At 36.9% G+C, this 144179-nt stretch overlaps 6 protein-coding genes and 6 long non-coding RNA genes across 13 annotated transcripts; 7 read left to right on the top strand and 5 right to left on the bottom strand.

Annotated features, from left to right (window-relative positions):
* Nucleotides 1–2495: 2495 nt before the first annotated feature.
* Nucleotides 2496–3341, top strand: LOC145736328 (uncharacterized). Its single transcript, XM_081990664.1, has 2 exons — nt 2496–2848; nt 2963–3341. Exon 2 carries the CDS (start codon nt 2963–2965, stop codon nt 3299–3301), a length of 339 nt encoding a protein of 112 aa, XP_081846790.1. The 5' UTR covers nt 2496–2848; the 3' UTR covers nt 3302–3341.
* Nucleotides 3342–18376: 15035 nt separating this feature from the next.
* On the bottom strand, nt 18377–27400 carry LOC145736635 (uncharacterized). 2 transcript variants are annotated; one of them, XR_014180061.1, is made up of 3 exons: nt 27261–27400; nt 26938–27175; nt 18377–18537 (listed from the first exon to the last, which is right to left on the bottom strand). It is a non-coding gene; the product is annotated as an uncharacterized LOC145736635 (long non-coding RNA). The 2 variants fall into 2 exon arrangements; XR_014180062.1 differs by having other exon boundaries at nt 26938–27140; nt 27261–27390.
* An 8460-nt stretch (nt 27401–35860) lies between these two features.
* On the bottom strand, nt 35861–56937 carry LOC145736661 (uncharacterized). The gene is made up of 3 exons (XR_014180074.1): nt 56778–56937; nt 56438–56640; nt 35861–36403 (listed from the first exon to the last, which is right to left on the bottom strand). It is a non-coding gene; the product is annotated as an uncharacterized LOC145736661 (long non-coding RNA).
* A 14472-nt stretch (nt 56938–71409) lies between these two features.
* On the bottom strand, nt 71410–73664 carry LOC145736571 (uncharacterized). Its single transcript, XM_081991029.1, has 2 exons — nt 73054–73664; nt 71410–72962 (listed from the first exon to the last, which is right to left on the bottom strand). Exons 1-2 carry the CDS (start codon nt 73493–73495, stop codon nt 72730–72732), a joined length of 675 nt encoding a protein of 224 aa, XP_081847155.1. The 5' UTR covers nt 73496–73664; the 3' UTR covers nt 71410–72729.
* Nucleotides 73665–74549: 885 nt separating this feature from the next.
* LOC145736698 (uncharacterized) lies at nt 74550–80632 on the bottom strand. The gene is given in 4 exon segments (XM_081991117.1): nt 74550–74742; nt 74809–75196; nt 75583–75780; nt 80342–80632. Coding segments are annotated over 4 exon segments (1059 nt in total). The 3' UTR covers nt 74550–74560.
* Nucleotides 80633–85733: 5101 nt separating this feature from the next.
* LOC145736214 (uncharacterized) lies at nt 85734–86579 on the top strand. The gene has a single exon (XM_081990517.1). It carries the CDS (start codon nt 85734–85736, stop codon nt 86577–86579), a length of 846 nt encoding a protein of 281 aa, XP_081846643.1.
* A 2638-nt stretch (nt 86580–89217) lies between these two features.
* Nucleotides 89218–91429, top strand: LOC145736610 (uncharacterized). Its single transcript, XR_014180045.1, has 4 exons — nt 89218–90344; nt 90403–90834; nt 91000–91084; nt 91142–91429. It is a non-coding gene; the product is annotated as an uncharacterized LOC145736610 (long non-coding RNA).
* Nucleotides 91430–96370: 4941 nt separating this feature from the next.
* On the top strand, nt 96371–97142 carry LOC145736676 (uncharacterized). Its single transcript, XR_014180081.1, has 3 exons — nt 96371–96739; nt 96905–96994; nt 97052–97142. It is a non-coding gene; the product is annotated as an uncharacterized LOC145736676 (long non-coding RNA).
* Nucleotides 97143–100217: 3075 nt separating this feature from the next.
* On the top strand, nt 100218–101296 carry LOC145736674 (uncharacterized). The gene is made up of 3 exons (XR_014180077.1): nt 100218–100664; nt 100756–100838; nt 100893–101296. It is a non-coding gene; the product is annotated as an uncharacterized LOC145736674 (long non-coding RNA).
* A 3729-nt stretch (nt 101297–105025) lies between these two features.
* On the top strand, nt 105026–114554 carry LOC145736277 (uncharacterized). Its single transcript, XM_081990607.1, has 3 exons — nt 105026–105382; nt 113683–113880; nt 113956–114554. Exons 1-3 carry the CDS (start codon nt 105092–105094, stop codon nt 114127–114129), a joined length of 663 nt encoding a protein of 220 aa, XP_081846733.1. The 5' UTR covers nt 105026–105091; the 3' UTR covers nt 114130–114554.
* Nucleotides 114555–114634: 80 nt separating this feature from the next.
* On the top strand, nt 114635–116741 carry LOC145736278 (uncharacterized). The gene is made up of 2 exons (XR_014179868.1): nt 114635–114877; nt 115773–116741. It is a non-coding gene; the product is annotated as an uncharacterized LOC145736278 (long non-coding RNA).
* A 13701-nt stretch (nt 116742–130442) lies between these two features.
* LOC145736213 (uncharacterized) lies at nt 130443–137138 on the bottom strand. The gene is made up of 3 exons (XM_081990516.1): nt 134687–137138; nt 134445–134632; nt 130443–130466 (listed from the first exon to the last, which is right to left on the bottom strand). Exons 1-3 carry the CDS (start codon nt 137136–137138, stop codon nt 130443–130445), a joined length of 2664 nt encoding a protein of 887 aa, XP_081846642.1.
* Between the last annotated feature and the right edge of the window lie 7041 nt (nt 137139–144179).

Genomic DNA, 144179 nt, shown 5'->3' with positions numbered 1-144179 from the left:
AGTTGCTCCATGTTTATGCAAAAAATCGAGACCCAATATTAAATCTGTTTGAAAACTCTCAGATTCAAGTACTTTGAACTCATGTTCCACAATTCTTCTTGGCCCAATGCCTACACGCAAATACGTGATTCCTAAAATGGGAATACTATTTCCCTGAATATCCACTAAGTTAATTCCACTATTTTGTAACGGTATAAACCCCTGAGCAACTGAGGGTTTCACTAGGGATAAAACAGCTCCAGAATCTATCAGCGCCCAATATAACTTTTCAGCTATTGTTACCTTAGCAACATTGCAGGGCCTGGAGATTCTTTTCCACTCGAAAATGTTTATCCCTACACTAACACTTTCACTTATTCCCACGTTGCCTCCATGGCAGCCGGGCTTCGGGGCCGGGAAGCGGCTGCGTCGGAGTTTAAATTTAAAAACTCAATTTCGGCGGTGCATTCCCTAGCAAAATGTCCTGGTTGGTTACATCTAAAGCAGGTTCGTTGTTGCTGATTGCTAGTGGTTGTATTTCTGGCCCTTACAGAAGAATTTCTGAACACCATTGTGATCACTGTTTCATAAATGTTTGTGGTGTGGGTCGATTATTGAATCGATGATTCGGCTAGCTTGGACCTCCGTATTAACGTACAGGCCCATCGGGAGTTCCAACAATAATGGCTCATCATAGTTCGCCTCTTCCTTACATAGCCCTCAGTGTTACATGAAATATAAGACAAAAGGTTAGTATGTGCTACTTAAGGCTTAATATACAATATAACAAAATTAATTTTAGCATCATTTGTAATCCTTATTTGTTTGTTAGTATGTACGATCCATTTTCCATTAAAAAATAAAAAATGGAACGTGTGAAATTCATTTTCCAAATGCTGTAAAGCAAGGAATCCCGTGTATGCACCGCGCGATAAAAATTAGTCATGTAAACAACTTGAATTTTTATGTTAGTAGTTCGTCAACAACCAACAAAATTGTCGGAGCGTCGTGTCAGGAATATTCGCTTCTTCAGCGAAACATTTTTTATCGCACCTTACTAGTTCATGGCGCTAAAAAATAATGGGATTAATTTCATGACTAGATTATACTCGCTATTTGGGAATAATATGACATCATTCATTCCAATTTTTTTTATTATTTTTTCCTTATATCATCCACGTGTGTATATTATGCCTGTATCAACATATGTATATATATATAGCCATTAAAATACAAAACAATAATAAGGTAACATAAATTAAAGTGTAGGCCTCATAGCTGCTGATAAGTAGCATATGGCCCCATGTTGTCAAACGGTTCTAATTGCGCGATAAACGGCTGTGTTACCGCGTGTCCAAGAACTCCTTCAGTTTGTTGCTGATTAATGGGCCCCCCTTCTTGCACCTGCGCCAGGTTTTCCGGATTCGGGCATAGTGCCGGATTGCGGTCGACCTGACTTGCGTGTGATTCAGGAGGTCCAAATGCACCTCCAGAAGATGTGCCAGCAGAATTGATTTCTGATGTTTCATCCCTTTCTTGCCTTTGGGGCACTACTGGTACCCGAAACTGATATGTCATATCCGTTACATAAGCATGCGGATATGGCGGATGACCTGGTTGACTCAAAAATTGAGTTCTCCCGTACACACATGTAGCACAAGGACATCCTTGCACAAATACATTTTCCCATGCTCGCCAAAAATCCTCAGGTCGATATTGAGGTTGTTGGGGTGATATGCAAATTGCACAATCACATGTCGAAAACGGAGTACCCCCTTGACGTACTTTCTCGCCAAGTAGAAGTATGGTATACTCCGTATGAATGATTTGAGTCCACAGGCCAAGTAGAGATTTTGTAATCCCTAATAATTGTATTGGTACCACTCGATCAAACTCTCCTTGCAGTTCCCACAAGTGGTACAGTGCCAATTTGTATAAATACAGTTTGGTGTTTATTTCGGTAACACACCTAATATAAAACAAGAAATTCACAATCCATTCCATTTTTGGCACTTTCGCGAAACTTATAGGTTAACTTTACCCAAGTGTTACTTCACGACCGATTTCTAAAATGACACTGTAAATTGTTGTCCCATTCGGGTTTATTTAAACCAATCTAGTAATTAGTCATTATTCATAACTGCGCGTAGCGATGAATCAAATTTGTCTTATCGCTCGCGAATTAGTTGCTTTCTTCACCAAATGCATAAACAACTATATGGTCAAGGTGATTATTACACCGACAATATCATTATTTATCTTTATTCGTTTGTTGGTACCTACATTACAATAACAATATTCAATGTTTTTATTTCCATTACATGTAACCATTTTTTATCTTATAGGGAAAATTAAACTGATATCTGTTCTTGAATTTTAAGAATTTGCGCAATAAAAATTCAGACGCAGATAACAGAATAAAATCCTTGGGCCCTGTAAAAATAGGTACACAGCTCAATATGTGGAGCCGTACATCATAATTGTTACTTTGTTTAAACATTATGCTTAATTGCATTTTTGCATTTTATGCATTAATCGGTCTGCACTGAACAATGTCTGGTCTCATTAAGATATTATTCCGAACTGGCCAAATCAGCGAATCCCATGGGTTTAAGCATGGTGCACCATTTAACTGTTGGGAAAACATTTCTCTGATAACCTTAACATTTGACAAGTTCATCGTCTGGAAGTAATTTGCTAATTTCAGCATCCTGGCTTTCCGGTGGAGAGGGATCTGAATTGTATTTATACGGTTTTCTTATCACATTCTCCACAGTTCGTCCTCTGACCCATACGAGACTTTTGTAGTGCATTTTTGTCGTGTCATACGAGTCTTTTGTAGTGCATTTTTGTCGTGTCATATTTGAAAGTAAGTATATATATATTTTTTTTTCTTTTTATTCATTATTTCCATATAGTTTTCCTTCCAAAGAAAAATTCACTTTGTTTCGCTATCCAATGTTAACAATATTTTCCCTTTCAGATGGAACCTGGAAATGGAGGAGGAGATATCGAAAAGGGCCGGGGCCGCGGTGCTCGTCTGATGGCCCTATTGGCTGCCCAGCGGGCCCGACGAACCGTGGGTGCGGCCAGCCTCAAACTGGGGCCTGAAGTTGATGCTGGTCCTTCTGCGGCCAGCGAGGTGGAGGCTCCCCCTCAAGTGGCAGGTGAGGTGGAGGCTCCTCCTGGAGGTCAAAACTCCCCAGAAGAAAAAATAGAGGAGGAAGGCGGCGTCAACGACGCCTCAACAGTGGTGGCGCCGGGTTTGGCTGTTGAAGCCATTGGCAGTAATGCCAAGACGGTTAATTTTTATTTTTTTTAGAATAACAAAAAAAACAAAAATAAATAAATATTAACCCAAATGCTTGTATTATTTTAGTTGCGGGGTTCCTTCTGGTGTCCATGGGTCATGGTAATGTAAAATTCTGCTTACATGGACTACTTCAGTTTTAGATTTTTGCGAAATGCCCTTTCGTATTTCATAGTCCACATCAGACATTTTTCGATTTATGTAATAAGGACCAAACCATCTAAGCAGTAATTTTTCACTTTTTGGTCACCCTCTTCAAATTCGACATGGCGGTGTTTACAATCGTAACGTAATTTACCCATGTTTTGTCGACGTTTTATATTTTCAACCGCCAAATTTCTGACTGCTAAACCAATGTCCCTAATTTGGTCGCTATTACTACTTTCCAAGGGTGGCAATAAGTTTGCTTCCGTTGGTAAAATAGGTTCACGACCGTACACCAGCATGAATGGTGAAAATTTAGTGCTATCCTGTTTCGCAGAATTATACGCAAAAGTCACATGTGGAAGATATTCATCCCAATTTGATTGATCAGTATTAGTATACATAGATAACATATTGGCCAAAGTTTTATTAAATCTTTCTGTTAAGCCATTAGTTGCGGGATGATATGCAGTAGTAAACTGACTCGTTGTCCCCATCTTTTTTAGCAATTCCGTAACCAATTCTGATTGAAAAACTTTTCCTCTATCGCTTAACAATTCCTTGGGTGCACCGTGTTTTGTAATAATTCTCTCCAGTATAAATTTTGCTACAGGTCCGGCTTTGCCGCTCGGTAATGAGTCAGTCTCCGCCCACCTTGTGGCGTAATCTGTTGCTACCACTATCATGGTTTTGCCGCTGCTACTTCTGCGAAACGGACCTAACAAATCTATTCCAACTTTTTCAAATGGGGTGCCAACTGGGATAGGATGTAACAGAGCGATAGGCTTTTGATTTTGTTGGCCTTTCCTGGCCTGACAATCCGGGCATCCTTTTACAAAACGTTCCACGTCCTTTTGCAACCCTTGCCAATAGTATCTTTGTTTTATTTTCGCTAGGGTCTTTGACAATCCCAAATGGCCACTCAGCGGTTCTGAGTGGTGGGAGTACAAAATTTCCCCTACTAATTGTTGCGGTATCACTAAAAGTTTAGTCCGGCCCACTCCCTGCGGGTTTATACGGTACAAAACTTCTGATTCAAGCCTAAAATTTTTCGCTTGCTTGCGTATACCAATTGTAGCTTCTTCAGGATGTTTTATAGCCTGAATTATTTCCATTATTAATGTTTTTATCTTTTGCTTGCAATTCTGCAATGTTACGCATATCCAATAAAAAGGTTGGTATTTCGTCAATTTCTTGTACTTTCGTATTTGCTGGCAAAACAGGATATCTGCTTACGCAGTCTGCATCTCTGTGAGCAATTCCTGATTTATGATGTACTGTGTAGTCAAATTCTGATAACTTTAACGCCCAACGCGCTAAACGTCCAGTAGTCTCTTTCAAGGTTTTTAACCAACATAGCGCATGATGATCAGTCACTATTTTTATAGGTTTTCCATAAATAAAATGTCTAAAATAGGATAGCGCCCATATAGCTGCTAACCCTTCAAGTTCTGTTATCGAATAATTCTTCTCAGCTTTACTAAGGCTTCTACTTGCATATGCTATTGGGTGTAACGCATTTTCATGATCTTCCTGCAATAATATTGCTCCGATTCCATCTTTACATGCATCTACCCTCAATTCACATCCTTTATTTGGTTGAAAATGTGCCAAAACTGGTTCACTAATCAATTGTTGTTTTAGTGTTTCAAACGCTTTGTCATGTATGTCCTGCCAATCAAATTTATTTTGTTTCTTTGTTAGATCATGTAAAGGACGTGCAATTTTTGTAAAATTTTCTATAAACTTCCGGTAGTAGTTACAAAGTCCCAAAAAACTTTGTACACCCTTTACATTTTTTGGCCTTGGAAAATTTTCAATTGAAACTAATTTCGATTTATCAGGAAAAATTCCGTCTTTCGAAATTGTATAACCAAGAATATTATTTTTTTCTTTTAAATATTCACATTTTTTAGGTTTTAGTGTTAGGCCTGCACTTCGAAGTCTATTGAAAACTTTACGTAATTTTTCCAAATGTTCATCTATTGTTTTAGAAAAAATTATAATGTCCATGTAAATTAAAACTTCTTTCCATTTTCAATCTCTAAACACTACATCTCCTAACTGTTGAAATGTTGCCGGGGCATTGCACAATCCAAAAGGCATTACATTAAATTCCCATAATCCGTGACCTGGCGCTGTAAAGGCAGTAAGTGGCTTACTTTCTTCGTTTACTTTGACTTGCCAATAACCTGAATACATGTCTAACGATGAGAAATATTTGGCGTTTCCTAAATAAGTCAAAATATCCTCAATATTAGATCCTGACCACGAATTTTTTACTGTCACATTGTTTAACTTGCGATAATCCACGCAAAATCGTGTCTCTCCAGACTTTTTCTTTACTAATACGACGGGACTTGCCCAGGGCGAGTTACTTTGCCTTATTATGTCGTATTGTTCCATTTCTCTTATCTGCTCATCTATTATCTCTCTTTCTTTTTGTGCCACTCTGTAAGGTTTCTGTTTTATAGGTTTAGCATTCCCTACATCGATTTCATGTTCAATGACATCGGTTTTTCCCATATATTTTGGTGTTTTTGAAAAAAACGTCACTATATTCTGACAGTAATGTCTGCAATTTGTTATACAATTCTGGGTTCGTTATATTGCTTAGGTTATGGTCATTCATGGTAATCATTTCTTCATCATCTTCAGTTTCATTAATACAATGAACTAGAATTTTTGCTATATCCATTTCTATATTTTTCTCTAAATAACCAATTGTGGAATTTTTCAATATGGACACTTTTTTAAACCTCATATTATTAATTTTGATGTACCATTTGCCATTTCTTACAAAAATATTTGAACAAATCAATCCTCTTGGTCGTAGGTATTTATCGTTCTCGATAAAGCAGTACTTCGTAAACTCGTGCGGAGATAAGGCACAGTTCAGTCGTACCGTTATCTCGCGACCAACCTCGACCATGTAGTCGGTTTCAAGTGCAACCTTCAAACTTCGCGCGGTTGACTCAATCTCGACGTTCGCAAATACCTTATTAGTATCTTCCATTTGTTCTATTTTCCCTATGTTGTTGTTGACATTGTTGCCAAAATGTGAAATCAATGGGTCAAGTTCATGGTATAATGTCACAGTATTGGTATTATAGTCAATCAATGATTTTTTACTAGCCAAAAAGTTATGTCCCAAAATTAAGGCTTTTGATAAATTTTGCACCACTAGTGCCTCAACGGAAATAATTGTGCCATTAATTTTTATAATTACCTCAGAATTGCCGAGAGGTTGAACTGGATAACCTCCTGCGGTTATCAGTTGTATATTGTCTTGTAACCGTCTCATGTTACTGATATAATCTATGTCGACTACATTTTTACAAGCTCCTGTATCAAGTAAAACAGGGACGTTATCTTTATCGTTAACTGTGATAGGTACTATTAATGTTTGTTTACTGGTGCCCGTAGATGATAATTGGACAATTTCGTTCGGGCTTCTTAGTTTTGAAACTGTCCTCTGTCGTTTGGGTTTCTTCGGCCTTGAGGTGCATTCCTTTGGAAAGGCCTGTTATTGAAGTTACAAGACACGTGACCGGGCCTACGGCAAACAATGCAAATAACCCGGCCGTCGTGCGTTCTCGTACGAGGCAAATAATTATTGTTATTATTATTTCTCCAGTTTTGATTAGAAAACTGATTTCTGTTCCTATTAAAAGTATCATGGTTCTGGGGTTGTTGCGAATTGTTTCTTACAAATTGTCGCCCCCTATTGAATGAGTTATCCCTCGGACTATTTTGATTTGGTCTAAAATTATTCACCCTTGGAACATAGGTATTTCGTGTCTGATTTTGAACCGTATTCGAAAAATTCCTATTAAAAAATTTCCGTGGCCTGGTGTCATTCCAGGTCCTTTGCCTGGTTTGTTGGGTTATTACCACTGTTACTGTTCACTGCCGCAGATACTGACAATAAAGCTGTACTTTGTGTCATTTGGTTTACCAATGTCCTTTCTTTTATATCGCTTATTTTAATGACCAATTGCTTTAAATCGTCAAAATTTCTATTGCTAGAACTAAGCAAATAATACATCTCATAGTAAGATGGATGTAAACCATTTTCAAAATGATCCCTAAACGCGTCAAAAGTCATTTCTGGGTCAATCTCGTTTGCGATTGCCAATAGATCATAATAGTACTTTTTAATATCCTCGACGTCCTGCTGTTTGCGGGTGTTTAATCTAAATTTTAACTTTCGAAGTGGCTGTTCTCCTGAAAACTCTTTCAAAAAATCTGATTTAATATTTAGCCATGTTTTCATCTGATTCTCTGGCTCACCAATATAATTACTAAACCACGTATGGGCTGGACCTTCCAAAAAATTAGCCAAATAAGATATTTTGTGATTTTCTGACCAGCTATTCACAATCTCTGCTTTATCGTATTTATTTATAAAAATACTGGGAGAGTCAATAGAAGGGTTAAATGTAGATGGGCATGTAAACTTAGGGGTAGCCGGAGTTTTTGGCTCAGCCAAAGCTGCCTGTAATGTCATGTTAGCCATTACTAAAGTGTTGTTAGGGCGTATGGCACGGTTTCTTTCCCGAATCACAGGGGGTGGGCAAGGATTATTAGAACTTTGTAATAATTCTGAGGGGCGGGTTTTTGGTGGCACTACCACTTCTAAGGGACTTTCTTGCCAAGGATCCTCTGTTTCACGTGGTTTTTTGGGCGGAGTTCTACTTAACGAAGCTCTTGGTTTGAAATAAACTTCCGTGGATTGGGGCTTAGAAGTCGAAGCCGAGGCTTGGGAAGTTTGAGCTTGAACGCCCACGACAGTATTGTCAAGAGTATTTTCTTCGTCCTCACTGTTTGTCAAACAAACTGAACTGGGTTTGTCAAGCTTTTGTTTGTGTGAAGAAGTTGCCGTTTGTGTCGGAGCAGGAGAACTGTGATGCTCGGGTTTGAAATCTTTTAACTCTTTTATCACCTTCTCTGGGTTTCGACCCCTAGCGATAGCTTCACACACGAATTTTTCTTTTTCCGACAAACTTTGAGCCCTACTGCGAGTTTTTACTCGATCTTTGTCACTCGACTCACTCATGGACAATTTTTAACTGACCGTTTAAATTCATTTATGTGCTATATTTATTTTTTTCAAATAATTTTTTTTTTCGTTTCGTTTAAAAATTTAAATTTAAATCTTTTAAGCAAGTTGATTATTCCTAGCAATTTCTTTACGAATTTGCTTGTTCATCAAACTAATAATTTTTTTGACGCTAAAATACACAAGCATTAATACCCCCATGCACAGAAAAATAATAATTAAAATTTCCTTAGCTGACCATGAATTATCTTTTTCCGAACTATTTGATACACCTCCACTGTTTCCCGCTTGGGAAATAATAATTTCCTCCTCTTTTGAAGATGTACCACAAATAATAAACTAAAATTTTATCAAATAAGTGCTTTAATAGCAAAGGTAATCCCCAAAAAATCACTGAATAAATCAACGTTACTATCCCTAGCCAAAAGATAATAATACCTAAAATTTCGGTATCATACCCCAAAAAATAAAATAAAAATAAAAAACTCAATTATTGTTTTTTATCCATCCCAAAACAGACCGGCGCCTCCACCAAATGTCACGTTTAATTTATGAGCCCTTCTGGGTTCACCAATATAAACTGACTCACGACGTTAAACGTCGCGCCGGGATCTCAGTTTTAGGGATGGAATCAAACACTGAGTTTTTCTCATATAACACTTAAATCTATTAAATATGGTATACACAAACGTGTCTGCACAATACGGTATAAACACTAAAAGTTGACAATTCTACAATTGTACTTACATAGTCACAAGCTAAGAACTTAGCATTTCCTGGTGGCTGGCTTGGTCACTTCGCGTTTGAACAACTTTGGAGAACGGACTAATTAACTTGATCTTTTCCCGAGGAGAGTCGACATTTCGACTTCTCGGGTCAGCTGGTCGCACTACCGTTGATCGGTTCACACTTATCCTATACTGCTAAAATCGGCGTATTTTATACCCGATTGATCGGCTGACGCAGTTTGTTATTGTCGCTTGTTTTTCACATTTCTGTAAAGCAGGTGGTGGTGACTCATCACCGATACGGTGCACTCGGTGCATCGTGATGCGACCTTGCCTCGTGCGCTTAATATGTCGCAATCCTCGAATACTTTTATGTTTTTTAAGTTAATCAGTCCATCTTTCCAATTAACGGATTTTCCATTCGTGACATTATAATATTAATAATAAGGTTTGATACTCATATTTTCTGTACTTACCCTTTTGGCTTATGCGTAAATTATTAAACTGTGACCAGCAGTTCAAATAGTTCCTTGTTCACATAATGATGAATATTTAAGTGAGTGTAACCTCACTCCACTTCTATCTTGAAAAGTGCAGAAAAAAAGCTAATTTTTAAGCCCTGCTACAAATATACTAATAAGCAATTACCAAGTAGTTACTAAATACGATCGTCCGTATATTGCCAGTAGAACTTTAGAAGATACTTAGAAAGATGTTTCTAAGTAAATACTGACTTTGTTCGTCAAATATACCCACGCACTTACTTAGAACATTCGTAGAAGGCCATTCGGGCGCTTGGTAACATATTCTTAGAATCTTCTTTTCTGGTGCGTAATGAAAATAACGCATTTTCTAAGAATGTACTTATTCTTAAAAGTGAAGTTCTAAGAATATAGCAAGTATATCTAAATGTTGTGTGGGATAATTCTAGAAAATTGAAAATATAACTTTGACTTGTCACGCATTCCTGAAACGTCCTGTATAAATAACAATATATTCTACAAATAGCTGGCATCATCTCGTACAACTTTTCTATTCATCATTTTTTTCTAATGTGAAAAATAAAAAAGTTGAGAGGGGGGGGGGACATTATAAATGATCACCGTGTACACGGCGTTAATTATTTTAACAGATTATTAGGCTAGTTGCTATATTACAAAACCAAAGCTTTAATTTTGCAAAAGAAAAACGAAGCAGTGTGTTCCGTGATATCGTACTTCGGTAGGTTAATAACCCAGCACCCTTAATTTACCATCCCCTCCCTCAACAGCGTGTTGGCCGGTGTTCGCACTTTTTCTGGGGTTTACCACCTTATTTGAGCCCTTAGCTACCCTCATCTTGCTCATTGCGTTGTCCACTTGCCACCTGTTTGCTAGTTTGGTGCATTGTTTGTCTAATTTTAACTTTATATCTTGTTGTATGAATGGTTGCGGCTTTAACCTTTTTATTGTTAATCTTTGATTGATTTGTGGGTTGCAGAACTATCTACCTGTCGTCACTTAGGTCATTGATTTTATTGTAATCCCTTCTGAAACGCTCCCCCTGCCTTCGAATTAACGGCTTATCATTGCGGTTTTTTCAAAAAAATTTAGCATCTCCATTTTGTTTCCTGTTTGATCGCCTCTGCCGTGGATGGTGAATTAAATCTAAAGTTATCTTTTCTCTCCCCATAGGGTCTAACCCAGCCCTTAAAAATGGGTCTAATTTAAGGTTTTAGTTTTGTGGTTAAATATGTAGTGTCAGGTTTTTTTCTCCATAATCAGGTAATTATTCAATTTTAAACCTTTTTTATTCATACTACATGTGTTAAATTTTATAGCTTTATTCCCCCCTTTAAACAACTTTTTAAATTCACAAAATCTTTATAACTTGGGTCTCACTGTCTCTCCCTTTCTAAAAAGACAGCCGGCGAACAGATGACTTGAATATCACCCTTATAAACTTCTGTTGTCCCACAATATTACCCTTCTTAACACACAGTATAAATTCTTGTTTAAAGAAATCGTACTTTCCAAAAAATTGGAAACACGCTAAGGTTATTCCTCTGCCAAAGAAAAATAATCCAACAGAAATGAGTGACTTGAGGTCGATATCAATACTACCAGTATTTTCAAAAATTCTTGAAAAAGCGATGTATTACCAAATAGCTGAGTTTGTGACAACTTGTGGTGTAATACCCCCTAAGCAATCTGATTTTCGTAAAAGTTACTCGTGTACTACCGCGTTATCTGATATAGTGGACGACATTGTTGATGCTCAGGATAAAAATTTAGCTACTGTTCTCATACTGCTCGATTATACTAGAGCATTCGACATGATAGATCATAAAACTATGATTGTAATTTTAAAGTTTATAGGGTTTGGAGAAAGAGCATTGTCTCTTCTCGCATCTTTCCTTGTTGATAGACATCAAACAGTTCAAATAAGTGATAAGGTCTCTGAAAACTTACACAGTTTTGAGTAGAGTGCCGCAGGGGAGCATCTTGGGACCTCTTTTGTACAGCATTTATACTATAATTTTACAAATATCCTTTCTTTCTGTAAATATCATTTGTATGCTGATGATGATCAAATATAAAGGGTAATTCAAATTCGACCCTCACCATTAGGATCCCAGAAACCATAAGAGATACGAGAAAGTTTAAATTGGGGCAAAGTTGCGCAATTTAAATCTCAACCAATCACACATTTTGGCGATAATTGATATGACTATTCTAAGTTTACGTGGCTGTATCCGACTAAAAGCACTACTGCAAGAGAAACCATTGAATGTTTTGTAAGACAGCAAAAGACGTTTGGTAATCCCTGTAGAATTGTGTCTGACAAGGGAACAGCATTTACTGCAAATTAATTTCAAGACTATTGCCAAGGGGAAGGCATTACGCATGTAACAATCACCACAGGAGTTCCGCGAGGAAATGGACAAATTGAACGCGTTCATCGAACTGTTATACCCGTACTTACCAAGCTTAGTGTTGAAGATCCAACAAAATGGTATAAATACCTTGATCGAGTCCAGAGAGCTTTAAATTCTACTTACCAACGCAGTATTGAATTGACGCCTTTTAAAGTGCTAATAGGAGTGAAGATGAAACGAAAAAAGTACATTTTGATTAATCAACTTATAGAAGAAGAAATCAAAAAAGAATTTTGTGAAGATAGAGAGAAGTTTGGAAAACATAGTAAAGAACATCTATTGAAGGTTCAAGAAGAACTCGAAATCGAAAAGGATATAATTTACGACGGATTAACCAAGAGGTTATAAAGAAGGAGACCTAGTCGCTATTAAGAGGACTCAGTTTCGTAGTGGGCTCAAAGTCCATACAAAGTTTTTAGGTCCTTATGAAGTAGTGAAACTTAAAGATAACGAGTGATCCTTTTCCACATCACAAAAAAGTAAACCCTACATATATTACCTCAAAGAAGTAATTAGGCCAATAATGGCCGTCAAAATGAGAATCACCTTGAATGATTTTGAGTAATAACAGCCAAGTAGGTAATAATCTAAAATAGAATTAGTTTTATTATCTTAGTATAAAATTGACCTTATGTTAACAAAATTGTATATTTCATTAAATTAAGATTAAATTGTGACATGATAGTTGTAATTTTTAAATGGAAACACTATTTGGTTGCATTTTTGGATACCTATAGTAACAAATTTTTAAAATTTTGAAATTCAAAAACTTAATGCATTGAACTTGAGGAAAATGGCTTGCACATTCCTATCTTAGTTTTTCGTAAACTATTTAATAATGACAATTTGAATTTAAAGTAGAGAATTTTTTTATACATTTTTCAAAATTCTCAAGTGAAAAATTCCTAAAACATTTTTTTATCTGAAGAAAATCACAAAAGGCATTTTGACATAGTTCCTGAAAAATTAAGATAGAAATGTTCTTTGAAGTTCAATACCGCATTATCGATAAACCCTACTTTTCAAAAAATAAAAAGCTGGCGAAAGTGAAAACTACATTTTATTTTAAAACTTTATAGTATCCCTGAAAACAAAGAACAGTATCCTATAGCACGGTTATGTCATCATTACGCAGAGAGGACGCGCAGGTTGGAACAAATTCATTTAAAATTAAGGGTTTGGTTTTTTGGAAATATGCTTCTAAACGTCAATATTTATTTTTGTCTGCGGTTTTTTTTGTGGTAAATGCATGTATACAGGGCGGCCCAAAAATAAGTTACTACCATCAACTTCATTTTTTCAAATGGATTTACCTATTTTTAATTTTATTTTTGAATTGTGCATCAAATTCTAAGTAGGAAAAAGATTAAATAAAAAAATAATTTAATTTTTTTCTTAATAAAAATGTATATTTTTTTATTAAAATTTACGTACATGTCGATTTTTATTTTTGTATGCAGTTTTTTTATCGTAAATGCATGTATAGAATTAGCGGCCCAAAAATAAGTTAATTTTAATAAAAAAATATTATTTTTTAGTTTATTTTATTCCTACTTAGAATTTGCTGCACAATTCAAATATGAAATTAAAAATAAGTAATTCCATTTGAAAAAATGAAATTGATGGTAGTAACTTATTTTTGGGCCGCCCGTATACATACATTTCCCATAAAAAAAAACCCGCAGACAAAAATAAATATCGATGTGTAGCAGCTTATTTTCAAAAAATCAAACCCCTAATTTTAAATGAATTTGAAGTATCCAAATTATGTTTAATGTTCAAAACCTTACAAAAAATAGTATTAAAAATTATTTGGTTTTGGTCATCTATTCTGTTATTACATTTCACCACATAGCTGAACCTATAGCAGCATCAGCATCATTAATTAGCCCAGTGAGAGAAAATCATAGTGTAAAATCAATAACAGGAAAACTAAAACGCCCTTGCACAATTTGAATCAAAAACAGAAGAAAGAAGAACGTCCCTGAATCCTGAATTTTCTTTCTTTTATTTTTTACTTTCATAGTTTCAAATGGCTTTCAAGTTTCAATTATTGTTCGTGTAGTAATGGTTGATGCTCAGCTCTAGTACGGACATAACTAGAAAGAGGTAGAAGAATGGGCTTAGGTTGTTGACATATTGTTATCATAGAATAAGTAAGTTTAGTTTAGGAGTTCATGTTATATAAAAAGGTATCAGTGAGTTTGTAATAAAGGCACTCACTGAGATACAAGTCGTATTATTACATGGCGCAGTCGAGAAGTTGAACCTAAAATCGCAAAACGTGTGAAAAGTGTCAGAAGCTGGAATACTGAACTTTAGAAAATGGAAGGCAGATTACCTGATCCAATGGTTGGTGATGGAAACTTGAATGAGAATTTCAATAAATTTGTCCAAGCCTTTGAGACTTACTTAATAGCTACAGAAAAAGACACCAAGCCTGATAAAGTAAAAATTGCTTTATTGTTAAACTTAATAGGCCCTGTAGGGATTGAGATATATAATATATTAAAAGTACCAAATAATGGTAGCTATGATAGTGTAGTGGCAGAATTTAAAAAGTACTGTGCACCTAGAAGGAATAAAACCTATGAAAGGTTTATTTTCAATAGCAGAAATCAAAGCAAAGATGAGCCCTTTGACCATTTTTTAAGTGATGTCAAAAAACTAATCCAAAGCTGAGAATATGATTCACAAGAGGACAGTATACTAATAGATCGTATTGTTCTGAGAATAAATGATGTGAGCGTTCAAGAGAAACTGCTAAACATACAAAACCTGAAATTGGATAGAGCAATTGAAATTTGTCGAACCTCAGAGGTAACAAAGAAGGCAGCTGTCTGCAGAAAGAAGCACAGATGCGATGAATCAATCAGTGGATGAACTTCAGTTAAGAAGGACCAGAAGGGTTGAAGCAAAGCAAGAGAAGCTGTCAAAATCTCGGTGCCAGAAGTGCAATGGTCTTCATGGTTATGGAAAATGTCCAGCTTTTGGAAAGAAATGCTTTAAATGTGGAAAACCCAATCACTTTAGTAATGTTTGCTTTAATGAAAGTCAAGGAGTAGTTAAAAAAGTTAGAGAAATCACTAAAAAGAGCAGTGAAGATAGTTGTGACAGTGAAGAAGATTTGTTTGTGCATTCCCTGAGGGAGATAGGGGAAATTAAAGGCAGTGGTGCAAAAATGTAGACTGAAAATATTAAGGTGCATAATAGAACCATTAACTTCAAAATTGACACAGGTTCTGAGGTAAATATTATTCCTAAATGGCTCTGGCAGAAGTTACATGCAGGCAGAGGTGCAAACATAAAGGGTCCTAAGTTGGAGCAAACCAGTGTAGTGTTGGAGGCATATGGTGGTGCCAGGTTGAAACCCTGTGGAAAAGTGCAACTGCAGTGCTCAAGGTTAGATAAAAATTTGATACTTTTAGAATTTCTTATTGTTGATTTAAATGTTAAACCTATAATTGGGTTGCCTGCTTGTTATACTTTAGGTTATATTAAAAGGTCTGAAAGTTTAGAGGTAGATGAAACTAAGTTTAACCGAGAGTTTAACAAGGAAAAATTTATAAGTGAGAACCGAGACATATTTGAGGGTGTAGGGTTGTTTTGAAATACTTGAGATTCAATTAAAAAAGAATAGTATTCCTATTGCTAAGCCAGCTAGGCGGGTGCCTTTAGCTATAAGGGATAGACTTAAAGAAAAATTAGATAAACTTGAAATGCAAAAAATAATAGCTAAAGTAAATAGGGCAAATGAGTGGGTTAACAATCTGGTTATTATTGAAAAACCTAATAAGTCATTACGATTATGCCTTGATCCACAAGAACTGAACAAGTGTATTAAAAGAGAATTTTATGAAATACCTAGTATAGATGATATTAGATCTAAACTAGCAGGGAAAATGTATTATATTGTTATGGATTTCAAAGACGGGTTTTACCAGATTAAACTTAATGAGAAATCTAGTGATCTAACAACATTTGCTACGCCATTTGGCTGTTACAAGTTCCTCAGGCTGCCATTTGGTTTGAACCTTGCACCAGAATATTTTCAGAAAATGAATGAGAAATTTTCAGTGGCGGAAAAATGTTGCTTTGTTGGGAAGAAAAAAAAACTATGCAGTTGGCCATTTACAAATTGTAACTATTGCCTATGGTAAATATTACTTTTACTTTTAGGTTTTATTCAGTTAGGTCATTAGTACTAACCATGAATTAAAAATAAAATAAATTTTTGACTCTGATTCTTATCCGTGCAAAGATTACACTTTATTGTTATTATGTGTGTGGTTCTGTCTGAAAATGCATTAAAACTCAATTAGGCCACGCTCACGAAAGCGTTAAATGTTTAAATGCGTTTTCGTAGGGGTTTGAATCGTGCGAACACTAAAATTGGGATTCCACATTGCGTATTTTTCTCATACATCTGATTTTAAAGTCTCGCTTAATGGATTATTATTCACAATGTGGAATTCCAGCTTTAGTGTTCGCACGAGTCAAATTCTTATGAAGACATTCAATTTGAGCACGGCCTAGAATATTGCGGAGCACTGTATACGTCATATTGAAGCAATATACAGCTGGTACATCTATCCAATCTTCAATAAGTATATTCATAAAACCTCAAACTATTACGTTAGAAATACATCGATTTTCAATGCGCCAGATATGTCACACTTAGACGTCTATAGTATGTTATTAAAATTACATCGCTGTGTCAAAGGGTTGGTTGCGGACAATAGGCAGTCGTCGGTCTCTCCACGCGATGTTTATAGTACATAAAATGAGAGGTTGCAATGTACACATTACTACATTACATAACATCGTGGGTATATTGCTGTGCTCGCTGGGAATAAATTTATCAATGTCTCTTACATGTTAAAAATTATGAAAATTCATACAATTACCATCATACGAGAGCCAAAGGGAATATATATACGGACTTTTGTAGAATTCATAAATTGAAAACTGGGATATCTCACATAAAATTGTTACCTTTTCTGCAATTTAAAACAAAAATTAAAGAATATTTGATTTAATCATTCTATTCTATCAATGAATTTCTTATTAATGACTTTTCTTTAGCTATAAGTATTCACATAAATGAAGCATTATATAGATTTAATATTTTTATATCATCAAATTCATTGACTATGACGTGTGTAAACCTTTTGTGTAAGCACGAATAAATTTTGTTTGTTTGTTTGTATTAAATTTGTACCACCCCCCCACCATTTCACTAAGTATAAGATTAAGTTCAAAAAAGAAAAATAAGTTATATTTTGTTGCATTTTGTCCAATAAACGTGTTTAATTAAGAAAATTATGACTTTATTATTTACGTGCAACATGGGTAAAAAAGAGCAATTTTTGTTCGTGCCTCTAAGGGATATGTTGTACAAACAAAATGAACAAGAAACATCTCGATTACAGATTTCAAAAAATCAGTCGTAAAATATATGACATCAGACTGAAATTTTAGAAAAAGGCGTAGTTGCAAAGAAAAGAAGTTTTAATCAAGAGATTAATCGCAAGGAAGGTACAAAATAAAATATTTACCAAACTTAAGGTACGTTTTCCACTTATGCGGTGAGCTCTTTAGTAGATTAAGATTTTTACAGCCTCTGAAAATGAGCATCTATATGCTCGAAACATGTCAGGCGTTTTGACTTTCACTTCAGTTTTGAGGGTCTAATAAATACATTGTGGAGAAGGTTGCGTGTTTTTTCACCACTTTTACGATTTCACCTCCACTGCGAGTAACATGGACTACTACTTTACTCCGTAAAAATTTGAGTTTTAAAGTCCCAACCAATATCATCTGATCATGACTCAAGTCATGTGAAAAAGATTGGATTTATATTTATTTCTCAAAGATTGTTTCAAACACGTTCTAAGTTATGTATACACATTAAAAAACGCGGTTTTTTTAAAGTTCTAACAATAAACATTCTGGCTCGTTCTTAGAAAACACAGGTGATAAAAGGTTGATTCTTCGATATAAATCGGAACTGGGCAGATACAAAAAGTTAATTTTGCTGTAGGATGTTAATCAGTTGGAAAATAAATTGTACGTTTGATAGATATTAATGACTGATTGCTGGTCTGGTTCAATTCCAATGTCAACTTCTGCACAGTTACTCAGTTCGCCATGCGTAGATTGACATTTAAAGGAATGACAATTCTTTTAATACATCCCCATTTAGTCGGTAATTAAATAAAATGTATGCGGCCAAATATTGTGGATAGGAAAATGCTGCATATGGTATAACAGCAAATCGAAATAGCAAATAACTACACAACCCGCGCCCCAATCTTTAGTTTATTAGTAAAATAAATAAGAATTCCAGCGTTCCCCTGTACGACTTTTTATGCATCTCGCTTCACCGGGAGAATATCTGAAACAAAGAAAATAATATTACGACAAGAACATAAAAAACGTCAACGTGTTTTAACCTGAATAAAGAAGGTTTGAAAAGTTCGAAGCTGAATAACCTAACCTAAACAAAAAAATTCAAAAACTTTTCATTACATCCAGAGATTTCCGAGAAAAACCGAAAAAGTCAAATTTCTATATGTTTTTACCACTTTATTAATGATTATTTTGGAATTTACTCCGGATGTAATAAAAAATTTTCAATTTTTTTTAACCAAATTAGTTAGCAATAAAATGCGCAACGTTGTCTCCATTCAACTAAAGCTCTATCAACAATAGTTTCTGAGATAGCAATGCTAATGCATCGAATTTGTAACACCCTGTATACAGGGTGTCCCATAACTATATGACAATCTCTTGGGAGCATACAGGGGAGGTCAAAATAATACGATTTGTTCATATAAACATTTTTCCTAAAGTCACTCCTAAGGGAGATATCGAGCCCCAATGAGCTGCTTTCCAATTAACGTTTTTGACCGTAACTTCTGAACCACTTTGTATATTGTAACGATTTTTGGGTTTAATGTTTTATTGAAAGAGACCTTCTATTTGACATCCAAACCAGGTATCTCGTCTTAGCAGAAAGACAGAAACTAACTGGTACCTAAGACACAATTTGCTTAAACTTTGACAGCTGTCATTATTTTCAGCTGCAAACGCCATTAATGAATACTCTTGACATTTTGATCGAAAAATTGTACTCTTCTTTTATTTCGATAAAATAAACGGTTTTCTAGATAAATCGATTTTCCATTGAACTGCTTAAAACAGAATATTATTAAAAATATTCGTTAAACTAGTTTTTTATGGAAATTAGTATTCAAAAATTATGTGTAGAATAACGAAAGATATGGAAGAATACTCTAAATACTAAAGATGTAAACTGTCCAAAACATAGATTAACACTCACTGAGAAGAATGCAAAATATATGTGTATTCGCCTATTTAACAACCTACCAGACAGGCTGAAAACATTGACGGACAAAAGTTTCAAAAAAGAAGTAAAAAATTTACTAATTGAATTAGAACCCTACACTATATTTTGTTAAATAAATATTGCTTATTCTCTGAAATCGTATATAAGTATCGTGTACTACATAGTTCATAGTTTACCATGACGCTATTTCCTTTGTATTAGTTGATAATGTACATTGTACTCTATCCTAATCACAGTTCGAAATAAAGACTGTTATTATTATTATTATTATTATTACTCTTTAATTGAATAAGCATTTAATTATTTAATTTTTTATTAATTTTTTACCTCTGCCAACCCCAACTGTCCCTATCAGCTTTCATACTTTTTCGTTTCGTTCTACATTAATTTCGCTTTCCATGTGTATTTTAAACAAAAAACGAAATTAATAACGTTGTGGTTTAAGCAGTTCAATGAAAAATCGATTGATCTCGAAAACCGTTCATTTTATCGATATAAACGAAGAGTACGATTTTTCGATAAAAATGTCAAGAGTATCTATTAATGGTGTTTGCAGCTAAAAATAATGACAGCTGTCAAAGTTTAAGCAAATTGTGTCTTAGGTACCAGTTAGTTCATGTCTTTCTGCTAAGACGAGATACCTCGTTTTAATGTCAAATAGAAGTAGATATAGAGATCATGCTGCTACACCAATGAATGAAATTAAATCAATGTTCGGCCAAATAGTGCAACAAATGGCAGCATTAGCAAATGGCCAGTCCACACAGTTAGAACGATCACGCCCGATCACGAGAGTGGAGTGTTATCGATGCGGACGTACGGGACACATGAAACGAGATTGTCGAGTAAGGATACCGTCCCGCTCTCCAACGAGGGACGTACAACCATCCAGGAGGGACCAGGAAAACTCCCACTAGTCAACATTACGGGGCGAATGTTGACTAGCGAAAACAAAGCCCCCAGAATTATCTCCATCAGAAGCCTGGGTAGATCAATGGGAAGTCTGAACGTAGATGGAAAGGTGGATGCGATGAACGTTACTTTTACTTTGGATACCGGTGCGGCAGTATCTTTGATCCGGTCAAACCTTGTGGATAAAAGTCAAGTTAAGCCTTTACGAAGAAGTATTCTCCTGCGCACTGTGACTGGAGAATCGGCTAAAGTTTTAGGAGAAATAACAGTCAAGATTTGCCTTGGAAGGATTACGTTTTACCACACTGTGTTAGTAGCGGATATTGAAGATGAATTTATTCTGGGAATGGACCTGATTCGTCAACATGGATTTTATTTTGATCCCGAGCAAAATATCCTAAGGTTTGGAAGTGAAGAGTTCATCCTGTCAACCAGTCACCGCTGTGAGTCACCCATTAATGTTTTGGCATCTCAGACAGTAAAAATAAGCGGCAATTCCGAGCAAATAATTATTGGACAATTAGAGCAGAATTCTGGGAGCTGTGTTGGACTTGTACGAAACCCGGACCGACCAGGAAGATGCCTCATTGGGAAATCACTTGTAAATGGAGGAAGTGAAGTCCCAATAAGAGTTGCAAACATTTTTCCAGACGACGTCAAAATCAACAAAGGCGAAATTATTGCGGTATTCGAGCCTGTAGTCAAAATAACCAATTGCGATGGGTTACCAGAACAGGAGCAGCAGTTGGGGGAAAACAAGCTCTTAAATGAACTTGAAAAGACCTGGAAACATCTGTCAACACCACAACTGAAGAAGGCTCGGAAACTGATTTTGGACCATGGTAGCATATTTGGAACACCGAACAATATGGGAAAAACTACCATTGTAAAACACCGAATTAACACCGGCAATGCACAACCGATTCGACAACCACCTAGGAGACTACCAATAGCCAAACAACAGGAAGTGCAGGAATTAGTGGACAGGATGCTTGACGACGGAGTTATAGAAGAATCCTGCAGCCCTTGGTCATCACCTGTTGTTCTGGTCACTAAGAAAGATGGATCAAGCAGATTTTGTGTAGATTACCGAAAACTGAATGACGTGACCAAAAAGGACAGCTATCCACTTCCCCGTATCGACGACACACTGACGACTTTGGCAGGATCCTGTTGGTTTTCTACTTTAGATTTGAAGAGTGGGTACTGGCAAGTTGGCATTGAGGAGCAAGATAAGGAGAAGACTGCTTTTTCTGCTGGAAATGGGCTGTACCAATTCAATGTGATGCCCTTCGGACTTTGTAATGCTCCTGCTACGTTTGAAAGACTAATGGAAATTGTGCTTCGTGGCCTTAACTGGAAGACTTGCTTGGTTTATCTGGACGATATCATGGTGATGGGAAAAACTTTTGAAGAACATCTGGACAACTTGCAAGAAGTATTTGCTAGAATAGGTGGTGCCCATCTTCGATTGAACGCCAAAAAGTGTTGGTTCTTCCAAAAGCAAGTCGAATTCCTTGGGCATGTGGTGACGGTCGACGGAATCCAGACGGACGACAAGAAGATCCAAGCAATTAGAGAATGGCCAGTCCAAAGGATAAACACGAACTCAGAAGCTTTCTAGGACTTGCCACCTACTACAGACGGTTTGTGGAAGGATTTGCCAACATCGCAGCTCCGCTACATCAACTTACTGAGGACAAAACACCCTACTGCTGGAATACCCAATGTGATCAGGCGTTCAGAAGATTAAAGGCATCACTTTGCTCCAGTCCCATCCTCAGTTATCCACAACCAAAAGGAAAGTTCATTTTAGACACAGATGCCAGTAATTCTGGTATTGGAGCTGTATTGTCTCAAGTCCAAAACGGAGAAGAACATGTCATAGAATACTTCAGTAGGAAACTTACCAAAGCAGAACGGAACTACTGTGTAACGAGAAAAGAGCTACTGGCAATAGTAAAATCAGTCGATCACTTTCACAAGTACTTGTACGGACAGGAATTTTTGATAAGGACTGACCATGCGGCACTCAAGTGGCTCCTCGGAATGAAACAACCGGAAGGACAAGTAGCAAGATGGCTTGAAAAACTCCAGCAGTATAATTTCAACATCAAGCATCGACCCGGAAAGCTGCATAATAACGCAGATGCTCTATCAAGAAGACCTTGCGCCGAAGAATGCAAACATTGCCAGAAAGCGGAACAACGTGAGGGAGTTGTGTCCATCAGAATGGTTCAGCTGAAGACCGATGATGAATGGAGTCCCGATGAGATCAGGAAGGATCAACTAGAAGACAGCGACATAGGCCCATTGTTGTTGAGAAAGGAACAAAGCGAGCCAAGACCAACATGGCAAGAAATCTCTAGCAAAGGCCTGACGTTCAAAGCACTTTGGGCTCAGTGGGACTCGCTTGTGTTTGAAGGCGGCTTGCTAAAAAGAGCTTGGGAGAGTGCCGATGGAAAAGAGATAAGGAAGCAGCTGGTAGTTCCCAGAGGAAGGGTCGACCACGTACTGGAGGAAATGCACAATGGAAAGACTGGTGCTCATTTGGGAGTAAATAAGACTTTGGACAAAATCCGGCAACGCTTTTACTGGGTGAACTACTGCCAAGACGTGAAATCATGGTGTCGACAATGTTCCATTTGTGCAGCTAGCCACGGACCACAGACGAGATCCCGGGGACCTATGAAGCAGTACAACGTAGGATTGCCGTTCGAACGTTTAGCCATAGACGTTGCTGGGCCTTTTCCTGAGACCAACAGAGGCAACAAGTACATTCTTGTTGCCATGGATTACTTTAGCAAATGGCCTGAGGTGTTTGCGATTCCAAATCAAGAAGCCAGCACAGTCGCTGATATTCTCGTCGAAAATGTCTTCAGTAGATTTGGTGTGCCGTTGGAGTTACACTCTGATCAGGGACGAAACTTTGAGTCCAAGCTCTTTCAGAGGCTCTGTGACCTGCTAGGCATTAGGAAGACCCGAACAACGCCGCTTCATCCTCAGTCGGATGGCATGGTCGAGAGATTTAATAAGACCATAGAGCAACATCTCTCAAAGGTTGTTGATCAGCATCAGAAAGATTGGGACCAGCATATTCCGCTCTTCTTGATGGCTTATAGAGCAGCAGTCCACAACTCAACGGGACAGTCACCATCTAAAGTTCTGTTTGGTCGAGAACTGCGACTTCCATGTGATGTGGTGTTCGGATCTCCAACAGGCCAAAGCACAAACATTGAGAACTACGTTGACGAGTTGCAAGACAGATTACTGAACGTCCATGATCTGGTCAGGGAAAGTCTGAATCTAACTAGCGACAAGATGAAAGCTCGTTATGATCTGAGGGCCAATTCGGGAGGGTTCCAGAAGGATGACAAAGTTTGGTTGTTTAACCCTCAGAGGAAGAAAGGCAAATCACCAAAATTAACACCTGTTTGGGAGGGACCTTACAATGTGGTAAAAAGGTTAAACGATGTCGTGTACAGAGTCCAACGCAGCCCTAAAGCCAAGATGAAAATTGTCCATCTGGACAGACTAAAGAAATACCACGGATTAGATGAAGCGGATCGGGACGATCAGCTTTAAGAGGGGGGCAGTGTTACGGTCTGGACCTACTATGCTCGATAGTTCTTAACAAGCGCTCGCTTCGGGATGAAACCGATGCGCCGTAATATCTGGCCGGGCGCGTATTAAAGTAGGCCACAGTTAGGAAGCGCCGGACCTGGAACAATCGTTAATATTCGACGTAAATCGCGAAGCGTTTCGCGGTCATTCTAGAACGTGGTTTGCGAATATAAAAGAAGCGGCGTTGACGACGGCGTAGTTAGTTAGTTAGTAGAGAGAGTAGTAGTGAATTTGGGAACGCGGATAAGTTTAAATAGTGGAATAATTGTGGAATTGTAGTAGTGTTTTTAGTAGCTGTGTTAATTATTGTACGGAGTGTTTTGAAGTGTAATAAATTTATTAATCGTTGAGTTAAATTGACTTTGTGTGAACCCACGGGAAAATCGTAACAATATTTTAAAATACCGACCGGGACTTTTGATTTCGTTTTTTTAGTAGCTATTAACCTCCCAAAAATAATGATGTGCCACACTTGTCAAAAAATTATACCTAGTGTACTTAAGTATTTGTTTTTTTTCAAATATGCATTTGAAATTCATATGTTATCATAATGAGTAAATAATTTAGTTTGATATGATTAAGCTGTTTCATCAACCTTGAATTCAAACATGTGAGTATCTGAAAAATAAATAACTAACCAAAAACATATTTTTTTTTAAATAAATGAAAAGTACCATAAGAAACTCTCTCTTTTTCGAAGAAGCAATAAACCTTATTATTAAGTTATATAAAACTAAATTATCTACTCATTATGACAACATATCAAATTCAATTGCTTATTTTTTTAAAAAATCTTAACATACCAAGTGCATAATACAAGTACACTAGGTATATTTTTTGACAAGTCTGACACATAATTAGTTTCAGAAGGTCTGTGGCTACTAAAAAATGAAATAAAAAGTTGAGGTCTGTATTTGAAAATTTGAAGTTGATGTTGGTATCTAAAAAAGTAATGTCTGAGCTGAAAACCAAAGTATTTTCTTGAAGAGCATAAAAAAGTGCCTCCAGAAGGTGCCATTGATTAAAAAGGTAAAAAAATAAAATAGAAATTTGAGTTTTCCGGTTTTTGTCGGATATCTCCGGATGTAATGAAACTTTTTTGAATTTTTTTTTTATCAAATTATTTAGCAATAAAATGCGCAACTTTGCCTCCATTTAACTAAAGGTCTATCAACTATACTTTTTGAGATAGCAATGCTAATGCATCGAATTTGTAACACCTTGTATGTTTGATTTACAATCATGGTACTAAATAACCAAATGTTGTATTTATAAGTAATTTCGTAGCCATCATTTGATCTGAAGAATTGACACTTATATGAATTAGATTATTACTGTTCCTTCAAACATGCATTTAGATAACACTACATACAGTGCTTTTGTAACATGCATACTGCCTAAGTTCAATAAAATTAAAAAGACTACCTTTTCACAAAAATTCTTGGACCCCTATGTTTTTAATTTTATAAACCGCTGTTTATTAGTATATTATATTGTCACGAATAACATAAGTTGCACCATGTTCCGTTACCTAGTCTGGCCCCGGTCTCCCCCAGTGCACTGCCGAATCAGCGAGACCGGCAAATTGGGGTCATGAGACGAGTATTTAATCAGCGTCTCAAGCCATCGAAGATTACTGGTCTCTGGGTCGGTCTATCGAGCATCAGTCCGAACTTCCTAGTGCCCGGACGGCTCGATACCTTCTTGGAAATCCAGGCTGAACAGACTAGAGTCCTTACGCAACCCAGTGGTGACCGTCGGGACTCTTGACCCTTTCAGTACCTAAAGTAAGTCCTTTAGGGCGTGTCGGTCATAGGGGTTCCCTGCTCGTATCGAGCGGGTTTCGCTTGGCGACACTCCAAGGGGGGCTTGCTGTGCATAAAGTAAATCCTTCGGGCTTGTCGGACATAGGGGTTCCCTGCTCGTATCGAGCGGGTTCCGCTTGGCGGCACATCAGGAGGCCTTACGCACACTCACACACACACACACCCCCACGCACCCCCTCGTAGAGAGAGTCCCATGGGCGTCCCGCCTGTAGCGGTACTAGCGGCCCTCTTAATCTGGGAGTAAGATTTAGTTAGGCATCATCGTCAGTATACAAATAAAGGAGACATTCTTGAGCTACGTTTGTTGTTTCTCTTCCTGCGCTACCCCCAAAACGTGACAATATTATCAATTTTTAAAAGTGTTTTTGACATGTGTTTAAAAACAATTGAATCAGTATGGAGTATGTTGCATGAAATATGTTAAGAATTGTTTGTAGAACACTTAATAGAACAAAATTTAGTTTAAGTATTAGTATTCACTGTAAAAATTGAAGGTGATTATAAATGATAAGTTTATGGAGGTTATTACATGACATATAGACTGACAACTGCCAGTACATAAATAGTAAATATTAAATAAAAAGTTGTAGCTTTAAGAACCCAAAACAAAAATGAAAAAGTTAATAAAATCATGTACCTAAAAACTATCACTTTTGTGATAATATTCATCCGTCAATGCCAGGTTAACCATACTGCAGGTGCGAAAAAGGCAAAAAGATTTAATTTTAGTATTAGCCATAAAAAATGTTGGTTTTTAATTGAAGTCAGTTATTACTAATACTAAAATTAAATTATTTTTTTTATTATATTGATTCTATTCTTAGTCCTAATATTAATATATATAAAATTAAATTTTGTTTTATAAACTAGGCTTAAGTCCCTTCCATTTCATCAAATTTATGCAGTACATACTTTACAAAGACATTGTATAATACATATTAACTCAATGTTGAGCAATGCCATTTACTAAAGTGTGTAATGATAATTATTAAACCTAAAACAATTATGAAAACTGCATTGGTTTTTATTTGAATGTTAATTTAAGTAAAATCAATATACTGACCTTAAAACTTGCTTTTTTATTCACTGTTCTAATGTAAGTAGTTGAACCCATTGCACACAATTTCACTCTTCAACTTGATTGATATGTTGCAATCTTCTTAGTGGGTAATTTGTTCTTCCCTTAGGTCAATTTCTTCATAAAAGTTGTATTTTCTCATCCACATGGAAAATTAGTGAAGTATTCAGCATATACAGGATACAGATCTGTGAAATAGGCCCAATTTGTTAGTTGAGCCACCCTTAAAAAATTTTTAGTAATGTATACAAGTGATGCATCAGCAGAATTTATTCAGGTTAGGTATGAAATTGCAATTGTAATCTTACCTGGGCTAGCAGGCGTTGTATGCAAAATCACCATTGAAAAATATACATTTACTTGAATTTAGTGAATAATCTTCGCCAAGTATTATTATAATAAAAATACAATAATTATTTCAGCTGCATGTAATTTTTTTTGATACAACAAAACAACAGCAAAGTGACAAGTTGGCATGTGACATCATAACAGATCCAAGATGTCTATCAGCGGAACTTCTTTCCTCCATGCGATACGCCGGGTGACGTCACAGTGGATGCCCGGGTGCACAATCGGGCGTTGCCCGTGGTTTTGTATTAATATTATTTTTGTATTATTAAAGTAGTCATCTTCACAGAGTGGAGGCATTACATTCTTCTGAGATGGTATTTATATGAAGGGGTAAGTTCGACTAAACGAAATATCTAAAAATTTATATTCATTATTGGATTTATTGTTTTATTTACAACCATATATGTAATGCTGTCATTACTAACGTCATTGAAGGTTAGGAAGTATCATATTGCGCACCTCTACTTCCCGCCCTCACTTCCCGCCCTCATTTCCCGCCCTCTAAAATTGTGTGATTGTTAATATTTTTGATGTCAGATAAAGTCGGATCGATATTCAGTTCGCAAATAATAAATTGAGAAAAATGTCCTGGATTACAACTCGAATTGTATGCATTCTAACGGTTATAATGCCTATGAAACATTACAATACTAAAATTAATATGATCTAAACTAAAACAAACTACTTATTGAAATTAATGGTTACATTTGAATTATTATAAGTGTTTATAGAAATATTTAGGCCAGTACCAGCACTGGCGTCTCCAACAGTTGTCTCTTTGGTCGACAAATTAATTTGCTGCTGAATGACTGAGGTTTGTGAACTACTTGCAACAGCTTCAGAAGACATGGCACGTTGGGACAGCATAACGGCAGTTTTGGTTTTATTCTCCATTGAGCTATCCACATAACTTTCTGCCACAGTACTAGATTTCCATCCTCCCAACCTTTTTAATTGGAGTACATTTGCTCCACTGTTGACTAGTAACGTAGCGGCGGTTCTTCTTAGAGCGTGTCCTGTAAAGCCTTTCGAGTTCTCTAAATTCAAAAAAGTAGCAATTTTTTGGGAATAATTAGCTATTGTATTGTGCCCAATTGGTTGATTTCTTGCTATTCCTCCTCTAAGCTGAACAAAAAGTCTATCGATTTCTATGTTTTCTCTCAAATTTATGTAGTCTCGAACGATCTTCACCCATATTGGATCAGTAATTAGAAATGATCTACTTGTATGTGTTATGGAATCTGGAATCTCAACCGAAATTTTTTCTTCAAAAAAAGTAACATCCAACATTTTCATTTTCACTAATTCGTCCGTCCGACAAGCCTCAGATACACCTATTATTAATGCGACCTAAAACAATAAGAAGAATATAATACCATAATAACTGTGCACTTGTATAAGCTCAAACACTATTTTTTTAAAATAACCTACGATAATAGCCCTACGAGCTAAAGGCCTGTATGGAATTGCAGATGGCAGTACCCCGAAACCAGAAGTATTTGCAGAGGGTGAATTGTGGAATAAAAAAGATGCTCAGGCAATGTGTATAATAACTGCAGCAATGGGGCTAAATCAAATTTCACTAATAGAAAACTGTGAGACCAGTAAACAAGTTTTAGACAAGTTAAACTCGATCTATGACGTAAAAACGGAGACAAATAAAATGTTGGTACACGAAAAATTTTATCAGTACAAAATGCTACCCACAGATTCAATGGCTCAGCATATTTCAAAGGTTGAAAATCTAGCAATGCAAATTAAAAATTCAGGAGACCAGTTGAGTGACACTGCTGTTATTACAAAAATAATGAGCACTCTTCCACCAAAATATGGTCCATTCCGACAAGCTTGGTTGTCTATGGATGAAGCTAGACAGACTATTGAAAACTTGACCTCGAGATTACTTGATGAAGAAAGAAATTTAAGTACAAGCGAACATAATGAAGATTATGCTTTAGCTGCCACACAAATGAACAGGTTTGGCAATAGAAATTTTAGAAATACAGGGCCTCCACAAAGAAAACCGTCAACCAATGTGAAGTGTTATAATTGTGGAAAAAGGGGACATTTTGCAAAGGATTGCCGATGTCCGAAAAGGCAACAATTAGGAGGTAACACTCATAGAATCAGCAAAGGTGGACAAAATGACAATGAACGAGAGCGCGGGACAGTTTTTCCTGGACCTGGATATACTGGACATGAAAGTGGTCGAGCTAGACATCAAAGTGGAAGTGGTAACTCTGGCAACACTGCAAATGGAAGAGCTTTCAACATTGAAGACAGTGATGACAGTGTGCCTGAAGTTGACATTGACTGTAGTGACATTTGGATTTTAGACAGTGGCGCTAGTAGACACATGTGTCACTCGGAAAGTATGTTTACATCAGTTCGAAAACTTCAAAACTTATTCGTAAAACTCGGCGATAATAAAGAACTTCCAGTTCAAGGAATCGGAGAAATTTTGATAGAGAAGTTTGTAAATGGGACTTGGTGTAAAGGCGATATGACAGACGTATGGCTTGTACCCGGCTTAAGGAGAAATCTGTTTTCAGAAGGTGCAGTAACAAATAAAGGTTTTACTATTTTTAAGGACAACCAGAAGGCCGAAATTTTTGAAAGTGGCCAAGTGGTGGCTACTGCAGTACCTTACGAAAACATACTTTATAGAGTGTTGATTCGCCTACAGAATAAAAATGCAATTACTGAGGTAAATGTAGTTTCTACAGGGACTTTAAAACAATAGCATGAAAGACTCGGACATTTAAATATCAAGTACATTAAGAAACTATTCACAAAGAATCTTGTAAGTGGAATAAGTATAACAGACATTAATGACAATTTCTTTTGTGAAAGCTGTGTATATGCCAAGCAACACAAACTTAAATTCCAAAACACTGAAAAACATGTATCAAAACCAGGTGAGTTCATTTCCACCGATGTCTGTGGACCGATGAGTGAAGATAGTATTGGAGGATCCAAATACTATGTTCTTTTTAAAGACAATTATACAGGCTACATGTCAGTAAATTTTATTAGACATAAAAGTGATGTAACCCAATGTTTTAAGAACTTTATTTCCTTGTGCAACACTAAATTTGGGCACAAAGTTCAAAGAGTGCGGGTAGACAATGGGCGAGAATATATAAATGAGTCACTAAAACAGTATTTTAGAAACTACAGGTATTTATACACCGGAGCAAAATGGTCGCTGTGAGTGAGACAACAGGACCATAATGGAGTCTGCAAGAGCTCTGTTATTTGACAAGGATTTGGCTGAAATTTTATGGGCAGAAGCAGTAAATACTTCTGTGTATTTGCTGAACCGGACACCTACAAAGCAGTCCGAAACCACTCCTTATGAACACTGGACTGGTAAAAGGCCTAACTTACAACACACCAAAGTTTTTGGTTGTGAAGCCTATTTGTTAACACCAGGCACTTTAAAACACGTTGAGTGCCGCCATGGAGAGACAAAAAGCGAACCCACAGGCCGCAACTTCTTTTTGTGAAAATGTATTTTAGGTGTTTCCAAAATGTTTTATCTAGGTTAAATTTTACTATATCACCTATCAAAATGTCTATTTTTGGCATTTATTTTTGTGGTGACAGGTTGGTCTCACGCGGCCATAAAATAACGTTTTGTTTCCAATGGCCGTGTGAGACCAATGTGTCACCGCATATTCAAGTTCAGACCTGCAAGTTATTGTCGACGGGTGTAGTACGTCGCGGCGGGCGTCTTGGTATTTGGATTCAGTCGTGCAAATACTTTGCGAGTATCGAAAAGCAACAGAAACGTTTAGAGGAACTTTGGCAAGAAATCTTGTCTGAAGAAGAAACAGAAGTAAGTGCATTCGAAGTTGATGCAACTTCGGATGAATATGAGCGCCCGAAACGAGCTCGGAAACATTCTGTTCACCTAAAAAAAAAACGCAAGAGGACAACGCCTACCCAGGATCTCATATTGTCTTCCGAAGCTTGTCAGTCTACAAGTATTCATACTACTGCTGCTCAACAAACAGTGATTTCTTCGTCTTCTACAATTATACAAAATACCGTTGAACAAACTATCCAGGATGTTATTGATGCATTTACAAACCTTGATTTCGACGATAACGAAATTGAAAACAACTCCGAAGAAGTTCCGAAATAAAATGGCAACCGGCTACTGGGCAATATTTGAAGCCCATTTGCTTCAAAGAAACATCTTCTGGCTTTCTACCTCATTTGTACGATTTTTTTTTGAAATCCCCTTACGAATTTTTCAAGCTTTTTGTAACCGATGATATCATTCAACTAATTGTAAGTACAACAAACGTCTTTTTTATTTCGATCGGTCCACCAATATGTTTTCAATTTATTTAGGTAACAGAAACGAATAAATATGCTGAATTATGCATTCGAAATAATGCTCTCCCCAAAGCACGTGTTGTTACATGGAAACCAACAAATGCCGAGGAAATCGAGAAGTTTCTTGGCATTATTATTTGGATCGGTGTTTGCTCATTCCCGAGACTGCAGTCATATTGGCAGCATAAAACAATTTATCAAAACTTTGTACCCAAAATTATGTCAAGAAACAGATTTCAGCTGCTACTAAAAATTCTACACTTCAACGACAACGAGAAACCATCAGAAGATAGGCTGCACAAAATTTCACCGTTAGTAGAAAAGCTACGTGAATCATTTCAGCGGTCGATAATTCCCTCAGAATATGTCTGCATTGATGAAACACTTGTACCTTTTCGAGGCCGTCTCTCATTCCGACATTACATTAGTAACAAGAGGCACAAGTTTGGAATAAAACTTTTCAAACTCTGTTTGGCTGGTGGGTACACATACGACTTCCAAATATACTGTGGAAAGTCGAAAAATGCAAACAATTCAGTGGCAGCGAGAGTGGTCTTGGACCTAATGGAAAACCTTTTGGACAAAGGTCGCACACTATGCACAGATAACTCTTACACTTCTGTAAGTTTGGCTCTTGAACTTTTAAAGCGTGAAACCCATTTGATCGGAACCCTACGACAAAACCGAAAACTCAATCCGAAAAATGTTATCCAAAGCAAATTGAAGGTTGGTGAAAGTGTAGCTGAAGAGTGCGAGCAAGGAATCGTTGTCCAGAAGTGGAAAGACCGAAGAGACGTGTTAGTATTGAGTACTCGGTATGCAAACGAGATGATCAGCGTACAAAGGAGAGGTCAAGAAGTGAAGAAGCCGAAGAACGTTGTAAAGTACAACAAATATAAATCTTATATTGATATATCCGACCAGATGAAATCATACAACGCCTGCCTTCGTAAAGGATTGAAGTGGTACCGAAAACTAGAAATTGAGCTGCTAACCGGTACTGCATTGGTAAATGCATTTGTAGCTCATCAAGAAATTAGTAAAAGCCCAATGTCAATAACAGACTTTCGATAAGAAATAATTGAGGGACTACTAAAAATTAATGAGGAAGTAAGAAATGAAGAGTCGCAAGAGAAAACTAATCAACATAAACTAGAGTCGACATGGGGAGGGCTAATCGTCGACGTTGTGTTAAGTGTTACAGCGAAATGGCAAATACATCAGGTCGAAACGTAGCGTCTCGAAAAGCACCACAAGTGCCGCTAAAGTGCATTGAATGTAATAAGCATTACTGTCTTGACTGTTTCTTTGAAATTCATGTGGTGACCAAAGTTTGAATTTGTTCAGATAGATACATATTCTCTTTCATTAGTTATAAGTTGTAGTAGTAGTAGTACTTTTATTTTAATTTATTATATTTATAAATAAATAATGTTTTTCGTTATATTGAAAAAATGAATCTGTAACCCTAACAATGACTTGTAGGCCGCGTGAAGCCGTTTTCCTTCAGGCCGAAAGCTGTTTCAGGACCCACAGGCCGTGCGCATTGACAACCTATGCTTTGCAAAGCAGTGTGTGAAGCCTGGTTGGATTCACGCGGCAAAATCGTAAGTCAGTGGGTGCGAATCCACATTGGTCTCACGCGGCCTATTTGTCTCTAGTTAATGTGAGACCACATTGGCTTCATGCGGCACTCAACGTGTTAAGAACCAAACTGGATAAGAAAAGCGAGAGGTATGTTTTTGTAGGTTATGAAGGGGATTACAGGTTGTATGATCCTGTGACGCATATAATAAAAGTTTCTCGTCATGTTATTTTTAATGAAGATAGTAAATTTAAAACCCCAAGACAAAACTGTGTTCTACTTCCAATAGAAAATAACAGATCCAGGGTTGCCATTCGTAGCGACTTGTCGCTAAAATAGCGACTTTTTAATTGTCTGAAATCGTAGCGGCGATTTACGAAAAAGTGGTGATATGTATCGACTTTTTGATTTAAGTAAAATAATCATAAAATATCAATAATATTACTGATAAAATGTCATCGTAACGTAATATAATAAAAGGTTGGTCGAACGTATATGAGCAGCAGTGATGCTTCCTCCCATTTCTATGGATATCAAAAAATTGAGCGATATCTCAAAGTATTTCTTGCCATCAACATCGAAGACTTGTGAAGCAGGTAGGAGACCTAATATTTTCTATTATGAACAGGTTATGAAAAAAATATTTGTTTTTCTTACTTTTAGTGTCTGATTCTAAAGAATCTGTTAGCGACAGTGATTCTGAAGTTGCTGATGAAGATGTATTGAAAACTAACGAAGCAAAAAGGCAACGTCTTAATGAGAAAGAGAAATCAGTTTCTAGGAAGCAAAAGTTTTCGAAAAAATGGCTAGAATATCCGGAATTCTCAGGATGGTTGGTAGAAAACGAAATACGAAAAGCCAAATGTAAGTGCTGCAATGTACTTTTGTCAACAAAGAAATCGGATTTGTTGAAACACTCCCGTACGACTAAACACTTCAAACGCAAGAAAAATATCCAACTCAAAGACCATCACTTCGTTATTTGAAGAACAAAATGCCAGTAAAGAAGTAATATTAGCTAATTTAAAATACTCCCTTTTAGTTGTGGCGCATAATTTTAGTTTTAATTCGGTGCAGCATATTGTTAGTATGTCTAAAACTATTTTTAAAGACTCCGTATTAAGCCGTAAAATTAAGTTAAGCAGAACCAAATGCAGCTTAATTGTCAGAAACGTCATATCTCCCGTAATATACGATGATTTGAAACGCATGTTAAGGGAAAAGCATTTCTCAGTATTAGTAGATGAAAGTTCAGATGTTTCAAATAATAGAGTGTTATGTATTTTGGTAAGGTTTATAAATAATAATAATAATTTAAGTACTCAACTTTTGGATTGCTTAAGAATTGGTGCTGATGACGGAACTGCCAAGGGTTTATTTAGGCTATTTGAAAACTGTTTAACAAGTTTTAACTTAAAATTTGAAAACATAGTCGGATACTGTTCAGATAACGCAAACGTTATGATGGGGGCAAAAGAGTCATTTAAGACTTATTTATTTAATAAAAATGAACAAATCATAGCTAGCAGTTGTATATGTCATAGTGCCCATCTAGTAGCATCTGCAGCATCTGAATGTTTACCAAGCAATCTGGAAGCATTTTTACAAAATATTTATGCTTACTTCTCCAGAAGTCCTAAACGACAATCTGTATTAGAAGAATTTCAATCATATTTTAAAAAAGAAAAACACAAAATGCTGGAACCAGCAAAAACTCGCTGGCTGTCTTTATCTAGTTGCGTGAATCGTGTTATTTGCCAATGGGAGGTACTAAGCGAATTATTTCGATTAGCTGCTTTCGAGGACAAAAATTCTGTTGCCAATATAATTTACAGCGAATTTTCAAATCCTTTTGTCAAGGCATACTTGGAGTTTTTGAATTACATTTTACCCCTATTTAATGAATTTAACATTTTATTTCAATCTGAAAAAGTGTTATTTCCTATAATTAGTCAAGAAAGCAAAAGATTTCTTAGACAATTATGTGGAAATTTTGTAAAACCCGACCTTCTCAGTGATGATCAGTTGTTTAGACTAAATTTCTATCATCCTCAATGCTTGGTGAGCCTGGATGAACTTCAGTTAGGTCTCAGCAAATCAATGGTGGAAACATTGAAAGGAATTTAAGATAGCAATTTAAGATAAAATGTTTAACTTTTTACCAGAAAGCGGCTACGGAATCGGTTAAGCGATTTCCGGTAAAAGAAACGTGGTTAGATAAACTTGATTTTCTTGAACCAAAAATTCTTTTAAACCTGACATTCAATGAAAACATCAACACAAACATTCAATTAGTACTAGAAAAGTTTAGTTAGTTTGGCCTTTTTAGAGGTAGCAAATATAAAAAACTACTTTTCAGTAGAAGAAAAACAACAACTTCTTCAAAAATCGATGGTGTGCTTTTGGAGTGAATTAAGTGAACTTAAAAGTTTTAACGAAAAATACATATTTCAAAATATTTCCAAAATTGCTCTCGCAATATTAATTATTCCTCATGGAAATGCAGATGTTGAAAGGGCATTCTCCCATATGACAAACATTAAAACAAAAACCAGAAACAGAATAAGTCATGATCCGAGTAGTAATATCTCGGATCATGACTCAAGTCATGTGAAAAGATTGATTTTATATTTACTTCTCAAAGAGTGTTTCAAACACGTTCAAGTTTGTATACACATTAAAAAACTCGTTTTTTTTTTAATTCTAATAATAAACATTATGGCTCGTTCTTAGAGAACACACGTAATAAAAGTTTGATTCTTCGATATAATTCGGAACTGGGCAGACACAAAAAGCTAATTTTGCTGTAGGATGTTAATCAGTTGGAAAATAAATTGTACGTTTGATAGATATTAATGACTGATTGCTGGTCTGGTTCAATTCCAATGTCAACTTCTGCACAGTTACTCAGTTCGCCATGCGTAGATTGACATTTAAAGGAATGACAATTCTTTTAATACATCCCCATTTAGTCGGACATTAAATAAAAATTATGCGGCCAAATATTGTGGATAGGAAAATGCTACATATGGCATAACAGCAAATCGAAATAGTAAATAAAACTACACACAACCCGCGCCCCAATTTTTAGTTTATTAGTAAAATAAATAAGAATTCCAGCATTCCCCTGTACGACTTTTTATGCATCTCGCTTCACCGGGAGAATATCTGAAACAAAGAAAATAATATTACGACAAGAACATAAAAAACGTCAACGTGTTTTAACCGATTTCAGCTAAATACTTAACAAAACTTTTTATTACATCTAGAGATTTCCGACAAAAACCGAAAAAGTCAAATTTCTATTTGTTTTTTACCACTTTATTAATGATTATTTTGGAATTTACTCCAGACGTAATAAAAAAATTTGAATTTTTTTTTATCAAATTATTAAGCAATAAAATGCGCAACGTTGTCTCCATTTAACTAAAGCTCTATCAACAATAGTTTCTGAAATAGCAATGCTAATGCATCGAATTTGTAAGACCCTTTATAAAGGGTGTCCCATAACTATATGACAATCTCTCGGGAGCATACAGAGGAGGTCAAACTAATACGATTTGTTCATACAGTGCGTTTTTCTTAACGCGCAACATAGGATTTTACGTGTTAAATTTTTAAGCCCATGTTAGACCATGTTGTTTTGGAACTACAAGTGTAAAACTTGACGGGTGTGTGTTTAGTACCCTGAAGCTTAAGTAAGTTTACCAATTCGGTCTAAAAAGTGTTTACAAACTAACGATAAATCATATTTTTTCGAAAAGATTTTATCTTTCCATGCTCCCTGTATGCATGGTAGGTGCTTGTTGTTTTTGATACTGGCAGGGCAGGTAGCAGGTAAAATTTGGCATAGTAAGTAAAACAGGGTGGTCAAAATGCCAATATTAACTTTATATCAAGAATTAAGTACAGAAGAAGTATTTATTAAAATAAATTGTTCAAAGTGACCTCAGTTTGAAACCAAACAGTATCCCAAACAATCATAAAATGCTCTTTTGACGTTATAAATAAATATGTCACTCTACCTGCTACCTGCCCTGCCAGTATCAAAAACAACAAGCACCTACCATGCATACAGGGAGCATGGAAAGATAAAATATTTTCGAAAAAAGATGATTTTTCGTTAGTTTGTAAACACTTTTTAGACCTAATTGGTAAACTTACTTAAGCTTCAGGGTACTAAACACACACCTGTCAAGTTTTACACTTGTAGTTCCAAAACAACATGGTCTAACATGGGCTTAAAAATTTAACACGTAAAATCCTATGTTGCGCGTTAAAAAAAACGCACTGTATAAACATTTTTCCTAAAGTCACTCCTAAGGGAGATATCGAGCCCCAAAGAACTGCCTTCCAATTAACGTTTTTGGCCGTAACTTCTGAACCACTTTGTATATTGTAATGATTTTTGGGTTTAATGTTTTATCGAAAGAGACCTTCTATTTGACATCAAAACCAGGTATCTCGTCTTAGCAGAAAGGCAGGAACTAACTGGTACCTAAGACAAAATTTGCTTAAACTTTGATAGCTGTCATTATTTTCAGCTACAAACGCCATTAATGAATACTCTTGACATTTTGATCGAAAAATTGTACTCTTCTTTTATTTTGATAAAATAAACGGTTTTCGAGATAAATCGATTTCATTGAACTGCTTAAACCACAATGTTATTAAAAATATTCGTTAAACTAGCTTTTTATGTAAATTAGTATTCAAAGTTTATGTGTAGAATAACGAAAGATATGGAAAAATACTCGTTAATTGAATAAGTATTTAATTATTATTTTTTTTATTAATTTAATTTAATTTTTTAATTATTATTTTACATTACAAAGTGGTTCAGAAGTTACGGCCAAAAACGTTAATTGGAAGGCAGTTCTTTGGGGCTCGATATTTCCCTTAGGAGTGACTTTAGGAAAAATGTTTATATGAATAAATCGTATTATTTTGACCTCCCCTGTATGCTCCCCAGAGATTGTCATATAGTTATGGGACACCCTGTATAGGGTAAAAGTTTAAGAATTAAGTGTAGAATTTAAAATGTATTAAAAAATGTGGTTCTATTTAAAAATACCAATATTTTTTCTGCCACAAATTTATGCTCCACCCTGCATAGTCAAAACAAAAAGAAAACACTTCTAATTTTTGTTTTAAAAAAAATTGCCCATCCTAAATTAAAACTAATATTATCACATAGCTTATAAAAAACAAAGATTACAAAACGGTGCACGTTAGATGTAACAAGTCTTCCTGGTCAATCGATCAATGAGTAAATTTAAAAATTCAATAATATACAGGGTGTTATATTATAAAACAAAGAAAATTGGGACTGTCACAGTTTTACAAGATACTTTTTGTAGCTACCCAAACAGTTTACTCTGATTAAAATAATCAAATCAACCTTAATATTAATTCCTGTCTATCTGAGATATTATTTATAAAAAAAGAATAACTTGCATAATGAAATTATCTAAAAATTCAGAAAAATTTACTTATTTTAAAAACACTGCAACTACACAAAGGTGTTTGCTTTATAATCATAGTACTCATAAGATAGAAGATGTCTCATACAAGCGGTGTCTTGAGTTCATCATTTGTACTCACTGTAAACTACCTCATTATTACTATTACTTTAAACATGCTTTTAGATAACACTAAATATAATGACGTTCAAAAAGGCAATTTACCAAATTAAATAATGATGATTATTGGGTTAACATAAAACAATAATGAAAACTGCAATGCTTCTCATTTTAATGTCAATTTCAGTAAAAATAGTTAACTAACATTAAAACTTGCTCTTTATGCACTGTTCTAATGTAGTACTTCTTGGTGGGTAAATTGAGCCTTGTTTAAGTCAATTTCTTCATAAAAGTTATGCTTTCTCACATGAAAAAGTAGTGAAGTATTCAGCATATTCCATATACAGATCTGTAAGATAGGGCTAATTTGTTACTTGAATTATACTTAAAAAATGCCAGACAAGAAAAATGTGTAGTAATTATGCATCAGCAGGGTTAAATACATAGGTTAAGTATGAAATTGGCATTGTAATCTTACCTGGACCAGCAGGCTCTATGTCCTTCAAAAAATATACATTTACTTGATTTTAGAAATTATACAATTTTCAACTATTATTGAAATATTGTATTAAAATTAAAAATATAACTATTTTAGCTGCATGGGAATCTGTTTGACAAAACAAAATAAAAACAAAAGCAAAGTGACAAATTCCAACTTTAGTTGACATAACAACAGATGGAAGTGATAAGCCGCGTGACGTCACACACAATATGCACTTAAAACTTTTTATATTATTTTTTACATTGAACAGTAGAAACTAGAAATCTACTATCTCTACTCTCTCTATCTTGACTTTCACAGAATGTACGCACTACTTTCCATCTGAGACCATATTGTCACGTTTTGGGGGTAGCGCAGGAAGAGAAACAACAAACGTAGCTCAAGTATGTCTCCTTTATTTGTACACTGACGATGATGCCTAACTAAATCTTACTCCCAGATTAAGAGGGCCGCTAGTACCGCTACAGGCGGGACGCCCATGGGACTCTCTCTACGAGGGGGTGCGTGGGGGTGTGTGTGTGTGTGAGTGTGCGTAAGGCCTCCTGATGTGCCGCCAAGCGGAACCCGCTCGATACGAGCAGGGAACCCCTATGTCCGACAAGCCCGAAGGATTTACTTTATGCACAGCAAGCCCCCCTTGGAGTGTCGCCAAGCGAAACCCGCTCGATACGAGCAGGGAACCCCTATGACCGACACGCCCTAAAGGACTTACTTTAGGTACTGAAAGGGTCAAGAGTCCCGACGGTCACCACTGGGTTGCGTAAGGACTCTAGTCTGTTCAGCCTGGATTTCCAAGAAGGTATCGAGCCGTCCGGGCACTAGGAAGTTCGGACTGATGCTCGATAGACCGACCCAGAGACCAGTAATCTTCGATGGCTTGAGACGCTGATTAAATACTCGTCTCATGACCCCAATTTGCCGGTCTCGCTGATTCGGCAGTGCACTGGGGGAGACCGGGGCCAGACTCGGTAACGGAACATGGTGCAACTTATGTTATTCGTGACATCTCCCCCCTCTGAAGAGTGTTCGCCCCGGACACTTAACCCTAACTTAACTAAATAACCTACATGCCCCATGGCTTTATTTACACCGTGTGACCAATCGTAACTTATGTCCTATTACGCTCCCCTTGTTATCTCCCTTGTGGTTCTCCTGGAATCTGTTGCTCCTTCCTGGAGGGCGGCCTTACGCGGCTTCGTCTTGCCTAACTGTGCGCCAGAGCACCCGTTACTCAGTTCGCGGGTGGTGGCGCCCTCTACTGACTTTCCTCGTCCACTTCGAAGTGCGCGGGATGGTCGCTTGTTCCGTGAGTTCCTAGGTTGTGATATCCTGGCGGAAGAGGCGTAATGATTGGTCAACCTACTTAAATAATTGTTTAGACTATGTTAGCTTTATGAAATATACTGAGTTTGCACCCTACTTATGCAAAATGTTACCCTTACAACTTATTTTATTGTTCCCCTTCCTTGCTTTCTACGTCTGAATCCACATCGGATATATCCCCCAAAGTCCATTCATCGTAAAATGGTAAAATCCTCCCTATGTGCACTATATCCGTTTTTTTTCCCTTTTTCCTGTTTTACTTCATAGTTAACTTCGCTGAGTTTCCTTATTATTCTGTAGGGTCCGAACCATCGTAGCAGCAGTTTCTCACTTTTTCCCACTTTCCTAATTGGGATGAATATTTTCACCCTATCTTCTACCTCAAATTCACCATCTCTGTGATATTTGTCGTAAATGTCCTTGTCCTTTTCTTGTTTTTTGTGGATATTATCTACAGCAATTGCCCTTAACAGTAAAGCTTTCTCTCGTAATTCGTACGTGTTCGACTCGTCCTCAGTTTCTAAAAGGGTGGCGTCCAGTGGGAGTGTGGGGTTCCTTGCGAATATTAGTTGAAATGGGCTAAAACGTGTCGTCTCCTGTTTGGCCGTATTGTATGCGAATGTCACGAAAGGCAGATACGTGCACCAATCTGTCTGCTCTGTGTTGCAGTATAGTGACAGCATGTCCGCCAACGTTTTGTTTAAGCGTTCAGTTAGGCCGTTGCACGAAGGGTGGTATGCCGTTGTAAAAGTGCTTTTCAGACCCATAATCTGTTGTAATTCCTGCACCAGTTCGGATTGGAATACCTTGCCTCTATCGCTGAGGATGCTTCTAGGAACGCCGTGAATTAGTATTACTCGTTCCAATAAGAATTTTGCCACAGGTCCTGCCTTCCCGTTAGGCAGGGCCGCTGTGATGGCGTATCTTGACGCGTAGTCTGTCACTACTACTATCGTTGTCTTGCCTTGGTTACTTTTCCGGAATGGTCCCAGTAGGTCTATCCCTACTTTATCAAATACTTTGCCCACTTTTATTGGCTGGAGTAAGCCCAATGGCTTATCATTTGTTGGCCCTTTTCTCGCCTGGCAGTCCCTACAACCTTTAACGTAATTTCTGACGTCCTTAGTCATCGAATCCCAATAGTATTTGGGAGTAAGTCTGCTCAGAGTTTTTGTTACCCCCATGTGTCCGCTGGTAGGTGCGTTGTGAGCTTCCCACAAAATTTCCTCCCTAAGTGACCGGGGGATCACGAGTGCGTGTTCCAGTCCTTCCTTAGTTTGTGTTGCTCTATACAGAACGCCCTCCCTCAGCCTAAAATTCTTTATTTTTCGCCGTGTCAGTGCGTCAACGTTTGTTGATTCGGGGTTGCTTATTGCTGTTTTTAATTCTAGTATGGCCTTATCCTTATTCTGCAATTCTCCTATGTCTAACGTTGATATCGTGAAAGTGGGTATATCGTCTAATTCATCTAATTCGACTTCGCTCCATCCTGCCACCGGGTTCCGTGATAGGCAGTCCGCGTCTTGGTGCTTACTGCCTTTTTTATAGACTACCGTGTAGTCAAATTCTGCCAACTTGAGAGCCCAACGTGCTAATCTTCTTGAGTGATCTTTTACATTGTGTATCCAGCATAATGCGTGATGATCTGTTACGATTTTTACAGGGTGTCCATAAATTAGATGCCTAAGGTAGGTCATTCCCCAGACTGCTGCTAATAGCTCCAGCTCGCTGATCGAATAGTTCTTCTCTGCTTTTGACAAGGCCCGGCTTATATAAGCTATCGGGTGGTCTTGACCGTCACTGCCTTCTTGGAGCAGAATTGCCCCTATTCCATCTATACAGGCGTCCGTGTGCATTGTACATCCTATATTCGGATTGTAATGTTTTAATACTGGGGATGACGTCAGTTTTTCTTTCAGCAGTTCAAATGCTTTCGCCTGATCTTCACCCCAGCAGAACTTGTTCTTTTTTGTGGCCTCATGTAAGGGCCGTGCCAATACCGCGTAGTCCTTTATAAATTTCCTATAAAAATTGCATAATCCTAAAAAGCTTTGTAGGTCCTTTGTTTTCTTAGGTGTGGGGAATTGCTTAATCCCTGCAAGTTTTTCTTCCTCTGGGCTTATTCCTTCTTTGCTTACTGTGTAGCCCAAAATCCTTATCTTTTCCTGCAAATATTCGCATTTACTCGGTTTTAAGGTCAGATTGGCTTCTCTCATTTTCTGGAATACTTTTTGTAATTTTGCTAAGTGTTCCTCTAAGTTTTCTGAATAAATAATAATATCATCTAGATATATTAGTATGTCCTTCCACTTTAAGTCTCTAAATATCTTATCTGCAAGTTGTTGGAAGGTTGCTGGTGCATTGCATAGACCAAAGCTTAACACGTTGAATTCGTATGATCCATGTCCCTGTGCCGTGAAAGCCGTGTATTGTTTGGACGACTCTTCTATAGGAATCTGCCAGTAACCCGAGAACATGTCCAAAGTTGTAAAGTACTTGGCATTTCCCATGTATGTGAGAATGTCATCGATTTGTGGTATCGGGTAACATGATTTTTTGGTGACTGGGTTTATAGTTCTTTTGTAATCCACGCAGAACCTCGTCGTGCCATCTTTCTTTTTCACCAGTACAACGGGGCTTGCCCACGGCGAGTGGCATGGTCTTATTACTCCGCAATTGAGCATTTCTTTTATTTGTGTGTCAATGATTTCTCGCTCGGATTGTGAGACTCTATAAGGGCGGCATTTCACTGGTTTATCTTCTGTTACTTCTATTTTGTGCTCTATCAGTTGTGTTTTGCCCATATATTTTGGTGACTTGCAAAATACGTCCCCATATTCAACCAGTAGACTCTCTAGTTCTTTTTTGAACTGCTTATCCGTAATGTGGTCTAGTTTGTGGTCTTCTAATGTCACTACTTCTTCGTCTATTCTCTGTGTTGTAAAGAGTGCTGTGGTGCTCAACCCACTGGGCTCTTCTAGCCGTGCCACCGTTGTGTCTTTGTAAATAACCCTTCTAGTTGGCCCTATGTTCTTGAGGGTCAATGATATAGAGTTTTCGGCTCTTTCTAGGTTGCATAGTAGGTTGTTGCGTACTAGCCATCCCTCGTTTTGTACTAATAACATCTCTGTAGATAGGGGTATTTTTGGTTCAGTTTTGATGGATTTTTTCTCTCCTGGCTTCAGAGTGTAATCTTCCTTTGCCTTCAACTTAACTATCAAGCGGTCATCGTTTTCTATGTAGTTCGGCAGGGTGTTCCAGGAGCTGGTTTGTGTCTTGGTCTTTCTTGGTCGGGGTTCTCTATTTTTTGAAACCAGTACCGTCACACTCGTTTCCTTGAAAGTCTCATACAGCAAGTCTTTGAGCTTCTCCCAATCTGACTCGCTGTTTGCGTTTGCGGATGTCAATCTAGGTATAGCCACCTTACTTATTTTATTTCGTATTGCCCAATCTTTCAATTTCCTACAGCAATGTTGGAGCGTATGAGTAGGGATATATTCGCTACCCTCTTCTTTTACTATCATCTGTAGGGTATGTCTGTTTTTCTTAAACAAACTGACCACGCTCCCTATGGGTAGTTCTTCTGTGCTGTAATCCGCCAAATGGTCCCTGATGGCTTTTCCCACACCTCTGTCCCTACTGGGAGCTGAAGAGACTGCAAAGGCCCATGCAGTGCTGCTTGGAAGACTGAAGATGGACCCAGGTATTTCTTGGATCACTTCTCTCCAGCTTCGTGTTTTGCATGGTTTTTTGGGTGCAGAATCTTGCTTTGCCCCGAGCGGTATCACCAAATCTTGATTTAGGGTGAGTATGTTGGATATTAAGCAAATTGCTGCCTGCATTTCCCTTAAGAACTCCATGCCCAAAATAAGGGGTTGTGGTGTATTCTCCAATATCGTTGCTTTAATTTCTAATTTTTTCTCGTAATTGCCTCTGAGCTCCAGTGATGCCAATGTGTCGCCTAGACTTCTTACTTTCTGACCGCCAGCTGTCACAAGCAACGTGGGTGGGTCTCTGATCCTATGTTTTTTGTTGACCAGGAGATGGCTTATCACATTTAGTTCCGCACCTGTGTCAATAATCGCCGGTACGTAATAATCGTTCACAACAGCATTTATGTATAGTATCTTATAGCACGTTGTGCCCCGAGTGGAGAGGGTGACGGGACTTAGTTTTGCCACCCCCTGGAGTTTGGGTGCTGCTGTCTACTTCTACACACAGCAGCAAAGTGGCCTATTTTACCGCAGTTGTAGCACCTGAGCCTGTTGTCATATGTCCTCGTGGATTGGTACTGTCTTTCTGGATTACTGGCATGGTTTGTGCCATAGTCTCTCCTGAGCGGTGGCGGGGTTCTGTAAGGGCGGGGATTGCCAAAAGGTGACTGTCTTTGTTCTACTGGTCCAGCGGCCTGTTCTTCTATTTGATGCTGCGGTCTAAAAGTGAGCGGTGTCGAGAACTTTTCAGGAGCGTTATCTATTGTGATGCAAAGTTTTTTGACTTCGTCCAAGTTCCTAGGTGGGTTATTAGGAAAATTTGTGAGCCAGTAGTATTTAGCTCTTGGTATATCTTTTAGCCCACTCTGGAAAATATCTACGAATTCGTCGAGATCTACGTTTTCTTTGTATTCTTCGTATAGGACCCTTAGATCATAGAAATAATTCTTTGTCTGTTCCAGGTCCCTTTGCTTCCTTTGCCTTAACTTTGCAAGCAAATGGCGACTGTTGATACCGTCGCTAAACTCAGTCTTGAATGCTTGACAAATGTGTTGCCAGTTGCTGTCAGGGTTTGCTGCTTTATATTCTCTATACCAAATGTTTGCGGCGCCCTGCAGGTACGAGTGAAAGTATAGTATTTTTAACGCATCGTTCCAGCTATTGGCCACTGCCGTTCGCTCGTATGTGCCGATAAACTGAGGGGCTGAATCACTGCCCGGGTTGAACGTTGGTGGGCTGATGAATTGAGGTAGTGCGGGTGTTTTTTCCCCTGCCTCAACCGCCGAAATGGTAATGTCCGCCATTTCTCTTGACCCCTTCTTGCCTTCTAATGCTTTATCTCCTTTCTCAGGGTGTACTTGTGCTCCTGTCTCTATCACTGTATTTTCCAGATCGTTTTCTGGTTCTTGTGGCTGCTCAGTGTCTTCCCTTCTTGTATTTGCAAGCGTAAGGGTTAGGTAATCTGTTTCTTGCATCCAAGGGTCTCCTACGCTTGAGCTCCTGTGCCTTGGTTGAATGGGGCTGCTAGGATTTGCTGATCTCAAGTTGTACGCTTTTCTCATTCCTGTTAGGGCGTACGGCTTGGTTTGGCCACAGATATGGAGATCAGTAGCCCCGGGATTCAACAAGGCGCCTCCACCATGTCACGTTTTGGGGGTAGCGCAGGAAGAGAAACAACAAACGTAGCTCAAGTATGTCTCCTTTATTTGTACACTGACGATGATGCCTAACTAAATCTTACTCCCAGATTAAGAGGGCCGCTAGTACCGCTACAGGCGGGACGCCCATGGGACTCTCTCTACGAGGGGGTGCGTGGGGGTGTGTGTGTGTGTGAGTGTGCGTAAGGCCTCCTGATGTGCCGCCAAGCGGAACCCGCTCGATACGAGCAGGGAACCCCTATGTCCGACAAGCCCGAAGGATTTACTTTATGCACAGCAAGCCCCCCTTGGAGTGTCGCCAAGCGAAACCCGCTCGATACGAGCAGGGAACCCCTATGACCGACACGCCCTAAAGGACTTACTTTAGGTACTGAAAGGGTCAAGAGTCCCGACGGTCACCACTGGGTTGCGTAAGGACTCTAGTCTGTTCAGCCTGGATTTCCAAGAAGGTATCGAGCCGTCCGGGCACTAGGAAGTTCGGACTGATGCTCGATAGACCGACCCAGAGACCAGTAATCTTCGATGGCTTGAGACGCTGATTAAATACTCGTCTCATGACCCCAATTTGCCGGTCTCGCTGATTCGGCAGTGCACTGGGGGAGACCGGGGCCAGACTCGGTAACGGAACATGGTGCAACTTATGTTATTCGTGACAATATTTATAGAAAATGGTAAATTCAAATAATCAAAATATCAAAAAATTGAACTTTATTAAGTATTGGATTGTTAAAAAAAACATTGCAGCTGCACAAATACAGGGTATTACGAATTAGATGCATTAGCATTGCTATCTCAGAAAGTATAGTTGATAGAGCTTTAGTTAAATGGAGGCAAAGTTGCTCATTTTATTACTAAATAATTTGGTAAAAAAAAAATTAAAATTGTTTTTATTACATCCGGAGATATCCAACAAAAACAATTAATCAAATTTCTATTTTATTTTTTTACTACTTTATTATTGATTATTTTGGAAAATCAATTGCACCTTCTGGATGCATTAATTTATGCTATTTAAGAAAATAATGTTTGTATTTAGCTACAACGTTTAGTTTTTTAGATACCATCATCAACTTTGTAGCGCTTTTCTCGCGGTTTTCTTCGGTTACGTTGCCTCGGGCGCCACCTTCGTTATTTATAGTGGCTGAAGGTCCACTTTGCGGTACCTGGGTAGCCTTTAGACAGCTGGAGAAAAGTTCCAAAGGGTTCGGGAAGAAAACAAAATTAAAACAACTGTTTTCACTAATTGCACTGTATTACGGCTCTCAATACTTACAGTAAATACTCACGGTAACGAATACCCAATGAAACGGAAATTACCTTATACGGTGGTACGGGGAAAGCGTGTAACGATAATGAAAACTACCTACGGACCCTTCACTACTGATTAGCCTGACTACGGTAGATTAAGACTGACTGTGACACGGTGAAAGAACGGCGGTACGGTACGGTTATGTAAAACTGACTATTCGGCGCCGATATTCGTTCCAAAACCCAATGAGGCCCAATTACGTGACCAGCGGTGTTCCCGTCACTCGACCTAACCTCTAGGTGCCTCTCCCCGATTCCCCGGGGTTCGACAAATAGAGCCTCCGTTGCACACTGTTTCCCCAAGCATGCAACAGAGGTTTGAAGTCTCGTGACGTTGCCAGTCACACAGCCGCTAATCCCTCCAGTATCCCCAAACCCGTTTACTGCTCCGTTTCCCCGGAGCTAAGCAAACGAGTCACAGGTTTCACCGTTCCCGCTTGCTACACCGTTTCCCCGGTGTTCAACAAACAGGAACAGGACCAGAAGGATTACCTGACTGTTTCACAAACAAAGTAACTGAAGCCGGCGCCGTTTCACCAGAAATACCCTCTAACGGAAAACCCCGGAAAAATATAGCAAATGTCCCAAATGAAAATCCCCGGAGAAATACTGAAAATCCCCCAAACGGAAACCCCGGGAAAATACTAAAAATGCCCCAATTTACAGTCTATTACAATAACTATAGTTAACGGTACGGGTTTTAAACAGCAAACAGAACAAATACCGGACGGTCGGTATGTGTCTATTTTTTACTTACAAATTCGCGGAGATAAGAGATAACGGTCGGCACGGATCGGTTTAGCTGGCTGGTTTCGATCTTTTGATGATCGAAGAATCCCTATTTTCCGGCTCGGGGCCTTCTTTTATACACAAATCCCACGGTGGGGGCTGTTAGTGGCGGTACCCACTCTCAGCGCCCACCGAACCATTTCGAACGGCCCCGGACGGTCCCGATAGAATCGACGCCACGACGGCCTCGGTCTAGCACCCAGCAGTGAAGGTCACGCGTATTTTAACTAAATCAGCGAAAAATTAGTAACTTCGTTACAACTTAATATTTTAAAATACGGACCGGGACTTTTGATTTCGTTTTTTTTAGTAGCTACCAACCTCCCGAATATAATAATGTCAAAAAATTATACCTAGTGTACTTATGTATTTGTTTTTTTTTCAAATAAGCATTTGAAATTCATATGTTATCATAATGAGTAAATAATTTAGTTTGATATGATTAGGCTGTTTCATCAAAACTCAACCTCGAATTCAAACATTTGAGTATCTGAAAAATAAATAACTAACCAAAAACTTTTTTTTTTAAATAAATGAAAAGTACCATAAGAAACTCTCTCTCTTTTTCGAAAGAGTAATAAACCTAATTATTATATCATATAAAACTAAATTATCTACTCATTATGACAACATATCAATTTCAATCCCTTAATTTTTTAAAAAATCTTAAAATACCAAATACATAATACGAGTAGGTACACTAGGTTTATTTTTTTGACAAGTGTGACACATTATTAGTTTCAGAAGGTCTGTGGCTACTGAAAAATGAAATAAAAAGTTGAGGTCCGTATTTGAAAATTTGAAGTTGATGTTGGTATCTAAAAACGTTACATCTGAGCTGAAAACTAAAACTATTTTCTTGAAGAGCATAAAAAAGTGCCTCCAGAAGGTGCCATTGATTAAAGTGGTAAAAAAATAAAATAGAAATTTGAGTTTTTGAGTTCTGAGATAGCAATGCTAATGCCTCGGCTAATGCATCGAATTTGTAACACCCTGTATGTTTGCTTTACAATTATGGTACTAGATAAGCAAATGTTGTATCATATAAGTAATTTCGTAGCCATCATTTGATCTGAAAAATTGACACTTATATGAATTGGATTATTACTGTTCCTTCAAACATGCATTTAGATAACACTACATACAGTGCTTTTGTAACATGCATACTGCATAAGTTCAATAAAATTAAAGACTAACTTTTCACCAAAAGTCTTGGATGTTTTTAATTTTATTAACTGCGGCTTGTGTTATATGAATTGGAATTATGCAGGGCCCAAAACTGGGTATTTAAAATATTTTTGATCTTTTAAATGGCAACACTTCTTTATTATTGTATTTTGGATTCTAGAAACAAATGTATTGTTCCATGCAACTTGTACCACAATTGTCCTGGAAATATTGATAATTTGAAACCAATAATGTTCAAATAAATCAGATTAACATCCCCAAAAATTATTAATGACATTTAAAAAAAAATGTAAAATGATAGTAAACCGCCTTGGTTATTGTTGTTGTAACAGTTCATTTTGAACAGCTGATTTTAATTTTTTTAGTAAAAAGTTAAGTAAAATTTGTGGGACCTATAATTTTGAAAAGTGTTTTTGACATTTGTTTAAAAACAATTGAATATCAGTATGGAGTATGTTGCATGAAATATGTTAAGAATTGTTCAAAGAATCCAAAACATCCTATAAAAATAAGGTTCCAAGTGTTTTTGCAAAAAGTAAAGCCCACTTTATAGAACAAAATTTAGTTTAAGTATTAGTATTTGTTGACGTGGATATGTAGAATCGTGGATTGGTCGTGAAATTGAATTATATACGAGAGTGGACTGTATTAAAATTGTTTAATTTAAAGTTGAAAAACATACAACAACTAAGTAAATAAAATGCGTGAACGTGTATTGTCTGCATTCGCGAGAGAGAATAACGCGAGAATTACAACGCTGCCACCACATCACGCCACCACAGTCTGTCTGGAAGCAGCACGCGGTGTTGCCACTTTTGTTTAGCACACACAATTAGCACACTAAATGTTTTTGCGTGAACATTGCCGGCTCCGTTGAAAGGCTGGGCGTTTCAAAATCTAATCAGGCGGATGCATTTTTCTCAACATCGCCTTGGTTGCCATTTCCATATAAGTCTTCTTCCAAAGCTTCTACTGGTAGATCTTGGATAGGGTCCTCTCTACCACATTTCCACTTGGTAACCGAACGCTTGCCACTCGGATAACTCCATCAGCTCCAGGATGTAGAGTGACAACTCGAGCCATTGCCCACCGTAGGGGCGGAGTGTTTTCGTCCATCAGAACAACCAGACTGCCAAGTTGTAGAGAAGTTGCGCAGTCTTTCTTCCACTTCGTCCTTAATTGTAGGGTGGAAAGATATTCTTTCGACCAACGTTGCCAAAATCTCTGAGTTTTTTTAGCAAGCAATTTGTATCTTTCCAGGGAAGATATTTTAGCATCCGTAACATTTTCATCAGGCTGGGAGAGTAGAGAGTCGCCGATCAGGAAATGGGACGGGGTTAACGGGGTCAGGTCGCTTATGTCCGTAGAGAGAGGTTGTAACGGTCGAGAGTTGAGGCAAGCCTCAATTTGCACGAGAAGCGTGTACATGTCCTCATAGGATAATACAGATTCTCCTAGAACTCTTCTGAGGTGAAACTTAGCTGATTTTACGGCCGCCTCCCACAATCCTCCCATGTGAGGGGAACGAGCTGGGATAAATTTCCAGCTAATTTGGTCATCAGCTAGAAACGTAGCAACGGTCTCATTATGTTTCGTGTCATTAAGTAAATTATACAGATCGAGAAAATAGTTATTTGCGCCCACAAAGTTCAATCCATTGTCGGAATGAATGCTAGAAGGTTTGCCTCGTCTGGAAATAAACCTTTTTAGACAATTTAAGAAACTATGTGTCGTTAAGTCCTTAGCGACTTCTATATGCACTGCCCGCGTCGAAAAACAGACAAAAATGCAAATATATGATTTTAATCGTTTACTATTACGCAAAGTACCTTCTTTGACTAACACAGGACCTGCGTAATCCACACCACAGTGGAAAAAAGGTCGACATGGAGTAACTCGAGTTCGTGGTAAAACCCCCAGTAAAAAAGTTGCAGGTTTTGGTTTAACTCGACAACATCTCATACAATTTTTTAAAACGCTCTTTACGATAGTCTTTCCCTTTATGGGCCAATATTTAAGCCTAATGATAGACAATAAATTTTGAACTCCAACGTGCAAATGTTTTAAATGAGCATCTGTGACAATCAGTTCAGTTAATCTGTGTTGATAAGGTAAGATTATCGGATGCTGCTGATCAAAGTCCAGTTCAGAGTTCACCAACCGTCCACCAACTCGAAGAATACCATGTTTATCAATCAAAGGATTCAAATTAAGGAGTTTACTGGTCGATTTAACTTGATTTTGTTTTTTAAGTTGCAAAATGTCCTCCTTAAAGTCCTTCATTTGAGCATGTCGAATTAGCGTTAGTAAAGCATTTTTTAACTCTTCAGAAGTTATAGTCCGAGATATTGGTCTAACCTTGTGTTTTAAACGATTAAAGTAACGAAAAATGTATGCAGTTACTCGTGTTAGTTTTCGCAATGAAGAGTACTTTTCAAACAAGTCTGTGAAAGTACTATTCTGCACTTTATTGTTTTGATTAACATCTATCAAATTTAATACAACAGCTCCTGATTTTAATTCAGGAAGATTATTCAATTGATTAGCGTGTTGCGAATTGTCAAAGCCGATAAAGTCTTCTTGTATTGTAGGTCCTACGAGAAGTAAATCGTTAAGTGAAACGTTGGTAGATGATTTGGCACTAGCGTCAAATACCACCCTACATTTTGTAGTGGTAGCTTCTTCGCGCAAAACCGCGGTATGAGGCAAAAGGAATGAATTATCGGGAAATGACTCATCAGTGTCTAAAGTATTTTTTAAGGTCATGTGCCCTAAAAATTCGTATTCGTGCATAAAAGAAAAATATTGTCGTTTTAAATCGTGATTTCGCTCTAAGCGGTTTTCTAAAGACAAATACCTCTTCAAGGCCATGCTTTTAGATTCCCCTAATGTAGCATCAATTTCTTTATCAAAAGGATAAGAAACTTCGAATCTACCGTCAGGTTTACGGAGAGTTGTATTCTGAAAATGTGTTTCACACTCTTTTTCTTTTCGTGAAAAATGTTTGGTTATGGGTAGTTCTTCTTGTTCCCAAAATCGAGTTAATAAGTCTTGTAGTTGTTGGTTAGAAATATCAGTTATTAAATTACAAATCTGTGTTTTGTCTTTGTTTAGTCGAGTGTCAAAAAAATGTAAGTTTCCACCAAACACCCATCCGAGTCGAGTGTCATGTAATACTGGTAAGTTATGTCCTAGATTAATTTGGTTTTTACCAATTACTTCATAAAACACTTCAATTCCTAAAATAATATCGATAACCTTAGGAACGTTAAAGTTTTCATCAGCCAAATACAAATTATCAGGGTATGAAATTTGAGATTTGTCAAATCCAATAAGCGGTAACTTTTCTGTCAACGATGGTAAAACTGAAAACTTTAATTTTCTTGAGTAATTGTCGTGTCTGGATTTAATTATAGCGACTGTTGTATAAAAAATGTCAGTAACAATTTTATTGACTGAAGATAAATTAATGATTTCGCGGTTTAATTTCAAATTTAATTTGTCACATAAACTTTTTGTGATTAGGTTTGATTGACTACCGTTATCCAAAAGCGCGGTACATTGCTGATAATTACCTTGATCATCTTGGATAAAAATTGTAGCAGTAGACAGTAAAACTTGCCGATTTATACAATTATTTTTGCTGCTTGAACTGGCTGATACTGTATTATTTGAATCTACCAATTCTACACAATCAAGAACATTACAATTCCTGATACCTTCAATAAGGTTTCGTGATGTAACAGTTGCTGAATTAGTTACCGAGTTTTTCGATTGATTTAAATGTACATTTTGCATGTTAGAAACATTTCTTTCGAGAAGCACATTACTTTGACTATTGGATACAATATCAGAGCAATTTGGTGACGACTCACTCCCTACCATGTCGTGTTCCGTTATAGAGGTAGTGACTTTGCTGGAATTAATACTATTTTCCGAATTGTTTCTATTATCTCTATGCAACAATGTATTATGTTTTAAGTTGCATACTTTGCAGCCTGTAGATCTACAATTGCCTCTGTCGTGACCGGTTCTAAGACAATTGCTGCATAGATTGTATTTTTTTATGTGATCATACCTTTGAGAAATGTTGTAGCTTTGAAACGTTCTACATTGATAGATAAAATGTGATTCCCCACAAACTTGACATTTAAAAGCATTTCCTGTCAATGAGTATGATACTTGACGAGTTTCCGGGCGAGAATTTGTGTGAAACGATGACGATGGTTTTTTATTTTGTGTTTGTCGATATTTTAAATTATTTTGCGTCGAAGCGTGATCATAATTTCGTGATTCCATGACAAAACTTTTCTTTGTTAAAAATTCAACAAGTTCTTTTAAAGATGGTAAATTATTGGTGGCTTGCTTTAATTCCCACTCATTTATTGTGATTTCATCTAATTTTTGAAGAACAATTGGAATTAATAAAGCATCCCAGTGTTGAACAGGCAATTTTAGTTTATCTAAAGCCAAAATGTGATGGTTTACCCTATCAAGTAATTTTCTCATGCAACCAGCAGATTCTTCTGTTACTTTTGGCAATTTAAATAAAAGTTCGTTAATGTGAAAATTAATTACAGCTTTTTCATTAGCATATCGGTTTTTTAATAAATCGAGAGCGATAGAATAGTTAGATCCAGTGACTTCCAAACTGTCAATAAGTTTTAAAGCATCTCCTCTACAGCAAACCCTTAAATATAAAAACTTATTAATGTCCGGTAAGTCCTTTCGATTATGTATGATTGAATTAAAAACGTCTATAAATCCAAACCAAGTTTCGTAATTGCCGTAAAACGTGGGCAATCCTAAGCCTGGCAACCTTGCAAACGCGGCAAGAGATGGCGTGTTCGAGGCGCTTGAAATATTGGGCAAATGCGCTTGCGTATTTACTTGGGCAAAATTATTTATATCTGTTTTGCTTAAATCAGAAATAATCTGCTTAGCTTCTGCAATAAAAGAATAAAACATTGATTCAGTGTCAATTCGAGAATCATCCTCGGATCCAGACAAAAATTCTAAACGCGTTTGTATGCGATCAAATTCTGAGAAATCCTCCTCAATACTCTTTAATCGGGTTTCAATGTCAAACTTGTTTTGTGGTTTTGACTTTAAAAATTCTTCAAAACGGTATAAACGCTTACAAATGACGTCACGAGCATGATTGATCGATAGCCGACTGTGTATCGACAGATTTGATATTCGATTTTTTAGACATTTTTATCGATTAATAAGGAAACAAATGAGCCGTGTACTACGAGAATATCTGATTAAGTTCGAGAATGAAACGTGGATTAGGTAAACTGTCGTAAAATCAACCTATAATTCATAAATGCAAAAATCAACCGAGATTCGTGTACACATTTTAGTGCAATTGAGGTAAATACGTGGTAAAATCGATAAATAAACGTTCAATTTTAACAAACGTGAAAAACACTCTTTACGTGATAAACGAGATTATTTGTGAGGGTAAAACGATATAGGAAACTTGACAAATGGACAAATAATAGGAAGTGAGAAAATTCAACGATCTCACCAGCTAAATGTCTCCGTGGTTGTCCCAACTTCTCCAGTGTAATTTCACCAAGTCGTGTTGTGCGTCGAGCTCGTGTGAAGGCCGTATTTCGTGTTTCTATGCGGCCGGTCCAAAGGTGCAGGCTTCAACGGATCTTTTTACGTGAAAATCCGTGTCGAAGGTCCAAATGTTGACGTGGATATGTAGAATCGTGGATTGGTCGTGAAATTGAATTATATACGAGAGTGGACTGTATTAAAATTGTTTAATTTAAAGTTGAAAAACATACAACAACTAAGTAAATAAAATGCGTGAACGTGTATTGTCTGCATTCGCGAGAGAGAATAACGCGAGAATTACAACGCTGCCACCACATCACGCCACCACAGTCTGTCTGGAAGCAGCGCGCGGTGTTGCCACTTTTGTTTAGCACACACAATTAGCACACTAAAGGCATTTACGAATATTCTACCGGTAGATACCTGTTTAACCTAGAGCGTTCGAAAATTGTTTTTGGTAACTACCATTGCCGTTCTGAAATTTTACCCATATACCGAATATATGTACCCGGTTTATGATTTATGGATCGAGAAGTTCCGTCGGTAAGTTAAGAAAAAAGTGACTTTTGACAGGTTTTCCCTTAAAATTTAGAATCATAACCTCAAAAATTAGTTTATGGTTGACGGTTTGGCGGTTTGTTCCACAGTTTAGCAAGCTTATGAGAGTGACCTGTTAAATTAAAATGGATATTGGAATATGTTCTGTTTGCGAGATGGAGGGAGAGTATGCCGATATTATAAAACATTTCAACAATGAGCATCTGGATGCCAGATATCAAAGACATAGGATTACCAATCGCGTTCTAAAATTCATTCAACCGTAATGAACCAGATCCTTAAAAGTTACACCGATTGTGGTAAACGGTGGAATTAGCAGGTATAATTTTCGTAAATGCCTTAAATGTTTTTGCGTGAACAGTATTCACTGTAAAACTTGAAGGTGATTATAAATGATAAGTTTATGGAGGTTATTTATTACATGACATATAGACTGACAAGTGCCAGTACATAATTAGTAAATATTAAATAAAAAGTTGTAGCTTGTAGCTGCAATCCTTTTTCTTTAAGCCGGAACCCAAAACGAAAACGAAAAAGTTAATAAAATCATGTACCTAAAAACTATAATTTTTGTGATAATATTCATCTGTCAATGCCAGGTTAACCATACTGCAGGTGCGAAAAAGGCAAAAAGATTTAATTTTAGTATTAGCCATAAAAAATGTTGGTTTTTAAAGTGAATTCAGTTATTACTAATTCTAAATTTAAATAACTTATTCTATAAACTCCTTCCGTCATAATATTGGTTCTATTCTTAGTACTAATATAAATACTATTACTAAAATTAAATTTTGTTTTATAAACTAGGCTTAAGTCCCTTCCATTTCATCAAATTTATGCAGTACCTACTTTACAAAGACACTGCATAATACATATTAACTCAAAGTTGAGCAATGCAGTTTATTAAAATGTTAAAGAGTATAATATTAATTATTGTGTTACATAAAACAATAATGAAAACTGCATTGGGTTCATTTGAATGTTAATTTAAGTAAAATCAATATACTGACCTTAAAACTTGCTTTTTTATTCACTGTTCTAATGTAAGTAGTTGAACCCATTGCACACAATTTCACTCTTCAACTTGATTGATATGTTGTAATCTTCTTAGTGGGTAATTTGTTCTTCGCTTAGGTCAATTTCTTCATAAAAGTTGTATTTTCTCATCCACATGGAAAATTAGTGAAGTATTCAGCATATACAGGATACAGATCTGTGAAATAGGACCAATTTGTTAGTTGAACCACCCTTAAAAACTTGTCAGACTAGAAAAATTTTTAGTAATGTATACAAGTGATGCATCAGCAGAATTTATTCAGGTTAGGTATGAAATTGCCATTGTAATCTTACCTGGGCTATCACCATTGATAAATATACATTTACTTGAATTTAGTGAATAATCTTCGCCAAGTATTGGATTATTGTAATAAAAATACAATAATTATTTCAGCTGCATGTACATTTTTTTGACACAACAACACAAAAACAAAAACAAACAGCAGTGTGACAAGTTGGCATTTGACATCATCACAGATCCAAGATGGTCTTTCAGCGGAACCTCTTTTCTCAATGCGATACGCCGGGTGACGTCACAGTGGATGCTCGGGTGCACAATATGCACTTAATACCCAAGGGATTACAGGCGTTGTCTGTGGTTTGGTATTACTATCTGATTCCCGCTTTTCATTAAAGTAGTCCATCTTCACAGAGTGGAGACATTTCTTTCCTTCTGAGATAGTATCTATAGAAAGGGGTAAGTTCGACTAAACGAAATATCTAAAAATTTAGATTCATTAAGTATTGGATTTATGGATTTAAAAGAACATTGCAGCAGCACAATATGTTTTCTTTACAATCATAGTACTTGATAGGCAGATGTTGTCTCATATAAGAGGTTTCTAGAACTAATATTTAAACTCACCACAAACTACTTTATTAAAAAATATGACTACTATTTCTTAGCATGCTTTTAGATAAGGCTACATATACTCGTAAGACATATTAGCATTAGAGGTTCAGCAATGCAGTTTACTGAATCACCTAATGATGATATTGTCATATTGTGTTAAACATAAAAGAACACTGTAAACTGCAATGATTTTCACTTTTCAGTGAATGTTAATATTGGAATTTTAGTATTAATGTTAGTTTGAATAAAAACAGTTAACTTAGCTTAAAACATGCTCATTCAATTTGTAGGACCTCGCTGCGCTCGCCCTACAAACATTCATTCGTTACACAAAATCTTATAGTATATCTTATAGTGAATATGTCAGATAAACTTAGGTATTATAAGCATTTTAAGTATGCTCTCCATATTGGCGTTTTTCACTCGCAAATTGCAATACTAGTGTAGGTACTGGTGCATTACACCATGTAACAATTTTCAATGGCATTTGATAGAGTGTAATATAATCCAATAGCTTTGCACTGGAATTGCCAATGAAAAACATCAAAAATAATGTTCTTCTTCTTTTGGTTTTACAGCCTTAAGCGGCCAGGACTATATGGCAAAAATAATGTTAATATTTCATAAAAATTAAGCAAAGCGAACCTAGTTAATTTTGAAATAAATAATAATTTCATCATAAGACTACAATATTCTTAGACTTATTCTATTAAAGGTAATTTACCCTGTACCTAATTTTATTTTGTTTTTTTTTTTTAGATTCCCTCGTAATCAGATTATTTGTCAAGCTTGGATTAAAGCTTGTCATATACAAGAAAGGGACCTTACAGGACAATCACTCATATGTTCAAAACATTTTCGTCAAGAAGACTATGATACTAGTGTTTGGCCAAAAACTAAACTTTCTCATAAGGCAGTTCCAGCCCCAAGTACCAAAAAGTTAAAAAAACCGGTTTATAAACGACATGTAACATGTTAATATGAACATAGCCAAATTTTGTTTCGACTGGGGGTATTTTTATACATATTATTTAGCCCGTTTTTGTTAAAGAAACGCCTTTTCGCTAATTACCAAGATTAACATTTACAAATTTATATGTTTTAATAAACCGTTGAAAGAGTAAAAATCAACACAATTAAATGACATAAAAATATATAGGGTGTTCCATTTAAAAAAATATAACTTACTGTCATATGTCAGAAACTAAACGTAATAGAAAAAAACTGACTACGCCATTGAATTCTACGTCAAAACTTCTACCGGAAACCGTTTTTCCTTTTTTGATAATTTTAATAGCAAATGAAATACAAAGGAGGTTCCAAAATGACCATTTTTCAAAAACCCGCCGTATCTTTGAAACAAAAGAAGTTTGCGCAGCGCACTCTTCGCCAGTCATCTCAGCTCGGAAAATGACATCAGAACACGTATGCTACTTTTTTTCTATCTATTACCGTTTTCTCTGTACCCCGTAAAACCGTCGAAAATGCAGCACCCTGTACAATAATTTGAAATTGGAACACTGTCTTCTGAGACAAACACATTGTGAAAATTTATCAGTTAGAAGTTAAATTTCATGAGTGCAGCATTAAAATTCTGAATATGCAAAATCAAACTCGGTTGGAAATGTTATTTATCATTGTTTTTTTCTTTTCCAAACTTAAATATGTCCATACAGGGTGAGCTTTAACATACCAGGTGTCCAAGAGCACCCTGGACATAGGAGATTAACATGGGAAAACAGTTTTCATTTTTTTGCACATTTTCCTGTACGGTTGCTTTGATTGAAAAATTGTATTAATGAAAGTGGTAGTACCAATTACGGACTGTTTTCTGTATTTTTTTCAGATCTCTAACTTGAGCCCTTTCGTCGTAAAACACGAACAAAAATGCGAAAATTTAAACTTTTTACGTGCACTGTATAAGCGGTTGCCGAGCAACCGTACCAGCAACAATGATCTGTTGATCCGTTGCTCGACAACCGCTTATACAGTGCACGTAAAAAGTTTAAATTTTCTAATTTTTGTTCGTGTTTTACGACGAAAGGGCTTAAGTTAGAGATCTGAAAAAAATACAGAAAACTAGTCCGTGATAAGTACTACAACTTTCATTAATACGTTTTTTCAATCAAATCAACCGTACAGGCGCAAAAAAATCAAAACCGTTTTCCCATGTTAATCTCCTATGTCCAGGGTGCGCTTGGACACCTGGTATACATATAAATGGGGCAAATATTAGCTTTATGTACATAGTGGCAGAAAATGAGAAAAAATGTTAGCAAACATATTTTTACTGTGGGAGAAAATAAAATAATAGTTATGAAAAATAAATTAGGGAGTAAAGAGATTATACAATCATTATTAATTGTTCAGGCACACCTTGTATTTGCTTCCCTTTTTATTGTTTTTTTTTTCAAACTCATGGTTTTGCACCAACAATAGTTAGTAATAAGCATGTTTTTATAACTCCGTTGTTTCAATATCAATTGTTTTGTTTTAGGAAAATACTCCAGATTCCCTCAGAGAAATAATGGATAGGCAGTTGGTAGCAAAAAACAGAAAATACTCTGAGGAAATAAGAGCATTTGCATTAACATTACATTTTTATTCAGCGCATGCTTACGATTATGTGCGTAAAAAATTTAATAATTTGTTGCCTCACCCACAAACAATTAGACAGTGGTATAAAGTTCTGAATGGCGAGCCTGGTTTTACTAGAGAAACTTACGTCAATAACCAAATAAGTCAAATACCAAATAAAGAAAATGTTAGATCAAAAGATCATTAAGCCTTCGGATTCGCCTTGGTCATCACCAATTTGGGTGGTACCAAAGAAGTTGGATGCTACCGGAAAGCAAAAATGGCGAGCGGTTATTGATTAAGTTAAATGAAAAGACGATTGACAAAAAATATCCCTTCTGGTTAAAAAACGCGCCCGCAACCTTTCAGCAAATCATGGATTCCATACTGCGTGGTATACAAAATGAAAAGTGTCTTGTGTATCTTGACGATATAATTGTACTCTCAACATCCTTGCAAGAACACATAGAAAATCTCAAGCTTGTTTTCCAGAGATTAAGAGACTCAAATTTCAAAATTCAACTCGATAAAAGCGAGTTTTTAAGACGTGGAGTTGCTTTCTTAGGTCATGTAGTAACACCATCGTGTGTAAAACCAAATCCAGCTAAAATTAAAGCAATAAAGAATTTTCCTATTCCTAAAACAACAAAACAACGAAAAGGTTTCTTAGGACTTTTGGGTTACTATCGGCGTTTTATTAACAATACCGCAAAATTAACTAAACCACTAAATAAATGTTTAAAGAAGGGTGCTACCATCGAGCACAATAATGAATTCATAACTTGTTTTGAAACTTGTAAAAATCTATTAATTAATGAACCCATCTTGCAATATCCGGAATCATTGACAAATAAGTCTTTGGATGTTCAAATGTCCTTCAATATCATGGGGGCTCACTTTTGGTCCTTCTCTTGGTCATTGGTCATCTACAACAATGATATTAAAAAAGTTTAATTTGTTCTTCTTCTTGCAGTACCTATCCGGTTCGGATGCTGGCGACTAGCATGGCTATTCTGACCTTATTGGCTGCTGCACGGAACAGTTCAGTAGTGGTTAAGGCAAACCATTGTCTGAGGTTTTGAAGTCCGTTCTGATCCTTTATGGCCAAATATTTTCCCCTGAATAATGAGCTGCAGCAGCCCATACCAATCTTCGTTTAGTGTTGTTTAATTAACAAATTACACAAATTACAACAATAAGTTATAAACCAAAGCAAGTAAATAAAAATAAATATAAAGTACCCATAATATATAAATTACTTGATAAATTTTAAAGTGAAGTGAATAGCGTGAAGTATAAATAAATAATATAGTAATTGTGAATTAGGAAGACAACTGACTTGAAAACTTAAGACTATTATTTCAGAAGAATCATTTATTCAAATTCTTCATTATTTATTAATACTGGGTATTCCTGCATAGCGTCTCAGAATTTGCAATATGCACTATAGGTCTATAGGTTTGGTATAGGCTTTTGATATTTTAATTTCAAAATAAGCATTGTCACATCTGATTATCACACATTACGGTAAACCTAACCTATTCAGATATCGGTACCTAACCTAACCTAACCTATTCAGCTAACTATCTTCAATAGTAAGTTACCGCTGTGATCACGTGTGACGTCATTGTTATAACAACAAATGCAAAGAAATACGCGTGGTTACCGATTGACGTAAATAGGTATGTTGTGGTTACTCCAAAGAAATAGCCCTGTTGCTGAGTATTGACTTAAATGTCATTTTTATTGTTATGATTTGTAAACTTTTCGCACCTTTAGTTTGAATTCAAATTTATAAGTAATTTAACGAATTTCCAAATTTGTAGAGAATATTATAATGTTAGCAGCAATAGGGTTACATTTTGTCAATAAATTGCACCACAATTCATTTACATTTTTGATAAAGATTCAAGCTCCTCTGATGAGGATCAAATAATAATTATTGTGTATAAAACACGGGAGCGTCACGATAAAGTTAATAGTTATTTAGGAGGTATTCCGACAACGATGTTCAAGCTCATTTTCGCTTAACAAGGACCCTTGTTGAGGTAAAGGCTATTATTATATTCATAAACTAGGAATTTGTTTTACTATTAGGACTTTTTAAAGAAAATGGATGGTTTGGTAGAAGTTAAAACCATGGGCAGACCTGCTGTAAAACCACTGCAGTGTTTTCTTTTGACATTGTGGCTTCTGGTAAACCAGGAGAGTTTCAGTACAGTAGCTGATCGCTTCCAATTTAGCCCTGGTCATGCTCACACCATATTTTTAAAAACAGTAATGTTTATAACATCTCGAAAAGACAGTTATATCAAATGGCATCAAAATATTGAGAAAACTGTTAATGAATTTGATGAATTGTGAAGAAGAAGTTTTCCACAAGTAGTTGGATGTGTAGATGGAAGTCATATCCAGATTCTTGGAAAAAGAAGAGGTGATTCATTCTGTTGTCGAAAAGGAGTACATTCAGTTATTTTGCAGGTTGAACATTTTGCAAATTTTAATTTTTACTTATTACTATGAATTTGAAAAAAACTTTATACTTTTCAGGGAATATGCAATGCCCAAATGGAATATGCAAATGCCCAAATGGAATTTATAGACATCGAAACAGGATGGCCAGGGTCTGCACATGATGCTAGAGTTTGGCGAAATTCTCCCATTTATTCAAAATTAAAAAATCGTGCCCTACCAAGCTGCTATCATTTATTAGGGGACACTGCTTAATATAATATTTGTGTTATTTTTATGTTTTGTTCATTTGTGTGTAATTATTTTTGTTCGTTCGTACAAAAATTAATTGGATGGGTTGTGTAGCGAGTTTTGGGGTCGAATTTTTGTTATTAGTCTAAGAGAAATGTGTTCTGTGACCTGTATGTGTTTTTTGTCTTGTCAGTTGCATAGTATATTATTGTACCGTCGTACTCCTTAATAACACACTTCTTGTACAACACTGTATATTGTTTACAAACAATAAACTGACACTGACTTTTAACCTCGTTATCTGACAACTTCGACTTCACTACAACCTTCAACTCAACAACTCACTACCAGGCCTGGTTCAGCTGCTTATATAGGCTTCCATGGTTTCTAGAAAGTTCCCAAATATTCATGAAATTGACTTTCTCTCTCACACTCGTTAAGCTATAACATAAATCTCTCTCTATATAAGCAACGGAGCCAGGATTTTCTAGAACACAGACAAAAGAATGTAGAACGTAAACAAAGCAACGTAATATACAGGGGTAACAACAAATAACTAAAGAAATCCTAACTAATAATCAAAAGTTCGCTTCGCAACACTGCCCCCCTCCTAGAGTTGATCGTCCCGATCATCAACTTCACCAGCTTTGGGTGGTTGGTAAGGTGCAAGTCGATCCAGGTGAACTATTTTCATTTTCGCCCGATGTCCTCGCTGTATTCTGTAGACGACGTCGTTCAGACGCTTTATAACGTCGTAGGGTCCCTCCCATGACCTCTGTAGCTTCGGTGACTTTCCTTTCTTTCGAGCAGGATTGTATAACCAGACCTGAGCACCGGCTTGGAATCCGCTGCTGTTGGCCCTTTTGTCATATCTTGTCTTTAGTCGGTCGCTTGCAAATTTCAACTTCTGCCGGACTTCCTCATGGATCACGTGCAAGCGTTGCGCCAATTTTTCTGAATAGCTATCACAAGAGGCTGGGGGTTCTTCCGGTCGTCCAAAAAGAAGATCCATTGGCAAACGAAGCTCCCTTCCAAAGACAACACTAGCTGGTGTTTTGCCAGTGGAATCATGTACTGCCGATCGATAAGCCATCAGGAACAACGGAATGTGCTGATCCCAATCTGTCTGATTGTTATCGACGACTGTCCTTAGGTAGTTGTCTAGTGTCCGGTTGAAACGTTCCACCATTCCGTCTGACTGTGGGTGTAATGGAGTAGTTCTGGTTTTCTTAATTCCCAATCGGTCACGCACTTCCGTGAATACTGCCGATTCGAAATTACGCCCTTGATCCGAATGCAGCTCCCTCGGTACTCCAAATCTGCAGAAGAAGTTGTCAACCAGAACTTCTGCTACAGTAGCGGCTTCCTGGTTTGGTATTGCGTACACTTCTGGCCATTTACTGAAGTAGTCCATTGCGACCAAGACATAGCGATTTCCGGAATTAGTTTTGGGAGAAGGTCCAGCTACATCAACGGCAATCCTCTCAAACGGAGCTCCGACATTATACTGCTTCATACATCCTCGGCTCCGAGTTTTGGGACCCTTGCTACTGAAAGAGTCTGCGCAACGCCGACACCAATCTTCTACATCTGAGCGGCTTTGTAGCCAATAGAACCTTTCCCTAACTTTATTTAACGTTTTGTTGATGCCAAAGTGCTTGATGCCAAAATTTTCTTTTTAGTAAATCTCCATCAATAATAAGGGACTCCCATAATGCCCAATATCCCTTTAATGTTGGAGACTTAGCGGAAATCTCCTCCCAATTTGGTCTTTCTGCACGCTCTTTCCAGTTAATTATCTGTCCTAAATCGGGGTCTTCTCGTTGATCGGCAGCCAAGTTTTCCCGATCCCATGCGATGTCATTTTTCAGAGCGATCCTTCGACAAGACTTTCCAAATTCAGCTATCTCCAGGCGTTTACAGTGATTGCAACCTTCCACACAAGGTCTTCGTGACACTGCGTCCGCGTTTCCGTGCAAACGTCCCTTTCTGTGTTCAATCTGGAAGTCATATTCTTGAAGTCTTTGCAACCATCGAGCTATTTGTCCTTCTGGATTTTTGAATTGAAATAGCCATTTCAGAGAGGCATGATCCGTCCTTAGTTTGAATCGTTGTCCGTACAGGTATTTGTAAAACTGCTCGACTGTTTTCACTACGGCTAACAGCTCCTTCCTAGTTACGCAATAATTTCTCTCTGGCTTTGATAGTGATTTGCTGAAATAGGCGATCACTCGTTCTTCACCATCTTGGATTTGAGATAAAACTCCGCCTAAACCAATATTACTAGCATCTGCGTCCACAATAAACTCTTCCCCAGGTCGTGGAAAAGCCAAAACTGGTGGAGAACAAAGGGTTACTTTCAGTTCTTCCATGGCATCTTGACATGTTGTAGTCCATTCGAAGGGCTGGTTATTCTCCGTCAATTTGTGTAGGGGTCTGGCTATATCAGCAAATCCACGAACAAACCTTCTGTAATAGGAACACAATCCCAGAAAACTTCTTAATTCGTGCTTGTCTTTCGGAACAGGCCAATTTTTTACAGCTTCAGTTTTCTTCGGGTCGGTTTTTACTCCTTTTGACGATATAACGTGTCCCAAGTATTCGACTTCTTCTTGGAAAAAGCTGCACTTCCTCGGATTTAATTTCAGGTTCGCCCCTCTGAACTTCTTGAAGATTTCTTCAACGTTTTGCAGGTGTTCTTCAAATGTTTTGCCCATAATAATGATGTCGTCTAAATAAACAAGACAGGTTTTCCAAGTCAATCCTCGTAGAACAGTTTCCATTAATCTTTCGAAGGTTGCCGGAGCATTGCAAAGTCCAAAAGGCATGACGTTAAAATGCCACAAGCCATTTCCAGTTGAGAAGGCAGTTTTCTCTTTGTCCCGTTGATCCATCTCCACTTGCCAGTATCCACTTTTTAGATCCAAGGTGGAAAACCACTTTGCGTTAGCCAGAGTGTCTATGGTGTCATCTATTCTGGGCAAGGGATTACTGTCTTTCTTAGTAACTTCATTTAGTCTTCTATAGTCCACGCAGAATCTTGTCGACCCATCTTTCTTAGAAACAAGTACCACAGGAGAACTCCAAGGGCTGGTGGATGGCTCAATGACGCTGCGATCCGCCATGTTCTGTATAAGATTTTCCACTTCTGCCTGCTTAGCCAATGAGAGTCGTCTGGGTCTTTGCTTAATGGGCAAATAATCCTCTGTTTCAATTTTATGCCTCACTAAATGAGTGCTTCCCAAATCCGTTTCATTTAAGGCGAACACGTCCTTGTAGTCGTGAAGCAAACATGTCAAAAGTCTGTTTTTCTTGATCAGTCAAAATTGAGCTCGTCTTTTTCATTAAGTGCACCAAACACTCAGGAAGGTCACTGTCGGGGTTTGGTTTTGTTTCGTGCGACTCCTTAGTCACCATAAGTACTGGTTCGGATTTGGCTATTATATCGCCTTTTTTTAATCTTTGACCACATTCTTTCAAATTGGCGACTTTTACGTATGCTTGGCCGTTTTTCTGCTGGACTAGGGTGCGGGCTACAAGAACTCCCTTCTTCACAGCATCATCTTCCTCTTCATAACTCGGTTCTATCAGCTGAAGTTTGCTCAATTCCGTTTTTCTATCCAAATTAACTTTAACGATGGTCTCTGATCTTGCAGGTAAGTTGACATCTTCTTGCAACGTGACTTTCCTCACACGCATATCTTGTTCGGGTGTCATCATAACAATCTCGTCTTGTCCAGTCTTGATCAGTCTATTCTCCAAATCCAGCTGGAACTTGTGTTGCTCCATAAGATTCCATTAAGACGTCATCAGTTATGTTGGCCACAAAAACGGTATGGTTGAAGACATGCCGCCCAAGCTTCACTTCAGCTTCATGGATTCAGAAAAGAACAGGCATATAAACTTTGTACCAGTGTCGCTAATCCTGCAGTGTTTCACTATGTCCGGCCTTACGATAGTATGGCAAGAACCGGTATCAACAACCATTTGGCAATCCCGGCCGCAAATCTTACCGGTCACTATTAAGCTGGTGTTTTCGTGCTGAAGACGGGCTACTTTAATTATGGTTGGTGGGGCTTGACAGTGTTGCGTAGCCAGCTTTTGCCCCGGAAAACTGGCTACTCTTCGTTTTCCTGGTTCTGCATTCTTCTAGGTTTGCGGCACTGCGATTGAATGTGCCCCTTTTCTCCACAGTTCCAGCATTCCAATGACCGAGTAAACGTGGTGGTTTGAGCGTTTCGGTTGTTCTGACTTCTTCTATTTAACGCTCCCATTAGTTCTTTTCGAAATGTCTCCAGCTGACGATTCAAGTCTGACTGAGTGATGTGATCAATGTGATCTGAATTGGAATATCGGTTTCTCGGTTCCGGTGTAAGGCTTCTGACTTGACGCACTAGAGTATGTCATCGTGATACTTGCTTGACCGCCTCAAACTCCAAAGCGTAGGCAAGAGCATCATGCAATGTTTGGCATCTCGCTAATCGTATTGCTTGCTCTGTGTCACAATCTTTAAGACCTCGTACAAAAGCCCGTACTGCCATTCGCTCTCTAATGTCGTGAGAGGCCGTTGGATAGGCCAGACAAACTAATCGAGCAATGTCGGCTTCATACTGTTGAAGTGTTTCCGTGCTTCTTTGGGTCCTACTAGACAACTGAGCTTCGTATACTTGTTCTAGGTGCTTATTTCCAAATCTCATCTCTAAATGTTGGATTAAGTCGTCGTAGTTTTTGTACTGGCTCTCGTCCAAAGTCTGCAAAACCTGCAGTGCTTCTTCTCGAAGTGACAAAACCAAGGCAGTGGCTTTGTCACTTGATGTCCAATTGTTGGCCTCTGCGGCAGCCTCAAACTGTTTTTTGTAAACCTGCCATGAGGTCTTACCGTCGAAAACTGGTGGCTTAATATTTGAGCAGACACTAGAACTGGCGACTACGGTTGGCTTTGAAGACTTTTCCTGTAGTTTGTCAAATTCCTCTCGCAAGGTCTGAACGGTCTCCTCCATACCGCTTATCCTCTCATTTACCTTTTCTTCCAAAATTTCCATCCTGTTGTCCATTTCTCCTTTTATTTCATTTATTACTCGGTCTAATTTTTCATCTTGTTGTTGAAACTGGTCTTTAATTTGGTCTTGGCTTGCTTTCACTTCTTCGAACTTTTCGTCTTGGCTCGCTTTCATTTCTTCGAACTTTTCGTCTTGGCTCGCTTTCATTTCTTCGAACTTTTGGTCCTGACTTGCTTTTAACTCCTCGAACTGCTCTTGACTTATTTGGCTTGCTTTCATTTCATCGAACTTTTGGTCTTGGCTTGCTTTCATTGCTTGAATCATCTCCATAAGTTGTTTCATTCCTTCATCCATTTTGGCGCTTTGTTGTCGTGTACTCACAGGCATTCAACACACCTTCTGCTTTTGTCGGTTTATTCTGTCTTCCTCTGGATCTCTTCTTCGATTCTCCAATCCCACTTCTGACACCAAATGTACCGTCGCGTCGTACTCCTTAATAACACACTTCTTGTACAACACTGTATATTGTTTACAAACAATAAACTGACACTGACTTTTAACCTCGTTATCTGACAACTTCGACTTCACTACAACCTTCAACTCAACAACTCACTACCAGGCCTGGTTCAGCTGCTTATATAGGCTTCCATGGTTTCTAGAAAGTTCCCAAATATTCATGAAATTGACTTTCTCTCTCACACTCGTTAAGCTATAACATAAATCTCTCTCTATATAAGCAACGGAGCCAGGATTTTCTAGAACACAGACAAAAGAATGTAGAACGTAAACAAAGCAACGTAATATACAGGGGTAACAACAAATAAGTAAAGAAATCCTAACTAATAATCAAAAGTTCGCTTCGCAACATTATGTATATTATGTCCATAATCAAGTAGAGGTCTGCATATAGATTTATATATTTTAGTTGCAGTCTGTAGTTAGCAGTTTTGCTCTTTTTATGATTTCGTTTCTTACGTTTTGTGTATGTTTGGTAAGTTTTAGTTTTTGGGCGTGTTATTCCTAAGTATTTCACGTCTTGTTTAGGAGTAGTTTTGTTTCCGTCTGCTGTTATAGTAGGATAGTTGTCTTTAATTTGGTGGTTTGTTAAAAGTAGCTGATTTTTTGTGGCGTTTGGTGACAACCTCCATCTGTAGAACCACAACATGGTCTTGTCTGTCAGTATTTGTAGCTTCTCTACAGTTTTTGTTGTAGTTTTTTTTTAAAGCGTATGTATACACGATTTTCAGTCCCTAATTTATACAGTGGATATATTTTTAAATTTTATTTGTTTGTTTATTATTTTTGATGTGCAATTAGTACTATTTGTTAATTGCTTAACTTAGTAATTGCATTTTTATATAAATAAAGGAATAAACGTGAAAAATACCAAGCTCATATACTTAAGTGGGTAAGTATATTATTTTAATTATATCCCAAATGAGTAAATGTAATATTGACAAAATTGTATTTAGCGTAAAGGCAATTTGCCCTAATCTGTCAGGCACAGATTTGTTAAAATTAACAGAAAAAAGTGCTATTTTAAAACAAATTCTAAAGGAAAATAAACATTTAAAATTTACGAAACCAAGTGTGATCGTTCGATATCTTCAGCGAAATAAGGAATATGTAATAGGGAATTTTGAGAAACTTAATAAAAGTTTTTTGCTAGACAATGTTTCTATTATGGGTGACAAAAACCGTATTTCTAAAAGTATCTTTGGTAATTAAAGAGGTACAGAGTAGAGGTATATCTAATGAAAATCTATTAAAAAAGTTTAAATCTGATTTCTTTATTCAAATGATATGTTCCAAATTAGGTTGGAAGTGTAACAAAAAAATAAAAAGCTTATTTTCTATGCCTGTTGCACTTATTTGAAACACCAGTAGCGCCACCTGAAAATAAAAATTGTCAATTATTGCATGCTGATAATGTAGACGTTGCTCTAGAAAACAATGCTGAAATCGATTTATCTTTATTGCCGTTAAATAATCATGAAGATGTTCAAAGTAAATTGGAAATGTCGCCGTCCGTCATTACTAGTCAACAATTATTACAGTAGCCTAGAAGCTACAGCACTTTTAATAGTAATAGTATGAGTTTAACTCCATTTAATGTAGAAAACCGTAGTTCCGTACAAAGAAATAGTTTCAATAACATAACTCGCGAAAAAATTGATTTTCCTAGTTTGCTTATTGATGTCTCTCCAGACAGCAGCAGTGTGATATTACCACTAGAAGCAAAAAATATTTTCCATCTTAAAATAAATGTAAACATTTATAGGGCTCTTTTTCAATTGCAGAAGATGACTGGGGACTATGCGGGTTCTGGCTCATTTTTATGAAATGGTGAAGGCGCGAGGCGGCGCTCGGTTCGTGTATATGCATATAGCGGTAGTCGGACGGTGGTGACGTCATGGGGCCCCGGAGCCCCGAGATGGGCTCAAAACAGCGACCGGCCAGAACAGCGACATGAGAGATCGGAATGGGAAACGCGCAAAACAGCGACCGGCCAGAAGGGCGACGATTCGGAGGGAAACGCGCAAAAGGTCTAATGGTCAAGAGGTACAAAAGAAATCGGGTCTAAACCGAACGAGTTCGAGCGTTTTCGGAGCGTGTCGTAGGACTTCGTAAGCGAGACCCCCATTTCGGTCGGGCGTTTGGTCTAATTGTCAAGAGGTTATTTCTTTCTCTAGTTGACAAAATTTTGATAAGCTGATCAGCTGGTGGAGTGGTGTGTAAACCTATGGTGTAAACACTGCAAACAGTGAATTGACGAATGTGTATATACCTATACTTAAAACAAATTCAAAGCTGATCAGAATGAACTACAACAGCATAATACAGCACTTTGCAATGTACTAAAATAACTTTAGGTAGTAAAATGCTTCTATCATCTAGCTAGAGGGAGGTGCATAAAAAAAGTAATAATTTAGGTAAGAAAGAGAAATCTTTGAATACAATCATAGCAACCAACGGAGTTCCCTTTTCTTAGAATCAGCAATGACATCCAAGAAATATGATGACCATTCTAAAATGAAGTGAAGGCGGTCGAAGTACCCTGGGTCATTACATATAGGTAAATAAGTGTTAAACAACATTTTCAAAGTACATCACATACCTCTCAGTAGCGTATTTGGTAGCTGTTCAGTGCTTGCTGGGCTACTTGGAAATTAAAACTTTATTGCAAAATAACCCTGTAAGGTGATTAAAGCAGTTTTGAGACCCATAAATACTTATGCAATTGAACTATCCTACACTCCTACACATGATGTTTAATTATTTTTTTAAATTAATACTATGTTCTATTTTCTATAAGATGTTTATTATATTTATGAGACATTTCTGAAATACTCAGTACAAACAAAATGATGTTTTGTTATGTAAACATTTATTTCATTATTAATTTATTTTAAATATTAGTTTTATTTTATATAGTTTTTTATTTTAATTATTTTAGTTATATGAAACAATAGAATATTATTTGTTATAAATGTTTTTCAGATACCTACAGTATGACATGAATATAGTTTAGACAATTAGAGTAATAGCCATCAAGATAATATATAGTGTGAGAAACAAAATTAATAATATTTTTGACACCCTAACCGACAAAAATTATCTTCTTATTAATACCTATTAAACATTTCTTAATGAAAGTTCGACATTTTTTTCTTTGTCATCTTGATAAAGTGAAAAACTGATGCTTTTTTGTTATATACCTGTAACCTGTAAGTTTCAACAGTTCCATTCACCATAAAGACGCGATTTTTGATGCTTACTTTAATAATAAAGAAAGTAAAATCTAAAGTGTTAATTTAATTCAGTATCTTTTTATGCCTAACTGTAATTCTGTTTTTTAGTCAGTAAGTTGTATTAAATTATTTCGCATTGATTTGTTTGCAGGAAAAATGTTTTGTATGCATTATGAGCAAATAGACTCACAGCAAAAAAATCATACTTTTTACTTTTAAAACTGAAAAAACTATTGCTAAAGCTGATTGAATAAAACACTCAGCTTTAATATCACTTTAATTAAATTTATTGACAATGGTACATATCTAAATTAAATAAGGAATTGTAGGAATTCTCTTTATATCTCAGTGGTGGATTATAAAAAAGTTTTGGTGAAAAACTAAATATAAAAACTGCGAACCTCTGTACCTCTATAAGTCCGCTATTTTGTTATAGATAAGTTGGTTCCAAATATCATTTTTAAGTATCGTATCATAGGTACGCTGTTGGTCCGTCAGGATTTCAAATTTATTCATACAAAAACAGTAAAAAAGAAGCATTGCAGATCAACGATCCGCACAAGTACAAGTACCTTATGGAAAAAATGTTTTACACCTACCGTGATACTTACTGTTTCTTTGACAGTTTAGAGAATGGAAAAATAGGCTATTGCAGCTAGCTGAACGGATATGAAATAACGAACTTTGAGATATGAAATGGTGGTAGTTCAACTAAACCAATTTCAACTAATCTTGACTGAAAAGATGATTGTCATCTGTACTGATAGTTGGAATCAAAACATTAAATATTGGCTTGTCGCTCTGACGTTTCTTAAAGTTCCAAAATACATATTTCTATGAAACTTTGGTATAATTTGAATTAGTCGTAGAAAAAATGGACTGCAAATTTTGGGTGGATTGTCCATATTTTAAGTATGTATTCATCCTCTTGTATGTTGCACAATATACTATTGAACGGATAAACAGGTCATTGTGGCTGATACGGTTGTTCGACAACCGCTTATACAGTGCAGGTAAAAAGTTTAAATTTTCGCATTTTTGTTTGTGTTTTACGACGAAAGGGCTCAAGTTAGAGATCTGAAAAAAATACAGAAAACTAGTCCGTGATAGGTACTACAACTTTCATTAATACGATTTTTCAATCAAATCAACCGTACAAGCGCAAAAAAAATCAAAACCGTTTTCCCATGTTAATCTCCTATGTCCAGGGAGCTCTTGGACACCCTGGTATATCAGTTTGTCGAAGTGGTATGATGTAATTTGAACTTTGATAGTTGGTAACATTACAACTTTATAAGAAAGTCTCTCTCCTTATCATTGATTGATGCTTATGCATAAATTTTAAATTGTTTTTTTTAAGTTTATCCTAAAAATATTGCTATAGGTGGTCGGTCTTGTTGAAAATGGTGTCGGCACACCGCGCAGCGTGGGACTAAATCATTCACAAGAATCTCCGCACAACTGGAACAAAGCGTATGGCCACACTCGAGCACATATTGAATCTGGTTAACATAGCACACTTTGCATTTAATCAAATCAGGCATGTGGTCTTCATTAAATTGAGTGGCAGGGAGCGGTGGTATCCATCGATCGGCTGCAGAAAAAAAAAAAACAATTTACCTTCTTGAACATGAAATAATGATACAATATGATAAAAATCCATAAAAATATAGAAAAATTCATACCTTCTTCGTGTGCCAGTTCATCAAAAAATTGGTCGATATGTGGGAACTCATATTGACGTTGGAGACGGCGTGGAGCAGGAGAGGGTGGGTCAGCAGTAGGTGAATGAGGCACATTTGGCAACGGAAGCGGAGGAGACCTTGAGGGTGGTTGGTCATTTTGGGGTTGCGGAGGAGGTGAAGGTGTGTCATGTATTATAAGAGGCGAATTTAGTTGAGGTAGAGGTGAATGGGATATGGATTGCTGGTTATCGTCATTGAGGTCTGTCGGTTGAGGAGATGATGATGGATTAGATACATCGTAGAGGGAAGTAGGAAAATTCACTTCGGATAGTGGCGAAGGAGACCTTCGTGGTGAACTGAGAGGCGACTGATTATTAAAAGTAGAAACTGGAAAGAAGGCGACGTTTTGACTAGGAGAAGAAGAAAGATGTTCGCAGACCATAGTTGAAGGGCGTGTTGGAGGGAAAAAAGCAAGCGGACGGGGAGCGTTGTATCTTGAAGGTGTAATTTCAGAAGGATTGTTTTGCAGTGAGTCAGGTGGAGCTCTGGAAATCGAGATTGAAGGGCGTCTACGAGGAAGGAAAGTAAGAGGTGGCGGGTCAACAGTACGAGTATGGGGTGGGGGTGGTGAATGGAATGGAGGGGTGGAAATTGTGGCTGAAGGCCATCTGCGAGGAAGGAAAGTAAGAGGTGGCGGGTCAACAGTACGAGTATGGGGTGGGGGTGGTGAATCGAATGGAGGGGTGGAAATTGTGGCTGAAGGCCGTCTGCGAGGAAGGAAAGTAAGAGGTGGCGGGTCAACAGTACGAGTATGGGGTGGGGGTGGTGAATCGAATGGAGGGGTGGAAATTGTGGCTGAAGGCCGTCTGCGAGGAAGGAAAGTAAGAGGTGGCGGGTCAACAGTACGAGTATGGGGTGGGGGTGGTGAATCGAATGGAGGGGTGGAAATTGTGGCTGAAGGCCGTCTGCGAGGAAGGAAAGTAAGAGGTGGCGGGTCAACAGTACGAGTATGGGGTGGGGGTGGTGAGTCGAATGGAGGGGTGGAAATTGTGGCTGAAGGCCGTCTGCGAGGAAGAAAAGTAAAAAAAGTGGGTCAACAGTAGAAGTAGGAGCTGGGGGTGGTGTATCGGGTGGAAGGTTTTGAAATACATTTAATGGAAATGGTTCAGCAGGTTCATCATCAGGCTCAAAATGTTCGGCTAAAACTGGGTTCAATTCGGGCTGTTCCTCGATAGCGTTATTTCTATTAAATCTATGCAATTGGTCGTCCAAATTTTCAAGGAAATGCACTGCTTGTCTGTAATGAACAAATGTTTGTATGATGCTTTTGAAAAAAAAATCAATCTTTATTGTATAAACAGTATAGTCAAATAACTTTTGAATTGCCCTAATGATCGAAAATCATTTTTCAACACTATTTTCTAAAAAGAGTGATATATATAATTTATATAAAGTTGAATATTTTTTGACTTGACCTGTGCTTCTGACATTTGGCGTGGCAACCAGTTTATTTGACAACTTGCCTTAAAAAGTCTAAAGTTGTAAACCGGCCTTCCGTCAGTTTATTCCATGCTTGCTTCAAGCGAGCATCGAAAAGTACGGTGGACTTTGCAACTCGGAAAACTTTTCCATGCTGCTCCAACTGCCTAAACTCCACCTCCGCAGTATTTTGAAGGTTAATGATGGTTTCTAAAAGAAAGTGATGCGTTATTTTTTAACTTCTAACTTCTAGGCCGTAGGTTTTAAGTATCTTACCTAGCAAATCCCAAATTCCTGGATGCCTTACAAGTTTACTGTTTAACCTGCGATGATACGCCTCCATAATATTATTTGTTCGGTGTTGCTGTTGAAATACACTAAAATGCACCGGTGTGACTCTATTTATCCAATGTCTTCTAACGTAGGCATGTAGATTTGCAAATATTTCGTACAAGTCGTTGTCCTTCAAATCAAAATCATATTAATTAAGCGGTAAGTACTAGTATTAACTTGATAAGTAAACCTGCAGGGAATTGAATGCCTCTAGTACTCTGTCGGGAGGGAGAAGAGCCAAAGCATAGTACTTTCGTAAATGTGCCCGACCGTTAGGGTTTGACTGAATTTGCCTCATTACTCCTACATCTTTTGCTTTTCGCATTACGGCCTTGAAAAAAAATTAGTCTTTGAGAAAGTATACGGAAAAACTTCCATAGAGTTCACTGTTATATAGGGAGTCCAATAAAAACATGATCAGAAGGCTACTATGATATTATGGTATACAGAGTGTTTACAGAATACATTTATGTTAACTTTACCTTTCATCGCTGAAAGATTTCCTTTTTAATATCAGGTTCTTATACGAGACTTTAGTAGTACTTTTGCAATAACTTTCATAAAAATCAGCGTTACAAAAAATAGAATTTATTCAAGATTTTTCAATTCAATTACCTTTTGGATGTCATAATACCTTTTCGATCATGTGATGGACACACTGGGCACTCTATATATCCAGAATTCATTTCGTATCTACTTAATTATTAACGGTCATACCTGACAATAGTGAAAAAAGCATCCTTTAAGTAAAGCTTCGGGAAAGGTGTGCTTTAAAGACTCGATGAGGGCAACTTCATAATCAGTAACTATTGTTCCCTTCACAAAGTTTGGAAAAGACCGCAAAATATGTAAGAAAACAGCATCGTACAATGCCCTGCTTCGCCTTTCCATAAAGACATGGACCAAAGGAAAACCCTATTTTAAGTAAATAGTTGTTATACAAACATTACAAGCCAATTAAGTACCTACTAAATAACATTTTTTAAAATAAATAAAATTGGAAACCAACGCTGATTTTGTAGATAAGCTTTTAGACAGTCTTTAATACAATTTTTTACGCACAAATTTCTTTATAATGCTTTTTTACACCTATGTTTCCATAGAGAAAAACAAAGAGTTTACGTCTTAGAGCTTTAGATGTTAGAAACCTTGCTGATTTCCTAACTTCAATTCGAAGGACCACTCAGAGAAGGAGCTCTGAGACGCTACGTGTTAGCAAAAATTTAATGATTCGTGAAAAAACGTGAATAAACAAAAATAAAAATTGCAAGTTAAAACAAAACTAAAATACTTATATTAATGTGAAACGTGAGTGACAATCGTGACATAACATATTCAAAAACTACAGTGGTTCGTCTCGATTTGCATACGTTTTGTAAAAATTCACGTGGTTTGAGTCATCACTTTTAACGTGCTTTTAGCGATTCGCGATGTGGCCACTGTGCGTCCGAACAATTTTTACAACCCGTTTTTTAGAATAAGACAAGAACAACAACAAAAGCTTTTGTATAGAAAATTGTGAAATTTGTGCGTAAATCGTGGTGCGTACCGCGAAGGGAAAGAAAAGCGACACCCTTCACCAAATAAAAGGCTAAGCTTTGGCCACGGGCGCAATCTTTTTTCCGCCCTTAAGCCGTAATGACGCAATAATTCAATAAACAAGTACATCGTACATCGTGACAAATAAAGAAGCAAATGTCACAAACATATATACAAATGATCTATTTGTCTGTTACATTGCTGCGTCTACACGGCGTTGTTTAATTGTTGTTATATCTAAATAAGTTTATTATAACAAAAAAACAAAAAAAAAAAACGTAAACTTAACCCAATACGTTAACAAGTATGATTACTTTAGCAGAACAGCTATGATAAAACCAAATAGGCAAACAAATTCATTTCCAATTTAAATTTTAACGTGTTTCTTATACATAAGTTCTATTAATTATGATTTCGTTATAGGAGAGATTAGAATGTTATTAGGAAAATAATGAGGAGAACAAACAAACTGATTAAATTACATTGCAACCAAAACATGAAACCAACCAAAACCATTACAAATATTTATTTATTTATTTGATTACAAACCCCACAGAAATACATCCAATTATAGGGTAGGTTGGTTAAAGACAATTACTAATGTACATAGCAAATATACAAAGTAACAAGCAATAAGTTTACAGCATTTCTTGAATCATCTTTCTAAATCGATTCAAATCTACACTAAAAATATCACATTGGTCCCTAACTTGATTATATAACTTACACATACTTATAATGGGAGAATTAAAATAAAAATTAGTTCGTGCATTATCAACATACATGCTTGTTGGATTCCTGATTCGATAATTTGGCACATGAAAACTTATTAAAGCTAACAAATTAGGGTCTTCAATATTATTATTAATAAGTTTGTGTAAAAACACCAAATATGCTACAGATCTTCGACTTTCTAAGGTGTGCAAATTATATCTCTTCAGGATGTCTACTTTAGGTATATGAAGTTGATATATACCGGTTTCCTTGTATTTTATATATCTTAGCATTTTATTTTGGACTTTCTCTAAGCTATACTTATGGATATTATAATGAGGACTCCAAATAACCGAGCAATATTCTAGGATTGATCTTATATATGACACATATAGTGTCCTTATGCATGTCATATTATTAAAGTCCTTGCAGTTTCGAACTATAAATCCATACATATTATAGGCTTTATTAACAATATTACCTATATGTGTCTTAAAATTAAGTTGAGAGTTAAAAGTGACTCCTAGATCCACCATTTCAGTAACACGAGGCAACACTGCTCCATTAATTGTATAGCTAAAATAGGATAGACTTTTTTTTCGTGTATAGCTAAGGACATAACATTTATTGACATTAAGTTCCAAACCGTTTTCAACCGACCAACTATGAACTTTGTTCATATCCTCTTGAAGTGATTGACAGTCTTCCATGTTTTTTATTCTAAGGTACAATTTTAAGTCATCAGCAAATAGTAACGTTTTGGACTTATTAACGGTATCAATTAAATTGTTTATAAATAAAAGGAACAGTAGTGGTCCGAGATTAGATCCCTGTGGGACACCTGAAGTTGGTATAAAATAATTAGAGCTAAACCCCCTGAGTAGGACTTTCTGCTGCCTATTACTAAGGTAAGATTGAAAAAAATTAACCAGGCCGTCATCAAACCCAAACTCTGTATCTAGTTTTTTTAGAAGAATGTTGTGTGGGATGCAGTCAAAAGCCTTTGCAAAATCTGTGTAAATAACATCTACCTGACAACTCTTGTCTAACTTTTCTGCTATGTATTGAGTTAAATTGCATAAATTCGTGGCAGTTGATTTATTCTTCATAAATCCATGTTGCATGGGTGATATTTTATTTCGTACGTAATTATAAATCTGTTTATATATTATTGATTCAAATATTTTTGCAGGACATGACAAAATAGCGATCGGTCTATAATTCTTAATGTCTGACGTATTTCCTTTCTTAAAAACTGGACATATCTTAACTTCTTTCCACATTGTCGGAAAGTTTCTAGTACTTATTGACATGTTAAACAAAATTCTCAATGGTTCAGCAACAAATCCTACCAAACCTTTTATTACATATGATGGCAAATTATCAGGTCCTACAGACTTATTGATCTTAAGTCTTCCGACTGCCTCACACACATCATCGTGGGTAATGCCATTGATTGAAAATGACTCATTTATATAGTGCTGGGTGTGCTCTGAGTAGGGCAGCTCATTCTCAATATATACAGAATGAAAGTAGGAAGCGAATGCGTTTGCCATATCCGTCCCGTCAGTATACTCGTCACCATCAAGAAACATTTTACATGGAATGTTTGGCGCACTTTTGTTATTTCTAATGTGTTGCCAGAATGACCTCGAATTTTCATTAATATCCATCTGAATCTTATTTAAGTATTGTTGATATGCAGCTTTCACGTCCCTCTTGATTTTAGTTCTAAGTTGTATAAAACGGTTATGGTTATCTAAGTTAAAATAATTTTTACTTTTAATCCTTAATTTATCTTTGGTTTGTATATCTTTTATTATTGTTTTGTTGAACCATACAGGATACTTTTTATGTGGTCTCACTTTTGGTACACATATTTCAAATATTGAGTTAATTTTCTTATAAAAATATTCAACTGCCAAATTAACATCATTAAAAGATTCCAGGTCACTCCAACTGACATTTTGAAAGAGCTGATACATTGCAAGAAAATCCGCTTTTTTAAAATTAAAATTTGATGTCGTATTATTACTGGGTAAAGATTTTTGCTTTGGATTTTTTAAAGAAATTTCAATTGTCAATGGTGGATGATGAGCATCGCTGCCGACAAAGCCACAGCCATCACTAAACACACTACTTCCAAGATTAGTCAAAACTAAGTCCAATATGCGACCGTTGGCATTTAGAACTCTGTTTTGTTGTGTACATTCATAGAAACCTTGAAAGTTCAATAGCAGCTCAATTTGTTGATCCTTAAAGTTATTGACGTAATACTGATTTAGGTGCGTAATATTAAAATCTCCTAAAATAATAAACTTCTTTTGATAGAGATATTGCAAGCTTTCCATATATGAAAAAGGGTCTTCCCGATCTGAAATTGTACTACTGGGCGCAACATATACTAATAACACATATATAAAGATAATTTCATCAACTTGTATCTTGACAGCTACTAAATCAATCTGTGGTATTTTAAAATCTACGTTAATCAAACTGCAACTATATTTACTTTTTACTGCCAAAAGCACACCTCCAATATGAATAATAGGTACTTACTCTTTAAAAGATATTATTCTGGAGATATTTAACTACTCATCAGAGAAGCGAAGCCTCATGGATTTAATTGACCTTCAAGAAATTTTTAATGTAAAAAAATGTTTTAAAGTACAACAATCGATGTTGTTTTTTTAATTATTTATTGTTTTTAAATTTATCGTAATAGCAATAGTATTAAACAAAAATTGTTAGTTAATTCTTCAAAATCTTCCTCCGACTGATCATTGTTATAATGAACTCCCAGCAGTAAGAAAAACATAACTTCTAGAAACCCTCTAATTCTATTATGGCAGATTAGTGCAATTTATTTAAGCTCCATAAATAAAGAAATATTTTTTTTTTAGAAATCTCAACATGAAAACCTCTTCTTCTTCAAGACAGAGCTTTACCAATTATTATAGAACAACTTCCTTTTTTCCATGATCACATCCTTCTAATTTTAATTATTATCACAATCCTTGTAGGACAAATATTAATTTCAATATTATTACTACAAGTAAAGTATTTTACTACATGAGAAAAAAGTTCTTCTTAAAAAAGTGCTGTTGAATTTAAACATTTTTGAAAGTGTATTTTAATTTTTGCTTTTTAAATTACTGTTAAATTTTATAACGACCAGTAATCATTATTATTATGGTGAATACCCTTCATTAAAAAAACTTACATGGTCCATGCAAGTTCCAAATACTGTTAACAGTTGGTTGAAACCTGGTCTTCTCGGTACCACCTTGAAAGTCCCATCTACAAATGTGTGCTGGGAATCTGTGAAGTTTGTGATGAAGTCGATGCTTCCAAATATGAGAGCATGGCTGCCATCTGCTTCCACAGATCCAGAATAAAACTGACCACTATTGCAGGTACTAAATCTAGGCCAATCACCGGAAGACAACAAGTTTCCTAAATCTGTTAGTGACCTGGGAATGTTCGGAGTAGATGATTGTCGCCACCTCAACATTGATCTCCGAACAGAAATGAAAGGGACTTGAACTGCAGCAGCAACGTCTCTGGGTTGAAAAAAGAATGCAAAATAATATAATAGCAAATTGTTATAATACATATAACAATTGGAAGTATAAAAGGAGCATTTAATAGAAACTGAAAACAAAAATGGCTTCTACAATTTTTTTTTTGTATACTATATTTAAAAGAATATAATTGCTGTAGAATCGAACATTTAAGGGTGTTGGTTTTACCTCATAGCCATTCTCTCATAAATATTTTTGAGAGTTCCTCTTTCAGAAGCACAAGCCCTACTTAGTTCCTCCTTGAAATTTGCTGCAATCACTGCATTGTCCCTTCTGGCATGATTGTGGTGTGGATTCAGAACGTGAAACTGTGCAATATTCACGAGCATTTTTCCGGAAGCCCTGCACTCTGTCGTTCGGTATGAAGAGTAAACGAAGTAACTGAAACGTAATAATACTCGTAGAGGATGACAATTCGCAGTGATTGGATTATTAAATACTACATTACCTTTTAACATATGGCCATTGGCTGCATTTATAAGAAATATTTGAAAAGAGTAAAGCAAAAAATTATAGCAAATAAAAAAAAAAAAATAGGTATCTAGAGCGTTCCATGTAAGAACGTACTTTTATGTTATAATTAAAAAACACAAGACTCTAAATACTGGGTCACTGAATTTTACGGAAAAATCTAAAAGAAAACGTTTGAGCTTCTAGAAATGTGTAAAGATACCGAAGATACGGAAGGGCCTAAAATTTGGTGTTTTTCAAATTCATTCTGTATCTTAAGAACCAACAGTATTATGAAGATTTTGCTTGACCCATGTTCAATTTCATGAAAGAGTACCCACACTGTTTTGAATAAACCGCCATCCTCTGTATCTTTAAAATAATAGGTGAACCACCGAAAAGTGAAAGGGTTGGTAATTATAAAGATTTGAAGAAGACCCTTTTCAAAATTATTATTGGTCGTAGAAAATTAAGTTTTATTTACCTACTTACTTTAAAGTTTTCATGAAATACGAGCAAAAATTCAGTACATCTGCGAAATACCCGATAATCAAAAATATGATATCCTTTTTAAATGGGACGGCCTGTATATAATTAATATTCTGTCGCGCATTATTACGATTTGGTTGTCCTTGTCGTTACAATACGCCGTTACAAAAAGCCGTTGCTTTTTTGAATAAGAGGAACCCAGGTTTCCGTTGGAAACCAGACTGTTGGCGCGAGCTGGGTAACAAAAAGGACGCTCGTTTTGAAATTGTAAGAATTTATTTACACAAGGAATACATTGAACATTTGAACTTTCTCAAAGTCAGTCGTCAAGAGGTTGGTCAGTAGGCCAGTCTGAAGGCAAAAGTTCTCGAATTGAGATTCGGGGTAAGACTTAGAATTCATGATAAAACAGGACGTAGTTTGTCAGTTTTTCAGTTTTTGTTGCTGCGTTCTGCCATTTTATTGTAAAGTTTAAACAACCGCTTTGCCGCGCTTTGAATAAATTTTATAGCCCGTTTTTACGCGCAGTTGTCTGGAGCTTGCGTAGCAGACACCGAGTGATACCGGTGTTGCCGGTTGAAACGTGAAACGCATAACCTAGTATGCTTTTACATGTGTTTTTGTCAGGGACGCGTCTTTAAACGTTTGAATTTTCACAGTGGCAACCGTGGTTAGTCTTTCGAGAGATTTTTATAGAAATTCAAGGTTGTCTGGCTATTTTATGCTGCGCAATTTAAATGCGAGAATAACTGATTTCGTTTATGTATAAGGTAATATACAACAATTCTAAGGGCCGGTACTTTCACATCAGAATAACTTTTTTATTCTATGGAAACTGTGAAATCAGACCCTACTATTCGAAAATATACTTATTAAACAATACTTATTAATACCCTAGCGTAGTTAGAACATTTTTCTTTTCTCAATAGTGTAGGTAAAGAAGTTACCTAGATAGCTGAAACTAGAACCCTATTTCAAAGTACTTACCAAATTCCATTAAAAATTCTGCGGAGTTTGTAGAAGTACCCGTCATGGCTAAAAGTTTTTCGTATGCGTACGTCTACGCGGTTTGGTTCCATATTGTTTAGAAGTGAAAGACTTTCTATACATATGTAAAAAAAGATTTAGGGACATCAAATTAACTCAATACCTTTCAAAAGTACTAAAAATGATACTTACAAATAAACCGTTGTTAATTCGTACAGTTTTTCAAAAACACCAAATAACTAAATTTTACAAAAAACACTTAACAAAAAACTAAATTTTTCACTACACTAGTTCACTACCTAAAAATCCGTCGAAAAAGAGCTAACACCGTATATCCCAAATCACAAGAGTCCAAGACACAAATGCGTCGCCAAATTCGGCCAAATAGGTGGTTTTAGTAATTAATTAACGTAAATGATCATAAAGTTTCCCGTCGGTATAAGTAAAAGACTTTTTCCCTTTAGCGGCGCGGGGCTGGGGTCCCCAAGTATTTTACGACTTGTTTTTATTTACATGTGTTTTAAATTGAATCAAATCATTTATTTGACACAAACACACACCGCGCTTTCGTATACTGTTGAATAAGATCGATAAAATGAAAATAAATATTGGAGATAATTGAAACATTATATAACTCACCTATTTTTATTATATTAACAAGAGATAAAATTATTATAATTACAATTTAACAATAATTACAATACAAAAAATACAAAACATTCGTGCTGTAATTAATTAATCTGCTTAGTACTTCTCCAATCCATGAAACTTTTGTAAGTTGACAAGTACAATGATTTCGATTTTTCTGGTAGCAAATTTGTACTTGTCGTTTTGGCAGCCTGTATAATTTCTGGTGGAGTGCAACCTGGTTCCGTATCACTATCCGAACTCATTTTTAACAAGAATTACTGCGAAAAAAGCAAATATTTCTTATAAAATTACTAAATTAAAATTGAAATCCGCCATAACAACTGAAATGTCAAACTCGATACGATTAGGATCGCGTTTAAACTGGCCGTCGGTGTACAAGTCGTGACAGAATTTGGGAAAAAATGGATCACGTGAACAATTTATTTACATAACTATATGGTCGCATGTGACAAAGGCCACGATGCGCACACCAGCCCTATTTCTGAACGCACCCCCAGCGTTGCCTCCTACGACCACAAGGGCACTGACGTTGTCAATGTCAACTTAAAAAACCACAGAACTAAGGACGGTCATACACCAAAAATATTTCAAATATAAATTATGGAATTTACCTAATGATTTGGCAAACTCCTGTACTGTGTTATTGCGGTGTATTTGTTAAGAAAATGGTATTCTGAATTAGCAGTAATTGCAAAGACATAAGTGGATGTCTACATGCAAGAAATACCGCATATCCCATGTTTTATGCTTGGTGTGCAACCACCTTTAGGTCGAGAGGGAATAATGATCATTATTCCTCTTCATTAATCACTCTGACGCTATATGACCTTCATTTAGCTTCTGTCAACACGCTGAATATTAGTACATTATTGGTTGGTCGTGGACAAACAATTTTAGCAAAAAAGGCACGTGGTTAATTTTGTCGTCCTGACAAATTAAAAACGTTGACATTTACTGTCACTTTGATTTAAACGAATATCAAAGGTATAAAAATGCTGCGCTGCAATGAGAAGGCCCAAATGCTAATTCTAAATGTGCTGCTTTTTTTCGAGTACGAAAAGAAACAGTTTCCAGATGTCAACTGAACCTCTCTAAAACTAATTTTTCAAAGCATTTGTAGGTTAAAATTTGTGATCTAATTCCAGACATGCGTGTTTTTTCACCTACTTGACGTCATTCTCAAAGGGTAACATTTTGACTATACTCTAGTTTCAAGACTGACAGCTCGTATTACTGATATTTGTCATTGATTGTTGTTGGATGCATGGTGGATACACTCAAAATTAAGTGTTATTGCTATAGCACAATTTACTTTAAATCCCGCAGGAATTAAAATTATTTTTTTTCCTCAGTGATTAAAAGTGTCCTTTTTATCCCTAAAATAAGGGATTAGAAATGGACTTTTAATTCGTAAAGTGCATAAAAAATATTTACGAAAAACTAAAACTAAATTGCACTTTGGACACTTTATGACTCAGAACATGTGGTAGCATTTTTTCCGCACATTGTAGGTACACAGTGTATAACTTTACACTCCAAATATTTTTATTGATGTGTTGTAATGCGCATACCTATAATCAATGAATATACAAACTAAAAATTTACTTGTTTGAATGGAATATGTATGTTTGGATTGATATTCAGTAATCCCGACTTTTTGCTAAATCAGACCAACTCAGTGCATTTAATTGTCCTGATTATAGACGCACTGTATGATATTTCAGCTATGTAAAATTATACTTAATTCAAAGCTTTCGTGGTACGTACGATTTTCATAAAATGAGTTGTATATTTCTATGTTTTTGGCGTTTGAACATGTCCCATAGAAACCCCTATAAATATGAATATTTTGTTTCCTAAAATAAACCAAATAATTTCCTCTCGGAACTGGCAGCGCACTCTGTCGACACATCGCAAGACTATTTACACCAGATTGCGATTATGCCGTGTGACGAGTGTGTGAACTGACGAGTGTACCCGACGTCGATTATACCACACGACGAGTGTGCCCGATGTCGATTATACCAGTTGACGAGTGTCCCCAATGACGCCGTCCCGATTCGGAAGCGACTCGAAGTCGCTTCGGGCGAGATCGGCGACGTCATATTGTAGCCTCAACCGGCGTTTTTACGTCGCTTCGTACGACATCTGTCAAGCGTGTGGAGTAAGGAGTCAGATTTCGGGCGCCAATGTTTTCGGACACAAGTTCCTAATATATTATTCTTTTTACAACCTTCTTAATGAGAAAATGCCTCAAAGTTCCCCATAATGTTAATAAAGCATAATAAGTGAAATTGGAGCAGTTTGATTTATACGTGGAGTGTTGTGATTAGTCAACAACGAGCTTACTGACCACGACACCACCACAATTGGTGACCCTTCCGACCTTCGGACACACTCCTTCCATTTTCAATCTTCTGGGACTCTTTGGGACGACTGGAAACATCTAGCACCATGTCTCATCCATCGGCAAGCATCCAACATGACGATCAACCACCATCGACATCTGGAAGTGGGAACATCCCAAACCCGGAAATCAACCAACAATACGTGAGTAGAGTAGCGATCAAACCTCCTCCTTTTTGGAAATCCGATCCAAAACTTTGGTTTATCCAACTTGAGGCGCAATTTGAGCTCTCCCACATCGTTCTGGACAGTACAAAATATAACCACGTTTTGAGTGCCATTGACACGGACATATTAACCCAAGTGACTGATTTTCTAATTAATCCTCCTCAGCAGGGTAAATACGAGGGAATTAAAAACCGACTAATATCAATATACTCTGACTCCAGTGAAAAAAAACTGAGGAAATTGCTGTCAGAAACTTCCTTAGGTGATCGTAAGCCATCACAACTCTTAAATGAAATGACTCGTTTAGGTGGCAGTTCCGTCTCTCAGGAAATTCTGAAGACTCTATGGCTCCAACATTTGCCAACCCAGATTCAGTCTGTACTAGCCGCTAGTAGCGATTCTCTAGAAAACTTATCTAAAATGGCAGACAAAATCGCGGAAATCGAACAGCCTCAATCTTTTGCTGTTGCTGCCGACAGTCATAGCAACCTTGTTAATATTGTACAAAAGTTAGCTCAACAGGTAGAGGAACTAAAACTTTGCCGGAAACAGAACGCCTTCAGACGCAACAGGTCAAGGACGCCTCATCGCACTCGCCAGAACCAAGAAAATTCCACGTCGACACCGAATCTTTGTTGGTACCATGCCAAGTATAAGAACAAAGCCAACAAATGTGTACCTCCATGCAGTTTCTCCAACCAGGAAAACGATCAACCACGCAATTAAACGCGGCGACAAACTGCGTGGTTGAATCTGGTCGCCAAGATGTCCAGAAGCTTTTCACTAATGTAGTAAGTTACAGACTAATTATTAAGGACCCTTTGACAAAAATTAGGTTTTTAATAGATTTAGGCTCTGATGTATCAATAATCCCTAGCACTAGCAGTGATAAAAATAACTTAAACCCAGATTTAACTTATATGCAGCAAACAATACTTCAATCCCTACATTCGGTTCTAAAATTTTAAAATTAAGTTTAGGTTTACGAAGAACTTTTTCCTGGCCATTTACTATTGCTAAAACTAATCAAGCAATAATTGGTGCGGATTTCTTACACCACTTTAGATTATTGGTGGATCTTCGACAGAACTGTTTACTGGATACGACAACCAAGTTGATTACTGGTGGATCATTACGTCTTACACACTTACAATCAGTGTGCACCTTATCACCCAAGTGTAAGTATTTCGATCTTTTGAAACATTATCCTAATATAACTAAATTTTCTTCCTTGCCTATTGACATCAAACACAATACTGTACACACTATCTTGACTAAAGGACCTCCAGTCACTACTAGAGCTAGACGACTACCACCTGACAAATTAAAAATTGCTAAGCAAGAGTTTCAATACCTTTTGGAGCAAGGAATTTGTCGCCCTTCTAATAGCCCGTGGGCCAGCCCTTTACACTTAGTTAAAAAAAACTCTTCAGGAGACCAGTAGGTGACTACCGACGCCTCAATTCGATTACTGTAGACGACAGGTACCCTATTCCTAACCTCCAGGATTTTTCTCATTTTCTAAATGGTAAACAAGTCTTTTCAACTTTAGATTTGGTTAGAGCCTACCATCAGATTCCTCTAGATGAATGTTCAATCCCCAAAACCGCGATTATCACTCCTTTCGGTCTTTTCGAATTTACCCGCATGCAATTTGGATTGCGAAATGCTGCTCAAACCTTCCAGCGATTCATTCACGAGGTGCTTAAAGATCTAGACTTCTGTTTTCCATATATTGATGACATTTTAATAGCCTCTGACAACGAGAGTCAACACACCCAACATCTGCAGATCATTTTTAAAAGATTTAGTGATTATGGACTAGTTATAAACTTACAAAAATGTGTTTTTGGCGAAAGTCAAGTGACCTTTTTGGGACATGAAGTGTCTTCACAAGGTTCTAAACCACTAATCGACAAAGTTAATGCTATTTTAAACTATCCTCTTCCTAACACAGTTTCAGAGCTTAGAAGATTTCTTGGAATGTTGAATTTCTACAGGAAATTTATTCCTCATGCCGCAGCTAACCAATCAATCCTTCACTCTCTTCATAATAATTGTAAAAGAGGGGACAAAACCAAGTTAAATTGGTCAGAAGAGTCATTATGCGCTTTTAATCTTTGTAAGCAAGATTTAGCTAATACATCTATGTTAGTTCATCCCTCATCAACCGCTCCGATTTCTTTAACAGTGGATGCTTCAAACTTTGCAATGGGGGCAGTTTTAGAACAATTTGAAGACGACTCTTGGAAACCCTTAAGCTTCTTCTCAAAGAAATTTTCAAAAGCTCAGGTAAATTACAGCACATATGACAGAGAGTTGTTAGCCATTTATTCTGCAATCAAATATTTTCAGTACCTTCTTGAAGGGAAACCCTTTACAATTTTTACTGATCACAAACCACTAACATTCGCCTTCAAGCAGAAAATGGATAAAGCCTCACCAAGACAAATTCGACATTTGGATTTTATCTCTCAATTTTCCACCGACATTAAACACATTAGCGGCAAGAATAACATTGTAGCGGACGCACTCTCTCGAATCAGCAGTATTGATTTCCCTCAGGTCATTGATTATGAAGTTCTGCGTGAACATCAATCTACGGACCCGGAACTATTAAATTTGCTTTGTAACCCAGAACAATCTTCTCTTAAACTTAAAGAGTGTACATTTTCTGACACTTCTACAGTAATTGTTTGTGACTCATCTCAATCCAAAATTCGACCTTTCATACCCAAAAGCTATCGTCATTTTATTTTTAAAAAATTCCATAACATTTCACACCCAGGCATTAAAGCTACTAATAAGCTTATAGCTGCACGATTTGTATGGCCTTCAATGAATAAGGATATTCGCCAATGGACGAAAGCGTGCATTAATTGTCAAAAATCCAAAGTTAATCGACACACTATCACTCCATTTAAACAAATCGATATTCCCAACTCTCGTTTTGAAGTTGTTAATATGGACATAATTGGACCTTTACCATCTTCAAATGGGTATTCTTACTGTCTCACCTGTATTGACAGATTCACTTCCTGGGCGGAAGCCTACCCTATCAGTGACATAACAGCTGAAACTATTGTTTCAACATTTTATAATAACTGGATTTGTCGTTTCGGAACTCCATTGCGAATTATAACCGATCAGGGCCGTCAGTTCGAAAGCTCGCTTTTCAAATCTTTGTCAACATTATTAGGATGTAAAAGGATTCGTTCTTCACCATACCATCCTATGACTAATGGGAAAATTGAGCGCTGGCACCGAACTCTTAAATCCGCCATCATGGCGCACGCTAACCCTAAATGGTCTGAGATATTGCCAACAGTTTTGATGGGACTTCATTGTGCAATTCGAGAAGAGATGGGAGTTTCTCTTGCAGAAATGCTTTATGGAACTACACTCCGTTTACCTGGAGAATTTTTTGAAACCTCCAGAGAAGAGACAGACCCTATTACTTTTGTCGGCAAACTCAAAGAAAAAATGCAATTTTTAAGACCAGTATCTTTTAATCACCATTCACAGCCAAAAATTTTTGTTTCACCTGAATTGAACAACTGTACACATGTTTTTGTTAGACGTGACGCAGTAAAAACACCCTTACAACCTCCTTACGACGGACCCTTCCTTGTAAAGAAACGTTTTGACAAATATTTTTCAATTGCTATAAAAGACAAAGATGTAAATATTTCAATGGATCGGTTGAAACCGGCCTTTTTATTACCTCAAGATATTATCCTGCACGACCACTCATATGCTAGTATCAGCAATGTCCAGGATCCAACCTTAACTAAAGGCGTTAACAAAAAAGTAAAATTTCAAATTTAATTAAGTATTAATAGTATAAGTACATATCTTGTATTTTTATTTTACTGCTGCTAATATGTTTTGACATGTTTATGATTAATTTGTTTAATTAAGCTGTTATCTTGTCAGTTAATATGTTGTGATTTTTAACTTAAGATTTAAATTACTCCGTTACTGGGTGGGGAGTATTGTAGCGTCAACCGGCGTTTTTACGTCGCTTCGTACGACATCTGTCAAGCGTGTGGAGTAAGGAGTCAGATTTCGGGCGCCAATGTTTTCGGACACAAGTTCCTAATATATTATTCTTTTTACAACCTTCTTAATGAGAAAATGCCTCAAAGTTCCCCATAATGTTAATAAAGCATAATAAGTGAAATTGGAGCAGTTTGATTTATACGTGGAGTGTTGTGATTAGTCAACAACGAGCTTGCTGACCACGACACCACCACAATATGAATGGCGTTCGGCAGGCCGCGGTTTTGTGGAATTTGTGGAATGCGGACAGCAGGTCATATTTAATAATGGCGGCTTTGTTTACATGTTGATTGGAAATTTACTCAAATTGTAATTGATTTTTATTACTGGACAGTTTTAGACTGGTAAATCAGAGTTAAATCGATTACTTATAGTTGGGCATGTTTATATTTATCATCAGCCGAGCTTTCCTGAGGAAAGTTGCAACAGGTAGGTGGAATGGTATTATGTAGGACTTATAATTTCAACATTTTCGTTTTTATTTCAGAAAATCTTTGATAATCTGCCCCCACAGCTCATATAGTCAATGTGCATGAAGTATACTGGAACTTTTATTAAGTAACACAATTGTTATCAAAGACAGTATTTAATAAAAACCAAATGGAAACCGTTTTTGAAATCTACCTAGTTTTAAATCATCAGAGAGGCAAATACATTTGAAAAAACTGCATCCAGCTTCAGCTTATACCTGTTGAGGTATAAATCTAGTTGATTTAGTTACACAATGCTTTAATATGGTAAGTATACATATGTTACATAGTTAATACCTACTTCTCATATTCTCTGTGTAACATTTAATTTTTTTGTTAATAGATCCATCAATTGCTACATTTTATTGTAGTGTATATTCATGATTTTTCTGATTTGCAGACTATTTTAAAGTTTTGGAGATGCTTGTTTATGACTTCAACAATTACAAGTAGGTATACTATTTGAAATTCCTTTTAGCTGGTATGGGCTTTTTAATGGCTTAATTTAGGAAGCCGTCAAGTAGTGATGTGTATTATTTCGTTGTTGAATAATAATATAAAATCATTTGAAAATAAATAGGTATTACCTTAAATTGAACTGATTATGTTTACAGGATAAAGGAATACTCCAAAGGCTCTGAAGATTTGGTCTTTTGCAACAATAAAAATAAACCAGAGCAACCATTAATGGTACAGATGGTAAGTTTTACTAAAATTTATTGTGATTACATACTTATTTATTTTTGTATTGTTTAGGTTGACAGAGCACTACTGAAATCCAATGTGGAATGTTTTGGAAGAGGGTGAAGTGTAATAACCAGTGTTTGAACTGTATTATTTAAATAATAATTGTCATACAGCTAGATATCTATACTATAGCTGTTACTCCTTATGGTTTTATTATGTTATTTGTAATTTACATATACCATTACATTTAGACAAATCTTTAAAAGTGTAGAAGCAGCTCGAATAAATAAAAACCACTATTTATATTATTATTATGTTTATCATTAATATATGTATATGACCATTATGACAGTTACTTAGGACCACCATAGAATAAGCACCTAAATAAGCACACATACTTATAGTTACTATATACATGGTAACATAATTCTGACATTGTTCATTGCACCACTTGTGACAAAAAATTACACAGTTTTTTAAGAAAAACATGGAGAAACCCTATAAAGTAGAATGTGGTGTCCTGGTGTGTAATTTCCTAACAATGAAAAATCAGAGGAAAAGTCTGTTTCAGTCAGTTTCACTCAAATCACTGTCAAAGTAATAGGAGTGCTATTTTTTAAATTTGATGGTGTGTCCATAATTTTCTGAAGATATTCATATTTCGTTACCATTTTACTAGGTTTAACAATTATACAGTGTCAAAAACAATGATTATTTTCGTATATCCTCATGCTCATAGGAAAAATTGAGAAAAAATAAAATATACAAAAGCGAAATAAATTTAATAATAATTTGTTTTTATTAATAAATTAGTAAAAATAAACATAAACCAACCTAGACATAAACATAGCCTAATTAAACTTTTAAACTCTTAAAACAATGTATTAACATAAAAGAATAACATTTCTACCAACTTACAATAGCACATATACTTATATAAATACCATTTAATAATACATTATACCTAATTAGTGTAATGGAAACTATAAATTTCATAGATTTATTTAACTGTTAACTCCCATATGATATTACAAGTTATATTATTCATCGGTGGCAACGTTGCGAGCGTCAGCACGTTGTTTTGTTTACTTCGTCCGCTAAAATTCGACTCTCTTACTAAGTTAAAGTGTGAATTAAATTTTCAAATGTGCATATTGGCTAATCAGATGGTTCAGTTTCTCGGTGGAATAAGCAAAAAGAGTTTGTAAGAAGTGATCAAGAAGAAAAGCTTGCATGAAAATTCGGCTCGAAGAGGCAACGTTGCCAGACTGACATAAAAGGTATAAATCAAAATTAATCATGGTGGATGCTAAATGTTCGAAATGCAAAAGCACAACCGAAAACACGTATGCAATTCAATGTTGCAAGTGTAACAAATGGACACATACAAAGTGTATTAGTATGTCTAAGGCTACTCTAAACAGCTATGAAAAAGAGCTAAAGAATCAAAATGGGAAACGTTGGTTCTGCCAACCATGCGAACCAAGAACTGAAAAGGTTAAAAGACCTTCACTAGGAACTACAAGTTCTCCCAATCCGGTAAAGGTGAGTGAAGGCAGCTCTGGATACACTTTAAATGACGTGATGAAAAAATTAGAAAATATTGACGATAAGTACACTATTTTACTGGAAAAGTATGAAGAACAGATAGCAATAAACCACAAATTGAGGGTCGAACTGGATGAGTTGAAACACAGGGTCGAGGGCCTACATCAGCAAAAATACCAGGAAAAAACAAATAACCAAAACAACACAAATGATGCCCTAGAAGAAATTAGAGAACGTGAACATAGAAAAAGAAACCTAGTAGTATATGGGGTGGAAGAGATGAACTCTGAAGAACCTGAAGAAAGAAAGTGCCATGACGTAAATATCATCAAGAAACTGCTCGAATCTCAAAGGGTAGAAGTTGAGACAAACAACATAAAAGTTTACAGAATTGGTAGACGTGAAAACGGAAAAGTGAGACCTGTCAGAGTTATCTTGAATTCGTTTGAGGAAGTTAAAAAAGTTTTTTTGAAAGCAAAAGACATTAAAAAAACAACCAAATATTCAGGACTCTCCTTCAGCAGTGACAGAACCAAGCAAGAACAAAATAAGTATCAAGCTAAGAAGGAAGAATTGAAGAACAGGATGGAGAAGGGAGAAAAGGACCTTAAGATAAAATATGTTAAGGGCAAACCACAAATCTTAAAGATAAAAAACTAGACGCGCCGGACAAACTTTCCATAGCTTATGGAAATGATATGGTTGGAAAGGAGGAAGATCTGTTAATCCTGTTTCATCAAAACATTCAATGTTTAAGAAACAAGGTGGGAGAGCTGGAAGTATATATCGACAGTCAAAAAGATAGACCAGACGTGATATGTCTCACCGAACATTGGATGACCGAGGAGGAAATCAAGTTCATCAAGATTCAAGGGTATCAGCTAAAATCGTTCTTCACAAGGAAGGAAAGGCAACATGGCGGGTCATGTATATTTGTGAATGATAACCTAAAATTTGACTCTGTCCAAGAAATTGAACTGTTGTCTGTTGAATATCAGTTAGAGTGTGCATGTGTGAAAAGTAAGGGCAGAAAAATTATTATTTTGTGTGTCTATCGTACCAACCTTGGTGATTTTGATGTATTTCTCAAGGCTCTTGAAGATATTCTTTCACAAGTAAAGACAAAATATAAGTTTTACAAAACCGTTCTGTGCGGGGATTTTAATGTGAATTTAATGGGAACCAATACTAACAAAAGTAGATTTCTAGATTTGATTTTGACATTTAACTTGAATCAGACGGTGTTTGAACCCACTAGGGTTACCAAGAATACTTCTTCTCTTATAGATGGATTTTTTATAAATTTTGAATACACAGATGGCTCTGTGGTAGTGACTGCGCTCTCGGATCATCATGGTCAATATTTGAAATTTCAAGAAAGTGCAGAGAGTACAATGCAAATAAAACCTGTTCCAAAAAGAATCTTCTCTAGGGTGAAAGTAGAACAATACCGCATTGAGCTATTGAATGAGTGTTGGATGGATGTCATGGGTATGAGTGAGGCAAATGTGGCGTATGATACTTTTTAGGGAGGCTACAAAATGTCTTGAATAGGGTAATTACTAAACGTAGACCAAAACCAGAGAACAATGAAACTAAACCTTGGATCACTCCTGGGATAAGAAAGTCTTGTGCAACTAAGAGGGATCTCTACAGTCGAATGCTAGATAATATGGTAAGTGAAAAGTATTATAGAACTTATTGCAATATACTCAAAAAAATAATAAAACAGGCAAAACTATTATCTAGCACTAATTTTATAATCGAAGCAGAAAACAAAGGAAAAGCAACATGGTCAATAATTAATAATATAGTGAAGGGAAAACAAGAAAAAGGTAACATATTTCACGACTTTAAGAACAGGTACAACAATGAAAATGATTTACTGGACAGCATTAACAATTACTTCATTGAGTCATGTCCAGACACAAGAAAGCAGCTAGAACCAGATTACGCACATCTGAAATATAGTGAGACATCTATATTTTTAGAGGCAGTAACAGAGCCGGAAGTGATTAAATGCATTAATAGTCTTAAAAACAAAAAATCAGTGGGAGAAGATGAACTTCCGGTATCACTGTTAAAAAAGGTGGCAGACATAATAGCAGAGCCTTTAACACATATAATAAATATCTGTTTTCAAACACGTACCTTCCCAAGTAAATTGAAAATTGCACATATAAAGCCAATATATAAAAAGAAAGGTGATTGATAATCTCAAGAACTATAGACCAATTGTTTTTCCAAAAAAGTGACAGTTGCAACGCTCAACATAACATCAACAGCTTTGCAGTTCTCCAATATCACCGTGTGTCAAAAGCATGGCTAACTAGAGTACCAGCTAATCCCAACCATGCAGCCTAATGAAAAAATGTTTATTCTCAAATAAAACGAAATGGGTTGGATTTAGGTATAGGCAAGTAAATTGAAACTTTAGGTATAGGCAAGTAATTTTTAATGCTCAAAATGATTCCGTCATAAAAAATGGGGGTTTCCATTTAAAAAACTTGAGATTTTTCATTTTTTTTAGTGGCAAGTTTATGATTTTTTTTTGACGACCCTGTATAGAAATGAGTCGTTACGCACCCTCAGTTTAATAAAACGATCCTTTATTTACAATAACCCAAAGTTTCATTGCAAAATGAAATACGGTTTTAACATAGTACAAAAATATGTTGAGCGTTGCAACTGTCACTTTTTTGGAAAAACATCAAATATTTCGAAAACGGCTAGAGATAGGCATAGGGCATTCTATAGAAAAGTTGGTCAGAATTTTGTGAGGAATCCAAATATGTAATAATATATAGGGTGTTCTATTTAAAATAAGAAAGTTGTGATCGACTTCCGGTATAAGCGGAAGTGCAACCATCTTGAAAATATTTTAGTTGGATTGGGCATGCCCACATCAGTATCCTACCAAATTTTCAAAACTCTCCTATTTATACTTTTTCCAATATCAATCGAGGTCTTTCGTCGTGGGACACCCTGTATAGAATCACTATTATAATATACAAACTATAAAAGCATATGTAACTTTGGTTGTTACTGCATTCGTGTGATCTGCATGCAAATCAGAAAAATCATGAGTATACACTACAATAAAATGTAGCAATTGATGGATCTATAAACAAAAAAATTAAATGTTACACAGAGAATATGAGAAGTAGGTATTCTTACCATATTAAAGCATTGTGTAACTAAATCAACTAGATTTATACCTCAACAGGTATATGCTGAAGCTGGATGCAGTTTTTTCAAATGTATTTGCCTCTCTGATGATTTAAAACTAGGTAGATTTCAAAAACGGTTTCTATTTGGTTTTTATTAAATACTGTCTTTGATGACAATTGTGTTACTTAATAAAAGTTCCAGTATACTTCATGCACATTGGCTATATGAGCTGTGGGGTCAGATTATCAAAGATTTTCTGAAATAAAAACGAAAATGTTGAAATTTTAAGGCCTACATAATACCATTCCACTTACCTGTTGCAACTTTCCTCAGGAAAACTCGGCTGATGATAAATATAAACATGCCCAACTACAAGTAATCGATTTAACTCTGATTTACCAGTCTAAAACCGTCCAGTAATAAAAATCAATAACAATTTGAGTAAATTTCCAATCAACATGTAAACAAAGCCGCCATTATTAAATATGACCTGCTGTCCGCGTTCCACAAATTCCACAAAACCGCGGCCTGCCGAACGCCATTCGGATGATGTCGCCAATCTCGCCCGAAGCGACTTCGGGTCATCTGAATGAGATGGGCTCAAAACGACGACCGGCCAACACAGCGACCGGTCAGAACAGCGACATGAGAGATCGGGATGAGCGTAAGGGCGACTTCGGCAATCTTCGGTTTTACTGGTGGAGGGGGAACTGGCAAATGATCATCGGTTTTCGTTCCTATTCTAACCTCACATTATTATTAATTAAAATATTGTTTTGTTTGGTTGGAAATATCTTGTCTTTGATTATTTTAATATTGCAATAACCGATACTGCAATATATATTTTCTGGCCTCAAACTATCTTATACTTTTCAGGTTGTGGACGGGAAAAAGCGCAGACTATTTTAAAGTTTTGGAGATGCTTGTTTATGACTTCAACAATTACAAGTAGGTATACTATTTGAAATTCCTTTTAGCTGGTATGGGCTTTTGAATGGCTTAATTTAGGAAGCCGTCAAGTAGTGAGGTGTATTATTTTGTTGTTGAAGCATAATATTAAATCATTTGAAAATAAATAGGTATTACCTTAAATTGAACTGATTATGTTTACAGGATAAAGGAATACTCCAAAGGCTCTGAAGATTTGGTCTTTTGCAACATAATAATAAGAATAAACCAGAGCAATCATTAATGTTACAGATGGTAAGTTTTACTAGAATTTATTGAAATTACATACTTATTTATTTTTGTATTGTTTAGGTTGACAGGGCACTACTCAAATCCAATGTGGAATGTTTTGGAAGAGGGTATTTTTAAGGCAACATTTTAAAGAATGAAATGTAATAACCAGTGTTTGAACTGTATTACTTAAATAATAATTGTCATACAGCTAGATATCTATACTATAGCTGTTACTCCTTATGGTTTTATTATGTTATTAGTCATTTTTGTGATAGTATTCATTAGAGTATCTCCAATGCCTGTCTTATTTTAATTTAATATTAATAATATGTGTACTATACTCAAAAGATAAATACTGAAAGAAATATCATTAATCAATATGTGTTTGTATATTTTTATTATTTGGACGGGTGTCATCATTTTTCTCCGATATAATTTGTCCCAATATTTCCAAATCCCCAATTCCTTATTAAATTATTTCTGATATATTTCAGTCTAAAATGATTAGGCCCAAAAAGCTGGACATCCAATTTAAAAACAATCTGTTTTTTGTTGTGTCAATGTGTACAAAGACTAACCTAACCTAAAACATCTTATTTTGTCAACATAACCTAATTCTGCCTTAGCAAAAATGATGGTGATGAGCAAATCACACCTTAGAACTTACAAAAAAATGAATAATATTGCGCTCATGCGCTAGTTATGGAGGGCCAATATACCCTTTTTAATGTTAAAGCTCTGACACCTTAACCGCTGACGAATATGAGAAGTCCGACGCAAGCATTCTTGGTCGCACTTCCCAAGCTTTAGTTGATAAGGTTTAGTATAAGTAACAGTGTACCGTAGTTTTAAGTGTCTTTTATTAATCCAACTTTGTATCGCACAAGTAGTTGTTAGTAAAGTCCGCTCTTCATATTTGATTGTCGTTTTTTTAAAAAGGTTTTTAGTCGGTCGAAGAATAAAATTCGCTCTCTGATTATGCATGCCTTATTAATTTTGCGCAATACATCAAATCAAAGAAAAATCTGCTGTTGTTTCATTCAATCCCTATAGTCTTAGATAGATACAGATTTACTTTAACTATTAAATAATACTTTGTTTTTATCTTCGGTAAAAAGTTTACACCCAACTTAACAGTTATTGTCACAGCTCAAAGTTCACAGCAATGTAGGTAGTAAATAAATTACCATACAACAGGACTAATAATGAGTTTGTTGTATAATCTACCTTTATTTTCTCCTTACTTGAAAATGTGTAAAATACATCAATTTTATTTAATTTAGTAGTGATATGGAATTTTTTTTTTCTCATATTAATTAAATTAAAGCGAGTTTTGCAAAAACCTCTAGTTGTAGACCATTTAATATCCCTATACTTTTAAAGATAGTTATAGATCATTTTGTTTTGAACATAAAAATTCAAATTAATGTAGAATTTTTTTAAGGATTTCATTGTCTGTAAAATAGCCAGTTTTATCCATTTATAGGATATAACAACCAGCAAAAACCTGAAGAATATACATGTACTATGTTTTTGAAAAAAAAAATCAAAACTTTCCCACCACAGACAAAGGCTTGTTACACAGTGTAATAATTACACAGTGTTAACATATGCACATTGTTATCAAGTCCTGCTAAATTTATTACATATTGCCCGTTATATAAAATCATTAAAATACTGTCTTTTTGCAAGTATCATAACTATCCTACTGCTAATGTTTATAACCTCTCCTTATTTCCCCATGTCTATAAAAACCACTATTTATGTTATTATTATGTTTACCATTAATATATGTGTACGACCATTATGATAGTTACTTAGGACCACCATAGAATAAAGCACCTAAAAAGGCATTGTCGATATGACACACATAATTATAGTTACTAATATATACATGGTAACATAATTCTGGCATTGTTCATTGCACAACTTGTGTCAAAAAATTACAGTTTTATAAGAAAAACATGGAGAAACCCTATAAAGTAGAATGTGGTGTCTAATTTCCTAACAATGAAAAATCAGAGAAAAAGTCTGTTTCAGTCAGTTTCACTCAAATCTCTGTCAAAGTAATAGGAGTGCTATTTTTTAAATTTGATGGTGTGTCCATAATTTTCTGAAGATATTCATATTTCATTACCATTTTGCTAGGTTTAACAATTATACAGTGTCAAAAACAATGAACCTAACCTAACCTAACCAACCTAGACATAAACATAGTAGCCTAATTAAACTTTTAAACTCTTAAAACAATGTATTAACATAAAAGAATAACATTTCTACCAACTTACAATAGCAGATATACTTATATAAATACCATTTAATAATATATTATACCTAATTAGTGTAATGGAAACTATAAATTTCATAGATTTATTTAACTGTTAACTCCCATATGATATTACAAGTTATATTATCACAGACAAGTTTATATAGAATCACTATTATAATATACAAACTATAAAAACATATGTAACTTTGGTTGTTTCTGCATTCGTGTACCTGCATGCAAATCAGAAAAATCATGAGTATACACTACAATAAAATGTAGCAATTGATGGATCTATAAACAAAAAAATTTAATGTTACACAGAGAATATGAGAAGTAGGTATTCTTACCATATTAAAGCATTGTGTAACTAAATCAACTAGATTTATACCTCAACAGGTATATGCTGAAGCTGGATGCAGTTTTTTCAAATGTATTTGCCTCTCTGATGATTTAAAGCTAGGTAGATTTCAAAAACGGTTTCTATTTGGTTTTTATTAAATACTGTCTTTGATGACAATTGTGTTACTTAATAAAAGTTCCAGTATACTTCATGCACATTGGCTATATGAGCTGTGGGGGCAGATTATCAAAGATTTTCTGAAATAAAAACGAAAATGTTGAAATTTTAAGTCCCACATAATACCATTCCACTTACCTGTTGCAACTTTCCTCAGGAAAACTCGGCTGATGATAAATATAAACATGCCCAACTATAAGTAATCGATTTAACTCTGATTTACCAGTCTAAAACTGTCCAGTAATAAAAATCAATCACAATTTGAGTAAATTTCCAATCAACATGTAAACAAAGCCGCCATTATTAAATATGACCTGCTGTCCGCGTTCCACAAATTCCACAAAACCGCGGCCTGCCGAACGCCAGTCGGATGGCGTCGCCGATCTCGTCCGAAGCGACTTCGGGTCGCTTCCGAATCGTCGAGATGGGCTCAAAACAGCGACCGGCCAGAAGAGATGGGCTCAAAACGGCGACCGGCCAGAACAGCGACCGGCCAGAACAGCGACATGAGAGATCGGAATGAGCGTAAGGGCGACTTCGGCAATCTTCGGTTTTACTGGTGGAGGGGGAAATGGCAAATGATCATAATCGGTTTTCGTTCTTATTCTAACCTCACATAACTAATAAAATATAGTTTGTTTTGTTTGGTTGGAAATTTCTTGTCTTTGATTATTTTAATATTGTAATAACAAATACTGCAAAATACATTTTCAGGTCTCAAACTGGCTGTGGTGTTGGCCTGCTGGTGTGACTTTCTGATTCTAGACGGGAAAAAGACGCAGACATAATTTAAAACTTTGAAAATGTTTGATTAATGACTTCAACAATTAAGTATACTATTTGTAATTACTTTTAGCTGGTATGGGCTTTTAATGGCTTAATTTAGGAAGCCGTTAAGTAGTGATGTGAGTTATGTTATTGTTGAATAATAATATTAAATCATTTCAAAATAAATAGGTATTACCTTAACTTTTGTTGAACTGATTATGTCTACAGGATAAAGGAATGCTCAAAAGGCTCAGAAGATTTGGTCTTTTGCAACAATAAGAAAAAACCAGAGCAAGCACTAATGTAAGCCGGTAAGTTTTGCTAATAATTTTAATTAAATACTTATTTATTTTTGTATTGTTTAGGTTGACAGTGCCCTTCTGAAACTTCACCCAATGTGGAGAGTCTTGGAAAGTGTTTTTTTTAAGACAACATTAAGTATGAAGTGTAATAACCAGTGTTTGAATTGTATTATTTAAATAATAATTGTCATACAGCTAGATATCTATTTCAACTTAACTAGCTGTTACTCTTTGTTGTTATTATGTTATTTGTAATTACCTACCTATCATTATTTTTAAACAAATCTGTAAAGGTAGTGTAGAAGCAGCTTTAATATAAGACAAATTTTGGTGATAAAATTTAAATAGAATCCAATGCCTGTCTTATTGTGAAGTCAGCTTAACACTGTATGACCAAAATATGTGTACTATATAGGTATAGTCAAAAGATAAATACTGAAATAAAATACCATTAATCAATATACCTATGTTTGTGTATTATTATTTGGACTATTGCAAGAGCAACAATAAACTAGTAGAAAGATAGATGATAAAACTAAATAAAAACATTAAAATAAAAAATAAACATACTACATTTTAATTATTTATTACATTTAAATCAGTTTCAAGTCTCATATCTAATAAGTTTGTATTAAAAAATACATACCTATTTTGTTTGAACAAAATATGACTTTGAGCATGGTTATAAAGCTGGTCTATTCTAATGAACAATATGTTTTATTTCAATAATCATTAGCCACACCTGAAAGTCAAACAGTCTTATTTGAATAGTAATTCTGCTATATCTGTAATACCTATATGTAGGTAAGGATTACACAATGTAAAAAAATATTTTTTTATTGTTTGGTTTAAAACAAATATAAAATTTTAAATTATGATACAATTTTTAAAGGATTTCTTGATTCTTGACTTGACTTTTTTTTGGAAACAATATTAGGTCTAATGTATTGTTGTAAATTCAATGCCAGTAGCGCTAAGTTGTAACTGCTTTTTTAAGAATTATTACTTTTCAGTAATAAGTAAGTAAGACTATTAAGAATGAAATAACTAAATAATAATGAAAGAAATTGTAAAATTCCGCGGAGATTTTTGATTACATCATTCAATGTATTTACAGTTTGTGTTGTGTATATGTATTTACAGTGTTTTCCAAAAGCGCCATCTGTGTGCGGCGAGTTGAGTAAGTTGTATTATATGATATATATATGAAAACATGAAGCGTTATTTTTATAGACACTTGACAAGTTAAAGACAAAACAAAGAGAAGGAGAGAGGGAAAATAGTGATGAGTTGATGAGTAAAATAATAATGTAGTATTTTCTGCGTCTGCGCGTAAAATGTCTCTACTTAATTTCTGTGATTTAATTATGCCAGATAAATGGTCCACATTTTCGTTTCAAATGGCGCTACGATCTCAACTTGAAACGCCAATTTAGAGCAAAAAATAGTTTTAGTTTATTATGTGGCACTTACAGGGTGGTCCAAATTGATTGTAGAATACTTGAAGGGTAGAAAGTACATAAAAAATAAACGCCAAAGTGTCATATAAACAATGGTTGAAAAATGCCCACTTTCGGAGCTAACGGCCCCTAAGTATATGCCCTAAGAAAAAAAAACTTTTATCTTAATTAATGAACTAAAATAAAACTCATATGAAATTTGGCATGCTTGTTCATCATTTATTTGAAGTAATCATTTGGCGTTTTTTTTTTCAATTTTTTAAAATAATCTGGACAGGTATTAATTTTTTCATTATGGATTAGCGTATAAAAATGACGGTGTTTGAAAAACTATGCAAAATGAAAAGAAATGTTCAGACAAACTTTTATTAGGAAAAAGTATGGGCTACTACATGTGCCTCATCATAACGATCTAAAATTACAGCTTAAAGAAATTTAAAGCTGTCAAACTTTTTGAACAGCCCCCGTATTTGTCCACATTATTTTAAAAAACTGAAAACAATTCTAAATGACTACTTCAAAATGGTGAACATGCATGCCAAATGTCATTTGAGAAACTTTTTCGTCTAGGAATAAAAAATAAAAAAACATTTTGTGGCTCGCTTTTAAGGTGCTCTAACTCCGCGAGAGGGCACTTTTTGACTACATCAGTTTATATGACACTTTGGAGTTTATTTTTAATATACTTTTCACTCTTGAATTACAATCAATTTGAACCACTGTGTATATTTACGAAAAAGTTTTTTTAAACCTATATGGATATATGGGTTATCTTGAAACCATTTGACTTATTTTATTTGACATAATATATTGACACTTTATTCTGCTAACGATTTCAAGTGTGTTTCATAAATAATAACTATATAATATTTTATTTTTATTCATAATATGTATATCTACCTGCAACGGTTTTCGAGATATTGACGTATAAAAAATGACATTTTTACATTTTGGAATATCGCAGCTCCTAAGCAGAGCTCCTGAGTTAGAACAAAATGGCTTGCATGTTCCTATCTTAACTATTTCTGGTGTATACTAAAGGTCATACTGCAAAATTTGACAAATGTTCATAAAAGTAAGATAGAAACATATGCAAGCCGTTTTGTGCTAATATCAACCGTTTACCTGCTACGGCCTTCCAAATACTAAAAATTTCAATTTTTAATGGTAAATATGTCAAAAACGACAAAATGTACGACAAATAAACTTTTTAGAAGAAAAATTATCGAGACCAAGTAGCAGAATCGGTTTTAGGAAGAAAAATGATGGTATCTTTTGCTTTATGTGACGGAGTATGAAACTTTAAATGCCAAGCGTAGCAAAACTGTGAATTAATAGTTAATAGTACAGTAGCGACTATTTTTTTTATGCCCTACTTGCCAAAGTATAAGACGGCAGAAGAGTGGCTATTATTAATTACATTACGTTCACGAAACGGCTACTATAAAGTTATAAGCTTAAAAATAAAAATATATGTATTTGCTGACGTCATACGTTGTATACTCCGGTTTATACCGGCAACCGGCAATAAAAACAATGTGCACCGGCTAATTGCTAAAAGCACCCTCCAAACTCCAATTCCGACACCTAAAAAATGATCGGAGAGAAAGCCTACTAATTTCTTGCATGCTTGCATCCTTGTTTTTTAATTCTTCTTCTCTCGAATCTAATAGCATTTTCTATTGGTGATCGTTTAGAGTATTTCCGTCCTGCTCTATACAATTTCATTAAAACAATGCAGCACAATACGAATTTCGCTATAAACATATCAATGGAAAACGTCATCAATTTCAAAAATGATTGAATTCATAACACCAAATCAATTATTAGAAAATTATGGGACAATTTTTAATACAAAAATCACTAATGGAAGCGAACTGTTTTTTTTCCTGATACCTGAAATCTTATTTTTCTATTGTTAGTTGATTTGGTTATGAATGCATATTCCCTATTCCCTTTTAAGGTAACCTTTCCGGAAGTAACTAACTTCAGATTTTTTGCCCCAAGCATCCAGCAGGAGTAGGAGAAAAAAGACCGACCTGCAGTCTGCAGTTTGAAGTAACGGATAGATCATTTCTTTCCGAATTGTCGAGCTTTATAGATGTGATAGATTTTTTATCCATTACCATCCAAGCCACATTTTGTTGAAAGAAATTTTTTGCCCAACGATTTCGATCTGAAAGCGATTCCACACGATTTACGATTATTATTTTTTTACAGAGAGTCTATTTAATCGATTTTATTTTTATTTGTTAATAATTTGTTGTCTAGATTTTTTTCAGTTAGATTCAGGAATTCCCCCAGAGCCATGAAACCAGCAAGGAGGAAGCGACCAAGGTTCTGCCATAACGGCTACTTCTACAAATTACGAGCAAATCGTAATGGTAATCGGTGAGTACTCAAATATTGGTTCAGAATCGTAGAACCCCCACAAACTATTATTAAATTAACCATTGTTTTCTTTGTATAGGTACTACACCTGTAGCCAATACCCTCACACTGGATGTTCAGCTTCAGGAAAAGTACAAGGCGAAGGAGAATTCCAGGACATCAATCCCCACCACAACCATCCAAGAGTCGACGGAGCAGCAGCAGCCCAACTTTTGAGGACTCAGCTAAGAAATGCCTGTACTATGGAGAGAGGAAATCTCAATAACATTTATGATAGAATTGCCTTAAAGTAGGTGTACATAAAATATATTTTTATATTATAAATAAAAAAAAAAATAGTAATAATCTGATTTTTCTTGCAGCAATGTCGAAGGAGCTGAATTGGTGACATTCAACTCCATCAGACGTTCAATGAGGAGATGGCGGCAGATTAACACACCACACATTCCCCAAGCGCTAGCGGATTTGTCCCAGATTTTGAATACAGGTGAGTGGCCTAGATACAGCAACTGTGCTAGTGGTTTGTTTTTTTCAGGATCTGTGAATGCTGGAGACGCTGAAACTATTATATTTGAAAACGCCGACTTTCTACAGAACTTCGTGGACTCCCAATACACCTTTATAGATGGCACCTTTAAAGCTGTACCGAGAAGACCAAGATTTTCCCAGATACTAACCATTTTTGGAACATGCATGGACCATGTAAGTTTCATTAAGTTTTTTAAATTGAATTGTGTTTAATAATAATATTACTAAAATATTACTCACCTTTTGCTTGAAATGTGACATAACTCTTAAAATTAAAAAAAACAAAATTTTCTGTATGAAACAAAAATTACTTAACAGCATTCTGGTAAAAATAATAAAATACAATTTTTTGTCACATTCTAAATGTTAATATCGCAACAAGGCTGAATAATATTGTGATATCAATTTCATGGAATATACACTGTATTACAAGACTCACAGATAAGCACACTGGCATGTTATGTTGTCATTATCATACAGAAAATTTTTTGGTAGATATCAAATTCTTGGTTAAATATTTTATTTTTTTATGATTGATTTTATTGATTATGAACAACTTACCATGAATATGATTTGTGTCGTCTGTTTGTGCCATGTTCATTGTTTTATCAAATAGCAACAAAGCCAGTGGTGGTACAAATTCTTAGTCAAACAACTGTCTGCCACACCACATCAAGTAAATATAATATGTTACTTTATTGCTTATATTTTTCCTTTACAGTACAGTAAATGTAATGTATTAGCACTTTTTTACACAGTGCAAGGTAACTGATGAATTGAACTGATTCACTTTGACTATTCCATATTATAACCTTTAATAACTTATTGAACTTTTTTTATCACTTTGATAGATTTAAAACTAATTTAAACATTTTAAACAAAAAAATAATATTAATTTTGATCTTGTGATCATAGAAAAGCAACTTTTAAATCCTTTAATTTCTGAAGTAAAATATTGTCACGAATAACATAAGTTGCACCATGTTCCGTTACCTAGGCTGGCCCCGGTCTCCCCCAGTACACTGCCGAATCAGCGAGACCGGCAAATTGGGGTCACGAGATGAGTATTTAATCGGCGTCTCAAGCCATCGAAGATTACTGGTCTCTGGGTCGGTCTATCGAGCATCAGTCCGAACTTCCTAGTGCCCGGACGGCTCGATACCTTCTTGGAAATCCAGGCTGAACAGACTAGAGTCCTTACGCAACCCAGTGGTGACCGTCGGGACTCTTGACCCTTTCAGTACCTAAAGTAAGTCCTGTAGGGCGTGTCGGTCATAGGGGTTCCCTGCTCGTATCGAGCGGGTTTCGCTTGGCGACACTCCAAGGGGGGCTTGCTGTGCATAAAGTAAATCCTTCGGGCTTGTCGGACATAGGGGTTCCCTGCTCGTATCGAGCGGGTTCCGCTTGGCGGCACATCAGGAGGCCTTACGCACACTCACACACACACACACCCCCACGCACCCCCTCGTAGAGAGAGTCCCATGGGCGTCCCGCCTGTAGCGGTACTAGCGGCCCTCTTAATCTGGGAGTAAGATTTAGTTAGGCATCATCGTCAGTATACAAATAAAGGAGACATACTTGAGCTACGTTTGTTGTTTCTCTTCCTGCGCTACCCCCAAAACGTGACATGGTGGAGGCGCCTTGTTGAATCCCGGGGCTACTGATCTCCATATCTGTGGCCAAACCAAGCCGTACGCCCTAACAGGAATGAGAAAAGCGTACAACTTGAGATCAGCAAATCCTAGCAGCCCCATTCAACCAAGGCACAGGAGCTCAAGCGTAGGAGACCCTTGGATGCAAGAAACAGATTACCTAACCCTTACGCTTGTAAATACAAGAAGGGAAGACACTGAGCAGCCACAAGAACCAGAAAACGATCTGGAAAATACAGTGATAGAGACAGGAGCACAAGTACACCCTGAGAAAGGAGATAAAGCATTAGAAGGCAAGAAGGGGTCAAGAGAAATGGCGGACATTACCATTTCGGCGGTTGAGGCAGGGGAAAAAACACCCGCACTACCTCAATTCATCAGCCCACCAACGTTCAACCCGGGCAGTGATTCAGCCCCTCAGTTTATCGGCACATACGAGCGAACGGCAGTGGCCAATAGCTGGAACGATGCGTTAAAAATACTATACTTTCACTCGTACCTGCAGGGCGCCGCAAACATTTGGTATAGAGAATATAAAGCAGCAAACCCTGACAGCAACTGGCAACACATTTGTCAAGCATTCAAGACTGAGTTTAGCGACGGTATCAACAGTCGCCATTTGCTTGCAAAGTTAAGGCAAAGGAAGCAAAGGGACCTGGAACAGACAAAGAATTATTTCTATGATCTAAGGGTCCTATACGAAGAATACAAAGAAAACGTAGATCTCGACGAATTCGTAGATATTTTCCAGAGTGGGCTAAAAGATATACCAAGAGCTAAATACTACTGGCTCACAAATTTTCCTAATAACCCACCTAGGAACTTGGACGAAGTCAAAAAACTTTGCATCACAATAGATAACGCTCCTGAAAAGTTCTCGACACCGCTCACTTTTAGACCGCAGCATCAAATAGAAGAACAGGCCGCTGGACCAGTAGAACAAAGACAGTCACCTTTTGGCAATCCCCGCCCTTACAGAACCCCGCCACCGCTCAGGAGAGACTATGGCACAAACCATGCCAGTAATCCAGAAAGACAGTACCAATCCACGAGGACATATGACAACAGGCTCAGGTGCTACAACTGCGGTAAAATAGGCCACTTTGCTGCTGTGTGTAGAAGTAGACAGCAGCACCCAAACTCCAGGGGGTGGCAAAACTAAGTCCCGTCACCCTCTCCACTCGGGGCACAACGTGCTATAAGATACTATACATAAATGCTGTTGTGAACGATTATTACGTACCGGCGATTATTGACACAGGTGCGGAACTAAATGTGATAAGCCACCTCCTGGTCAACAAAAAACATAGGATCAGAGACCCACCCACGTTGCTTGTGACAGCTGGCGGTCAGAAAGTAAGAAGTCTAGGCGACACATTGGCATCACTGGAGCTCAGAGGCAATTACAAGAAAAAATTAGAAATTAAAGCAACGATATTGGAGAATACACCACAACCCCTTATTTTGGGCATGGAGTTCTTAAGGGAAATGCAGGCAGCAATTTGCTTAATATCCAACATACTCACCCTAAATCAAGATTTGGTGATACCGCTCGGTGCAAAGCAAGATTCTGCATCCAAAAAACCATGCAAAACACGAAGCTGGAGAGAAGTGATCCAAGAAATACCTGGGTCCATCTTCAGTCTTCCGAGCAGCACTGCATGGGCCGTTGCAGTCTCTTCGGCTCCCAGTAGAGATAGAGGAGTGGGAAAAGCCATCAGGGACCATTTGGCAGATTACAACACAGAAAAGCTACCCATAGGGAGCGTGGTCAGTTTGTTTAAGAAAAACAGACATACCCTACAGATGATAGTAAAAGAAGAGGGTAGCGAATATATCCCTACTCATACGCTCCAACATTGCTGTAGGAAATTGAAAGATTGGGCAATACGAAATAAAATAAGTAAGGTGGCTATACCTAGATTGACATCCGCAAACGCAAACAGCGAGTCAGATTGGGAGAAGCTTAAAGACTTGCTGTATGAGACTTTCAAGGAAACGAGTGTGACGGTACTGGTTTCAAAAAATAGAGAACCCCGACCAAGAAAGACCAAGACACAAACCAGCTCCTGGAACACCCTGCCGAACTACATAGAAAACGATGACCGCTTGATAGTTAAGTTGAAGGCAAAGGAAGATTACACTCTGAAGCCAGGAGAGAAAAAATCCATCAAAACTGAACCAAAAATACCCCTATCTACAGAGATGTTATTAGTACAAAACGAGGGATGGCTAGTACGCAACAACCTACTATGCAACCTAGAAAGAGCCGAAAACTCTATATCATTGACCCTCAAGAACATAGGGCCAACTAGAAGGGTTATTTACAAAGACACAACGGTGGCACGGCTAGAAGAGCCCAGTGGGTTGAGCACCACAGCACTCTTTACAACACAGAGAATAGACGAAGAAGTAGTGACATTAGAAGACCACAAACTGGACCACATTACGGATAAGCAGTTCAAAAAAGAACTAGAGAGTCTACTGGTTGAATATGGGGACGTATTTTGCAAGTCACCAAAATATATGGGCAAAACACAACTGATAGAGCACAAAATAGAAGTAACAGAAGATAAACCAGTGAAATGCCGCCCTTATAGAGTCTCACAATCCGAGCGAGAAATCATTGACACACAAATAAAAGAAATGCTCAATTGCGGAGTAATAAGACCATGCCACTCGCCGTGGGCAAGCCCCGTTGTACTGGTGAAAAAGAAAGATGGCACGACGAGGTTCTGCGTGGATTACAAAAGAACTATAAACCCAGTCACCAAAAAATCATGTTACCCGATACCACAAATCGATGACATTCTCACATACATGGGAAATGCCAAGTACTTTACAACTTTGGACATGTTCTCGGGTTACTGGCAGATTCCTATAGAAGAGTCGTCCAAACAATACACGGCTTTCACGGCACAGGGACATGGATCATACGAATTCAACGTGTTAAGCTTTGGTCTATGCAATGCACCAGCAACCTTCCAACAACTTGCAGATAAGATATTTAGAGACTTAAAGTGGAAGGACATACTAATATATCTAGATGATATTATTATTTATTCAGAAAACTTAGAGGAACACTTAGCAAAATTACAAAAAGTATTCCAGAAAATGAGAGAAGCCAATCTGACCTTAAAACCGAGTAAATGCGAATATTTGCAGGAAAAGATAAGGATTTTGGGCTACACAGTAAGCAAAGAAGGAATAAGCCCAGAGGAAGAAAAACTTGCAGGGATTAAGCAATTCCCCACACCAAAGAAAACAAAGGACCTACAAAGCTTTTTAGGATTATGCAATTTTTATAGGAAATTTATAAAGGACTACGCGGTATTGGCACGGCCCTTACATGAGGCCACAAAAAAGAACAAGTTCTGCTGGGGTGAAGATCAGGCGAAAGCATTTGAACTGCTGAAAGAAAAACTGACGTCATCCCCAGTATTAAAACATTACAATCCGAATATAGGATGTACAATGCACACGGACGCCTGTATAGATGGAATAGGGGCAATTCTGCTCCAAGAAGGCAGTGACGGTCAAGACCACCCGATAGCTTATATAAGCCGGGCCTTGTCAAAAGCAGAGAAGAACTATTCGATCAGCGAGCTGGAGCTATTAGCAGCAGTCTGGGGAATGACCTACCTTAGGCATCTAATTTATGGACACCCTGTAAAAATCGTAACAGATCATCACGCATTATGCTGGATACACAATGTAAAAGATCACTCAAGAAGATTAGCACGTTGGGCTCTCAAGTTGGCAGAATTTGACTACACGGTAGTCTATAAAAAAGGCAGTAAGCACCAAGATGCGGACTGCCTATCACGGAACCCGGTGGCAGGATGGAGCGAAGTCGAATTAGATGAATTAGACGATATACCCACTTTCACGATATCAACGTTAGACATAGGAGAATTGCAGAATAAGGATAAGGCCATACTAGAATTAAAAACAGCAATAAGCAACCCCGAATCAACAAACGTTGACGCACTGACACGGCGAAAAATAAAGAATTTTAGGCTGAGGGAGGGCGTTCTGTATAGAGCAACACAAACTAAGGAAGGACTGGAACACGCACTCGTGATCCCCCGGTCACTTAGGGAGGAAATTTTGTGGGAAGCTCACAACGCACCTACCAGCGGACACATGGGGGTAACAAAAACTCTGAGCAGACTTACTCCCAAATACTATTGGGATTCGATGACTAAGGACGTCAGAAATTACGTTAAAGGTTGTAGGGACTGCCAGGCGAGAAAAGGGCCAACAAATGATAAGCCATTGGGCTTACTCCAGCCAATAAAAGTGGGCAAAGTATTTGATAAAGTAGGGATAGACCTACTGGGACCATTCCGGAAAAGTAACCAAGGCAAGACAACGATAGTAGTAGTGACAGACTACGCGTCAAGATACGCCATCACAGCGGCCCTGCCTAACGGGAAGGCAGGACCTGTGGCAAAATTCTTATTGGAACGAGTAATACTAATTCACGGCGTTCCTAGAAGCATCCTCAGCGATAGAGGCAAGGTATTCCAATCCGAACTGGTGCAGGAATTACAACAGATTATGGGTCTGAAAAGCACTTTTACAACGGCATACCACCCTTCGTGCAACGGCCTAACTGAACGCTTAAACAAAACGTTGGCGGACATGCTGTCGCTATACTGCAACACAGAGCAGACAGATTGGTGCACGTATCTGCCTTTCGTGACATTCGCACACAATACGGCCAAACAGGAGACGACACGTTTTAGCCCATTTCAACTAATATTCGCAAGGAACCCCACACTCCCACTGGACGCCACCCTTTTAGAAACTGAGGACGAGTCGAACACGAACGAATTACGAGAGAAAGCTTTACTGTTAAGGGCAATTGCTGTAGATAATATCCACAAAAAACAAGAAAAGGACAAGGACATTTACGACAAATATCACAGAGATGGTGAATTTGAGGTAGGAGATAGGGTGAAAATATTCATCCCAATTAGGAAAGTGGGAAAAAGTGAGAAACTGCTGCTACGATGGTTCGGACCCTACAGAATAATAAGGAAACTCAGTGAAGTTAACTATGAAGTAAAACAGGAAAAAGGAAAAAAAACGGATATAGTGCACATAGGGAGGATTTTACCATTTTACGATGAATGGACTTTGGGGGATATATCCGATGTGGATTCAGACGTAGAAAGCAAGGAAGTGGAACAATAAAATAAGTTGTAAGGGTAACATTTTGCATAAGTAGGGTGCAAACTCAGTATATTTCATAAAGCTAACATAGTCTAAACAATTATTTAAGTAGGTTGACCAATCATTACGCCTCTTCCGCCTAGAAAACACAACCTAGGAACTCACGGAACAAGCGACCATCCCGCGCACTTCGAAGTGGACGAGGAAAGTCAGTAGAGGGCGCCACCACCCGCGAACTGAGTAACGGGTGCTCTGGCGCACAGTTAGGCAAGACGAAGCCGCGTAAGGCCGCCCTCCAGGAAGGAGCAACAGATTCCAGGAGAACCACAAGGGAGATAACAAGGGGAGCGTAATAGGACATAAGTTACGATTGGTCACACGGTGTAAATAAAGCCATGGGGCATGTAGGTTATTTAGTTAAGTTAGGGTTAAGTGTCCGGGGCGAACACTCTTCAGAGGGGGGAGATGTCACGAATAACATAAGTTGCACCATGTTCCGTTACCTAGGCTGGCCCCGGTCTCCCCCAGTACACTGCCGAATCAGCGAGACCGGCAAATTGGGGTCACGAGATGAGTATTTAATCGGCGTCTCAAGCCATCGAAGATTACTGGTCTCTGGGTCGGTCTATCGAGCATCAGTCCGAACTTCCTAGTGCCCGGACGGCTCGATACCTTCTTGGAAATCCAGGCTGAACAGACTAGAGTCCTTACGCAACCCAGTGGTGACCGTCGGGACTCTTGACCCTTTCAGTACCTAAAGTAAGTCCTGTAGGGCGTGTCGGTCATAGGGGTTCCCTGCTCGTATCGAGCGGGTTCCGCTTGGCGGCACATCAGGAGGCCTTACGCACACTCACACACACACACACCCCCACGCACCCCCTCGTAGAGAGAGTCCCATGGGCGTCCCGCCTGTAGCGGTACTAGCGGCCCTCTTAATCTGGGAGTAAGATTTAGTTAGGCATCATCGTCAGTATACAAATAAAGGAGACATACTTGAGCTACGTTTGTTGTTTCTCTTCCTGCGCTACCCCCAAAACGTGACAATATAGGTCAAAGCACTTTCACCTATCACAACATCACTGCCACTAGTACCATATTCTATAGTATAATTATTATAGCTGGATGCAAATACACTATTTTAACAGTAAATTTGTCAATCAAAATTGGTGCATGTATGGTTTATAAATTAAATTAAATTTAAAGCCAAAATTGAAAAACCTGTCCCTTAGGAGTACAATAATGGGAGTACCATTTATTGACTCTGTTGACAGGGGACACATGACAGTACGGTACTGACGGCAGTGACGGCCAGTACTTACTAGTGCTGTTTGGTTTTGGTTTTTGTATCTAACTAAACTATATGATTTTTATAGTATGTTGGTTTCGGGTTTTATAATATTAACAAATTTTATTCTCTATATTCTCTTTATAATATAATATAATTTTATAGTCTATATTGTGATCTTGGAAACACAGCAACTACAGAGGAGTTAATTATTAAAAGTTTTGGAGGCTTCAGGCTTAACAAAAATGAATTTTTGACAAGCCCTGGATAAAAATTTAATTATACTGTATTATCTGATGGCCTAGTGTATACTTCATAAACCTTTTATTATTGAGTATTTTCTGTTTTTTAAATAGGCATTTCCCTTGGTCCATGTATTCATGGCTAACCGGACCAGGACACTCTATGACGCAGTATTTGACTACATCGCGAGGACCTTTCCAACCTGCATCCGAGGGACTGTCGTTACGGACTATGAAGTGGGACTATACGAATCAGTGAAGGCAAGATATCCAGATGTGACTCTACAAGGTTGTTTTTTTCATTATTGCCAGGTATGCATAAATGGTGTTATTATTTGCTGTTTGTAGAAAAATTATGTTAAAAAGACTGGTTATTTTATTTTTAAGGCTTTAATGCGCAAGGCAAAGGAACTAGGTGTAACCCGGCAAATTCAAGAGGAGGCAGCCCATAAAGTTTACCTGAGGAAGCACTACGCGTTGGCACTTCTACCTGCGGACAGGATTATAGATGCATTTAATAATAATAATATTTCTTTATTTCAATATTGTTACAGCGTATAAATACATACATATAACAAAATGAAGTGCGTCAGAAAAAAAAAACAAAAATATAACAAAAGAAAATAATGTATACCTAATTACAACTTGTGGTTCAAATTTTATCCTTTATACTAGATGAGAAAAAAGCTAGATTCTATGTGTTCAAGTAATCGTCCAGATGGTAAGGTTCAAGTTCATTTAATTCGTTACAGGTTCTGTCCATATAACGGATATTGATAAAGAGCGATTAAGCTACTTACAATTTTATCTGTTATTAGGATCGGGAACGGGAACCAATTTTCGGCGAATTCCGGAACTACATTAGACGACAGTGGATTGGACGAGTCACCCCCCAACATTTCAGCGTTTACGGACAGAGGCATCGGACGAACAACGTGATGGAGGCTTACCACAGGCGGCTAAACAGTAAGCTGGTGAGACATCCTGGTGTCTGGGACTTAATAGGTATTTTTGAATACAATGTTTTTCACATTTCTGGTATACATTCAGCAGATTGCCAGGAAGAATGTACTTTTCGACGCACGGATAAGGCAGGCATGGGACAAATTGGCCGATGGACGTTTTACAACTGGAGATTTTTTGAGGCTAGTACCTTTAGTTATATTTTAAAAGGAATAAAAATATTAAAAAATGCACTGTTTAGGCAAGCGGTACACTTTGTACAAGGCATGGAGGGACAGCTACAAATGTGGAATAACGTGGATGAAGCCGCTGACATCGAAGAAGCAGGACAGCAATTAGTGGATTTGTATCATCAATTATTTAATAACCCTATTCCTAATCAACTTCCGCTTCTTGTCCCTCTCCAACGCCCAAATGTCCCTCAAAACCATTACCAAATCCTAGAAAATCCTCCGCCTCTTGTCCCTTTCCAACACCCAAATGTCCCTCAAAACCGTTACCAAATCCTATATGATCATCCGTCTCTTGTCCCTTTCCAACACCCAAATGTCCCTCAAAACCATTACCAAATGCTAGATAATCCTCCGCCTCTTGTCCCTTTCCAACACCCAAATGTCCCTCAAAACCATTACCAAATCCTAAATAATTCCCCTCCTCTTGCCCCCTTTTTAAATGAACCTCCCCCGCTAGCTCCTTTCCAACGGCCAAATCTCCCTCAAATCCTAAATAATCCCCCTCCCTTTGCCCCCTTTTTAAATGAACCTCCCCCTCTAGCTCCTTTCCAACGACCCGTCGTTCATCCTAATCCAGTTCCAGTTGAACCCATAATACTTAATCCCGATCCCGACCTAAATCCTGATGAACCTTGAAGATCCCCATCTCCTTTTTATCTCCCCGATTCACCCCGTCGCGAGCCTTTTCCTCACGACCCAATTATTCCTCCACCCAGTCCTCCTCCTGAAATACTTAATCCCGATCCCGACCTAAATCCTGATGAACCTTTAAGATCCCCATCTCCTTTTTATCTCCCTGATTCACCCCGTCGCAAGCCTTTTCCTCCCGACCCAATTATTCCTCCACCCAGTCCTCCTCCTGAAATACTTAATCCCGATCCCGACCTAAATCCTGATGAACCTTTAAGATCCCCATCTCCTTTTCTCTCCCCGATTCACCCCGTCGCGAGCCTCTTTTCCCCAACTTGAATAATCCTCCAAGTCCGATTCACAATTTTAATTTTCCAGAAATACCCGCCCAAATTGACAGATTTTTCGCCGCCTTACGAGATGACGACGAACCGGATGAACTGCCTAGTGTTGACCCATGGGTTCCAGCCTTAGAAGCCACACCCTACGACGACGAGGATATGACTCCGGAACTACAGTGTAAGGTATGCCTATCTAATAGAATCCAGTATGTCATTGAGTGTGGTCATGCACTTTGCTCAATGTGTACTGCGATTTTATTCAATGCACAATCTCCACGATGCGCTGTGTGTCGAGGAGATTTGCATAGAGATAGGCAGCCCATTGCACTGTATTTGTAAGTAAGAAAATCTTTTTAGTTTTTTATTTTTGGTTAGGATTTTACTATTTATGTTTATCATTAATTCCTGGTAAAATTGATATATACATATGTTTTTGTAGTTTGGGTGGTTTCAAAAAATATTTGTGTCCCCTATGTACAACAATTTTTAAATTGACGTACATAGGAATGAGCCAAAGTAGTGTAATACATATAATTATGCAGCTTATTTCTTATTATTTTGGCACTGTAATTATTAATATCATTTAAATATTTAGATTATATTTTCAAAATTTTTAACATCAAACATTCAACAGTTATTATGTATCACATTACTGGGTGAATAAATATATGATCATTTTGATCATATAGTGAAAAATTCGGACATTTTGCCGTAAGGCATTTTTTTTTCAATATGTTTTTGGATTTTTGGTTAGAATATTTATTTTTGTTTCTAATTATATTCCTTGGTTTATTTGACTTTCTAGTTATACATATGTTTTTGTTGTTTGGTTGCGGTTTCAATAAATAATACTTTGCATGTGTCCCCTATGTACAGATTATATTTGCAAAATTTTTAACTTCAAATTTAAGTCAACTGTTATTATGTATCACATTACTGGGTGAATAAATATGATCATTTGATCATATAGTGAGAAATTCGGACATTATGCCGTAAGGCATATTTTTTTTTCTTTGTTTTTTGTTTCATTTTTGTTAAATATTTAATACATTATATTATGTCATACATGTTTTATTTGTTTATTTGCTCATCCATTTTAATTAATTTTATAGTTTATTTGTATGTGATAATAAAGTATTTTATAATATATTTAAATAATTGGTTGAAAATGGTGAGGTTTTGTTTTTTGTTTATCAATCCCAATCCTCTGACCGGTTTCGCCGTATTACGGCTCATCAGAGAGGCTATAGGGCTTGATAACCAAAGAACAAAACCTTCGTTCCAGTATAGTCAACTGGATGCCAGAAATGATAGTTGTGTGCAACACCTGGTGACATCTGTACTCAACTCTATGAGTTAGAAAGTACAGATGGCGTTCCAAAATCTAGGAACAGCACCATTAATGCCGCATCATTCGGTAAACACCGATCTGATTGGTTGAAAATGGTGAGGTTTTGTTTTTTGTTTATCAATCCCAATCCTCTGACCGGTTTCGCCGTATTACGGCTCATCAGAGAGGCTATAGGGCTTGATAACCAAAGAACAAAACCTTCGTTCCAGTATAGTCAACTGGATGCCAGAAATGATAGTTGTGTGCAACATCTGGTGACATCTGTACTCAACTCTATGAGTTAGGAAGTACAGATGGCGTTCCAAAATCTAACCGAATGATGCGGCATTAATGGTGCTGTTCCTAGATTTTGGAACGCCATCTGTACTTTCTAACTCATAGAGTTGAGTACAGATGTCACCAGATGTTGCACACAACTATCATTTCTGGCATCCAGTTGACTATACTGGAACGAAGGTTTTGTTCTTTGGTTATCAAGCCCTATAGCCTCTCTGATGAGCCGTAATACGGCGAAACCGGTCAGAGGATTGGGATTGATAAACAAAAAACAAAACCTCACCATTTTCAACCAATCAGATCGGTGTTTACCGAATGATGCGGCATTAATGGTGCTGTTCCTAGATTTTGGAACGCCATCTGTACTTTCTAACTCATAGAGTTGAGTACAGATGTCACCAGATGTTGCACACAACTATCATTTCTGGCATCCAGTTGACTATACTGGAACGAAGGTTTTGTTCTTTGGTTATCAAGCCCTATAGCCTCTCTGATGAGCCGTAATACGGCGAAACCGGTCAGAGGATTGGGATTGATAAACAAAAAACAAAACCTCACCATTTTCAACCAATCAGATCGGTGTTTACCGAATGATGCGGCATTAATGGTGCTGTTCCTAGATTTTGGAACGCCATCTGTACTTTCTAACTCATAGAGTTGAGTACAGATGTCACCAGATGTTGCACACAACTATCTATATTTAAATAATGTTTGAATTTTCTTGTAATATTTAAAAATTTTGCTTGATCAGTTGAGTCACTCACAGTAAAAATAACCCAAGCTTCAACTTAAGTACCTGGACTGTTAACTGAAAAAGATATATTGATATCTACTTATTTGCATAGGTAAAAAAGTGATAGGGCTTACTTCAAATTGTTATTAAAAAGCAAATTAGATACTAGAAAAAAAACAAAGTCCTGGTATTTTTCATCTAAATTAGTGGGTTCCTCTGACATACCTAACAATCATGTAATGGAAAATGTATAGTTCAATTGTATCTATATACATGAAAAATAAGTTAGCACCAAGAATATACCTCAAACAATGCCTTTTGAGAGGTTTGGAAGACTTCAACAAGAAATCCTTTAAGATAGTTTTTCCTATGAGTGTGCCCCAGGATATGCATCAGTAATTATGTCTATAGAAATAACTTTAACGCCTTCCAAAATATGTTTATGTTAAATATATCTACTAATATTCTAAATAATCGTTTTCTAGGTTTGCTCTCATAAACTTCCTAGTTATAGGTATATGTTTATAGTATCCCGTACTTATTTTGTAAAAATTACTAAAATGAGCATTAGCCCATTTAGGACACAAAATTGCATAGTAAACCTTCCTGTCTACAATATTCGAATAGGTACTTGTTAAGAGCAAAAGTACGAAATCCACTCATACACATTTAAACTGGTTGACATAAGAGGTTAAACCGCACATATTAATTATCCCAATAAACAATTATATCACAATCAAAAATAGGCAAAAATCCAAATTATAAACATTATATTTGTTTTTGTTTACATTTATGTATGTCATGTCATACTGAAAAATGTGTGACCTATAACCTATAAAATTCATCTGTCGTCTGTGGTCTGTATAGCTAACCTCAACATCGTTCATATACTTCACATAATTAAGATAATGCAGAGGATAATACCATTGTTTTTATAATACGTAATACTCAGTCCATCACACCAAACATTAAACACTACATATCAATCTCATAATAGTAAACAAACAAAATAACTGTTTTAAAGTACATATATGATTATATTTGCAATCTGTCCATTCAAGATAATATTTGAAAAAGCATTTGTCTTTATTTGCAGGAATGCTTATCATATGCACAGCAATAATTACCTAGCCCTACCTTTCATGCACCCTTAAATACACATATGATCAATAACTTGATTTTGTCAAAAATAATAAGATGTTGATTTTGAACCTATTATGTATGTCATTATAATAAATATATGCATATTTTTTAAAACGGTTTACTAAACTAAGTTTGCTTATTGGAAAATAATACAACCATTAATAAATAATAATTTATTTGTATTTGTACTTAATTTTTTAACAACAATAATATTAAGTAGACAATATAACATTTCAAATTACAAAACAAGTATAATTTCTAATGTAAAGTTGTACAACCCCAGACATAAATTACATTTAAACCAACTTACAATACTGTGATACATGCCTACTTATTTCTAATGTGTAGGTAATAGAGACTATATATAATTTTCATAGATTTATTTAACTGTTAACTAAAATATTACATATTATAAGTCCTTATCACAGAAAAGTATGTATAGAATTGGAACGTATATACAAACCTACTATACCTTAAAAGCAGGTAACATTGGTTGGTTCCACATTGGTATGACCTGTATGCAAATAAAAACAAATCATAAGTATTCACTAGAATAAAATGTAGCAACTTTACCTTGAAAACCATATTGAACCACTACCTAAGGTGTCCCCAAGGGTGTCCCTATATACCAAATACTTAAAGAGTATTATTTTTGGTATTATTCTTTATATCAGATACTGGTAAATCTCTGGGTAAGAGTTAACTAAATCTAGAAACAAAAAAATTAAATGTACACAGAGAATATGAGAAGTAGGTATTAACTATGTAACATATTGTTACGGTTTGGGCCTACTATGCTCGATACTCGATGAAACCGATGCGCCGCAATATCTGGCCGGGCGCGTATTAAAGTAGGCCACAGTTAGGAAGCGCCACACCTGGAAGATTCGAAGCAAATCGCGAAGCGTTTCGCGGTTATTCTAGAACGTGGTTTGTGAATATAAAAGAAGCGGCGTCGACGAGAGAGAAGAGTAGTGTATTAGTGAATTTGGGAACCCGGTAAAGTTAAATAGTGGAATAATTGTGGAATTGTAGTAGCTGTGTTAATTATTGTACGGAGTGTTTTGAAGTGTAAATAAAGTTATTAATTGTTGAGTTAAATTGACTTTGTGTGAACCCACGGGAAAATCGTAACAATTGGTGTCAGAAGTGCGATCAGACTTTAGTGCGACGTGAATTTGAACTAAACTTCGGGTTAAAGGCTTGTGTTCAGAACCGGACTAGAGATTTTCGGAACAGTGGTGTGTTAAATTTATTTTATGCCAATAACAAGACGTCAAAGTGCAAACATGGAGGCCCAACTTGCAGCTATTATGGCAATGCTTGAAGAACAAGAAAGGATTCGAAAACAAAACAAGGAAGAACAAGAAAAGATTCGACAACGAGACACAGAAGAACAAGAAAGGATTCGAAAACAAAACAAGGAAGAACAAGAAAAGATTCGACAACAAAACAAGGAAGAACAAGAAAGGATTCGACAACAAGAAGAAAGGATTCGAAAACAAAACAAGGAAGAACAAGAAAGGATTCGACAACAAGACAAGGAAGAACAAGAAAGGATTCGACAACAACAAGAAAGAATGCGACAACAAGATATAGAAATGCGTCAAGAAGATAGAGAGTGGCAAGAAAAGCGTAACGTAGAAATATTGAACGTTCTAGCGAGGACCAAGACAGAAATCTATGAGTATGTAACCCATAGTCTCAATAAAATTCAGAATGATGTTCGGGAGGACATTAATAGAATTCGGAATGATGTCGAGATAAAGCTACGCGACTTAGAGCGAAAAATTGACAGCAGAGGAGCCAGCTCTACAGTGATCACCCGAAACGGGCTCAACAAGATCAAGCCTCCCACATACGACGGTCAAACTTCATGGGCAATGTACCAACTCCAATTTGAGGCCGCTGCAAATGCAAATGGATGGAGTACCAAGGAAATGGCTGTAGCACTAGTAGTGGCATTACGAGGACCTGCATTGGAGCTGTTACAGACGGTGCCTATCGCCCAACGAAGCAACTATGAAGCATTAGTAGCTGCATTAGAACGTCGTTATGGGGATCAACATAAGAAAGGACTGTATCGAACGCAATTAATGGCAAGACAGCAGAAAACTGGTGAAAATCTAGAAGAGTTTGAAACCGAAATTCGTCGCCTTGTGCATCTGGCTTACCCAGCCGTCCCGGATGAAATCCAAGAAGAACTTGTGGCACAGTATTTTGTAGATGGGATTCGAGATCCGGAGGTAAAGAAATGGCTGAAGATGTTCAAAGGGAGCAACAACAGCGAATTACTGATTCGAGTGCTGGAAATTGAAGCTGCGTGCAATGACTTTCAGCCAGAGACTATTCAAGAGGAGAGAGAACCGCTGCCGATCATGTTGCTACATCAATAAATAAAATTGAATCAATGGTCGGCCAAATAGTGCAACAAATGGCAGCATTAGGAAATGGTCTTTCCACACAATTAGAACGATCACGCCCGATCACGAGAGTGGAGTGTTATCGATGCGGACGTACGGGACACATTAAAAGGAATTGCAGCCGGCGTCTTGTTCTCCAAACCCACAGTGTCGACGAAACCAGGACATCAGAACAAATCACCGGAACTCCTCTGTTAAAAGAAACATTACATGTTATATTTGTGGACGTAAAGGACATTACCAATGGAATTGCAGAAAACAGTCTCGTTTACCGACCCCGCAGAACTGGCGTAACCAGGAGCAGGAAATGAAGAACCCGGAAGGACATTTACCGCGATATGTAGAGGATCGTCAAGCTTTGGATAGTGACTTAAGGTACCGGAAAGGACAAATTCATAATGGTTGGAGGATTGGTCAAATCGCGAAGGTGACGGATAAAGAGGCTACAAGAAGAATGAAGAGCAGCGTTTCTAAGGAAGACATAATAAAAGGACAGCGCTCAGACTCTGATTTGAAAGTAATCAGAAGATGGTTGGAGAAGGATTTGAAACCGGATTGGCAACAGATTTCCAGATATGGACCAACAGTAAGGGGTTACTGGTTGCAGTGGAATTCGCTTCGACTGCGAGATGACTTAATTACTCGCAAATGGGAAAGTCCAGACGGAAAACGCTTTGTTTACCAAACAATAGTGCCCAATTCCTGCAAAGAGAATGTGCTGCGAGAACTACATGACAGTCGCGGAGGAGGACACTTTGGAGTAAACCAGACTTTGGCTAGAATAAGAGATCGATTTTACTGGATTAACTTCAGAAAGGACGTTGAGGAATGGTGTAAACGGTGTGACCAGTGTTCGTTACAGAAGGGATCCATTACAATTCGGGAACTTGAGAGAGAGAAGATGAAACCAAACAACAACCGTATGAAGATGACACTGGACCACAGACCAACTGGTGGCAATTATAAGGAAGGTGATGCTGTGTGGATGTTTCAACCCAGGAGGAGCAAAGGATTAAGTCAAAGATGGCAACGACACTGGGACGGACCTTACAATGTGGTAAAAAGGTTAAACGACGTCGCGTACAGAGTCCAACGCAGCCCCAAAGGCAAGATGAAAATTGTCCATCTGGACAGACTCAAGAAATACCAGGGATTAGATGAAGCGGATCGGGACGATCAGCTTTAAGAGGGGGGCAGTGTTACGGTTTGGGCCTACTATGCTCGATACTCGATGAAACCGATGCGCCGCAATATCTGGCCGGGCGCGTATTAAAGTAGGCCACAGTTAGGAAGCGCCACACCTGGAAGATTCGAAGCAAATCGCGAAGCGTTTCGCGGTCATTCTAGAACGTGGTTTGTGAATATAAAAGAAGCGGCGTCGACGAGAGAGAAGAGTAGTGTAGTAGTGAATTTGGGAACGCGGTAAAGTTAAATAGTGGAATAATTGTGGAATTGTAGTAGCTGTGTTAATTATTGTACGGAGTGTTTTGAAGTGTAAATAAAGTTATTAATTGTTGAGTTAAATTGACTTTGTGTGAACCCACGGGAAAATCGTAACAATATGTATACTTACCATATTAAAACATTGTGTAACTAAATCAACTAGATTTATACCTCAACAGGTATATGCTGAAGCTGGATGCAGTTTTTTCAAATGTATTTGCCTCTCTGATGATTTAAAACTAGATAGATTTCAAAAACGGTTTCCATTTGGTTTTTATTAAATACTGTCTTTGATAATAATTGTGTTACTTAATAAAAGTTCCAGTATACTTCATGCACATTGGCTATATGAGCTGTGTGGGCAGATTATCAAAGATTTTCTGAAACAAAAACGAAAATGTTGAAATTATAAGTCCTACATAATACCATTCCACTGACCTGTTGCAACTTTCCTTAGGAAAACTCGGCTGATGATAAATATAACCATGCCCAACTATAAGTAATCGATTTAACTCTGATTTACCAGTCTAAAACTGTCCAGTAATAAAAATCAATTACAATTTGAGTAAATTTCCAATCAACATGTAAACAAAGCCGCCATTATTAAATATGACTTGTTGTCCGCATTCCACAAATTCCACAAAACCGCGGCCTGCCGAACGCCATTCGGATGACGTCGCGATCTCGCCCGAAGCGACTTCGGGTCGGTTCCGAACCGTCGCCCTTCTGGCCGGTCGCTGTTTTGCGCGTTTTCCCCTTCTGGCTGGTCGCAGTTTTGCGCGTTTCCCGGAGCCCCGGCCCGAACACGAGGAGACCCTTGATCTAGTAAAATAGTCGCCTTAAACTGTAATCCTGTATTTAGGATGAAAACAGAAACAGCGCATATTTATTAGCCCGACTTATTAACGTAGTTTGAGTCGAGACAAGGGCCGCATTCGTTTTCAAGCTTAATGGAGCGAGCAGAGCGTCTTTGACGTCACAATGACGTAATTTGACAATTGGTCCTTCGTTCGTCTGCTCGAGCCACTCGGCCTGCGTTTATATCGCTTGCTGCAGCAGTTCTTGGAAGGCGCAAGGTCTCGACAGTTTCGATAGGCCTACTATGGAAAGTATCGGCCGTGTCTGAACTGTTGTGTTCATGTAATAATGAATTTATTGGTTTCGAACATATTCTACATGGTTGTTTGTAGCAATTTTCAAATGTTTTGGATTCAAACAGTTTAGATACAGTTTCAGCCTTACCGCTTCGTGCTTTCTTTTATTAGGATCAAATTTTAAAAATGAATTGCATTTAAATATTGAATGACTTGATTTACAGTAAAAACAAGTAAATTTGTTATTGCTATTTGTTAGTAATGAGTACGATTTTTGAACTTTTAATTAAAATTTCTATTATTGTTTCATTTTGATTTTGATTACTTTTTGTACTCACAGTTTCACGTTTCTCTAAAAACTCACATTTCTCTTTAACAAAATTGAGCAAGTCCTCAAAAGTGGGTAGATCAGTATTACATTTTTTAGATTCCCATTCCTTACGAGCTGGGTGGTCAAGTTTTGTAACCATTAAATAAACAAGTAACACTGACCACTGATCTGTGGGTTGATTTAATGCTTTTAAACCTTAAACATTTTTATTAAATAGATCAAATAAGCTACGCAATTCAGTATGTGATTCTTTGACTACCGAAGGCGCTTTAAATAAACCATTGACAAAATTAAAAATAATTAGTCTATTATTTTCGTATCTGTCTTTTAACATGTTTAAGGCAATACTATAATTATCTTTTGCAGTTTTAATCTACTCCAACATCAAGGTGTGCTTTTAAATAATAAAACTTGTGCAATTCATCCGTTGATGAGTTTTGATCAATTATTGAATAAAATGCGTCTCGAAATTCCAACTTATGAATTGTTTATAATGTTTGGTAATTTTATTGAAAGCCCCGTAACACGTCGCTGGGAATTATGTGATTTCGGTCGGGAGATGTTATCAATTGACTCTATTTTATGATGATTTGACAATATCAGTAAAGCACGCGCACTTATTTCATAAAATAAATCTTAAAATTGATATCTTCTTGGTTTTTCTTGACTAATATTAATACTATCAGCTGATAATGCCAATTCATCATGGGTGTCAATAACAATTATATTTCGTCCTGGTGGTCCCCTAAACTCATCACACAATGGTTGAGTGCGTGCTAAACGACTATCTAATTGCATAAAAGCACTATTATCAACTTGGAGGAGATGAAACAACTCAACACACTCTTTAAAACGAGTTAAAGATTGTTTAATAACTAGCTTTTTTTTAAATTGCATACGATTAAAATGGACTCTAAGGTCCTTCATTTTGTCTTGATTTTATAATTAAAATGTAATTTTTATAAGCCTTCGTCGAGTCAAGTTAATGTAAGCAAGTGTTATCAAATTGAGCCAAATTCAAGACTTACTGTTCTTCCTGGTAGATTTTCCCTTTTGGTTTGCTTACTGTAACCCACGGTGATCGTCGTCACATGTCAATTTACCAGCCGCTTCTGGAAATCCAGGTCTCCAAGTTTTCAATTCCACCCTTCAAGGTTATCGCCGAGGCTTGACGACACTCTAATCAAAGTCTCTAATCTTTCAATAGCGTTTCGTCTTATGTCTGATCGCTATTCGGCTTTAAGGACCATGTTCTTTCTCCAAGTGGACTGTATTAATTAAACTGGTGGAAAAGTCAAATCCACAACTAATAATCTTAAAATTTAATTACGGTTTTAAACCAGAAAGAAATCAACTGTTGTGCGAGTCTTTCCATTCTCTCGCAGACTGCACATAACTTATCGCGGGCGAACCTCCGCGATGTTGCCGACTTTTTAAAGAGTTAGCAATCTAGTAACGAAGGAATTTTTTTTTTCATAAACAAAACCTCACCAATTGTATCGCTGTTTACCGAATGATGCGATATCAATGGTGCTCTTCCTAGATTTTGGGACGCCATTTGAACGTTCTAGCTTATATAGTTGAGTACAGATGTCACTATATGTGGTACAACAGCTATTGGGACAAGTCGAAAAATTGTTACATAATAATATAATCGAACCATCTTGCTCAGCATACAATAGTCCGGTTCTATTGGTTCCTAAAAAGTCGCAAACTGATCAGAAAGCATGGAGATTATGTATTGACTTTAGAGCTGTAAATAAGGTACTTATAGGAGACAAGTTTCCGATTAATCGCATAGACGATATTTTAGATCAACTTGGTAGAGCAAATTGGTTCTCAGTAGTCGATTTGTTATCAGGATTCCATCAGATACCTTTAGATGAAGAATCGCGAGATTTGACTTCATTTAGCATCCATAAGGGTTCATATCGATTTACCAGATTGCCTTTTGGACTTTCAGTCAGTCCCAACAGTTTTCAAAGAATGATGTCTATTGCTTTTGCCGGAATAACTCCAGAAAAAGCTTTTTTATATATGGACGATTTAATAGTAATAGGCTGTTCAGAAAAGCATCATTTGAATAATCTAAAAAGCGTTTTTGAAACTTGCAGAAAGTACAATTTGAAATAAAATCCCAAGAAATGCATTTTTTTTAGAAAAGAGGTCACTTTTCTAGGTCATAAAATAACAGACAAAGGTATTTTGCCCGATGAAACTAAGTACGATATTATAAACAAATATCCGACGCCGCGAGCGGCTGATGAGGTAAAAAGGTTCGTTGCCTTTTGCAACTATTATCGAAGGTTTATACCAAATTTTGCAACTATCACATTACCTTTAAATTCGCTAACTAAGAAAAATGCTGAGTTTGTATGGTCAAGCGAATGCGAAAGTTCATTTAACCGTTTAAAGCAAGCACTAATTAGTCCTCGCATTTTGCAATATCCGGATTTCTCAAAACAGTTTATTTTAGGTACTGACGCATCCCAACTTGCTTGTGGTGCAGTTCCTTCACAAAATTTTAATGGTCAGGAACTACCTATAGCTTATGCATCTCGTATGTTTACAAAAGGCGAGTCTCACAAACCAACTATTCTTAAAGAACTCACAGCTATTCACTGGGCAATAAAGTACTTTCGTTGTTATTTATATGGACAAAAATTTTTAGTAAAAACAGACCATAGACCTCTTGTTTACTTATTTTCTATGAAAGACCCGTCGTCCAAATTAACCAGAATACGATTGGATTTAGAAGACTTTGACTTTGATATAGAATATATAAAAGGAACAGATAATGTAGGCGCAGACGCCTTATCTCGAATAAATATTTCGGATTTGCAGGAAATCAGAAACACGGCTCAAATATTAGCAATTACCAGATGAATGACTAAGACAAACCAAAATTTTAATAAACACACTACTACTGCGGATAAACAATTATCACGTACTGAAGAACCTCAGATTTATGAAGCCCTTAATAATTATAATGTATTGAAATTTCCTTCCTTAAGATTTGAAATTGATAAAGAATGCATTCACATTATGATTAATTATCGCAAAAAGAGCGCTCGTTGTTGGCTTTCAATTACTAATGGCAATTTTTCATTACCGAAACTATTGTCTAAGCCGAATAACATGGCTGGTGATAGTAAGCTTACACATTTGCGATTGAATTTAGATGACAAGATTTTCACACGGTGCACCGTAAATGAATTAAAGGAAGTAGGGCATAAAATACTTTCAAAAGTTAAAATTGTTTTATGTAAAGAAAGAAAATTAATCATAGACAATGACGAGAAACTTAATTTAATCAAACAATTTCATGATGATCCTATGTTAGGTGGACATTGTGGCCAGAAAAGATTATTGAAAAAAAATCTTGAAAAATTTATCTTAGTATATGGACCTATAAAAGAAGTAAGAACTGATTTAGGAACAGAATACAAGAATAAAATTTTTGAAAGTTTAGCAAAAATGTTAAATACGCCGCATAAAACTAGCACTGCGTATCACAGTCAGTCCATAGGTGGATGCGAGAGAAACCATAGAGTTCTTAATGAATTTATGCGAATGTACATTGATCAAGCTCATACAGATTGGGATATATGGACAAATTATTACACTTTTTGTTATAATACGACTCCTAGTACTTATCATAACTACACACCTTTCGAGCTAGTATTTGGTAAAAGAGCAGACCTACCTGAAATATTTAATGGTTCTCGTGTAGATCCTTTATACAATTTAGAATCGTATGATCAAGAATTTCGATTTCGGTTGCAGTTAGCGCAAAATAAAGCTCGAGACTTTCTTGAAAAAACCAAACAAAAGCGTAAGTTGTATTATGATCAGCAAACTAGTCGACTACAAATAAGCCCGGGAGATTTTTTGCTTATAACCAATGAAGATCGTCAAAAACTAGATTCTTGGTTTGATGGTCCGTTTGAAGTCATATTTATTGAAGGTCCAAATTGCATTGTTAAAGACAATAACAACAAGCAGATTAAGGTTCATAAAAATAGAATTAAGAAATATAATGTCTCTTGATAGATTTAGTTCTAAGTTAGATAAACAGACCTGTCTGTAAATATCGTAACTATTATAAATATCGAAAGTACATAGTGTAAATACCCTAAATACTGTACGTACATTTAATTTATAGGTATATTATACTATTCTTAGCATTCATCGTGCCGGTAGTGTTCAACGTGCGAAGTGTTCAGTTATTAGTGTTCCTACTGTTTTTTATTGTGGGCAGAATCCTAATGTGCATCGTTCGTATTATTGTTAGCTCTTGTATCAGTAAAATTAGTATATAGATTTAGGTTTAGGGTTAGTCAATCCTAAAATTTACATTCGGGGGTTACGTTAACAATTTATGGAAGTGCTGATGCATATTCTCCATTATACATATAAATTTATTTAACAAGCAGTTTACTGTTTAAAACACATGAATTATACGCATATTGGGATAGAAATATATTTAGGTTAGGTTAAGTTAAAGTACCACTGACTATACTTTATGTTATTGCTATAGTCGGAAGTACTAAAGATTGCAAATTTGTAATTAAATTAACTTAAAACAGTTTTAATTAACTTGGCATCAGTAACCTTTTTTTAGTAAAGTGCCCTTTGCAAGTGGCCATAGCAAAGGTCATTCTCTAGGAAAAGGAGGTGTAACATAGTTAGTTGAAGTTGTAACAGTTCATTGACATGCATAGCTAAGTATTATTATTAATCGTATTGCATCAATCGGTTCGCTATTATAAGTATTTTATGTATACACAGCAACCTATATTATATTGTATGAGTAGGCATAATAGAGTACGATAAATATAATCGATTTATTCAGCAAATATATATTGAATACAGGGAACTTGCCGGAGTATCATTTACTACCTTTACAATTTGATTAAAGGTTTAATTATTGATTGATTGATTTATTTGATCAGTTTTGAGTAACTTGGATCACAGGTAGTGATCAAGTTTTTGATTGTTGTCCAAGTCAGTTGTTTTTGTTGCACTTTAGCTGTAAAATTTATATATCACTTGTGTTTATTTAGTTTTTGGGGTTAAACTAGAAATTTTAATAATGGCTCTCCAAATTAATGCCTTGCAAGCCCATGAGCTAGATTATGAAATTTCCATCAGATCTATTAAGCCATTGGGTACTGTTGATCAGAGACGTAAAATTTTGAGGGGACTGTTGGCTCAAGAAAATGCCAATCGTAGTATTTGTCAAGTGTCGAACCCATTTGAATTTGAGTTTGATGAAAAGGAGCTGGTGCTATCTATTGCATCAATTAAGGTTAAAATAGTAGGTTTTACCGGTACATCTAGTGATCCTTCATACAAAAACATTTCAACTCGGGCCTGGCATGTCTCAGGCCGACTTAATCGTATGAATCATACTTCTGATGAGGAAACTCAAAGGAAGAATGATTTATATGTTGAGATATTAACTTTGGAAGGTGATCTCGATGCTAAAGTTTTTCCAGCTGCTTCGACTCCTCTCGACCCAAATTTGGGTTCTGTCAGTTTTAATGCTAATGCAGTTAGTCAGGTTGTTAGCAAGTCTGTGCCTGTACATAAATGGGGACTGCAAAAATTTACGGGCGAGGGTTCATTAATGGCTTTTCTTGAAAAGGTAGAAACCTTTAGAATGTCTCGTGGCTGTTCAACAGATGAGGTTTTTGCTTCTGCTGGAGACCTTTTTGATTCGCAAGCTTGGACTTGGTGGTATAATCATCATAAAAAGGGGCGTTTTATTGATTGGGATGATTTAGTGTGTAAATTAAAGGAGACTTTTGCGTGACCACTATGATAGAAACTTTTTAGAAGAAATCAAAGCTAGGAAACAAAACCCTAAAGAACCAGTTTGTTTATTTATTAGTTCTATGGAGAGTCTTTTTAATCGATTAACTGAGGCTCCTTCTGAAAAAGAAGTAGACATTATCAGAGAAAATTTAATGCCGGATTATGTTAGGACTTTGGCATTGCATGACATAACCGCTGTTAGTGACTTGACTTCTTTGTGTAAACGAATAGAGAACAGTCTCTATGTTTCAAATCAGTACCGACTAACTACACATAGAGGTAAATTAATGGAACCTGATCTTAGTAGGCCAGGCTTTTCTGGAAATATTAGTTCTGTTTCCTCCAGTGTGGTTTGTTGGAATTGTAGGAAACGCGGTCATATAAACACTGAATGTACTGCCGAAAGGAGTTTGTATTGCTACAGTTGTGGTAAAGAAAATTTTACGAAGTCCAACTGTCCTAATTGTTCAAAAAACGTCACAAGACCTGGCAGGAAGACCAACAATCCTTCTGTCAGGTCGACAAAAATTTCTCAAAAGAAAGAGAACAAAAAAGACAGTCAGTAGTGACTGATCTTTTGGATTGGCATAAATGGTTGGACCAAGTGAAATTTTTTATGTCTGAAAAAGTTCCTATTGTTGGTGATAGTCAAGTTACTGAAGACGGTGCGTTGTCTTTGTCCAAGGAAATTTCCGTTAAGCCTGTTTGTGCTAAAAAATCGTTTGATGATCGTCCATATTTAAATGTTAGAATTTCTGATTGTTCGTTTTTGGCTTTGATTGAATTGGCTTTTTAAAACATGAGTTGATTTTGGGCATTGATTTTCTTAAAGCATTTAATATTCAATTAAATTTTAGAAACTTGTCATATCAATCAATCTTTAATTCAGTGTCTGTTATATAGTAGTTTTCCTATTCAGTGTGCAAAGTTATGTTTTCCCACACGCGAAAGCAGTTAGACGAACGACGCGAAGCGGACTTCGGATAAGCTTCAAGTGCGGGAAAACTACTTTGCACACGTGTTAGAAACAATATTTTTTCTACGAATAAAATATCTATACATTTTGTTTTTAATTTTTATTGATATTAAAAACAACAACTTATAACTATTTATTGTTATTAACAACATTAATGTTAAATGTACAGTTGGTCGCGTTTTTTAAATTGATCGCAGATTGAGCAACTGAAGGTAAAATACTGGTACTTGGAACTGCTTCACTTTCTTTAGGATTGAAGGTCAGAATTTTGTTACTTAATCCTTTTTTATAACTTGTGGATTCATCAATGTATTCTTCAGCTACCGTAGTCGATTTCCAACCCCCCAAGCGTTTTATGTCAGTGATTTCTTCTCCAGAATCGGCCAGGAACGTTGCCGATAATCGACGATAACTGTGTCCTGTGTAGAGTTCTGGATTTGGCAACTTCAAAAAAATAGCTATTTCAGAAGGCATTTTTCCAAAACTGTTTACTCCAACACTTTGCGAAAAACATTTACCCTTTCTGTAAACTAGGAAAAAACGATTGTTTCGACTTTTTTGGACGTAGGCCGGTGTATCTTCTGTACAGTTGCAGGTAGGTTCCGTTATGAACTTCTTCTGATATTATAAAGTTTCTTGCTGTATGATTTTTGGAATCCCTAATTTTAACAATTATGAGGTTTCCTTTGTCTTCAATATCTGTAGTGGTTAAATTGGCTAGCTCTTCCCTCCATTCGACATGCACCAGCAAGTCCGAATATAGTGGCAACTTTAATTAACAGGTAAATTTCATCTGGTGCGGAGTTCATAAAACTGAATATTTCTTCTTTTGTAAAAATTTTCGCCTTTTTAGGTTTAAAACCAACATTCTGCTTTTTCAGAAATGCAGTGAGCTTATAAAATTCACCGATATCGATGTCTCTTTTTATTTTTATTACATTTTTGAGCATTGAATACTTTGACCACATTGTGTTAGGTTTGAATTCTTTGCTTAAAGTAACAAAATACGCTAAAAGTACCTCTTCCTTTAAGGTTTTTATCCCCTTTTGTTTGCACCATTGGGTAAACAACTCGTACTGTTTCTCGTATTTTTCTCGCGATTTGAGAGGCAGCAATTGCAAACTAGCCATGTTGGCGGCTTTTAGAACATCTTCCGGAAGTTCATCTTCAGTGATATCCATTATTAAAATAGTTTTTTTAACTTAAATAAGTAAGAATAAACACTGTTGTAAACTTTAAATTGCATATAAATGCGTTGTTTGACAATGAGCTTTGGTTTCTAAGAAAACAAGCCTCATTTTCAAAGACAGAGACAAGGTGGTTTATTTACCTAAACTGTACGGAAGAATAATGTGAAAAAAGTCGTGGTTTTTATATGAAACTCCCGTTTTACGTATGCAAAGTAGCTTATTTGCAAACATTCGTAGAAAAAATAAGATTCAGTCTGCTGAAGAGTTAACTTTGACACAGACTGAAGAACTTAATAAGATCAAGGATCTGTATAAAACTATTGCACCAAAAAATAAATTGGGTTTAACCCATTTAATTAAACATACCATTAACACCGGTAATGAAAAGCCTGTCAAACAGAGACAATACCCATTATCATATGCAATGCAAAAGTGTCTTAACGAGCAGGTGGATGAAATGCTGGAACTTGGTATAATAGAACCTTCTAATTCACCTTAATGTTCGCCTCTGTGGCTTGTCGGAAAAAGTGATGGCTCATTTAGAGTGTGCTTGGATGTCCGGAAGCTTAACTCTGTTAGTATTCCTAGTGCATATCCAATGCCTCTTATTGATTCTATTGTCACCAAGGTTCGAGATGCGAAGTTCCTGTCTTCAATTGATTTAAAGCAAGCTTATCATCAAATTCCACTTGATGACACTTCCTGTTTGGACCTGTTTTGGACCTCCAACGCGTAACAAACCGGACTTGTCAATAAAAGGGTTCAATTTACGTAAACGCGGTGGTACCTGGTCACGTCGAACCGCGGCTATCTCGGAAACAAACGCGGTTTCTTGAACTCGTTTGGCAAAAATGAGCATGCAATGATGGTGTTCTTGAGTTGAGATAAAATCATTGCACTTGTCTGGTGATAGCTTACGAACGGCTTTAACAACTGGATAAAGAAGAATTCCTTTCGAGTAACGAGTCCAGAAAATTAGAAGAGAGAGTGCTGTGTAGGGTCACTTTTTTTTGCTCATCGAACGTTTCCGAACAACAAGGGAAAGTCATCCAGAAAAAGTACAGATGGAAACCACCAAGCTCTGCATTGTAACAATTCGTCCGGTAACAGGCCTCGCGACCCGAAATCAGCGGGATTATTACCAGAAGGCACATAAAACCAAGAAGAAAGGGGACATCTATCATGAATGTAAGACACACGGTTGGCCACAAACGTGTGCCACCGGTGCGGGGACGAATGAATCCAGTGAAGAGTGACTTTAGAGTCAGAATAACAGAAAACTTGAGAAATGGAGATTGTGCGCTGGAAGACGCTAAATGCAAAGGAGACAAGTTTAGCTGTTAACGCTGCTGCGCATAATTCAAGACGCGCCAGTGAAATTGTTTTTAATGGGGCGACTTTCGACTTGGCGGAGACAAAATGGACAGTAGGTTTTGAGACTTCAGAAAAACAGCGTAAATATAGAACACTGCAATAACCCTTTTCGCTTGCATCACCAAATGCATGAAGCTCAAACCGAATAGAGCCAGCAGGACAGAGTAAACGGGGTAGATTAAGTGAATTCAACAAGGGTACCTCGTCGACAAATCGTGTCCAGAGACGAAGAATGTCATTCGGGACGGCGTCATCCCACGAAAGTTTTATAGACCATATGCGCTGAATCAAATGCTTAAGAAGAAATGTAACTGGTGTCAAAATTCCAAGAGGATCGAAAATTTGAGCGAGGTGAGAGAGCAAGGTGCGTTTGGTGCAAAGATTGAGTGCGGGTATGTTGATGGAAAAGAAAAAAATATCGGAAGATGCGTTCCATCGAAGACCAAGAATATTTAACGACGATTCGGAAACCGATTGTGAGCCAAAGCAAACGGCGGGAACAAGTGCGGTATGTGAAGAAGGAAGGCGATTGAGGAGAGCTGGATTGTTGCTTGCCCACTTTCTAAGTTCGAATCCACCTCGTTGAAGAAGGCTGATTAAATCCTTTTGGAGCTGCAACGCGGCTTCCAAGGATGAACAGCCTGTGACTAGGTCGTCAACGTAGGTTGACGTGCGTAAAGTGTCAGCAGCAAGAGGGAAGCTTGATTCCTCTTCTTGAGCTAATTGAAGAATGGTGCGGAGTGCTAAAAACGGAGAACAGTTAAGTCCGTAAACCAAACGTTTAATGCGAAACTCACGAACTTGTTCATGTGGAGAAGACCGCCACAAGATGCGTTGATAATCTTGATGCTTGGGTGCGATAATAATTTGACGATACATTTTCTTTATGTCTGCGGAAAAAACAAATAAATGAGTGCGAAAGTTAAGCAAAATCGAAATTAAGTCAAGCTGCAGCTTTGGTCCTCGAAGCAAACAATCATTAAGAGAAGGTTGTCCGGGTACATGTGCAGCTCCGTTGAAAACATCACGCAGTTTAGTAGTTAAACTCTCGGGCTTGATCACACAATGGTGTGGCAAATAAAAACAATCACTCGTTCCAACTTCGGTAACTAGCTCCATGTGATCCAAATCCAGGTATTCGTTGATAAAGTCACGATATTGTTGATAGATAGGCGGGTTTTTACTGAGCCGGCGTTCTAAACTGTAAAATCGGAGTAGAGCAAGATTGCGAATTCCTGGAAAGGTTGGCATCGCGTCGAGGAACGGAAGTTCGACTACAAATCTGCCAGTTTCCTCTCGCTTGTAGGTATCAAGAAAATGTTTTTCACATGCAAGGTCATCAGGAGAGAGGTGTGACACGCTTGGAACCTCTTCGACCTCCCAAAACCGGCTGATTTGGTTATCAAGTGTTGCAGAGGAATCAAAATTACAATGGAGCGAAGTTATTTGAGGCGGTGCCTGATTACTAATGCGACCCATTAAAATGTAGCCAAGCACTGTGTTAATAGCAACCGGATGACCGGCCTGACCTTTCACCTGACCATCCAACAACAGTTGACCAAAGACATCTGCTCCTAACAAGACATCGATCGAACCGGGAGTTCCAAATTGCTCATCAGCAAGTCGCAGATTACTCAAATGCGGCCAGTTCGATCTTTGTAAAACAGATGTCGGTTGATCGTTACAAATTGTATCTAACACCAGTGCATCAATGGTGGGTTGAGGCTCTGGTTGTGCAAATGGTCTAAAAGTAAAAGTGACTCCCTGATTACAAGAGGCTGTCATAGGGCCTAATCCAGACAATTGAACTGGAGAAGATTCAGCATTCAAACCTAAACGACGAGCACATTTTAACGTAATGAATGAAATCATGCTTCCAGAATCCAGAAGGCACCGCACTGGTTGGAATGATCCACGACGATCACGGATTTGAATGCGAGCAGTTGAGAGAAGCACGCTAAAGCTTGCAGAGGTAAGACCGGCCTGCAAACTAGGGGGCTGAGAAGATGGCAAATCAAGTGCAGTGGATTCCCGGCCCAGTACAGATGATGTCGGAAAATGCAAAAGTGTGTGATGGCGCTGATTGCAACGGTGACAAGACGTGGAAGACTGACAAGACGAAAGAATATGCTGACGACTCAAACAGTTGATGCACATTTTCGAGGTCTTAACCGACTGATACCTGTCATAAGGTGATAAAGTCAAAAACTGCCTGCACTTATAGATTGCATGATCTGGTTTCTTACAAAAAGAACAACTGCGAATATTAGGATTAGCTTCAACGTGAAGAGACGTGGGTGCAGCTCGAGAGATGGGCTGCGGTGGTTTACGATTGGGTAAACTTTGAAGTCGCGGAAGGTTCACATTGTCTAAAGCCGTACAATTTTTTGCCAAAAACTCGCAAAGTACTTTGTAAGATGGCAGAGTGGTGGAATTGTCATATGAAAGTTCAAAACGAGTAACAATAGAAATATCGAGGCGACTAAGAATCATTTGAACCAAAATAAAGTCCCAATGTTGAGTTGGAAGGCCCAAATTGGTTAATGCGGCAAGATTCTCAGCAAAAGTGTCGAGTAAACTTCGTAATTCCGCAGGATTATCACTCTTAACCCGTGGCGCACTCTCGAGACTCTTCCATAAAGTTGTTGCAATTAATCGAACATTCTTAAAACGCTTACATAATGTTTCATAAGCGATGGTGTAATTGGAAGACGTAACCGGAAGATGCTGCACAATGGTAAGAGCGGTTCCCCGCAAAGTTGATAACAAATATGTAAACTTTTCGCAATCGGATAAGTTAGAATTGTTATGAATTAGCGCGTCATATAAATCAATGTAAGATTGAAAAACGGTAATATCACCCGAAAAAGTGGGCAGACCAATTTTGGGTAAATTATTGGAGGTAATATTACTGGGTGAAGCGCCAGATGTAGAGGCAGCTGCAGATACCATTGAAGGCAACCCGAAATGAACTGCTTTGATTTTATAATACATAAAATCGAACTCCTTCCGAACCTTGTCTTCAATGTTAAAAGCCGATTCATCTGCCGATGAAATCAACGTTATGACGTTGTTATGCATGTCATAAAAGGCTTTGTGAATGTTCTCTACTGAGTGGTACATGCAACGAAAAACGTTAATGTCAACCTCCGCACCCTCAGAAGCTCGCTGAGCTCCATCATACACGTCGCGTAATTTTAAGTACTCTGTTTGCCGTAGAGCCTGATATTTTTTAAGTTTGTCAGCCATTGCCAAGGAAATCAATTAAATACCAAGTGACAAAGCTAAGCAAAAAACGTTAATCCAAAATAGGAATCAAAGAATATGGCAAATTAACAATTCACTACAATCCAGTTAATGGTATAAAACCACCAGTATTTGTTACTATTTTAAACCAGGCGTCAATGCACACTCAAATAAATGTTAAAATTAGGGTACAACAATAGATACACAAAAAAAAAAGGTACAAAATAGATCAATCTCCAAACGTGTACCGTTCTATCTATCGGCACAAAAGGAATGCTAAGAATGCGTGCGTCCAAATCGTGCGTGAATCAAAGGTCAGTGCTAACCAAAAATATGTATTTTATTGAAATTATTTGTGTTTGCGAAATGAAATGAAAATATGATAAACTACAAAATGCATCTACAATTGAAGCCTTTTTAGAATTAAACCAAAACCAAATCGGAAAAGGCAAGGTCGAACTAAATAATAGCTTATTTTTTAAAGAATTGATGTTAATTTAATATAATTTAAGCCCTAAATCCGGCTCGAAGGACCAAAAAATGTTGTGCTTTGACTTATTAGTTAGTTAACTTTGTTTTCTCGGCTCGTGAGAGAGAGTAGTGGACGTATCGTATCGCGCGACCTTTAAGAAAACTCTTACCTTTGGTGAAATCTGGTCCAATTCGTGGAGGCCTCCCTGATGCTGATGATTACGTGGTGATGTGGATTAATATCAGTCACTCACGGCGATGGTGCGTTAGAACGAATATGCGGTAAACCAAGCGAATAATGGTGTGATCGAAGACGCGAACCGACCACGATAGGTCCGGTCAGAACCTTCGGAAAGGTGATATTCCTTAAAGGTATTTTTTATTGTCGATCCGAGGCACGATCGAGCAAACAAAGTGAGACGTTCGAAAAACGGTAAATTGACAAAATATTACTTACTGATAAATATTGCGATAAAAAGGATTGTTAATTAGCACTGACAACATTATGAAACTATGATTGGATTGAATGATACAGCTAAAAACAACAACTTGGACGAAGACACAAAGTGGACGGACCACTCCATAACTCCCGAACGGGTTGAGTCGCCGTCATGAAACTTGCAGTATATAATAAGACCCCCCTCCTGCATCGATTCCTGGCAACTGTGCAGAAGTGCAGTAATGCGCTGCGCAGAAATTTTCTGAAATCCTACTGCGCATGCACCCAACCCTTTTTTTGACACTGCCATTTTTTGGCCGGAAAAAATTATGTCGGTCCTGAAAGTTTCAGCCAAATCGATTTCCAAAATATATACATTCGCGAGGCCGGAAGTCACGTTCGCCCGTGGAGGGTCGATTCTCAATGACAATCAGATTCAAGAAACCTTTGAAGTTCCACTATTGAAAGCCGTGAAATATTCATTATTTCCTTCATTTCACTAGGAGTCAATAAAATTCAGGTAACCTTTCTTGCTAGACCAATGAGAGCCATTCCAAACTGATTAAATCCTTCATTTTACTGGGAACCCATAAATTTAAAGAGCTTTTTTAGTTCTGCCACTGAGAGCCCTTCCAAACTGATTATTTCCTTCATTTTACTGGGAGCCAAAAACTTAAGGAACCTTCCTAATTCGGCCATTGAGTGCCGTTCCAAACTGATTATTTCCTTCATTGTTCTAGATGCCAATAAGATTCAAGAAACATTTGTAATTCCACCATTGAAAGCCGAAAAATATTCATTATTTTCTTAATTTTACTAGGAGTCAATAAAACTTGTTCTTTTAGACCAATGAGAACCGTTCCAAACTGTTTATTTCCTTCATTTCACAAGGAGCCAATAGGGTTCAAGGAATCTTTGTACCACAATAAAATTCAGGTAACCTTTCTTGCTAGACCAATGAGAGCCATTCCAAACTGATTAAATCCTTCATTTTACTGGGAGCCCATAAATTTCAAGAACTTTTTTAGTTCGACCATTGAGAGCCGTTCCAAACTGATTATTTCCTTCATTGTTCTAGATGCCAATAAGATTTAAGAAACATTTGTAGTTCCACCATTGAAAACCGTAAAATATTCACTATTTCCTTAATTTTACTAGGAGTCAATGAAACCTTATTTGTTAGACCAATGAGAGCCGTTCCAAACTGACTATTTCGTTAATTTCGCTAGGATCCAATAAGATTCGAGGAACCTTTGTAGTTCCACCATTGAAAGCCGTAAAATACTCATTATTTTCTTCATTCCACTAGGAGTCAAGAAAATTCAGGTAACCTTTCTTGCTAGACCAATGAGAGCCATTCCAAACTGATTAAATCCTTCATTTTACTGAGATCCCATAAATTTAAAGAACTTTTTTAGTTCGACCATTGAGAACCGTTCCAAACTGATTATTTCCTTCATTGTTCTAGATGCCAATAAGATTTAAGAAACATTTGTAGTTCCACCATTGAAAGCCGTAAAATTTTCATTATTTTTTTCATTTCACTAGGAGTCAATAAAATTAAAGAAACCTTTATTGCTAAACCAAACTGATTATTTCCTTTATTTTACTGGGAGCTCATAAACTTAAAAAACCTTTTAAGTTCGACCAATGAGAGCCGTTCCAAACTGATTAAATCCTTCATTGTTCTAGAAGCCAATAAGATTCAAGAAACCTTAGTTCCATCATTGGACGCCGTAAAATATTCATTACTTCCTTCATTTTACTATGAGTCAATAAAATTCAAGAAACCTTTCTTGTTCGACCAATGAGAGCCATTCCAAACTGATTATTTCCTTCATTTTACTGGGAGCCCATAAAATTAAAAAACCTTTTTAGTTCGACCAATGAGAGCCGTTCCAAACTGATTATTTCCTTCTGATCGGTCTGATCGGATAAGAAATTTCCTCCCGTATAAGAAGCTGTGGTAATGTAACAGCTTTCACAACTGCCAAGAGTTCTTTACGAGTGACGCAGTAGTTCCTCTCAGATTTTCCCAACGACTTGCTGTAATAGCCAATGACCACTTCTTGGCCATTTTGGATCTGAGAAAGAAAGGCTCCTAAACCATACTGCGAAGCATCTGTGTTCAAGACAAACGTCCCTTCTTGCGATGGATAAGCCAGAATAGGGGCTGTGATAAGACGCTTCTTCAATTCCGTGAAAGCTTGCTGACAATCTGTTGTCCAGGAAAATTGGTTGTTTTTCTCTGTCAGTCGATGAAGAGGTTTCGCGATCTGTCCAAAACCCTTTACAACCCTTTACAAACCTTCGGTAATAGCTACACAATCCAAGAAAGCTTCTGATATCTCCTTTAGTCTTGGGTATGGGCCAATTCTTCACAGATTCGATTTTAGTTGGGTCGGCTTCCACTCCATTTGAAGAAACGATATGTCCGAGGAAATTAACTTTTTCTTGGAAAAATTAACATTTCTTTGGATTTAATTGTAAATGAGCATTCCTGAGCCTTGAGATATCTCTTTTAAGGTTCTTCATGTGGTCTTTAAAGTCTTTTCCAATAACCATTATGTCATCCAGGTAAACCAAGCACGTCTCCCACGTAAGTCCACGTAAAACAAGCTCCATTAGTCGTTCGAAAGTGGCAGGTGCGTTACACAAAACGAATGGCATAACGTTGAATTGATTGTCTTCTCTTTGTCGTCCTTATGAACTTCCACACTTCCACCTGCCAATAGCCGCTCTTCAGGTCCAAGGTAGAAAACCATCTGGAACCAGCCAGTGTGTTTAATGTGTCATCGATACGCGGCAGTGGGTAGCTGTCTTTCTTCGTGATGTCGTTAAGCTTCCTATAGTCAACACAGAAGCGAGTTGTACCATCCTTCTTTGTCACAAGTACGACTGGAGATGACCATGGACTGCTAGATTTTTCAATGATCCCGTTAACAATAATACAATAAACAACCCGTTTTCTGTCGCATAAAAGGAAGTTGTTTGTACAAGACATGTACGTCCTTCAATTTTCTCCCATGCAAAGACGTCTGCTTCAGAATAAATAAATTCAACAGCCTTTGCCATTTGATGTTGGTCCAGATGCGTCCAGGTCTTCTTGGAGGTTTTTTTTTAGCCCCACAGTTCCTCTGTTGTAGGATGACGTAATGCTGTCCTTTGAACATCCTAGCTGCAGCGTGCCACACGTACAATTGGTTCACAGATGAAAATGACTTTTCCTTGCTTTAAACTAATCCAGTTGTCCTTGAGGTTGGCAACTCGTACTGGAATAGTATGTGAAGAATCGCTCGAATCCACTAAGCATCTTGCTGTTAAAAGATCCTCCATTTCATGTTCAAGGGGTTCTACGATAACCAAACCCAAGTCTGTTTCCCTTTCCAAGTGGGCTTTTACAATAATCTCTGAATTCGCTGGGATAGCTGTATCTTGGTCCAAAATCAGTTTAATCCGTTCACGTCGTCCTATCGGTGTTTCTTCAGCCGAGAAAACTATTTCTTCATTTCCAATCCTTAAAAGCTTGTTCTTAAAGTCGATTTTCACGTCCGGTTCGTCCATTAGGTCTAGTCCCAAAATGAATGTGTCGACGATATCAGCTACAAGGACTTTAGCTTGATGTTTAAATTGTTACCTGTACAACTGCTTCGCCAGGTACAACTATTCGATCACCGTTCGATGTCTCCCAAAATAGGCGTTTGTCGAAGTTTCTGCATCGGCGTAGATGTTATCAGGTCAAGCTTCACAATAGATCTTGTTGCCCCAGTATCAATGGTAAACTCACATTCTTTGTTGTTCAATAGTCCTTGAGCGATTAAACTACCATTACACCTCTTTATCATAGAAATCCTTAATTTGGGGGCTGAAGGGTTACTTGTCAGGGGTCGCCCCCTTACACCGGCAACCTCGAGTTTTCCTGGTCCTGGTTACTTACTACTGGTAATGTGGATTTGGTGAACGAGACCGCTGCCTGCAATTCCTACTGTAGTGTCCTTTGCGTCCACAGTTGTAACATTTTACATATTTTCTAGATGGAGAGTGGCTTCTTCTGTTATTGTCTCCTTTTTGCAGAATTTGATCCAGCTTCTTAACAATCAAATTCTGTTTTGGTGTCATAAATTATATTTAGAATATAATCTTGTCTTGTCTCATGTCCTTAAGTGCTTTTTTGTAAGTGGGACACGCAAAACTGTAAGTTTTGTGGTCCTTTCCGCAGTTTAGGCATTTTGGTTTCACTTTGCAGTTTTTGATGCCATGTTCTTTTGAGCAGCATTTGAGGCAGGAGCGTTCTCTGCTTTCTATAGTACTGTTTTTTGTAACGTGGCCATATTTATATCAGTTTAGGCATAATTTGGGTTGGTTGGTTTCCTCCACACGGCAGTAATTCCAGCCTATTCTGATTTTCCTGGATTGTATAAGCTTGTTGGCTTGGTCAGTCGGGAGTTTTACAAAGGACTAAATTAAGATATTTTTGTTTGGTTTCTGTGCCATTTGTATTTGTAAGCTGTCTGTAGTGGTATTTAGGGTGTCGATTAGTGCCTCTTCCAGTTCACTTTTGCTTGTAGAGTGAGTCATATATTTTATAAAGATGGTTTTAGTGGGCTGTACAAGTGCAGTTTCCATGTTTTTGTCGATGTTTTTTGAGATTTCGTTGATAAAATCCTTGTCGCTTTCGTTTTTCCTTCGGTTTTTGATTTCGGTCCAACTCTGCGGATTGTCTAATGGGAGACGGGTATTTGGTCCTTGTTGTACGTTGGTTCAGGGTTCAGGTTCAGGTTTGTTAAAGGTGGTTGAGTTGTTTTGTTGGTTTGTGTTGTTTGTAATGATTGTAATTTTTAGGTCGTAGTCTTGAAGGGCTTTTTCTGCTAATCTCCTTATTTTTACTCTGTCTGTTTGGGAAGCGTTGTAGAGTTTGGATGCGTTTTTTGTAGGTTTGTTATACGTTGTTGAATTGTCCGTGATGATTTTGATCTTGCAGGACTTTTTCTTCTTCTCTTCTTCTTTGTTTTCTGATTTTTACAATGTCAACCCCGGAGGTATTGTACAGTACTATTTTATTATTTCCTTTTTGCTGTCCTTTTCTCACTCCTTGAAGTAGGTTTGACCAGCTTTTTATGAATTCCTCGGTGTCATTTCCAGTTTCTGGGTTTTTTGCGCCTAGTATGTATATGGATTTTCTCTTGTTTGTATCATCGGCCTCGTCGGTCATTACAGTAGTGTCTATGCAGATAGACTTACCTTCTGCAGGTCTTCCGGCCTCCAGAAGGCTTTTTATTTGGGGGTATAAGTTACTCAGTCCTTTTTTTATCCAATTTTGCGTTGGTTGGTTTCCTGAGTCGGCGATAACTATTGTATTAAGTTCTGTGGAGAGCGGGTTTCCCGTCTCATGGCTTGTTTTAACGTAGCAGTTGTTGTTCCATTTTAGGTTGATAACCTTGACGATGTCCTCGATTTGCTCTGATTTCCGCAGTTGAGACAGGATGGTGTTGTGGTTGTTGTCCGGGTCGGTTGGATGTGTTTTGTGGTGGTGTTTGTGTCGGTCTGAGTTGAGCTGTCTATAGTGGAAGTGTTTCTGTCTTCGTTTAGTTCTCCAATACGGAGGCCGTTTATGAGAGTCCACACATGTCGTTGGTGTTCATCAAGCTGCACTTGGTTCTAAGTTTAGAGACGGTCTCTTTAATTTATTTTTTAGTATTTTGGTTGTTGGCCACGATTTTGGACAGTTCCCTTGTAGTTTCATCCAGAGATTTGATGAGCTGTTTTAGTTTTTTTAATTTGGCTTTTTCTTCTGTTTGAAACTCGGTGTCGTCCTTTGTAGTACTAGAGTTGTCATCTTGTCATTTATTTCCCTCTTTCTTTTTTTGATGGATTACCCTTCGTCGTCGTCCCAGCACAAGTCGACGCACGCCACTTTGCTTGGGGTCACGGAATCTTTCGATTTTGGGTTTTAAGTTTTGTTTGACCACGGTGGGGACGTGGTTGTGCTCAATTTCGGGGTCATGGATCGCCAGGGCATTAGTTCTTCGTCGTCGCTGGTGTTGGCCCTGTCTCTGTAATTGTAATCGTGCCGGCTTTTTTGAGCCGGGTGTGCACTTCCAGGGGTTGCCTTCTTCCCTGGAAATCCTTCCAAG

This window comes from Ips typographus, linkage group LG12, assembly GCF_016097725.1.
Source record: "Ips typographus isolate SLU linkage group LG12, UJ_Ityp_2.0, whole genome shotgun sequence".
Taxonomy (NCBI): Eukaryota; Metazoa; Arthropoda; class Insecta; order Coleoptera; family Curculionidae; genus Ips; species Ips typographus.
The sequence above is the reverse complement of the archived record's forward strand: the minus strand, read 5'-3'. Positions and strand labels throughout refer to the sequence as shown.

Excerpts from the sequence above, each read along its gene's own strand:
- LOC145736214 (XM_081990517.1), top strand. The coding sequence starts at position 85,734 with ATGTCTCATCCATCGGCAAGCATCCAACATGACGATCAACCACCATCG.
- LOC145736328 (XM_081990664.1), top strand. The coding sequence starts at position 2,963 with ATGGAACCTGGAAATGGAGGAGGAGATATCGAAAAGGGCCGGGGCCGC.
- LOC145736213 (XM_081990516.1), bottom strand. The coding sequence starts at position 137,138 with ATGGCTGACAAACTTAAAAAATATCAGGCTCTACGGCAAACAGAGTAC. Across the intron at positions 134,633-134,686 it reads TTCTCCACATGAACAAGTTC|CACTCCGCACCATTCTTCAA; the intron begins GTGAGTTTCGCA and ends CTCCGTTTTTAG. Across the intron at positions 130,467-134,444 it reads GATTCGAACTTAGAAAGTGG|AAGGAGCCTCAGTTAATCGA; the intron begins GCAAGCAACAAT and ends CTTCTTTTTCAG.
- LOC145736277 (XM_081990607.1), top strand. The coding sequence starts at position 105,092 with ATGAGGAGATGGCGGCAGATTAACACACCACACATTCCCCAAGCGCTA. Across the intron at positions 105,383-113,682 it reads TTGGAACATGCATGGACCAT|GCATTTCCCTTGGTCCATGT; the intron begins GTAAGTTTCATT and ends TTTTTTAAATAG. Across the intron at positions 113,881-113,955 it reads GTTTTTTTCATTATTGCCAG|GCTTTAATGCGCAAGGCAAA; the intron begins GTATGCATAAAT and ends TTTATTTTTAAG.
- LOC145736571 (XM_081991029.1), bottom strand. The coding sequence starts at position 73,495 with ATGGTCTGCGAACATCTTTCTTCTTCTCCTAGTCAAAACGTCGCCTTC. Across the intron at positions 72,963-73,053 it reads TGAACTGGCACACGAAGAAG|CCGATCGATGGATACCACCG; the intron begins GTATGAATTTTT and ends TTTTTTCTGCAG.